The 144,179-nt window shown below is 36.4% G+C and overlaps 5 protein-coding genes and 1 long non-coding RNA gene across 6 annotated transcripts; 1 reads left to right on the top strand and 5 right to left on the bottom strand.

Annotated features, from left to right (window-relative positions):
• Positions 1-18,301: 18,301 nt before the first annotated feature.
• Positions 18,302-23,868, bottom strand: LOC142637343 (boron transporter 4). Its single transcript, XM_075811615.1, has 14 exons — positions 23,756-23,868; positions 22,728-22,835; positions 22,430-22,512; positions 22,020-22,212; positions 21,795-21,933; positions 21,531-21,696; positions 21,287-21,453; positions 20,962-21,135; positions 20,774-20,869; positions 20,554-20,682; positions 20,020-20,330; positions 19,207-19,486; positions 18,992-19,129; positions 18,302-18,718 (listed from the first exon to the last, which is right to left on the bottom strand). The coding sequence occupies exons 2-14, from the start codon at positions 22,829-22,831 to the stop codon at positions 18,689-18,691; spliced, it is 2,010 nt and encodes a 669-aa protein (XP_075667730.1). The 5' UTR covers positions 22,832-22,835; positions 23,756-23,868; the 3' UTR covers positions 18,302-18,688.
• Positions 23,869-79,025: 55,157 nt separating this feature from the next.
• On the top strand, positions 79,026-83,947 carry LOC142637426 (uncharacterized). The gene is made up of 7 exons (XM_075811702.1): positions 79,026-79,599; positions 80,082-80,217; positions 80,935-81,016; positions 81,290-81,465; positions 82,359-82,496; positions 82,585-82,724; positions 83,388-83,947. Exons 1-7 carry the CDS (start codon positions 79,482-79,484, stop codon positions 83,645-83,647), a joined length of 1,050 nt encoding a protein of 349 aa, XP_075667817.1. The 5' UTR covers positions 79,026-79,481; the 3' UTR covers positions 83,648-83,947.
• A 2,548-nt stretch (positions 83,948-86,495) lies between these two features.
• On the bottom strand, positions 86,496-96,850 carry LOC142634968 (protein ANTI-SILENCING 1-like). The gene is made up of 11 exons (XM_075809194.1): positions 96,494-96,850; positions 94,288-94,456; positions 93,342-93,521; positions 92,678-93,042; positions 92,327-92,353; positions 90,840-90,932; positions 89,748-89,802; positions 89,487-89,577; positions 88,546-88,654; positions 88,290-88,406; positions 86,496-86,644 (listed from the first exon to the last, which is right to left on the bottom strand). Exons 1-11 carry the CDS (start codon positions 96,848-96,850, stop codon positions 86,576-86,578), a joined length of 1,632 nt encoding a protein of 543 aa, XP_075665309.1. The 3' UTR covers positions 86,496-86,575.
• Positions 96,851-108,152: 11,302 nt separating this feature from the next.
• Positions 108,153-111,385, bottom strand: LOC142634967 (protein PIR-like). Its single transcript, XM_075809193.1, has 6 exons — positions 111,305-111,385; positions 111,018-111,095; positions 110,292-110,411; positions 110,134-110,204; positions 109,910-110,002; positions 108,153-108,210 (listed from the first exon to the last, which is right to left on the bottom strand). The coding sequence occupies exons 1-6, from the start codon at positions 111,383-111,385 to the stop codon at positions 108,153-108,155; spliced, it is 501 nt and encodes a 166-aa protein (XP_075665308.1).
• A 1,049-nt stretch (positions 111,386-112,434) lies between these two features.
• Positions 112,435-113,019, bottom strand: LOC142633765 (uncharacterized). The gene is made up of 3 exons (XR_012843961.1): positions 112,957-113,019; positions 112,729-112,815; positions 112,435-112,632 (listed from the first exon to the last, which is right to left on the bottom strand). It is a non-coding gene; the product is annotated as an uncharacterized LOC142633765 (long non-coding RNA).
• A 12,627-nt stretch (positions 113,020-125,646) lies between these two features.
• LOC142636434 (uncharacterized) lies at positions 125,647-132,867 on the bottom strand. The gene is made up of 7 exons (XM_075810671.1): positions 132,244-132,867; positions 130,309-130,616; positions 129,266-130,000; positions 128,426-128,554; positions 126,916-127,119; positions 126,624-126,824; positions 125,647-126,185 (listed from the first exon to the last, which is right to left on the bottom strand). Exons 1-7 carry the CDS (start codon positions 132,506-132,508, stop codon positions 126,063-126,065), a joined length of 1,965 nt encoding a protein of 654 aa, XP_075666786.1. The 5' UTR covers positions 132,509-132,867; the 3' UTR covers positions 125,647-126,062.
• Positions 132,868-144,179: the final 11,312 nt, after the last annotated feature.

The raw sequence follows: 144,179 nt of genomic DNA, 5'->3' as shown, positions 1-144,179 counted from the left end.
GTGCATTCATTTTGATATTTCACCACAGGCCATCCAGGAAGTCTTTGTCGCCAAGAAGTGGGTGAAGGATTCTCGGAAGAAGGCTGCACTTGAAGAAGGAGCTTGCTAGGATGAAGGACGAGGCTCGTACCTTCAAGGAGTCCATGGAGGCCGCAAAGAAGGCCGCTTACAAGGAAGGGGTAGTGGCGACAGAAAACCAGCTAACTAAGGAGTTCGCCGGGCTGTGCGGAGAGTATTGCCAGCAAGTTTGGGAGGAAGCCTTAAATGTGGCAGGGATTCCCTCAACTTCCAAGCTGAGGAAGCCCGAAAACATTTGGATTCCCCTAGACATCCAGGAGATAGACAAACTTCCTCCTGTCGCCCCTGCCCCTGAGACAGCACCTTCCATGCTCCCTCCTATGATCCCAGAGCCCATTCCTACTCCTACAGAACCTACAAGTTCCAATAAAGAGAAGGAACAGGTTGAAGGTGCCGAGAAGGCTATGAGCCAAAGCGCCGAGCCTAATGTCCCTCCACTTGTGGTGATAGACAAGGGAAAACAAGCATAGTCCTCATTTGAAGTAGAGCTGAAACACACAAAGGCTGCCAGCACTTCGGAGCAAAACCCCCCTTCAAAAGCTTAGGGTCTAGGCTAGTTAGGACTTCTCTTTTTTTTTTTTTCTTTTTTTTTCTTTTTTTGCTATGTAACAAATTTTTAAATTTTTTGCTTGGAATGTACATTAACAGTAATTAATGAGAAACTGCCCGATTTAATTTTCATTTAACTTGCAGTTTTTAGTATAAGAATACCCATCAGCACAAAAATGAATGATTGGAACAACTAATCACGCCTTGGCCTATACTTTGCTAATCACACCTCAAAAGCATAATATATGTGACACAGCAATATACAATAAAAAACTTAACCTAGAATTTCATTTGGGGCATAAAACAATCTAAGTGTTTCATCAACACCTCAATATTAATGTGATATGGTTCTTGCCAATATTCTACAGCGAGTAGGATGTCAATTTTTAAAAGGCATGTGGTCCGAGGACCATACACGTCAAAGTTTTTATCTCATACTTAGAAAGTATAACTTAAAATGTTAATTTTCCCAAATTAGGAGGTCTGTGGACCCGACATAACTAAGGTTCTGTTTAACACATAATAAAATATCAATTTCCACAAGGCATGTGGTCCGAGGACCATACATGTCCAAGTTTCTGTTTGATACTTAATAAGATATCAATTTTCACAAGGTGTGTGGTCCGAGGACAATGCATGACCAAGTTTCTGTTTGATACTTAGAAATTGTAACTTGAAATGTTAATGTCCCCAGAGTAGAAGGTCTGTGGACCCGACATAACTAAGGTTCTATTTAACAAATGATAAAATATTAATTTCCACAAGGCATATGGTCCGAGGACCATGCATGTCCAAGTTTCTGTTTGATACTTAATAAGATATCAATTTCCACAAGATATGTGGTCTGAGGACCATGCATGACTAAGTTTCTATTTGATACTTAGAAATTGTAACTTGAAATGTTAATGTCCCCAAAGTAGAAGGTCTGTGGACCCAACATAACTAAGGTTTTGTTTAACAAATGATAAAATATCAATTTTCACAAGGCATGTGGTCCGAGGACTATGCATGTCCAAGTTTCTGTTTGATACTTAATAAAATATCAATTTTCACAAGGTATGTGGTCCGAGGACCATGCATGACCAAGTTTCTGTTTGATACTTAGAAATTGTAATTTGAAATGTTAATGTCCCCAAAGTAGAAGGTCTGTGGACCCGACATAACAAAGGTTCTGTTTAACAAATGTTAAAATATCAATTTCCATAAGGCATGTGGTCCGAGGACCATGCATGTCCAAGTTTTTGTTTGATAAGTAATAAGATATCAATTTCCACAAGGTATATGGTCCGAGAACCATGCATGACCAAGTTTCTGTTTGATACTTAGAAATCGTGAGAGATAAATCCAAGTACATATTGATAATTTGAACAACGAACGATAAAAGTGCTTTTTATTAATAATAATACCTTCGTAAGTTGTTTACATTCCAGGGGCGCTGTACAATTTTTTCATCTAAATCAGCTAATCGGTATGATCCTATACCTGCTACAGAAATGATTCGATAGGGTCCTTCCCAATTTGGTCCTAGCTTTCCCTATGCTGGATTTTTGGCAGTACCCACAACTCTTTTCAACACTAGATCTCCAGGCACTAGTGGCCTTAGCTTCACATGGGCATCATACCATCGTTTAAGCTTCTACTGATAATAAGCCATTTGGACCATAGCGGCCTCTCGCCGCTCCTCAACTAGATCCAGGCTTTTTTCCAGGAGACCATCGTTACTTTCTGGGCGAAAAGAACTCGTCCTTAACATGGGGAAACCAGATTCCAAAGGTATCACCGCCCCGGCCCCATAGGTCATAGAGAATGGTGTTTCTCCAGTGGATCTGCGCGGCGTAGTCTGATACATCCATAAAACATGTGGTAGCTCCTCTACCCATCTACCTTTCACGTCATCCAGCCTCTTCTTGAGTCCACTGACTATGACTTTGTTAACGGCCTCAGCCTGCCCATTTCCCTGAGGATAAGCTGGGGTGGAGTACGTATTTGTGATGCCTATGTCACTACAATACTTCCTGAAAGCTCTACTATCAAATTGAACACCATTGTCTGAAATAAGTGTGCGAGGTACCCCAAATCTAGTGATAATATTCTTCCATATAAACTTCTTAGAGTCGATATCCTTAATATTTGCTAAGGGCTCAGCTTCGATCCATTTAGTGAAGTAATTGGTTCCCATGAGTAGCCATCTTTTGTTTCCTACAGCCCTCAAAAAAGGCCCAACTATATCTAGTCCCCATTGAGCGAATGGCCACGAACTGGACAAAGGATTAAGGACACCTCCAGGCCGATGAATGTTGGGAGCAAACCTTTGGCGTTGGTCACACTTTCTCGCATAGTCCTGAGCTTCCCTCTGCATATTGGGCCACCAATATCCCTGAGTTAGAGCCCTATGGGCTAAGGATCTTGCCCTAGTATGGCTTCCGCAAATTCCCTCATGCAATTCTTCTAAAAGTGTCTCTGTTGCCTCAGGATGTACACACAGCAAGTATGGTCCGGAGAAGGAGCGTTTATACAATTTCTGATCCTCGGACAGCAAGGAATGAGGCTCCTTTCAACGAATCTTATCTGCTTAGACTTGTCCTCGGGAAGAATATCGCTTTTTAGAAAAGATACCACAGGGTCGATCCAACTAGGTCCGGGCCTTATCAGATGGATACGGACGGCACTTATAGTGGTCAGGGTTGGTTCTAGCAAGTCTTCAACGAGGATAATCCTAGGCAAACACTGAGCCGAGGATGTCGCCAAGGTGGCCAACGAGTTTGCATGTGTGTTTCCACTTCTAGAAACGTGAGAAAGGATAATTGAATCGAACTCGGATTTGTAAACACTTGACCTGGGTTAGGTACTCTTGCATTCTTGAATCCCTGGCCTCCATGGTCCCTACCACTTGGCCCACAACTAACTAAAAGTCTGAGAACATATGAACCTGATTTCCCCTATTTTTCGTACCATATTCATACCAATCAAGACCGCTTCGTACTCGGCCTCGTTATTAGTGGCCAAGAACGCCAATCTCAATGATTTTTCAAAGACGATTCCTTCAGGGGACACCAAAACAAGTCCAACCCCAGACCCCCTTTGGTTGGCTGCCCCATCAACATACACATTCCAAACCGGTGGTCCTTTACTTGTGATCATGCCAACTGATTTTTCCATCCATATGTGATTCCTTCACAGTTTCTTCTAATGATGGTTCGACGAACTCTGCCACCAGATCCGCAAGAACTTGGCCCTTCATCGAGGTGCGTGCCATGTATTTGATATTAAAAGCTCCCAGAATAGTTCCCCACTTGGCTACCCTCCCCGAATAGTCAACACTCCGCAATACTGACTTGAGAGGCAGTTAGGTCAAAACCACTACGGTGAGACTGAAAATAGTGAGGAAGCTTCCGCGTGGCATAGACTACAGCCTGAATTGCCTTCTCTAAAGGTAAATAACGCACCTTAGCTTCATTCAAGGATTTGCTGACATAATAGACCGGTCTCTATACCCCGCCGTCGTCGCTTATAAGGACCAGGCTAACTGCATGGACGGCCACAGCTAGGTATACAAATAGGATTTCATCAACCTCCGGCTGAGACATAATGGGTGGCTGGGAAAGATATTCCTTGAGTTGCTCAAAAGTTAAAGCACACTCCTCGGTCCACTGGAATCCTTTCTATTTATTCAACAGTTGGAAAAAAGGTATACAGTTGGAAAAAAGGTATGCACCTGTAAGCTGAGCGAGAGATAAACCTGCTGAGAGCAGCGGTCATCCCAGTCAACTTCTGCACTTCCTTTGGATTCCGAGGTGGTTGTAAGCCTTGGATGGCTCTAACTTGCGCCAGATCCACCTCTATCCCTCTATGAGTCACCATGTAGCCCAAGAACTTTCCAGAACCCACCCCAAAAGAACACTTTGAGGCGTTAAGGCGCAGCTTGTACTTCCTAAGTATTTGAAAGGTGTCATCGAGATCTTTTACATGCATAGGCACTGCCTTACTCTTTACTACCATATCATCCACATATACCTCAATAGTCTTCCCAAGTTGTGATTCAAACATTCTGGTCATCATCCTTTGGTAAGTAGCCCCGACATTTTTCAACCCGAACGGCATCACTTTATAGTGATAGTTCCCTGTTGGAGTAATGAAAGCAGTCTTCTCCTGATCACCCGCCGCCAATGGTATTTAGTGATAACCCTAGAAGGCATCTAAAAAGCTCATTAGAGGATGCCCGACCGTAGCATCCACAAGCTGATCGATGCGTGGCGTCGAGAACGAGTCATTTAGGCAGGCTTTGTTTAGGTCTGTAAAGTCCACGCATACTCTCCACTTCCCATTCTTCTTTTTCACCACGACTGTATGCACCAACCACTCTAGGTAGAAAATTTCTTTAATAGCACTAGCCCTTTTGAGCTTAAGCACCTCTTCTTTGACAGCCTTGGAATGCTCTTTAGAGGATCACCGAGGTGGTTGCCTCCTAGGAACAACGACAGGGTTGACGTTCAAATGATGACAAATGAAGCTTGGGTCAACCCCCGGGGCCTCATAAGGATCCTAGGCGAAGACATCTATATTGTCTTTCAAAAACTTAACTAATTCCATTTTCTCCAAGTGTGGTAACCGTATCCCCACTTGAAAGAACCTCTCGGGATCATCGACTATTAGAAACCTTTCCAAATCTTCACACATGGCTTCCTCTGTTGTCACCGCCTCGGACGCATCTAGAGTTGTTAATTGCTATAAGTCCTTCACAACCGAGGCCGAAACTCTGATTTGGCTTGATGCAATACTGCAGCCGATATGCATTGTCTTGCCACTGATTGGCTGCCAAGAATTTCTTCGATGAGTCCTCCCGAAGGGAATTTTACTTTAACATGCAAAGTAGAGGAGACAGCACCCAAAGCGTGCAACCAAGGCCTGGCAAGGATGGCCGTGTATGGTAAATATGCGTCAACCACAATAAAATCCACCTTGACCATTTTCGAGCCAGATTGTACAGGCAATCGAATCTGTCCCTTTGGTATGACAGTCTTCCCTTCAAAACTTATCAGTGGGGAATCATAAGAAGTGAAATCCTCCAGTTTAACCTTAGCCCCTTGAATAAGTCAGGGTACATAATATTCGCGTCATTGCCTTGATCGATCATCACCCTTTTGACGTCGTAATTCCCTATCCTCAAAGTGACCACCAGGGCGTCATCATGGGGTTGGATGGTCCCAACCTTATCCTCCTTCGAGAATCCCAAGATAGGCACATTGCCTCTAATTCTCTTCGGCTTTGAGCTCGACTCCTCGACCTAGGAGTGTGATACTGCCATCACCCTGGTAGGATAGAAACCAGTCCTGCTAGGTGCAGTGAAGATGACACTAATCGTTCCCAAAGGCGGCCGAGATGAGTTGTTCTTTTGATTATTTGAACCCGACTGATTGCCCTGCCCGTTAGGTTGGTACAGGTGTTGCTTTAATTTTCCCTCACTAACAAGCTGCTCTAGATGGTTCTAAAGGGTCCTACAATTCTCGGTAGTATGACCCACATCTTGATAGTACTGGTAGAAAAGATTCTGATTCCGTTTCATAAGGTCCCCTGCCATCTTACTGGGCCATTTGAAGTAGGGTTCCTTACAGACTTTCTCTAGTAGTTGGTGCACTGGTTCTCGGAATACAGTATTAACTGCTTGAGGAGTGGCTGAGTCAGACTGCTCAGAGTAATCTCTCCTCGGCTTATTGTTATAGTACCGGTCCAACCTGAAATCCCTTCTCTTCTGTGGGATAACTTTCGCCTTACCCTTACCCTGCTGTTGATCTTCCTCAACCCTTTTGTACTCATCAATGCGGTCCATGAGGCGACGTACACTCCGTACGGGCTTTTTGGTCAGGGACTTCCTTAAATCATGATCAGTGGGGAGGCCCACTTTAAAAGTGTTAATCGCCACCTCGTCAAAATCTCCATCTATCTCCTTGAACATCTCCTAATACTTGTTAGAGTATGCTTTCAATGTCTCACCCTCCCTCATGGCCATAGATAATAGTGAGTCCAACGATCGAGGAACTTTGCTGCAAGTAATGAACCGAGACGCGAATGCCCTAGTAAGTTCCCTGAACGAACTGATAGACCTCGACTTTAGTCCATTGAACCACCTTATAGCAACAGGTCCCAGGTTAGAAGGAAAGACTTTGCACATCAAGGTTTCGTTATGAGAATGCACCGCCATCCTCTGGTTAAAGTGGCTCACATGTTCCACCGGGTCTGTCCGGCCATTATAAATGGTGAAGGTGGGCTGGGCGAACCGTCTAGGGAGCCTTCTATTCTCAATCCTGTGTGAGAAGGGCGATTTGGAGAGTTGATGTAACGCTCGGCTTATAGCATCGTTTCCCAAGCCCCTGGAGGGAAGCTTCCTATGCTTACGACCCGATAGGTCATCCCCTTCGCAAGAGAAGATTTCGCTAAGGGGAGTCCTAGACCTTGAGCTGTAACTGCTTCCCCGGGATTCCCCTGAAGAAGGACTAGATAGGGGTGAAGCCCGCCTTCGTCTGACATGGCATAGCTTTTTCTTGAGGTGGTCAATCTCCCTCTGCATGGCTCTGGCATCATCCTTATGGGTGGCACTGCCTTCACCACGCGTATGACTCGCATCAGGATATACAGTATGAACATTTCCCTCTCGATCCTTCTGACACTCAAGACGCTCAAAAAGATCTTCGGGCTGTGATCCTTGAGATTCTACATGATACGAACCCACGCCGGCCATGATGTTCCAATTCCTTCAACACTAGACTCCCCACAGACGGCGCCAATTGTAAGCGCACAATTGTACCCGGACCCAAAAATAAGTGTTGGGCTCAGGCTTAATGAGCCTTATACAATAAAATTTGTAGAGAATAAGTTTGAAATCTAGGTTCGGGATGTTGGAAGTTAGTTAACAAGTTAGAATGCCACAAACTATGCAAATGATAAACTAATATGACAAAGAGACCTCTTCGGACGTAAACCGAGGACGAGTTGTATAGATACTCTCTTTCTATACCAAAGTTTACAATTCTTAGTTCCTGTTTTCCTCAGTAGAAAGTGTCGATGCCCTTCTTTTTCCTCTCTCGTTTCCTTATATACTTCTTCTTTACTAGTTCATCCACGTGTCATACAAATCTTCCCCTTAGATACTTGTCCCATCCGCCACCTTCTTGAAGTCTTCAAACAATAGCCAAAAGGCTGAATTATACTGTTCAGAGGTCATTTCACCATTAATGCAGCCAAGGAGGTAGATGCAGGGTCTTTAATGTGGTGGTAGCAGCTTTTTTCTCAGATATTTCTCACACATCCTTGCTTCTAAAGGGTGCTTGGATCACCCTCTTACCCATCAATTTTTCCAGAATCTTGCCTCTAACCCCTTTAGCAAGTCCCAGGATCATTGCCGAGCCTGTTCGAGGAGACATTCCTCCTCGGACAACTCTTCGGACCTTTACAGTGCAGACTGACTTGTAGGCCTAGAGGCCCTGATTAAAACAAACTGACACCAGCCAACCAGGCCCAAAGCCCAAATGTTTATTCAAGAGCTTTTACCCCCCATAGGAACAATATTGTATATAAGTTTTGCCCTTGTCAATATGGTCTATATAATCAAGCAACTCTCAATGAGTATTTTATTGTACAAAACATGATATAGAATGGCTTAAATTTTAAAAAGCTAATCGCAAATCAATGTGATAAGTAGAAAAAATAAGATCATATTTTATAAGAATATAATGTAAATTTTATAGGTTAAATAGTGTATGTATTATAATTCAAAAGTATTTTCTATCTCTCTAAGTTTAATTTATGTATTGGAACATATAATGTATTTTGTATTTTAATAACAACAATATATACATGTGTGTGTGTGAAATGCGTAATTTAATGAAAAGATTTAAATTACATAATTAGAATATTGTTTAATACAAATGAAGAAGATATTACAAAAATGACATTTTTTAAATATATAATAATTGGTTGAGAGAGAGAGAGAGAGAGAGAGAGAGAGAGAGAGGAAAGAGAAAAAAAAAACATTTTTTTTTAATGAGAGAGAGAAAAAAATAAACAATGAATTTTTTTATGCCTTCTTGCTACTGTAAACAACTACTCTTGGTAGTATACTATAGCAAGAAGGGGAAAAAAAATTACCTTTGGTTCCACCAATGTTGGGTGGGCACTAATTGGAGTTTGTGGTGCTAAAAATAGCAATTTAGCCTTTTAGCACCACCAATATTAAGAGCATTAGTATTGGTGGTGCTAAAAAGCCATATTGATATTTTTAGCACCTTAAATACTAAAAATCATGCGGTAATGTTAGTGCTATAGGTAAAATTTTTACCTCTTCAGCTACCGTGCATAGCCTATTATGCATTGTAGCTCCAAAGCTAGAAAAAATAATATATTTTATTTGACTTCTCTCTCTTCTTCTCATTAAAATATTCTCTCTCTCTCTTCTTTCTCTAACTTTTATCTTTTCTTCTCCTTTGACTCAAAGTCTCAGCACTCTCTCTTCTTCTCCTCTAACTGGCGTGGTGGGTTGAGATCGATGAGCGCAATGAGATTGACAAGCGTGGTGAGATCAGCATGATGGATCAATGGGTTAAGATCAGTGATGGCGTGGTCAGTTTTGTGGGTGTAGTCCAATTGGGTTATGGCCTATGGGTCAGTGGTTTTCGTGGGTGTGGTCTGATTGCGTTGTGGCTTGTGGGGTCAGTGGGTTTCGTGGATGTGGGTTGTGTGCCCTGTGGATTGGTGGATTATGGGTTGTGGCCGGTGGGTTCTGATTGGATTGTGGTGGGTTATTGCGGTGGTAGTGGGTTGTTAATTCATGGGTTGTTGATTCGTGGGTTACTGTGATGTGTCGTGGGTTTGGTTGGTGGGTTTTATTTTAGTTTGGGTAAAGTACATATTTGGTCCCTATCCTTATTGTGTCAAGTTGGTCCCTAACTTTTCAATGCCGTGTCAACTTAGTCCTACCATTATCTTTTAGATGGAAAAATCTAACGTGTTAAACGGTTTTTTTTTTATATTAAAATTGCCACATCATCTACCTCTGAACTAACATGTCAGCATTTTAAATTAGGAAAAAAAATAACAGATAATTGAATCCTAGCTCACATCTATAGACAACAAAAAAATCCCTTTCCTAAAAAAAAAACAACAAAAATCCCTTAAGTCACAGTCACAATTTCACGTATGTGATCAAGTACTGTTTTTTCAGTGATGATTTTGCAATCATCTTCTTTATCTTCAACATCAGGCTCACCTGCATTGATTTAGGGGTAGAAGTAGTAAGTGAAAGGGACTAAAACTACTAAACTTTAAAAAATGTCTTGGATTATTTTTTGAAGTTAGACATATAATGGCTAAGGCCGTACTGTATTCTTCAAAAATAAGATCAGCCTTAACAGTCAATTTTCCTTGATAAGGATTTGACAGAATAGAAATTTTATACCGCGAAAGAAAATTTTGTGATGAAATGATGGAGCAGAGAAATGGGTATAGGGAACTGTGGAGGAAGAGTCGTGGGTTTGGGAATATTTCTATTGTCGTTTGGTTTACTCAGAGAGAGAGAGAGATAAAGAGAAAGGGGTGAACCTGATGCCGCTTGAAGAGAGAGGCACCGCCGAAAGGAAGGAGATGGGATTTTGGATTTTAGGGAGATTGTGTTTTACATGGGTCTGTCCCTGTTTAAGCAAAATTCTGAAGTTTTTTTTTTTTTTTTAGAATAAAATTTTGAAGATTTGATTTGGGTTTTCTTAAAAAAAAAAAACTGACGTGTTCTCTTTTAAACCAACCGGACGTTCTGAACCATCCTGAGGTAGGTCTTGCGTGCCTTCCTCGTTGAACCAGTGGTTGTGGTGCCTCCTACAATCATCCTTATATCTCCTAGGGGTGGTTTGGGACACTCGTTTTCCTTCCTAGTGGCTTGCTCTTATGGTTGGTCCGTCCTCTCCATACTGACAAACCTCTGTAACTTTCCTTATCTGATTAGGGCTTCTATTTGCTACTTTAAATCATAACAGTCGAATGTATTGTGACTGTGACCACGGTGGAAGCGGCAGTACTTGTCTCAGGACCTCTTTCTAGGGTCTCCCTTTAGTTTGCCAAGAAATGTCAAGGGTCCTTCGTCCTTGATCAAGTGGAGCATTCAACAGGGTGAAACTCGCGAACCTTCTAGTGAAGGGAGCACCTACCCTCCCATCTATCTCCTGTTCTTGTTGTCATTCACCCTTTTCTGCATTCGTGTATTTAGCAGTCTTGTAAAGCACATCTGACATGGTTTTTGGATCGTTTTTGTATAGGGAAAACAAGAACTTCCCCTTCCACAATCCATGGGTGAACGAAGCCACAAGTATCTTGTCATCAACTTCATCAATCGAGAAGGCCTCCTTGTTGAAGTGGGTGATGTAAGACCTCAGTGTCTCATCCTCCCGTTGCTTGATGTTCATCAGGCATACAGTGGACTTCCTGTACATGTGCCCCCCGATAAAGTGCAAGGCAAACGGGGCGCTCAACTCCTTAAAGGTACTAATGGGGTTTGGCGTCAACTTGCTAAACTATACCCTTTCGGGGCCTTTCAACGTGGTAGGAAAGGCCCGGCACATGATCTCATCTGCCATACCTTGCAGGTGCATGAGGGTTTTAAACAATTCCAAATGGTCCAAAGGATCTCTTGACCCATCGTAGGTCTCTACTTGTGAGGGGAATGTAGTGACGGATGCGATGAAGGGTGAGTCCGTCCGATGGACCAACTCGTTAAGGTTGTTTAATACCCATCCCCTCAAGGCGTTCATCATGAAATCCATTCGTTCTTTCATCATCTGCATCTCTGTGACCAAGCATGGCGGACTGACGGCTCGTGTCCTGTCGCTCTGGTCTACTTGGGGCTTTACTACCTTCCGGCCCTTCTTGATCCCTTCGCTCAATACTGGTACCTACTTGGTCTTCCTGTTAAGTATTAAGCCTTACGTTCTTTTGGCGTAGCTGCTCCTCTAGGTCGTGGTTTTGCTTGGTGAGGCATTCGACAGGCACGGCAAGAGTCTGAAATTGTCTTTCGAGGGAGGTGGTACATGGTTCGTCTCCTTGGTTATTATTGGTGGTTGCCATCGAGCATGTAAGTACAATGCAACTTTTTGTCTAGGAACTGGTAGTATGGCTTACAAGTTTCTTCCCACAGACGACGCAAACTAATGATGCTGAGAATCAATAGTAAGCTACACGATCCTTGCACACTCTAAGCAAGACTTGCACAACAAAGAAGAAGAAGAAAAACTTACAGAGAGTATTGGTGTGGTATCGGCCAAATACCCTCCAAAAGTTAAATTAAAAAACTTTCACAACTCTAGAGTGCCAAAGCTGGGGTAAATTATCTGTACCTTGATTTCTGAGGGTTTTTGGTTTTTATAGTAGTCTACAACCAACTTTGGTTTTTTGGCGAGAAAGATGTTTCCTTGTAGGGAAGATCCTCATTAATACACGTATTTTATGGGATCTTTCCATATAGAGATTTAGTTGACTATGGTTAATCGTGAAACACAAGACGTTTCCATTTGGAGTTTCTCGGGGACCAATTAAACCATGTGGATACCATGTGGCTTTGCCACCGTCCACTTTGTATCCGGCTGCTTTCCTGTCCGTCTATCATAGAGAGTCTGTCCACTATGGACATGTTTCGTCGTGTTTCTTCCTTCCCTTTGATCATCCACTACCCAGTACTATCACTCATGGCAGGTTCTGTAAAACAAGACTGTTTACTTTAATTTCATCCTCTTCAGTCTTTATTCAAGATAGGGAAGGCTACAACGATTGAATGTAACCCATTACAATCTTTTAATAATAATAAAAAATATTGTAATATGGAGTTCATCTTCTTATTTGGTAAAACATAAAGGCACTTGTGTTAATATAGACAAGATATGACAAATAATGGCAAAACTAGAGAAGCATGATTGGCATCATGTATGAAAAGAATATTATGTACGCTCTGTTTGTTTCAGCCACATATTTTTTAAAGATAATTTTTCGAGTGTTTCAGAGTTTGGTAATTGTCATAGCTCTTTGACTTTTTTGTGTTTGTGTGTGTGAGGAGGGGGGGGGGGAGATTAAATGACTTTTTTGACTAGTCATTTGTGATTAATCAGACCAAATCCTCAAAGTAACCTTCTTCCATGAATGCATATAGAGTAGATACTGATGGGACTAACGAACTCACATTCTATAAACGACATTACACTCGTCCACCTCAACGTAGCATGGACGAACATAAGCAAACCAGTAATAAAAAGCACTTAATACCCCAGATGGTTACTGATCAGATGACTGACCGTTGAACCTCATCAAATTCTACAATCATGAGCCCCGAGGCATTACAAACAAAGCAATAAAGCTACAGTTAAGTCCCCCAACGGCTAGAAACCATGAAGATATACATACATACATATATATATATATATATATATATATATATATATATATATATATATATATATAGCCTGCACAACGAGAGAGAGGTACGAGATCTCTTGTTTTAGAATACTCTTATATTGTCATTTTCAGCAATTATCATTATTGTCATTTTTAGCTTTTCTAATTTTCATGACAATGCAACTCACATTTCACTCTAATTGCTTTGTCCTCTAAATAAACCTGCAAAAGCAAATGGAAAAATTACACTTTATCATCCTAAACTATACACTAAGTTACATTTTGCACCTTAAACTATTCGAACGCACGCTTTGCATCCTAAACTATCACATTTTATACCCCAGTGTTACTTTTGCTATTATGTTTAATAGTATGCTACTGCTTATGCCAAGCACATGCATCTTGCTTAGGTGGCACAAACTTAAAAGACCGAAACATCCTTCTTCAAAAAACAAAACTCAATTTTTTTCACATCTCTCATCCTTTCTCTCATGCATGTAGCCTCTTCCCCAAATTCTGATTTTTTTAGGTTCTTCAATGGATGAATTCCATTGTCACTGGTCCTTGAATATTAATAATCACGCAATTTTGCACTTTGGTTTCTCAATTGATGTTATAAATGCAAGAGGCATATTTGTGAACTTCAATTGGCAAAGAGTCTTTAATTCTTTACCCAGTGGGAACTTCCAAACTCCAGCATTTCTGAACCTCAAACTCCACAAGCCTTGGCATTGCTTGCTCCTTTATATTCCACTCTTGCAATTCTAACTCCTCAAATTTCAAATAAAGAAGTTGAGGAAAGCCTCCTTTGGAGCAAACCATGCTCCTCCCTATATAAGAACCAGAGCTGAGAAAGATCCATCTAAGGTTGTGAAGCTTCTCTAACACTAGCATTGGATCATTAGAAGGTCTGGATTTTGTCAACTTAAGGTGAGTCAAGTTTTTTGGGAGCCATTTGTATTTAAGATGACCCTTGAATTAGATATTACTCCATGAAAGTGTAGGAGGGAGAGATTTTCAAGGCCTGGCAAAGGCTCCAACCACAGATGCTCGTGATGCATTGCATTTACATCACCTGATGTCAACTTCAAAGAATGAAGGTGCTTAAGTTTCACAACATGATCTTTCACTTTCTTTAGTAGGATTTGGGGTTTATAAAAATCTGAATTTGGGGAAGAGGCTGCATGCATGAGAGATAGGGAAAGAGATGCGAAAAAAATTGGGTTTTGTTTTTTGAAAGAAGAGTGTTTCAGGCTTTTTAAGTTTGTTCCACCTAAAGCAAGATGTGTCATGTGCAGTAGCATTCTGTTAAACATAACAATAAAAATAACATTGAGATGCAAAGTATGATAAATGTAATAATTTAGGGTGCAAAATGTGTGTTCAAATAGTTTAGGGTGCAAAGTATATCTTGGTGCATAGTTTAAGGCAATAAAGTATAATTTCCCCAATATACAAACAGTGATCAGTATCTAGTGTCCAATTAACACGGTTCCATACACAATTAAGTACTTAAAATATGCTTTATAAACGATGTGTTGAATGTTTTCAGACTCGGACCGTTCATTGAACCATAAAAGGAAGAAATTCAAAGTTTTTGAGGTCGAACCGAAATTGAATCGGGGTCGAACCAAAATAACGTCATAATTAATTTAATAATTAATTAAAGCCTAAATATAAATATTAAATTTATATAATTAGCCAAATTGACTAAAATAATCTAAATAAATAGTTTTTTAAATGCATTTTTATACCACTACTTTTATTATAATGTTTCAAAATCTAACTTAATAATAATAATAATAATAATGATAAATAAAAACCAAAAATCTCAAAACTTAAATAACAATTGTATATCATGTCAGAAACTTTCACACTTACTTTTGTCATTTTCAAGGCCTTGTCATGTCACACGTGCTAGGCTCACCAAACTAAAAAGCAAAGATAAAATTTGAAACAGGTCTTTGACTGAAGGCAGCAAAGATAAAGTTTGAAACAAGTCATTTAATTAAACTGAAGGCAGGGCCGCAGGAGACCATGAAGAACGAAAGAAGGAGCAGGTAAGAAACAAAGAAGAAGAAGGAGCAGAGTAACCTTGCGTCTTCTGCGATGGGTTAGGTGTTTTTTTTTTTTTTTAAAGCTTGGCCTGAGCAGCAAGACACGCTATCTGTCTTCTTGGCTCTCTGTTTTCTTTTTCTCGCTTGCCATTTGTTTTTGTATTTTTAATATTCAAATTCTTTGTGGAGTGAGATCTATTTTCCGGCCAAATATAGTAAAAAAATAGAACTGTGTGAACTTCTAAAACTGGTCACGGTTCTCAGAATCGTACGATTTGACTGTAGTTTGGGCGGTTTCATGCATTTTTGAGGATCTTAGTGCTAAAAGAACCGGAACCGGAATGACGAGAGGTTCACTGTTAACCGGGTCGGACCGTACGGTCCGGATCTGAGAACATATTTCCCCGGTTTTGTTATTTATTGTACCTTCTCCTTCTTGTTAATTATAATAATAGAGATATTAGGAAACATATCAAATCGGTCTTGTTCAGTCAAATTCGGTCAATTAGATCTACTTCGATTGGTTCACTGCGGTCCAATTCAGACCACTTCGAACTATTCGGTTGATTTGGTCCACATTTGTCCAATTCGGTCTATTGGTAGAGATAAAAAGATGAAGAAAAAAAAAAATTAAAGTTTTAGAAAGAACAAATTATCTTTAACAAATTTTAAGTACAAATTATACATTATATTACAATTATAAAATGATTATCTATTTTCATACATCGATCAAGTATGCAATTAGTTTATATAATTCTCTATGTCAACTTGTAAACATACCAACTCTCTTCTTGGTGAGTTGTAAGCTCTACATGATCGTTATTTAAAATTTAAAATTAAAAAAAAAGAAAGAAGAAAAAATGGTCTACGTATGTTCATATATTGCACCTACCCTCCACTCTTTTTCTCATCTCATCTTTTCTTTTTCTTTTTTTTCTTTTTTTTTTTTAGCTTCAAACTTTGTGTTTTTCAATGATCCAGGTTTTAACATCTTAAAAGAATATAGAGAAAATGTTAAATTCAACACAATTTTTTAAGAGCATTCAAGATGGGGAGAATACAATCTTGTAAATACATTTTTTATATTCTTAACACTTTTACAATAATTTATTTTAAGAAATCAAATTATTTGTTTAAACTCTATTTATTTAGATTAATCTCTTAATTACATTTGTATATAGTTTATTTAGTTTGTTATTAATATCAATTAATTTTTATTAGATTAGTTTTGCTTTTAATATTGCCTTCGGAACTAAAATTATGGCTCTACCACTGCTGCATCACCCCGCATGGTAGGGTAAACTTCCTTGCCCCCTTTTTGCAAAACTTTATTTCATATTAATATGTCTTACCCTATTGCATATCTATTACAATATATATATATATATATATCATTAGTATAAATATACTTTAAACTACAATTAAATTTATTACATCATATCAAACTAAGGACTGAATTATATTATCTAAAGTGTTTAATAAGGTAATATCACAATAAAACAAAACGTATTAATATTCATGCACTTAAATACTTAGTAATACAAACTAAATTTTTAATACTAATAGAGCGGGGTGGGTGGGTCTAGCAAAGTAATGACAAAACTTAGTTTTTTACTAATTTCATTCTATATTTTTATTGTTACACATCAACATTTTATTGACCCAATATGCTTCCCTAGGATGTGACCATGAAACACAACCGCGGATAAGGAAAAATCCATAAATAAACGTGATGAACTTTGTTGAACGTATCTCAAAATAGGTTCATGCATGTCAAATACAGAACTCAGGATTATTAAAAAAAGGTTTTAAATGATTGTTTAATTGTGTACATGGAAATAGAGGTTATTAGAAAAGTTTGCAATCAATTATAAGTAATTTTATTACAATAAATAAATAAAATAGTTGTTTTGGGTCATGATTAATTTTTTTATAATTTAAAATTTTTGTTATATTACTCATACCTAGCTCGAACATGTACTTTGATGTTCTACGGCCCCAGACCAACTAAATCTGTCCAAAACCATGAGCCATTCATCAATATCTGGGGTTTATGACTGGTCTTTATCGCTTCATTTCAGCTAGGAGAAAAGCTTGGTTTTGAACCGTGTGTAACCTTTTTATTGTCCTTCAACAAAAAAGAATATAACATGTTTTTCTTTACTTATTTCATCTTCCTATTTGGTACAGCATGGAAGAAAATGTCTTACGTATAATAACCAAGATGTGACAATCAATGGCAAAACTAGAGCAGCATAAGATGCATTGATTCACGGTGTAATTTGAACCGTACGTGATGGGTATGTATGAAGAGAAATTTATGAACGTATTCGATACTTCTTTGACTATGTTTTTTTTTTCTAAATGACTCTTTGACTAGTCATATGTAGTACATTAAACCAAATTCTCCACGTAACCATCTTCCACGAATGCATTTGAATTAGACACTATTTTCTTCAAAAATGAAATGAATCTTATCTTTATAAGTTCCTTTTCTTCGCCTTTTCTCCTTCCAATTTATTTCCCGTTTCTTAGCTGTCTTTTACTATATCCCAAGTCAAAAAGAATAGTCCTTCTTTCTATTGGGATGAACAAGTTCTCTTGTACTTCCTAATTACAATACAATGTACAATAGTGATTCAACATTGACTTCTGTGCATACTTTGTATGGTTCAGAAGTTATAAAACAAAAAGATGGACCATAACATGTATTGTGGACTAAAAAGGAGAGCAGTAGAACATGGAAAACAACATAACTAAACATAAATACATGTTGGATTTTACTAACGTGTGCCCTAAGGGCACACAATAGTATACTATTTTTGGAAAAATTTTTATCAGGAATTGAAAAACTTTTGACGGCGTTTTTAATTCCTGATAAAATTTTTCCAAAAACAGATTTGTTAATGTAGCTCTAAGGGCATACATTAACCGGACCCATACATGTTTATTAGATATCACAATATTCTAAGAACCCCAAACTGCTATATTATCATATACGGTTATAAAGAGGTCAATGATATCTGCATACGAGGGGGCCATGATTTGCCCTTTCTAAATGTTGCCAAGGATCATACATTTGCAGTCCATGTTCACATTTTTATTGTAAGTGCTGGAATAATACTAGTATCTTGGCTGCATTCTTCAAAAGACAAACATTGCCAAGAATATTTAGAGTATGCCAAAATCAAGAAAAATAAACGAATATATATATATTAGAGCATCAAATTTGAAAATTTTAGAGCTTCACATTTGAAATTTACTGTACGTGTTTTTATGTCCTGGAATTTTTCTATACTCCGTAAAAAAGTTGAACAGAAAATCTTTGCTTTGTGGTTGCTGATAATCTGCTTGGGCCACTTGGTCATTTTCCTACTAATTTTTCATTGTACAAATGGAAAGACTGCCTCATTGAATCCCAACAATGTAATTTCAACATAATGCTTCACTCAGCAGCATCTCTCTCTCTCTCTCATCTATGGAATTAATAATGACATTCTACAACTGTGTAATCTGTGATGAAAGTAATCAACATTATCGTCATTGTCAGCTTTTCTAATTTCCATGGAAATCTAACCAACATTTCACTCTAATTGCTTATCCTCCGGATAAACCTGAAAAAACACAATATAAAGCAGTGATCAGTATCTAGTGTTCATGCACAAGGTTGCATACACAATTAAGTACTTAAAACATGATTTACAATAAATTCTTATTAGCCAGTTTGGATGGAGGGAGTGGGAGGGGGAGTAGGGTAAAGTTGTCCGGAAATTCAGCCTAAGTGAAAGTGCATCAATGTGTATGACCCAATATTTGCACTGTTTTGCTGTATTGGACCTTGTTGTTAATTATAATAATAGAGAGGAAGCAAAACAATTCATATTTACCTGGCCGTGTTTCTCCTCATTGAAGCTAACGGTTCTAACCTTCAACTCCCCTCTTCTTGTTGTCAGTTCATCTAATATCTCAGCATCACACATTTCCACTCCCCTATCCCCATTTCCAATATGTGGTGCATCCCTTTCCTGGTATAATATGTTATGAGTTTTGCAGGTTAATGAAAAATAATATTGTCAACAATGAGACATTGGATGAAACCTACATTGAAAGATAGGCTGATAGAAACTCTTGGGGCACCAGTGACTTCCTCATACTCAGCTGCATCCAGTTCCTGCAAATGATGCTTCGCAAAAAGCTTGGGGAGAATATGCTGCCTTATACTGATGAGAAGGAAGAATGGCAATGGGAACAAGATTCCAGCTATAGGAATCCATGTTATACCGAAACAGACCAGGAAGTATACAAATTGGAAGATTGTAAACGTGGCTATGTATTTAAATGGTACTGACTCCACAAAGGAAGCATGAACTCCTTCCAAGACCCTGCAATGATCAGCAAGATAGGTATTAGAAAAATTGATGGCAGACAATAGTTAAAATTACAAAATAATGTGAAATCTCCAGCAAGGGGATGTAGGAATTCAATGTTTCTTTTTTTAACATTAGAAATTCAATACTTCACAGCCATACAAGAATCAGTAAAATCATTGGCAGCTATGTTTCATACATATATGCCAATAGGATGAAGAAATAATTTCTACTAAGGTTCTTTTGAAAACACTTTACTACCAGCATGTTCATTTCATCCAATCAGGGGGTAGCAGGGAATTAATAATCATCAATAAGTCTCTTCCCTTTTTTAGACCCAATAATTTCTACATGTCATTCAACAACTTCATACACTTCTTGAGAAATGAATCCACTATCATTTGTGTGTATGCATATGTGTACATTCTCAAATGATTATAAAAAAATATTACATTAGTTTGAATTTCACTTTGTTAAGGGACGTAGATAAAGCAAATTTGGCTAAAATGTGTGCAGAAATGTAATGGATAAAAAGAACTACAACATACTTGTACCGCCGGCCAGGTGATATGAAAAGAAGGAGCATCCTTTCCCAAAACTGGTTCCCAGGAAGACTGTCTATGGCCATGTAAGCAAAGTATCCCCAAAGTACCGATGTAGGTATCTTCTTTATTGCAGGCATAGCAAAAACTGATGCTGCCACCATGAGTGACTGTAAGAGATTACTCACTCTCTGCTCATTAACTCGGACAGGCAGGTGAGCATCAATGTGCTTCTCAGGATCAAATGTATCCTTTGCATTTTCACCTTTCATTACCGCTTCCTTCAAGTCTTCCAGCTCTTTAACCACTGAAGTAATCTGAAAAACAAGCATTTTAGGGTGCAGGAACCACTTGCATATAGAATTTTGTATGTGGATGAAGTTATTTGGGGGTGGGGGTATTGAGCCTATACAATCATCATAAACTCGAGAGTGTAAACAACTTTCTTGATAATTTAGTAATGACCATCTCATAGAGGAAAAAATGCTGTTGAAGGAGGGATTCAAAGAAAACATGTTTCTTTCACAAGTTAGTACTAACCGGAGGAAGTATAACTTGACTGTTATCCATTTCTATGAACACAGCTTGCATCTTGCCATAGACTTCAGAGTTGCTAGCATTCTGCCTTATGCTTTCCTTGGCGCTCTCCACCATCTTCCTTCGCATCAACTGCAACTCATGCATTAGTTAAATTACTTGTCTAATCCAGCTCAATTACCAACTATCCCAAGTAAATTCCTACCACTTTCTATAAACCCACCTGCCTTTTGAGAACAGCAAGGCTTTTAGTGTGCATGGGCGACTGTGGAAGGACACCATTCGAAGGAGGTAACCCAAGCAATCCACAAAGCAAAGTCTGCAACCATGTTTTACAAATATAGAGCATTAAGTCTTCATAAATTGTACAAATAAAAATAAATGCCAACACAAATTACTAGTGATACATACCATGAAAGCTAGCAATAAGATATCGTAATGATATGCAGAAGGGTTCTTAAGATTGAACTCCTTTTGTTGTGCCAACTGTGAAGCAACACTGTGGTCGAAAAAGTAAAGCCCCGCAATCATCACAGCAGGAATTAAGGCTGCAAAGATGTATGCTGGAGAAACCTTGCCCATGTCCTATAGCAGATATGAGTCAATATATTTTGGTGCATACACAGAAAAACACACTCCTATCTTATACTTTCATGGAGGTTATGAGACACACTACAAGAAGAGAGCCTCTTAGCAAACGCAAATGGGGGGGGGGGGATTACAGGACACAGTTTACCTTTACTACAGTCCAATGTTGTAAAGATGTGGATTCCCAAGCAAGAGGGCTGTAGAGCCTTCTGGGAACACCAGATGGAACTTTTCCGGGTACACCGAATGACAGAGCTGTCCACACAAGAACCATCAAAGGAACCCCATAGTCTGCAATGAAGCTTCTAAACCACCCTGCATAACATAGTAATAACTTTCAGATTCAACAGGTAACCTATTTAATGACTAGGCATAACTTTTGCTTGACAAACCTGTGCCATACCACCATGACCTTGCTTTTCTGCTCTTTAAAGCAGTGTAGAGAAGGCCAAAAGTAAATATGATTCCTAGTAATCCATTTGTGTAAAGCCACTGAAATTGATACTTCTCTGACTTTGGGTCCTCAGCTTTGGGAACTTCAAACTCACTTGCCATTCCCTGTGATTCAGAATTTGTCAAGTCAAGTGTTAAGCATCTTGCTTCTCAAGTAGATGTTGTATACTCCCTAAGTTGATTAATTTCTAGACTGGAGTTACCTTGATAGCCTCTTGTATAAAGAGAACAGCAATCAGCATGCCAAACAGTTCGCCTGCAATCCTCGTAAATTTATTGATGACTGTGCAAGCATTGAAAATTGCAAGAAGAAACAGCAAGAGAGCTGTCCAAACACAAACCCTGCATAATTTGTATCAATAATATCAAATTACATGAAATTCATTAAGATCACATACCTAAAACAAATGATGGTTTATTCCTATTACCATCCAGCCCAAGCCAAGAAGAGTCCGCGTCCCAAATCTTCCCTTCCTTTAGCAAAGTTGTACAAATATGTGTACATAATAACAGTTGGTTCTGCAACTCCCAATATTAAAAGAGGCTGTCCTCCAAGAATCGCATGTATGATACCACAAATAGCAGTAGAAGCTAAAGTTTCAACGGTGCTCAAGCTACCATCTGAACAGAACAAAATTTCCATTGCTTTCAAACTTATCAAAGAAAATAGGATAGAAAAAGATTTTTCATTTAGTCCCCATTTGGTGACCAAGAAAGTGAGGCATAAGAAACAAAAATCAAAATAGCAAAAAGCCTTAACATCTCAGTTCATCTTTGCCTGTCTACTAATTTATCAGCAATTGAACAAATCACTGAAGAAAAAGCCTAGATGACTAACCTGTATCTCTGCTTAGTTGCTCACCAAAGGAAATGACAGGAAGAGCAGAAGCAAAGAAGATGTAGGTGGTTGGGGCCAATATCCTAAAATGAGAAATTGATGGAATTAAAAATACAAATCCATGTGACAAATTATAAAGTAGGTGTATGAAACACAATAAAAATTACTCTATTCCAGCCATAAACCTTGTAACTCAAGTATCACTTCCTAGTGTTTCCAATGGAGACATCCCAGGTTTAAACCCACCCTCCCCTCACCTCCCAATTGTAACTAATAAATTATCAAAAAAATAAAATACCCAATTCCAGAACGAAGACCACATGTCCAATCTTGTTTGTAACACTGTAACCTTCCTCTGACGTCATTTCCAATACCCCTGAAGGGAGCTCTCAAGTTCTCCATTTTTCTGATTTAGAAAAAAAAAAATCCCACAATTTAGTATAAGAAAGTCAGAACGCAGAAGTTCAAAAGATTATAATTTTAATGAGAAAATCCTGTTTTTTTTTTTTTTGGACTCAAAATAAACAAAAACATATATGCATTAAAAAAACTTTTCAAAAAAATTCAAAACAAAAGCAAACATCAAATGGCAAATAAATAAAAACCAGAAAACCAAAACAGAACAGAGTAAGAAGCTAAAAAATCATGTAGAATAACTTCCATCAAAAAGAAAATAATTCCATGCAAAGATTATATCAATTATCAAGCAACAAAATGTTTCTTTGTTGTGAATGAAAAAATCACTCTTGTACTCCTCCAAGTCATTTGACTGTACAATGCATACAAGATTACTGAATATTCTGTTTGGTAGAAGAGAGAACAGGAAATATGGTAAGACAAAAACAAAGGCCTCCTTCTTTTCCATCTTTCTGCTTTCCAAAACAATCAAAAACTCAACAAAACAGAGAAAGATAACTACTTGTATTAGTCTCGGTTGGGTCAATTTCTTTTCTTTACTTGCTTGCCTTTGTCATCACAATCAACAAATTCAAAGAAGAAGAAGAAAAAGTAAGAAAAAAGAACTCAAATTTTTATTTCCTGTATTTCCCAGCATTTTCCTTGGAAACCAAACATGTAAATCGTTAAACAAAATCTTTTGCATTTATTTTGACATTCAAAAGTTAAGGGAAATTTTAAAAAAAAAAACCAGATACCATATAAAACCACCATGCACAAAGCATAGTTTATACCAAAAAAAAAAAAAGAAAAAAGGTAGAGAGATATTACATAAGGAAAAAAAAAGCATTAAATGAAACAAAATAAATAAGCAGCAACATTCATTCTCAGAAGAGTCAAGAGTGATATTTGCATTGCTGTAGAACTCACCAGAAAACTTGTCAAAGATGAAGAAAGTATATCCTTGTGTTCTTGACTTCCTTCCCTTTCCCTTGAGTCGACACTCGGGGGCTGCTGCTTTGTTGTTTATAAGGAAGGGATGTAGAAAGGAGGCAAAGTCCAATGCCTTTTAAATGTACCCCAAGAGTCCTATGTCTATCTAGGGTCCCACTTACTTCCTCTACGGGAATGAATGACTGTAACTTTTGCAATTCTCCAAGTGTCACCATGATTTTTTTTTTTTTTTTTTTTTTAATGGATGAAGTTTTTGTTTTGTTCATTCCTAATAACGAGTCTAATGGGACCGAATTAGTGGAGACCTACTTAGACTTGTTGATGTTAATACATAGGATCAAATGATAAAGACTCCATCTTGTTAATGAGTATCTTAGTGCCGACTAATTACATGGGGAAAGTTCAAAAACAACCCCCATAGTTTAACCATTGGGAGATAATAAATTCCAAACTTTTAAAGACTTTTACAGATGTACATTATGTGTGTAATGGGTGGGATTAGCTTGGATAAATTTATGATGTGTCCCAATAATAAAATTATGGTTTTTTTTTTTTGGTACTTTCCCCTTAATTATTTACAACTCCATTAGGATAATAACAGAATTAACATTCATTTTTCTTGCATAATTGTAGATTTTATTAATTAAATTCATGATAGTACAAGTTAAAGAATAATTAATATTCAATTATGAGCTATAATATACTTGCCAATAAGTTATCGATTTGCACCATAAGTCTTTGGAATGTATTTAATAAGTAATGGGAAGGTAATGATAAAGAAAAGAATGGATGATATTAAGTAATCTTATTTGAATGTTTTAAAATAAAAGAATTGGAAAGAATGAAATGTAATAAATTAACAGCATTGTTATTATACTTTTATTTTAAAATAAAATGATGAACGTATAGTGGTATTTTGAGAGTTTTAGTGAAAATTTATTAAATCTAATTTCATTTCTTCTTATTCTTCCCGATTTTGGGAATAAAAATTTGAGGGTTTGAGAGAAAATGGAAAAATAGGGTGTTCCCTTCTTTCCTTTCAAATCCATTCCCTCCTACTTATATTCCTAAATATGAGAATGGTTTTTCTTCATTAGAACTCCCAAACAAGGGAATTAATTGAAGAAATATTTCCAAATGATTTTTTTCATTCCATTTCTTTCTCTCTTCCCAAAATGAGTGTTAGAAAATGTATGAAAATATCATTTATTGGAATTTTTTAATAATTTGATAGTTAAAAGTGGGAGAATTTAAAGCTTAAAAACATTAAAATGAGTCAATCAATCTACATTGGCATTTTTTTACTCATTTGTTGGAATATTATATGCACCTTAACCAATACTCTTAATGCATTCAATAACAAAAACAAAAACAAAAAAGTACCCTCTTTTTGTAATATCCTACAGCCCCTAAAGAAATATCAATACAAGTGAGGAGTGGGTGTAGGTTGCATACAACTATTCCTTTTAGGGATGGCAAATATAACCCAACCCGCTAATTAAACAATAAGGTCGGGTTTAGGTTTTTAAAATCAAACCCAAAGCAAGTTCGAGTCGGGTTCAAGTTTTATGCATACCCAGCCTAAACTCGACCCGTATACATATATATTATTAAAAAAAAAATTAAAAACCCTGGTATAAATACTCCTCTTTCATTTCAGATTTCATTTTTCTAAACCTAACCCTCAATCCCTAATCTCTCAACCGCCCTCTTTCTCTCTCAAGCTCACATTGCCAGCCACCCTCTCTCGACCTCACTTAAATGCTCCCCTTACAGCCTCACGACCCCATGGCCTCGTTCAACCTCACACTCCCCTTACGGCCTCGTTTAGCCCCACGGCCTCACTTAGCCTCGTTGCCCTTACCTCTCTCACTCTCACTCTCATTTTCTCTCAGCCGCCCCTCACCTATTCACCCTCACTCTTATTCACTCACTGACCCACCCTTACCCTCACTCTCATCACATGGTGGTTGTTGTTTGTCACAAAGGAGCACGGGATTGTTAGTTTGGAGCACGAAATTGTTAGATTGGAGAGAGATGTGGTTGTGTTGTTAGATCAGAGAACAGGATTGTTAGATCGGAGAGAGATGTGATGATCAGAGGACAGGATTGTGTTTATGTTTGTGATTTGTGTTTCTTGATTTTTTTTTTTTTTTTTATGAGTGAAAAAACTATATTAACAAAGAAGAGCCAAAAAAACAAGTTGATTTGTGTTTCTGTTTATGTTTGTGTTTGTGTTTGTGATTTGTATTTTCGTGGTTGTAAAATCGATTTTTTTTTAAGATTGGGCCACGGCTTTAGATTAGGCCCAAAAATGGTTGGAGGCCTGACGAGGTGGGTTTGAGGTTAAAAAAAAAAACCTATTTATTAGACGGGTTGGGTTCGAGTAACAGGGAGGGCCCACGGGTCAGGTTCGGGCATCAAAAAACCCGCATTGAACCCGACCCGCTGCCATTCCTAATTCCTTTAAGCTAGCTAAACTACTAATTAATATCAAATCACAAAATTAGATGAAGAATAGGGTTTTTCTTTTTAATAGAAAACATTAAAATAATTAAAATAATTATAAAAAAAAAACAAACCAAACCGAAAACCAGCGATATATTAGCAATACTGAAGAAAGTAAATGTGGTAATTTGGGTCGGTAAACCCAAAGGAGAACTGTATTCTTTGGCAATTTGGCTAGTCTTTCATTTAAAAGAAGCCAATTAATTATTTGATGACAATCAAATATTGATGTACAACACGTAAGGTATTACTCTCTTGAATTGAAATAGATAGAAAATCTTCTCATTTTCTTTATAGTCACAACAATTTTTCGATATTGTCAATATGATAAGTAGTTTAATAACAAATAATAAGTCAAGAACTTTGTAACTCAATTAATTGTCCTAACCGAAATATTTATTCGGAAATTCCACTTACCCCTAATTATCAAATAATAATAATAATAATAAAAGTGGTGTCAATTTGTAGTTAGTATCATGTGAAAATCAATAATAGCATGTCAATTCAAACAATTGTAAAATTTATTATGAAAATTAAAAAAAAAATTGTGTCTATACATTACTCTTCCTAATATATATATATAATTTTTTTGAAAACACTCTTCCTAATAAACTGGTGTAAGTATAAAGTGACTAAGTGACTGTGGTACTGGTAATGTTGGTAGAAAATTTGTAGTATGCTATGCTCTGAAATTTCAATGGAAGTGATTTTTTTCCCCATAATTTGATAATTGAAGTGATGTTTGATTTTTTTTTTTTTTAATTTTATGGGAAGTGATGTTTGATAATTGATTTGTGAATGGATCGGACTTATTATTCTAGCTGGATTTTGGCTTTTCTTAACTTGATTCAACGTATATATGCATATAGACAGAAGTCGTATAGATTGGATCAACCTTTGGCAATTAAGTTCATCCTTAATTAAGTTAGACTAGCTCTTAATCTTAGGTTTCTTTTCCCCCTACCAAATTAGTATTTTTTATATAAAATAAATAAATTATATATTTGAAGAGATTTTCCACAAAAAAAAAAAATATATATATATATATATATATATTTTCCAATGTCAATATTTCGTATACTTCCATAGTTATGTTTAAACTGATATATATCACATTCTCAAAAAAAACAAAAAAACAAAAACAAAATTGATATATATCCGTTCTTTTTTTTTACTGTATTATTTATCTTGTTTTGTTATTCTTTACTTTATCTATATTTATTAAAAATAATTAATGATTAATTCGATGGAGTCAGTGTTTGAATAAGTGAACTACGATGTTAGTATATCACTCCTTTAGGGTACGTTTATCAAGAGGATTTTTGTTTTTGTTTTTAAAACAGTATGAAAATAATTTTCAAAAAATTGTATGTGAAACTAATTTTCAAAAAATAATTTTTACATTATGGTTCCGTTTGGATAGAACTTATTGCTGAAAACTGAAAACTGAAAACACTGTAACAAAATAATTTTTAAATATGTGAATAGTATTGTGAGACCCATTTTTAATAAAAAAATAGTTGAAAATAAAATTTGTGGGTCCGTAAACAGTACACGAATGTACTGTTCACGGCAGAAAATGGTTGAGAAGTCAAAAATATACGGTTACTGTTCATAAACAGTAGCTGTTTGTCCCTGAAAAGCGTGCTGCAAAAAAAAAAAAAAAAGTGAAACAAAGGGAAGTCAACAAGTGCGGCTGGGAAAAAAAAAAAAAAAAAAGAGCAAAACACTGGAGGATAAACGCAAACGCCAAAACGCTGAATCCAAACGCATTCTATATGTGTTTGGCTCACACTTTTAAGAAAAATTTTCAAAATATTGAAAAAAAAAATTTGTTTGAATGATAAGTTTCAAATTTGAAATATGAAATTTTTTTTTTATCACTACATGTTTGTTTTTGATATCTACTATCAAAGATACCTCTCTCTCTCTCTCTCTCTCTCTCTCTCATGATAAAAATAAGTTTCTTAATTTAAGCGATAAACAAGTTTGGACAAATCTATGGGCTCTACTATTTTCAATTTATTTATAATTATGCCATTAAAAATATTTTATGTATTTTGAAAATATCCTCTCAACTATTTTCAAAAATCTGTTTTTTTTTTTTTTTTTGAAACTAAAGAAAGAAAATTTTATTGGTGTACTTCAAAAAAAAAAAATTTTAAAAAAACACGACTTAAAAGTTCTCTTGAGCAGCTGAAACCCGCTGGTATGTCTCCAGAACTGCCAAGGCCCCCTCCAGAATCACCTTTGGCTGTGTTTGAGTTTTCTCAAAATAGAACTTGTTTCTCGCGTTTCAAATTGTCCAATACAGAGCAGCCGATAGGAAATAATTTTCTGAAAGTTGTATTTTGAAAGCATCAACCAAACAGTAGATTCAAGTGTTTGACTCACATTCTATGGTTTCCAAAACAAAAAAATTTATTTAAATCTTCTTACCAAATAGACCCTTAACAATTGGATACTCAACACAATTTTGATGTCTATCAATCTATAGGAAGAATATACACTTCTTAAAGAAAACAGAAGCTTACATGCAGATATATATCTGAATATTTGAGATCCAAACATGATGCAGTTTAATTACGAAAATGTTATTGACATTATCTAAGACATTAATTATTATTATCTAAGTAATTATTAATTTCTTGACCATTTTTTCAAACTTCATGCCCCCACCGTACGTCCACTATCATTTTTATAAGTTGACAACAATTCCTAATGGTTGTTGTCCTCCTACTGATATTCGACCAATTTGTCCTCTATATCATGGGGTTTTTTTTATGTCAATTCTTGCATGTCGGTGAATAGTTTATAAGGTGACGTTTACATAACTACTTTCCATGATGACAGTCTTATATGATGCATGATTAATTTGTATCATGACTCATGAAAGCAAATTACTTTTAAGCATGGCAGTTAAAAGTTATTACACTGATAATCAATAATTTGTAATAAATTGCAGTCATGTTAGTTGTCAGAAGAAAACACAAAATATAATTATTTATTTCTCAAATGATTATTGGGTTGATTAATTTCACATGCTGATCACATTTCTTTAATTTTTTTTCTCCAAAAATAAGAAAATTTTGTTTTATGCTAATATGGGGATGTCTTTAAAATTTATCCTATCTTTTGTTGGTTTTGAGACTAATAGACTAAAATTAATTTTATTAATATGATAAGTAATAATGCTACAATTAATGATATCATATTATTGACAAAGTTGCTTACCTTTCACTCTCATCGCATTAATGGCTCAATTTTAAGAAATGAGTAATTTTTAGGTATTCTCAGAATATGGAGAATGGTGCTCATTCCTCTCACATTCATAGTAGGGTCCACTATGAATGTGAGAGGAGGGAGCACTATTTCACTATACTCCGAAATTACCTAAGAATTTTCCTTAAGAGATGACCTGCTTTCAACAAAAAAAGAAAAAAAAAAAAAGAAATGACCTAACTTGCGTACACATGAGAGGAAGAGTGAGGATCTAATATATAACAACACACCACAAACTTCAAAAAAAAACCATTGAAACTTTTTAAAAAGTGCAATTATACTACATGGTACATACAAATACTCTTTTAAACAAGATGAGATAATCACTTTGTTTTTTTTTTTAATACCCCATTGCTAGCTACTGTCAACAATATATAGTTGGTGCCACTATGATGGAGTCTATTTTAAATTTGTGATGGAAGCACTAGGTTGTCACGGAACTTATTTAGCCGTATCCAAACATAATTTTCCAAATCAGGCTATTAGGCTAATCACTAATGTATTTAGAACTTTAGATCCTAATGGAAAGATACACTGACCTTAAAAAACACATACCTAATATTCTGCTTAGTTCACCGCACACCACGTTCATGAAAGCTTTGCCACATTAATTAATAGGTTCACCTAACTAATAATGTACTTCAAAAGCATATGTTCAATTTTCTCTGAAAATGGAATCCACAAACTAACATTCAGGAACAGCCAATCTGTCAAGGTTTAGGTTTTCATATCCTTTTCATTTTCTCTAGTTGTAAATTACTAAATTTCACCAATATGATCCATTAAAATTAGCTTAGACCTAGCTAGCTAGTTAATTCAAAATTGAAATTTACCATAGGTAGAGTTTAAAAACTTTAAATGCAACATTGCAAAACTCTTTCGATAAACCTGTCTATCTTTTTCAAGGGGGAATACTAATTTTTTTTTTTTTTTTTTAAACTCTACACTTCCTAGTCTTGCCCAATGCAAAATCCATCTTTCTTTCTTCTTTGTATTTTTTTTATTTTTATAAACAACAAAACTAATACCATTAACTACTAGAGAATAAATCAGTTGCAGTACCAAAAAAAAAAGATATATATAGCGATACATTTTCCATCCAGACTAATAAATTAGAGGATAAAAGTACAAGTACTAGATGGTCTAGAATCTAAAAGAAATGAGTGTTTGAGATTATAAAAGGTTTTATATAAGCTTAAATAAAAAGACCCTATGACTATGGGTATTAATATATAGTAGAGTTTTGTACTCAAGTCGATGTCATATATGCATGCATCATGTGAAACTGAAAGTAGATGAAGATTGTTATCATCTCTTAGTCTTATAAGGAGTAGGAGAGTCAGACACTCCTCGACTGTATAATTTGAAGTATATTTCTTCGTATAACAGCATCCATTGAAGGAAAAAAAGTATTGAGATCGATCACGATATATAGATGACAGGACAGCCACAGGTAGCAGGTATTCTCAATCTCATGCATGCATGCAAAAAATGTGATAAAATTTCGTGTGCAAATTGGTTTCCTGTTTGTCCAATAAAGTAACGCGGCATGTCCAGTGTGAAAAAAAAGATCAATTTGGTCACTTCTTTTAGATTTCTCGACACTTTTTCCAACATCCATAATGCCCAGACCCAGAGACCAGGTAAAAAGAAAGATTTCTTTCCACATGTGATCTTAAAATATATATATAGTGCATCTATTATTTGAATTTTTAGTTGTCACTACCTTTTTTTTTTGCATGCATTAGCTACGAAATTAACTTAGCCCCTAACAAACCAAAACCTATAAGCATTCGAGAATGTGAGTTGGTTTTTTCGGTAAATGCGATTCTGAGTCATTCGACATTGAATTTAGCAAACTCCAATATATACTTATGCACGCTGATGTGCTTTACTGGGAAACAATTAATTTAATACTTCACACTTGACATAGTAGCCTCGTAGGTAATTATGCATCCATTTTTTAAAGAGCAAATTATATATATATATATATATATATATATATATAATTTAAAATTATTTTTCACTTGCTATGATAATTTATCTTTATCATCAAGTTACAACACCAATTTTTCTTATTAAAAACAAGTCAAGATAAAAATTTTTACTAGTTAAAGTAATTAGAACTCATATGTTTTAGAAATATTTAAATCATATCTTCATAAAAACATATAAGTATTAATGCTTGGTCCACTTCATACTATTAAAAAAGAGAAATTGTACTCACACTCAATTAATGTCTTTTTCTCTTCTCCAAAGAAAAAAAAAATAGTCTTTTTCTACTTCATACTATTAATGTCTTTTCCTTTTCCTTTTTTTAATTCTCTTCACTCTTGTTTTTGTCATGTACTCATGTATAAACACATTTATTTTAGGAGTAGTTAAACTTAGAGCATCTGTTCAAGAAAATATATAATTAGGTAAATTTTTTTAGTAAGAGTTCATTTTAGTATTTTTCAAAAATAATCTCTTTGTATTTTTTCCTTACATATCTTTTTCTTTTTACATTTAGAGTTAGGATATATGAATGCATATTCCCCCTCCTAAAAAGATAAATTTATTTTTGACTGTCACTGTCAGTACAAAAAGTATTATTCTTCACACTCCATGTGAATGTTGAATCCTCTCATTCGGTGTCATCTTGATCAGACTTGCATTTTATGTGAATACAAATAGTATTGCTCTCTTTAATCTCTACACTCATGAAAATGATGGATCCCATCATTGGGTATCAACCTAGGATTCGTTTTTTATTTTTAATAATTAGGAATCGGATTTATGTGAGTATAAAAAGTATTATTTTCTCTAAAATTAGGGATTCTAGGGATCATGCCAAAGTTAGGTAAAACGCCAAAAAAATTAGCTAAAATTTTTAGATGACAGCCTCTCTCTCTCTCTCTCTCTCTCTCTCTCTCTCTCTCTCTCTCTCTCTCTCTATATATATATATATATATATATATATATACACACACACACACACAATTACAAAGCTTTTTCTTTAGAAAATAATGTAAGCACCTTAACTTTTTCTACGCAATAACGTGGCTAGCTTCTTCCCTATGTGGTATGCAACTGCATGTGCATCACTTTAAAGAAAATTCAAAGAAAATGAAATGTAGAAGAGTTTCCAAAATGTTGGGCTTTGGAAATTGCAAGAGCTTTGAAGAATAACCGTTCACAAATAAGGTGAGGATCTAATGATAATTTCCATGTGGTAGAAATTTATTTTCTTTAGACAAACGCGCGTTCTCCTCAACCAAGAGACAATATGGGCAAGTTATTGAGACATTGAACTTTCAAATAAGCAGACAAAATAGTCAGTAACCATCACAATTACTGGCGGCTTCAAAGTGGCAATTTGGCAAAGGACAAATGAGAATATGTGGGGATGGTGTGGATTGTTGGAAATATTTTAGTGAATAAACAAGTTTTGATACATAAATTATATCCCAAATAATTAGTAAAAACATAAAATAAAAAAGAGTTTAGAACAATCTCACAATGCTATAAAATCACGCTGCGAAAGCGTTGTCCTTAAAGGTTGATTTGCTCCACCCGGATTAAAACTCGATGCGACTAGTTCTCTTGGCCAAACAACCCCCCAAGATTAGACTATAGCGTCAACCTTCGTGATGGACGCACTTCCACTCACGAAGGTTCAAGAACAACCCTCTATTGCCTTTCCTTAGAACAAATATAAATTGTAGAAAAATATGTGGTAGAGACATATAATACGATTGTGTATATCTATAATATCATTATCAATAAGCTACCCCAGACTCAATTGGATATGTCGACTTTTCCCATTTCACAAAGTCCAATGACATAACATCATTATCAATAAGCTGTCTCAGCCTCAATTGGATATGTAAACTTTTCTCATAATAAACTTTGCTCTTAACACGTGTTATGGTAGCCTGGCAATTACAAGGAAAGTAAATAGAGACAATAGAGTTAGTGAAAGGAGGAATATCAATTAATATACTCCTAAGCCATACAGCTTCGGACGCAGCCTTCTCTAAGGCCACTAACTCTGTTTTCATATTAGATCTCACTATGCAAGTCTTCTTGGATGACTTCCAAGAGATAGCCGTTCTAGCTAGTGTGAACACATATTCACTAGTGGGTTTTAGTTAGTCTGTATTAGAAATCTAATTAGCATCTCAATTTTCTTTTAAAAGAACAGGATAACCACAAAACAAAAATAAAAAGTCCCCTTTGAATCTATTAATAATATAGATATTGTATCTCAATGCTCAACACTAGGACTATGAGTATATCTACTCAATCTACTAACATCATATGCAATATCAGGACGACTACAGTTTGTCAAAAATATTAAATAACTAATAATTTGTGCTTATTTATCTTGTGAAACATTATCACTGCAATTTTTGACCAAGTGCACCTTTAAGTCATACATAATAGACATAAGTCACATATCAAAGTGTTTAAATTTTTTCCTCCACATAATGAGATTGTGATAGTACACTGCAATCATTATCCCTAAGGATCTTGATGCCTAAAATAACATTTGCCTCAACCAAAATTTTCATATCAAATTTAGAGGCAAGAAAACATTTAGTATCATGCACAACATTATGGCTAGTTCCAAATATAAGTAAGTCGTCAACATATAAACAAGGCGTAAATGCACTTTTAGTCCCTATATTTTGGCTTTTTTCCATTTTGGTCCCTACATTTTCATTTCATCACTTTTAGTCCCTAAACCAATTAACGCGTGTTATTTTAGTCATTTTCGTCAGTCAACAGATGGAAATAACTGAGGTGACTAACAGAGGAATTAAAATATTATTAAAAATTCACTGTAGCACTCATCAGATAAAATAATAATAAAAAAATCTAACCTTCTTAAGTTTTTAACAGATTTAAAATTGAAAACAACAAAATTAAAATCCAAAAATACAAAAGATCTATATTCATCTTCAACAAGAACACCAAAGAACACAAACCCAGATTTTAAACATAAGAACACATGCCTAGATTTTCTTGCATTTTCTTGCCCTTTCTTGTCAACCAAACACAAACATAAATCGATCTCCCGCAAGAACACAAACACAAACACAAACCTAGTAGCAAATCTTCTCAAATTTTCTCAAACCACAAAATCCAAATATACAAAATCACAACTCAAACCTAGATTATCTCATCTTTCAATCAACAATGAAACCTCCAGCAAATAAAATTCATAAACCCAGAGAAACCAAATTCATAAACCCAAAAAATTCAACATGAAAACACCATAAAAAAAAAATCATAAATTCCAAATACCCCATCCTCAAACCCAAGCAAAATCATTTCTCAGTTCTTTTTCAGTCTTTGTTTGGTTGCCAAGAAAATGAAAAAATAAAAATTTGGATAGCACCATCAAAGTCCATTCCATCTAAACCCAACTCCAATCAAATCCAAATCAAAAAATTTATCTAAACCCACTCAGTTACATACACATTTACATATACAAAACACTTACACGATTTACATATACAAAACACAATTTGCAACACAGATCTGCATTCCCAGAAATTCGAACCCAAGCCGATCCACTACCACACAAACAACCAAATCTAGGAGAGTTCGAAGTTAGAGAAGTCCTATTCAATCCTGACGGATGGGGCTCGCCCGATTCTTCCAATCTCAACCTAAATCTCCCTGTCAACGTCCCCTTCTCCCCTTTCTCTTGCTCCGATAAGCTTGGCCATATCACCGACTGGACCCGCACCAACTTCAACAACCAGAACCGCTTTAAGAACCCTTCCAATTCTATCTTCGACTTCTCCAACGACAACTCCTTCCCTTCCTCTGGTGCCACCAATGACGACTCCTCCGTCTGTCTAGTCGACAACAAGCCTCCACCTAAGCCCAAGTTCGACCCCAAGTAGGAATGGCAACGGGTCGAGTTCGGGTTGGGTTTTTGCATACCTAGACCCGGCCTGATTATTAATCGAATTTTTTTTCCGGGGCCCAGACCCACCCCGCCAAGCCCCATGGGCCCCGTTTATCTTCTTGGGCCCAAATCTGGCCCAACCAAAAAAAAAAAATTTTGAAGCCTTATAAGCATTATCTTCTAAAGTAGTTGTTGAATCTTTGAGAAACTCTAATGGAATCTTCTAATTCAAATATCTCTCTCTCATGCCAAAGAAATTAGAGAAGCAGGTAAGTATAAAAATCAGAAATCATCGAATATCCAGTACTTTTTCTTCAATTACTTTTTTTTTATATATAGGAATCTGTTTGGCAAATGAGAGTGGGAAGCCTGGAGATCCTTGATGATCTTAGAGTGAGAGTGTTCAATGTGGCGCTTGAGATGGTCGAGGCGCGAAGAGGCGAGGTCTTTGAGATCGGAGATGGTGCCTAGGGTTTTCACAGCGGCGATAGTAGGCTGCGACTTGTCGATATTCTTGTTCTTTGAGGTGGAGACCGTACTCTTCTTCTTCTTGTCGCTGATGATGGTGAATAATGGCGATTTCGGAGACTCGTTTGGAGAGGGACGATATTGAAGTTACTAAAGCCTGTCTTAAGGCTGAGGGCATGAGGGGCTGAGGACTGATGAGAGGCTGAGGCGGCTGGGTAGTGACTTAGGGTTAGAACATTACAATGATATATATATATATATATATATATATATATATATATATGGGGGGTTTTAGTAATTTCAAATAACCGGGTATTATCCAGGCCGGGTTTCGAGTCGGGTTTCGAATTTTTTTGATAAAATCCAGACCTGACCCGGACCTGCTTCAGGTTTTTTTTTTTAAAAAAACCCATACCCGACCCTATTCTTTATCGGGCCGGGTAAAATCCAGCCCATTAGAGTCGAGCTGGGTATCCACTAGTCGAATCTAAATTACCATCCCTAGCCCTAAGTGGAGGTTCCAGCAACAGCGCCAGCTCCTTCAACGCAGCAATGAGGAAGTCGAAGCCAAAAAGCGTGAGGCAGAGAAGGAACGCGCTCACCGTGATCGTCACTACAATAATAACTGCTCCAACGCCAACAACATGATGCATCGAGAGCCATTGAAATCCTCCGTCGACATCCAACCCGAATGGAACATGCTCGACCAGATCCCCTTCTCCACGTTTTGTTCTTATTCTTATGTTCTGGTGTGTTCTTTTTTTTTTTAATTTTTAACTCATATTTTTTCTTTTGTTAAAATTAAGAAATAAATATTTTAAATTATAATCTGATGTGGCATGAGTGGTGAGTGCTACAGTGGATTTTTAATAATATTTTAATCCCTCCATCAATCACCTCAGTTATTTCCATCTGTTGACTGACGGAAATGACTAAAATAACACGCGTTGATTGGTTTAGGAACTAAAAGTGATGAAATGAAAATGTAAGGACCAAAATGGAAAAAAGCCAAAATATAGAGACTAAAAGTGCATCTACGCCTATAAACAAATAATGACACCTTCATTATTATTTAACTTATTATATGACCATAAGTCACAAATCCATGTGTAAGTATCATATATCAAAATTTTCATGTCATTGTATAGGTGCTTGTTTTAATCCATACAAGGATTTAACCAATTTACAAACTTTATGTTATTGTCCAAGGACAACACAACCTTTGGGTTGCTTCATATAATTTTTTTTTCTTTCTAATTCACCTATTAGAAAAACAGTTTTAACATCCATATGATGTATAATAAGTTTGTAATACAATGACAAACAAAATTCTTATAGATGCAATTCTAATAATCGAAGAATAAGTATAAAATAATCAACATAATATTTTTGCTTATAGCCTTTAGCTACCGAGCATGCCTTATACTTATCTATGATCCCATTCAGTTATAAGTTTCTTTTAAAAACCTGCTTGCAACCATACAAATTTTGTTTTAAATACCCACTTGCAACCAATAGGCTTAACCTTAAGTGGAATCTCAACCCGTTCCAAGTGTGATTAGACATAATCTAATAATTTGTTAAAAGCTTCCAACAATAATGGTGCATCAATAAATTTAATTGCATCATAACAACTTACATGTTCATCTTTAACAATACAAGTAAGAAATTGTTACCATAATTCTTTTCTCCCTAGTTCGCTTACTTTTTCTCAATTCTCGCACATCACAACAAAATCATTAGAAGTATCAATAGGTTCATGAAATATATTTTCCATATTTTCCCAAGGAAGCGTGTACTTAAAGAAAGTATTTTTAAGATTTAAAAATAGTATTAAATTCTAAATACATCACTCTTGATGAAAATAATTCTATATCATGAACCATAGCAAATATAACCAATAAACACACAATCACATATATAAGAATCAAGTTTCCTCCTTTTAGGTTCATATAGCATGACCTTAGGCAAGTACCGCCACACTTTGAGGTATTCTCCTTTTGGATTTGAGTAACATCTTAGCCAACCACCCCCACAATTCGAGGTATACAAAGTTAGGCTTATGCCATTCTCAACTTCATTTTTTATATTTTATAAAAATTTCCAATACCTCATCTTCGGTTCCTAATACACAAAGTTAAATAAATATAGAATGGTCATCAACAAAGATTACATAAAATCTTTTACCATCTCTAGTCATTGTGTGTTTTAAATCATCCAAATTATTATGTACCAAACTAAGGAGTTTGGTTCCTCTTGTTATGGATTTGCAAGGTCTTATATTTTCAAATTCATAAAAACCTATTCACCATCTCAAAACAACACATATAGCCAATAAAAATATGTATATGTATATGTGTGCGTGTGTGTGTGTGTGTGTGTGTGTATTTTCAATATCACTCTTGCACTTGGTGGATGAAAGGAATATTTATTCCCACTAAATCTTATCCACTAGCCCAAAATAATAGTTGGGTCTTTTTTTTAATATATATAAAGATAATTTTAATTATTTTTCATAATTTCTCATTTCATATATTTGTGTCAAGAGATGTAAAAATAATAGCTTTTGTACATAGAGCCAATAGCCTAGCTATTAGAAACCACTCTTAGGAACGTCCAAAATTTTATAAGAATAAGACACTTAATATTTTGCAAAATTTGACATTATTATACCACAATTGATAATACAAACGTTTAATCATCCACAATTTCTTTTTCACATGACCATAAATGATTACTTGAATATTTTAGCAAGGAAAATTAAATTATAGGATCATTGTATCTTCATTATACAAAAGGAGTATGAAGTTGATACGACACTATTGATTTCACTTAACAATAGAAATACCTTCACCATAAGTCTATACCATTTTTTTTTCTCTTTTAGAATTCTACCAAAAAATAAAATTTTATCTCATTTCTCATCAAAATTATTGCTAACATTTTTTTTAATTCCAAAAAGCATTTCTCAAAACACATACATTTTTCTTCAATCTCATGTTCCTCAGATTTCAATAGACATAAAACAATTTCACAAAATACAATACAAATATAGTATCTCATAGTTGAAAATGCAATAAGTTGATATCCACATATCATGACAACGTTACATAATATTATTCACATATTGATTTAGATTAGAGAATCAAAATCACATTTGGATGGATGTCATTTATTTTTTCTTCTAAAATATTAGTCCACCAAATTGTTTGGATAAACCAGATAGCAAAATAAACTCCACAAAAGATATAAGTAATTATATCTAAAAATATAACTACTAGCATTTTTTCTTTATAAACATAATATCATATCACAATATAAAATTTCTTGATTAATAACTTGTTTATCCATTTTGAAGCATGAAATCAACCTTTAAGATTGTTGGAAATATTTTAGTGAATAAACAAGTTTTGATAAATAAATAATATCCCAAATAATTAGCAAAAACATAAAATAAAAAAGAGTTTAGAACAATCTCACAATGCTATAGAATTACGCTATGAAAGCATTGTCCATAAAGATTGATTCGTGCCACCCAAAGTAAAACTTGGTGCGACTGATTCTCTTGGCCAAACAACCCCCCGGGATTAGACTATAGCTTCAACTTTCTTGATGGACGCACCTCCACTCACGAAGGTTCAAGAACAACCCTATATTGTCTTTCCTTAGAACAAATATAAATTGTAGAAAAATATGTGGAAGAAACATATAATAGGAATATGTATATCTAAATATAGAGTAGTAAAAAAACTTATGGGGAAGGGTGTGATGATAGGTATTATATGGGCTATACATGACAATAATAACCTATAGTTATTGGTAACTAATAACCCATAAAAGCCCAACGGCTATTGTAAGTGCACAATTGTACTCGGACCCAAAAACAAGTGATGGGCTCAGGCCCAATGAGCCTTATACAATGAAATTTGTAGAGTATGGGTTTGAAATCTAGGTTTGGGATGTTGGAAGTTGATTAACAAGCTAGAGTGCCACAATCTATGCAAGTGATAAACAAATATGACAAAGAGACCTCCTCGGACACAAACCGAGGACGATTTGTATTGTACTTCTCTTTCTACGCCAAAATTTACAATTCTTAGTTCTTTTTTAGCTAAGAAGCCGGTCCCCCTTTCTTTCCTCTCTCGTCTTCTTATATACTTCTTCTTCTTTCCTGTTTTGTCCACGTGTCACACAAATCTTCCTTTTAGATACTTGTCCCGGCTACCACCTTCTCGAAGTCTTCAAATAGTGGCAGGAAGGCTGAATTCTACTGTTCAGAGGTCATTTCTCCATTAATGCGGCCAGGGAGGTAGATGCAGGGCCTTTAATGTGGTGGTAGCAGCTTTTTCCTCAGATATTTCTCACATGCTCCTGCTTCTAAAGGGTGCACCGATCACACTTTTACCCACCAGTCCTTCCGAAATTCTACCTTTAACCCGTTTAGCAAGTCCCAAGGCCATTGCTGGGCCTGTCCGAGGAGATACTCTTCCTCAAACAACTCCTCGAACCTCTATAGTGCGGACTGACTCGTGGGCCTAGAGACCCTGATCAAAACAGACTGGTACCAACCACTCAGGCCCAAAGCCCAAACATTTATTCAAACGCTTTTACCTCCCACAATAGGCCCTCAAAACTTTATTTTTCCCTCCCATCCGAGGAGAGAAATAGAGTTTTGAATCAAACAGCATACCCCCCACACACTTTGCAATTCGCCACACGTGTAGGGGTCCTTTCGTTCCCTGAAAACGTCTCTGATGCTTCAAAATCCGGAATGCGCGCATTTATGACCGCAAGTTACATCCTGTTCCTCACGTTCAACGGTGGGATACGCATCCAACAGCCCAGGTTTGTTCTAAAAATTTGAGCGGGAAAGTTTTAATTTCGAGGCCGCCTCCCGCACGTCAAAACTCCTGGGAACCCGTATCTTCATCCATTCTTTCAGAAATCAATCAAATCTAAGTACCAGTTAATATCTTTCTCTCAAGAAGCTCGTGAAGACTCGCTTAATCAACTCCTGTAAGTTCTCACTTTTCCTTACTCATTCCTTCTCGACTTCTATCCTCGGCCACCATCTAGATCCCTTTCCTCACTTCAAATTTCGTTTCATCCCCACCAAATGGGTAGATTTAAGTGTCTAGTTGATACCGATGCCGGTATGGAGGGTTTTAGGGCCAAATATCATATTCCTCACGACGTAGGCTTGAAATACTACCCAGTAGAAGCCATAGGTGACGCTAGGAAAGAGGGAGAGGTTATCATTCCCATGATTTCCTTCATAGAAGGTGGGATGACCCTCCCCATGAAAAATGTAACCAGCGAATACCTAAGTAACCATAGGTTATGCCCAGATCAGTGCATACCCAACGTATTTAGGGTCTTAGGCTATGTCGATGCTCTAAATGAGCAAATGGGGTTGAACCTCACATGGCACGATGTTGCCTATATGTACGAGTGCCATAAACTCAAAAGTGTAAGATACTACATTAAATCCAGGTCTAGCGTCGTTAGGCTGATATCCTGTCTTTCCAAGTCCAACAAAGGCATAAAAGACGACTATCTCATCGCCTCGGGAAATTGGTTTGACGGTCCTCACTGCCCAGTCGAATGGGGAGAGCCAGGTGTGACTCTATAGTGGTTAGATTTCCTAACCCATGACTCAATCCCGTTATTTTTACTATTTTTGAATTATATTGCGCATTATTATTTTTTCCTTGATATTTATTACTAATCCGACCATGTTTGTCTTCTCGGACGTTTCTTTTCACAAATAAACAGCACGTACATCCGCGTCTAAGCTTTTGTAACGTTGCAGACTTAAATCGCGTCCTTCACTCCGAAGTCTTTGTCAGTGAAGACCTGCAAGTGAGAGCTGCCCACCTGATATTAGGATACGATCCTATATCAGTGGACTTCCAAGAAATCGACAACGCGATCACTATTGGAGACAAACGACACAGAAGAATAGATGTGGCACGACCCAGCTTCCTTTCTAACCGTGAACTCCCAGACGATCCTTCCATCATCCTATACTCTCGCCTGATTGCAGCGATTCCTCTTTCGGCACATTCCCAAACAACTGCCGTCCGAGAAGAGCCAGGGTCCTCACAACAATCGTTAGATGAGGAGATTGACCAGTTTCAACTCGAGGAAGTTGAGAGACCTCGAGAAGATCCACTTGTCATCCTCTCGGACGAAGAACACGCGCCTGCCAAAACTTCAGGCATACAAGGCCTAGTGATTGCACAGCCTGATTCCAGCTCCGAAGAAGAAGAAGATATGGACGCTCTACGGAAGCTGATGAATAAGAGGGGCGCGAGAGTCTCTCAAAAGGGAACGGGTGGGTCGCAGGTCCCTCCGTCCTTGCCACCACCTCCTCCTCCCTCCGATCCTAAGCCTCCCGTTCCGGAGCCTAAGAAGAAGAGGAAGAGTGAGGCTGAGGAGGCAGATGCGGAGAGGCAAAAGAAGCTAAAACAACAACAACAACAACAACAAAAACCTAGCAAAGGCAAGGGACGTGCCTCTTCAGTGGAAAGCGGGGAGAACAGGGACCTTGCCGATGTACGTCGTGCACCGGCTAACTGGTCTCCCGAGCTAAAACTGGACGGGGCACCGATCTCCTGTCAGTCTAGTATTAGGGCGTTCCAACAAGGTCACGCTCACCATCTGTCCGATGCCTTGGAACGTCCCCTTCTTCTGCCTATGGACATGGATGCCCTGGAAAAGATGAGCCAGCCGCATCTGTTCCTTTCGCTAAAAAGGGACTTGGCCTTGGTGAGTATCTAAGTCTTATCCTCACTTTATTACTTTCATTACATCTTAACGAAAGAAACATTCTTATGTACTTTAGACTCGTACTACTAATAATACATTTATTTTGATACTTCTCCACAGGCCATTCAAGAAGTCTTCACTGTCGAGAAGTGGGTGGAAGATTCTCGGAAGAAAGCAGCACTTGAACTAGAGCTTAGGCAGGAGACCGAGAAGTCCCTAGGCCAAGCTCTTGCGCAAAACGAGAAGCTAACCACACAGTTGGTAGACCTAAAAAGGGAAAAGGACGGTGCCGAAGCCAACCTAAAGACAATGAGGACCCAGGTGGAAGGGCAACGCAAGCTTCTTCGTCAGAAGGACAAAGAACTATCCAAATCTCAACAAGAAAACTCCGACCTGAAGAAGGAGCTTGCTAAGATAAGAGATGAGGCTCGTACCTTCAAGGACTCCATGAAGGCCACGAAGAAGGTCACTTACAAGGAAGGGGTAGAGGCGATAGAGAACCAACTAACCGAGGAGTTCGCCGAGCTATGTCGGGAATACTGTCAACAAGTATGGGAGGAAGCCTTGAATTTGGCAGGGATTCCCTCGACCTCTGAGTTGAGGAAGCCCGAAAACATCTGGCTCCCCCAAGACATCCAGGTGATAGAAGAACTTCCACCTATCACACCTGGCCCTGAGACAGCATCTTCCTCACTCCCTCCCATGATTCCGGAGCCCATTCCAACTCCTACAGAACCTAAGGGTTCCAACAAAGAGAAGGAACAGGGTGATGGCGCTGAGAAGGCTACGAGCCAAAGTGCCGAGCCCAATGTCCCTCCACCGGTGGCAACAGATAAGGGAAAACAAGCCCAGACCTCATTTGAGATAGAGCTGAAACGAGCAGAGGCTGCTAGCATTTCCGAGCAGGACCCCCCTTCTAAGGCTTAGGGCTTAGGCTATTTAGGACTTCTCTTTTTGTTATGTAACAAATTTTTAAAGTTTTTTTTTTTTTTTTTTTGCTTTGAATGTACATTAACAGAAATTAATGAGAAACTGTCTGGTTTGATTTTCATTGGATTTCCAATCTTTAGTATAAAAATACTCATCAGCACAAGAATGAATGAATGAAACAACTAACTCTACTTCCAATATTTCAATTTGCCATAACTTTAAATAAAAGAACACATACTTAGCCTATACTTTGTAAATCATGCCTTAAGAACATAACATATGTGACACAAAAATACACAATCAAAAACTTAACTTAGAATTCAATTTGGGGCATGAAGCTATTCAAGTAAAGGGTCCAAGGACCCGATATAACTAAACTTTCTTTTAACAAAAAGTAGGATATCAATTTCCACAAGGCATGTGGTCCGAGGACCATGCATGATCAAGTTTCTGTTTGATACTTAGAAATAGTAACTTGAAATGTTAATTTCCCCAAAGTAGAAGGTTTGAGGACCCGACATAACTAAGGTTCTGTTTAACAAACAATAGGATATCAATTTCCACAAGGCATGTGGTCCGAGGACCATGCATGACCAAGTTTCTTTTTGATACTTAGAAATAGTAAATTGAAATGTTAATTTCCCAAAGTAGAAGGTCTGAGGACCCGACATAACTAAGATTATGTTTAATAAACAATAGAATATCAATTTCCACAAGGCATGTGGTCCGAGGACCATGCATGACCAAGTTTCTGTTTGATACTTAGAAATAGTAACTTGAAATGTTAATTTCCCCAAAGTAGAAGGTCTGAGGACCCAACATAACTAAGGTTCTGTTTAACAAATAATAGGTTATCAATTTCCACAAGGCATATGGTCCGAGGACCATGCATGACCAAGTTTCTGTTTGATACTTAGAAATAGTAACTTGAAATGTTAATTTCCCCAAAGTAGAAGGTCTGAGAACCTGACATAACTAAGATTCTGTTTAACAAACAATAGGATATCAATTTCCACAAGGCATGTGGTCCGAGGACCATGCATGACCAAGTTTCTGTTTGATACTTAGAAATAGTGACCTGAAATGTTAATTTCCCCAAAGTAGAAGGTCTGAGGACTCGACATAACTAAGGTTCTGTTTAACAAACAATAGGATATCAATTTCCACAAGGCATGTGGTTCGAGGACCATGCATGACCAAGTTTCTGTTTGATACTTAGAAACAGTGAGAGATAAACCCAAGTACATACTGATAATTTGAACAACGAACGATAAAAATACTTTTTATTAATAATAATACATTCGTAGGTTGTTTACATTCTAAGGGCATTGTACAATTTTTTCATCTAGATCAACTAATCGATATGACCCTATGCCTACTACAGAGATGATCCGATATGGTCCTTCCCAGTTTGGTGCTAGCTTTCCCCATGCTAGGTTTTTGATAGTACCCACGACTTTCCTTAACACCAAATCCCTAGGCGCTAGTGGCCTTAGCTTCACCTAAGTATCATATCCTCGTTTAAGTTTCTGTTGATGATAAGCCATTTGGACTATGACGGCCTCTCGCCGCTCCTCAACCAAATCCAGACTTTTTCAAGGTGGCCATCATTATTTCCCGGGCTAAAAGAACTCGTCCTTAACGTGGAGAAACTAGATTCTAAAGGTATCACCGCCTCGGCCCCATAAGTCATGGAGAAGGGTGTTTCTCCAGTGGACCTCCGTGGTGTAGTTCGGTATGTCCACAAAACGTGTGGCAATGGCTCTACCCATCTACCCTTCGCATCATCCAGCCTCTTCTTAAGTCCACTGACTATGACTTTGTTAACGGCCTCGGCCTGCCCATTTCCCTAAGGATAAGTTAGGGTGGAGTATCTATTTGTGATGCCCATGTCACTGCAATATTTCCTGAAAACTTTACTATCAAATTAGATGCCATTATCTGAAATACGTGTGTGAGGTACCCCAAATCTAGTGATAATATTCTTCCAAATAAACTTCTTGGAGTCGATATCCCTAATATTTGATAACGGCTCAACTTCGACCCACTTGGTGAAGTAATCAATTCCCACGAGTAGCCACCTTTTGTTTCCTACAGCCTTCGGAAAGGGCCTAACTATATCCAATCCCCATTGAGCGAATGGCCAAGGACTGTACAAAGGATTAAGAACTCCCCCAAGCTGATGAATAATGGGAGCAAACCTTTGGCATTGGTCACACTTTCTTGCGTAGTCTTGAGCTTCCCTTTGCATATTGGGCTACCAATATTCCTGAGTCAGAGCCCTATGGGCTAAGGATCTTCCCCCAGTATGGCTTCCACAAATTCCCTCATGCAATTCTTCCAAAAGTGCCTCCGTTGCTTCAGGATGTACACATAGCAGGTATGGTCCGGAAAATGAGCGTTTATACAATTTCTGATCCTCGGATAACCAAAAACGAGGCGCCTTTCGACGAATCTTATCTGCCTCAGACTTGTCCTCGGGAAGAATATCGCTTTTTAGAAAAGAGACCACAGGGTCAATCCAACTAGGTCCAGGCCTTATCAGATGGATACGGACGGCACTTTCAGTAGTTAGAGCTGGTTCTAGCAAGTCTTCGACGAGGATAATCATGGGCAAACATTGAGCCGAGGATGTCGCCAAAGTAGCCAACGAGTTCGCATGTGTGTTTCCACTTCTAAAAACATGCGAAAGGATGAAAGAATTGAACTCGAATTGTAAACACTTGACCTGGGTCAGGCACTCTTGCATTCTTAGATCCCTAGCCTCCATGGTCCCCGTCACTTGGCCCACGACTAATTAAGAATCCAAGGACATATGAATTGCATTTCCCCCAATTCTACATACCATATTCATACCAACCAAGACTGCTTCGTACTCGGCCTCGTTATTAATAGCCGAGAACGCTAATCTCAATGATTTCTCAAAGACAATTCCCTCAGGGGATACCAAAACAAGTCCAATACCAGACCCCCTCTAGTTGGCTACCCCATCAACATACAGTCCCCAAATCGGAGGTCCTGTGCCCGTGATCATGCCAACTGATTTTTCATCCATGTGTGATTCCTTCGCAATTTTTTCTAACGATGGTGCGTGGCATGTATTTGATATCAAAAGCTCCCAAAATAGTTCCCCACTTAGCTACCCTTCTCGAGTAGTCAGCACTCCGTAACACTGACTTGAGAGGCAGTTGGATCAAAACCACAACGGTGTGGGACTGAAAATAGTGAGGAAGCTTCCGCGTGTCATGGACTACAGCCAGAATTGCCTTCTCTAAAGGCAAATAACGCACCTCAGCTTCATTCAAGGATTTGCTGATATAATAAACCGGTCTTTGTACCCCGCCGTCGTCCCTTATAAGAACCAGGCTGACTGCATGGATGGCTACAGCTAGGTATGCAAACAAGATTTCATCGACCTTCGGCCAAGACATAATAGGCGGCCGGGAAAAATATTCCTTAAGTTGCTGGAAAGCTAAAACACACTCCTTAGACCATTGGAATCCTTTCCATTTATTTAACAGTTGGAAAAAAGGTCTACACCTGTCAACTGACCGAGAGATAAATCTGCTGAGAGCAGCAGTCATCCCGGTCAATTTCTGAACTTCTTTTAGATTCCGAGGTGGTTACAAGCCCTGAATGGCCCTAACTTGTGCCGGATTCACCTCTATTCCTCTATGAGTCACCATGTAGCTCAGGAACTTTTCGGAACCCACCCCAAAAGAACACTTTGAGGCATTAAGGCGCAACTTGTACTTCCTAAGTATTTGAAAAGTATCGTCCAGGTCTTTCACATGCATAGGTACTGCCTTACTCTTCACTACCATATCATCCACATATACCTCAATGGTCTTTCCAAGTTGTGGTTCAAACATTCTGGTCATAATCCTTTGGTAAGTAGCCCCGGCATTTTTCAACCCGAACGACATTACTTTATAATGATAGTTCCCTGTTGGAGTAATGAAAACAGTCTTCTCCTGATCACCCAACGCCAATGGTATTTGATGATAGCCTTGGAAAGTATCTAAAAAACTCATCCGAGGATGCCCGACCGTAGCATCCACAAGCTGATCGATGCGTGGCATCGGGAATGAGTCCTTTAGGCAAGCTTTGTTTAGGCCTGTGAAGTCCACACATACTCTCTATTTTCCGTTCTTCTTTTTCACTACAACTGTGTGCACCAACTATTCCGGGTAGAAAACCTCTTTAATAGCCCCAACCCTTTTGAGCTTGAGCACCTCCTCCTTGACAACCTCGGAATGCTCTTTCAAAAAGCGCTGAGGTGGTTGCCTTTTGGGAACAATGGCGGGGTTGACATTCAAATGATGGCAAATGAAGCTTGGGTCAACCCCCAGAGCCTCATAGGGATCCCAGGCAAAGATATCGATGTTGTCTTTCAAAAACTTCATCAATTCCATCTTCTCTAGGTGTGGTAACCGTGTCCCAACTTGGAAGAACCTTTCGGGATCATCAGTTATAAGGAATCTCTCCATACCTTCACACATGGCATCCTCTGCTGTCACCGCACTAGGCGCATCCAGAGTCGTTAATTGCTATAAGTCTTCCGCAGCTGAGGCCAAGGACTCCGATTTGGCTTGATGCAGTACTGCAGCCGATATGCATTGCCTTGCCACTGATTGGCTACCCAGAATTTCTTCGATGAATCCCCCCGAAGGTAATTTTACTTTAACATGCAAAGTTGAGGAGACGGCACCTAAAGCATGCAGCCAAGGCCTAGCAAGGATGGCCGTGTATGGAGAATATGCGTCAACCACAATGAAATCCACATCGACCGTTTTCGAGCCAGACTGTACGGGCAATCGAATCTGCCTCTTTGGTATAACAGTCTTCCCTTCAAAACTTATTAATGGCGAGTCATAGGGAGTGAGATCCTCCAGTTTTAACTAAAGCCCCTTGAATAAATCAGGGTACATAATATCCACACCACTGCCTTGATCGATCATCACCCTTTTGACGTCGTAATTCCCTATCCTCAATGTGACCACCAGGGCGTCATCATGGGGTTGAATAGTTCCAACCTTATCCTCATCAGAGAATCCTAAGATAGGCACACTCCCTCTGATCCTCTTCGGCTTCGAGCTAGACTCCTCGGCCTGGGAGTGTGACACTGCCATCACCCTGGTAGGACAGGAACCGATCCTACCAGGTGCAGCGAAGATGACGTTAATCGCTCCCAAGGGCGGCCGAGATAAGTTGTTCTTCTGATTATTTGAACCTGACTGACTGCCTTGCCCGTTTGGTTGATACAGGTGCTGCTTCAATTTTCCCTCGCTAACAAGCTGCTCCAAATGGTTCTAGAGGGTTCGACAATTCTCGGTGGTATAACCCACATCCTGATGATATTGTCAAAAGAGGTTCTGATTCCACTTCGTGGGGTCCCCGGCCATCTTACTGAGCCACTTGAAGTAGGACTCCTTACGGACTTTCTCCAGCAGTTGGTGCACTAGTTCGCGGAATACAGTGTTAACTGCTTGAGGAGTGGATGAGCCAGATTGCCCAGAGTAATCTTTTCTCGATTTATTGTTATGGTACCTGTCCGACCTGAAATCCCTTCTCTCCTGCGGGATAACCTTCGCCTTACCTTTACCTTGTTGTTGATCTTCCTCAACCCTTTTGTACTCATCGATGCGGTCCATGAGGCGACGTACACTCCGTATGAGCTTTTTGGTCAGGGATTTCCTTAAATCATGATCAGTGGGAAGGCCCACTTTAAAAGTATTAATCGTCACCTCGTCAAAATCTTCATCGATCTCATTGAACATTTCTCAATACCTGTCGGAGGTTGCTTTCAATGTCTCACCCTCCCTCATGACCATAGATAATAGCGAGTCCAATGGTCGAGGAGCTCTGCTGCATGTAATGAATCGAGACGCGAATACCCTAGTAAGTTCGATGAACGAATCGACAGACCCCAACTTTAGTCCATTAAACCATCTCATAGCAACAGGTCCCAGGCTAGAAGGAAAGACTTTGCACATCAAGGTTTCGTTTTGAGAATGCACCGCCATCCTTTGATTAAAGCGGCTCACATGTTCCACCAGGTCCGTCCTGCCATTATAAATGGTGAAGGTGGGCTGGGTGAACCGTCTAGGGAGTCTTCCCTTCTCAATCCTACGTGAGAAGGGCGATTTAGAGAGTTGGTGTAGTGCTCAGCTCATAACATCGTTCCCCAAGCCCCTATAGGGAAGCTTCTTATGCTTACGACCTGGTAGGTCGTCCCCTTCGTAAGAGAAGGTTTCGCTAGGGGGAGTCCTGGACCTTGAACTGTAACTGCTTCCCTGAGACCCCTTTGAGGAAGGATTGGATGGGGGTGAAGCCCGCCTTCGTCTGACACAGCGCAGCTTTTTCTTGAGGTGGTCAATCTCCCTCTGCATGGCCTTGGCATCATCCTCATGGGTGGCACTGCTTCCACCACGCGTATGACTCGCGCCAGGATATACGGTATGCACACTTCCCTCTCGATCCCTCTGACGCCCAAGGCGCTCAAAAGATCTTCGGACTGGGATCCCTGAGATTCTGCATAATGCGAACCTAAGCCTGCCATAATGTTCCAATTTCTTCAACGCTAGATTCCCACAGACGGCGCCAATTGTAAGTGTACAATTGTACTCGGACCCAAAAACAAGTGATGGGCTCAGGCCCAATGAGCCTTATACAATGAAATTTGTAGAGTATAGGTTTGAAACCTAGGTTTGGAATGTTGGAAGTTGATTAACAAGCTAGAGTGCCACAATCTATGCAAGTGATAAACAAATATGACAAAGAGACCTCCTCGGACACAAGCCGAGGACGATTTGTATTGTACTTCTCTTTCTACGCCAAAATTTACAATTCTTAGTTCTTTTTTAGCTAAGAAGTCGGTCCCCCTTTCTTTCCTCTCTCGTCTTCTTATATACTTCTTCTTCTTTCCTATTTCATCCACGTGCCACACAAATCTTCCTTTTAGATACTTGTCCCGTCTACCACCTTCTTAAAGTCTTCAAATAGTGGCAGGAAGGCTGAATTCTACTGTTCAGAGGTCATTTCTCCATTAATGCGGCCAGGGAGGTAGATGCAGGGCCTTTAATGTGGTGGTAGCAGCTTTTTTCTCAGATATTTCTCACATGCTCCTGCTTCTAAAGGGTGCACCGATCACACTTTTACCCACCAGTCCTTCCGAAATTCTACCTTTAACTCTTTTAGCAAGTCTCAGGGCCATTGTTGGGCCTGTCTAAGATACTCCTCCTCGGACAACTCCTCGGACCTCTATAGTGCGGACTGACTCGTGGGCCTAGAGACCTTGATCAAAACAGACTGGTACCAACCACTCAGGCCCAAAGCCCAAACGTTTATTCAAGTGCTTTTACCCCCCACAGCTATATTATCCATTATTGCCCAACAACTATTTTACTCATAATTGCCAACGACTATTTTACTCATAAATTTCCAACGGTTAGAAAATAAATAATAATAAAAGTATTTAAAACACACACTCACACCAACATGGATTACACTCGGTAAAGTCTCTGAATTATCATCTAAATTCTAAATTATTTATACCAAAAACTAGTTAATGTCTTGGACCGATAATAAAGAATGATAATTTTGGAACAAACCGTAAATGTTGGAAATATTATTGTATTTATAATGAAAAAAAATAAAGATAATGGAAAGGGTAGTGGGAAATTTTTTTTAGAAGATTTTTATTTTTAATTTTATTGGTCAGCATGATTGGAATTTTAACATTATTTTCTTTTGGGTAAAATGGAAATTTAACATTGAGGAATGGGGATTGTCCATAGAGACAAAAGAAGACGTACGAGATTGAAGCTCACGTGAGTCTTCGGTTGGGTGAAAATGACTGACGTTTTGTTTTCTTTGGTCAATGGTTGGTCTGATTTGGGCAAAAAATTCATTTGGCAAGTCGACATTGGATTTGGACCTTTGCAATATCGTCCTCTTAAAACTATTGGCAAATTATATATGTTTTAAAGAGCAAATTATATATATATATATATATATAATTTAAAATTATTTTTCAACCGTAAAAATTTTACTATATATCTGTGTGAAGCTCCCTCCTAAAAATTTGAACTCTGACTCTTATCCTCCACACCCTACAAGCATCTAATACTTATAGAATGACCATTGCGCCAAGGGTGCGTGGTGGTAAAACTCATTATTTTTAGAAATATTTAAATCATATCTTCATAAGAACATATAAGTATTAATGTCTGGCTCACTTCATACTATTTTTTTTTATATATACAAGATAGAATTTCTACTCTAGCCTAATCTAAGTATATATGTGTGTGAAACTCCCTTCCGGAGACTTGAACCTCGGCCCTTTGCCCCCACACTCCATAAACATTTATACTTGTGGAGTGACCACCACACCAAGGGTACACGATAGTCACTTCATACTATTTAAAAAAAAAGTTGTACTCACACTCAATTAATGTCTTTTTCTCTTCTCTTAAAAAAAAAAAAAGTGTCTTTTTCTACTTCATATTATTAATGTCTTTTCCTTTTCCTTTTTTTATTCTAATATTCTTCACTCTTGTTTTGTCATGTACTCATGTATAACACATTTATTCTAGGAGTAGTTCTACTTAGAGCATCTGTTCAAGAAAATATATAATTAAGGCTACGTTTGTTTTTGGCTGAAAAGCATTTCAGGAAATTATTTTACACCAGGCACCGTGTTTGGTACGCACAGAAAATTCAATCAACGGAAATTATTGTACGCGTTGGCCATAAAATAAGCCTCCTCACCTGGAAAACCATTTCAGTTTTTATTTTACCTTCAAATCTCATTTTTCGGACTAAAAACAGAGAAAGAGAGAGAGAGAGCAGCGGTAAGGTCGATCCACACAAACCCATCGCCGGTCAGATCGCGCCGTTCATTCCCCTCCACACGCCGGTCAATACTATTTCCTTGTCTTCCTTGGCTTTTCTTCTCCTATTTGCGCTGCCTCAGCTCCTCCATCGTGCTCAAACCCATCTTCAAGCACTGCATTTTCCCGATGAACCCAGCCGCCGATCTGTCCCCAATGAACCCAATTAAACCCACCCCGATTTGACCATCTTGTTCTCGTCGTCGCTGCCCTGTAGCTTGTCTCCTCCAACTCTCTCAATCTCATCGCCACCGCCCTCTAGATCGACCCACCCATGACCGATCTCATCGTCACCTCCAAAGATGGTTGTCACTGACTCTAGATCAACCCCCCTTGACCCGATTTCAACCAAGTTTCTCTATCTACCTCCCTCTTTCCCTCAATCTCTCCCTCTTTCTTCCTCCCTCTCTCTTGTTTGACCGACTCAATCTCTTCCTCTTTCTTCTTTCCTCTCTTTGGTTTGACCAAGTTTGAGAGGATTGATGGTTTTAATCTGATTTTTGTTTCTTTTAAAAGTTTATATATTGCAATTTTTTATTATAAAATTTGTTTGGAAGATGAGAAAATGGCTGAAAAAATATGAGAAACTATCAGAAAATTTACATTTTCAAAATGTTACCAAACACTTAAAATTATTTTCTAATATATTTTTAAAATGCAATCAAACACTAGAAAATATTTTCCTTTCCCGAAAATATTTTCACCTGAAATTATTTTACACTAAAACAAACGTAGCCTAAGTAAATTATTTTAGTAAGAGTCTCTTTTTCTTTTTTGCTTACATATCTTTTTCATTTTACATTTAGAGTTATTTTTAGAGAATTTTAACCTATGACGTCCACTCCTGATGATAGTTTTATATTATCAGACCAAGACACCAATTGGTTTTTGGTGTAAGCTGGGATTAAACCCCAAATCTCTTATTTAATTATCAGAGATTATACCAGTTGAGCTAATTGGAACCCACATTTTAGGGATATATGAATGCATACTCCCCCCCCCCCCCCTCCTAAGAAGAAAACATATGATTTTTATGGTTGAAAATTCGGGACATTTTCTACTCTTGTACTTTATAAAAATAAATAAATCACATAGTTTTGTTAATAATATTTTATATATAACATTCTATATGTTAAGGTATATTAAAGTGACGTAGATGGGCCTCCCATAAATTTATTTTTGGCTCTGTCACTGTCAATACAAAAAGCATTACTCTTTACACTCATGTGAATATTGAATCCTCCCGTTCAGTGTCATCTTGGGACTTGCATTTTATACATGGTTTTTAAAACCGGACCTTAATCCGGTCCAATTATTATTAAAAACCGGAAATTAAGAAGAAAAAAAACGGAAAAACCGCTGGTTTAACCGGAAAACCGAAAACTGGTTTTAAGCTGTTTTGTTCATTACCACATCAACCACTGTGTTTTTAACAAAAAATAAAAAAAGATAAGAGATCTTGTTTCGAATTTAAGAAGAGGAGAGATTTTGACCTTGAAGATGTTGTTAAGTCTAAAGTTGTGAAGCCTAAGACACCCACATTGACACCAAAAATATCAGATTTACTATTTATGAGTTGACACAGTTGAGGAAGCCCAAACCAAAGAGATGCAGGTACGATCTGTCTGCTTCAGTTTAAGAGCTTTTCTTGCTGCTCTTGTAGGCCTGCACATGCACTGATGCACATACATTGACATGAGAGAGAGAGAGAGAGAGAGAGAGAGAGAGAGTATTGAAGGCAAAGAGATGAAAAATTAGATAAAAGTAAAAGAAGAAACTAGTACAGAGCTTTTAATTAACCAAGGTGTGGATGTAGCTGAGTTATTGGGAGTGGAAGAATGGCCATTGAAGCAAGCGAAGCTCCCTCTCCTCCTTCTCACCCCACAACCCATTTCACTCAACAACGCCATTTCTATGTAGCCGTGGAGGCTCCAATTCAAGATGGAGACGTTAGTGGATTTGTTGGGTGTGGCGGGACAGCGTTTGTGCCTCCCAATGGTGGTGTGCAGCTCAAGGGACGAGCTTGACGCCATTTGCTTCGCCGTTTCTAACCTCCCTTACATTTTTTTACCTCTCTGTACAGTGACCTTGTGAAGGCAGAACGTGCTCTAGTTTTGGAAAAATTTCGACAAGCCACAATGAACTAGAACCAGAATATCAGTGCCCAACTAGGAGAGGACAATGAAGTTGTAAAAGATGAACAAAAAAAAACCAAGGTGTGGATGTAAGATATCAAAATATGTTGTAGTGGGGGCCATCTAATATATAAATTATGAAAATATTATGTCCACAACATTTTTACAATATTTTCACAACAAATCATAGGTGGTTAGTTGTTATTAGTTCAAATTTGAACTTTACACTAAGATTATTTTTTTGCCCTAACAATAACAACTAGTAACAATTTGTCACTTAGGATTTGTTTTAAAAATGTTGTGGACATATCATTTCTTATAAATTAAAGTTAAGGTTTAATGTTTTACTATTATTTAATTTAATTTTTTATTTAAAATATTAGTTATAAAATTATTTATTTATATTTTATAATTATTAATTATTTATTTATGACATCATCAGTTCAACCATCGGTCCGACCATAAAACCGAGAACCACTCTCCCTTCCGGTTTTTAAAACCATAATTTTATTTGAATACAAATAGTATTGCTCTCTTTAGTCTCTACATTCATGTAAATGATGGATCCCATCATTGGGTATCAACCTAGCTAGGATTCGTTTTTTATTTTTAATAATTAGGAATCGGATTTATGTGAGTATAAAAAATATTATTTTCTTTAAAATTAGGGATATAGGAAGGTTCTAGGGATCATACCAAAGTTAGGTAAAACATCAAAAAAATTAGTTAAAATTTTTAGATGACAGCCTCTCTCTCTCTCTCTATATATATATATATCTCTCTCTCTCTCTCTCTCTCTCTCTTTATATATATATATACATATATATATATATATATATATATATATATATATATATATAAAGCTTTTTCTTTAGAAAAAGAATGTAAGGACCTTAACTTTTACGCAATAACGTGGCTAGCTCCCTCCCTATGTGGTACGCAACTGCATGTGCATCACTTGAAAGAAAATTCAGAGAAAATGAAATGTACAAGAGTTTCCAAAAAGTTGGGCTTTGGAAATTTCAAGAGCTTTGAAGAATAACCGTTCACATATAAGGTGAGGATCCAATGATAATTTCCATGTGGTGGAAATTTATTTTCTTTAGATAAACGCGTGTTCTCCTCAACCAAGAGAAAATATGGGCAAGTTATTGAGACATTGAATTTTCAAATAAGCAAACAAAATAGACAGTAACCATCACAATTATTACTGGCTGCTTCAAAGTGGCAACTTGGCAAATGAGAATATATGGGGATAGTGTGGACATATTTTGTGGGTTTCAATTAGTTCAACTGGTAAAGTTTTTTTATAGTTGAATAAGAGATAGAGAATATATTTTAGTTAGTACACTTGGTAAAGTCTCTTAATTATTATCTAAACTCTAAATTGTTTACACCAAAAATAAATTAATGTCTTAGACCGATGATAAAAAATAAACTCTAAATTGTCTTTACCAAAAATCAATTAATGTCTTGGACCAATCATAAAGAACAATTATTTTGGAACAAACCGTATAGGTTCCTTCTCAAAAAAAAACCGTATAGGTTGGAAATATTATCGTATTTATAATTAAAAAAAATTAAAGATAACGGAAAGGGTAGTGAACAATTTTTTTATTTTTAAATTTTATTTTGAGAAGATTTTTATTTTTAAATTTATTGGTCAGCATGATTGGAATTTTAACCCTTTTTTTTTTGTAAAAAGGAATTTTAACATTGAGGAATGGGGATTGGCCATAGAGACAAAAGAAGACGTACGAGATTGAAGCTTAAGTGAGTCTTGGGTTGGGTGAAAATGACTGAAGTTTTGGTTTCTTTGGTCAATGGTTGGTCTGATTTGGGCAAACAATTAATTTGGCAAAGTCGACATTGGATTTGGATCTTTGCGATATCGTTCTCTTGCAAAAGTATTGGCCCTTATTTCTTTATTTTATTTTATCGGCGTTCATTTAAATATCTGGCATATTAGTGGGTTTCAGTTAACTTAACTAGTAAAATCTCTGATGGTTGTATAAGAGATCCAGGGTTCAATCTCCGCCTACACCAAAAACTGATTGGTGACTTGATCTGATGATAAAAAACTATCATCAGGAGCGGACGCTGAAGAGGATAAAGTAGGAGACGGATCACTCTTTGTAAAGCACGACGGAATGATGTTGACATGAGGAGGGTCAACGGGTCAATGCTACAAGGACACATAGTGGACGGTTGCAACATTTGGTCTCCGTCGGTATTGATTAGGCTTCATAGATTCCTAATCAATATCAACTTGCATCTCGCGATAAGTTTGATATGGTTTTGCTTGATCTCCACACAAGCGTGAATAAAGGGAGTTCTTGCGTTACACGTTTGACCATAATCAAAAGACTCATATATGGAAAAGAACTCTATAAGGAATGCAGAATCGAAAGAAGTGTTATTCTAAAAGGAAAGGGTGTCCTGGCCAAGGCATGGATGATAACCCTACACCAATATAAATACCTCAAAACCCTCGTAAATCAAGGTACGCATAATTAACTCGACTCTGGCACTCTAGGGTTGTAAAAGAGTCTAACTACACCGGTGCTCTCTGTTAGGTCTTCTCTTTTCTTTTTGCAGGTGTTGTTTCGGTTTGGGAGTGCTTGCAGCTTACGATTTTTTCGGCATCATCAGTTGGCGCCGTCTGTGGGAAATTATTTAACCTTTGCTCTATCCCTAAGACAAAAAGTTGCATGGTACTCACTCAACCGATGGCAACAACCAACAATCAAGGCGATGAACCGCACGCCACAGCTCTAGAGAGGCAAGTCCAAACGCTTGCGGCGGCGGTTGAGCGCCTAACCAAGCAAAATCATGATTTAGAAGAGCAACTACGGCAAAGGAACGCACACCCAAGCGCACCAGAGGAAGACCAGGAAGGTGCTAGTGCGGAGGGGAGGAACGCGGAAGGGCCTGAGGGTAGCAACGCTCCGACTAGACCGGAGCGGCAGGAGACCAACCGACCATCCATCTCGGACACCATACCAACTCACATAGCAGCTGAGATGCAGGAGATGAGGGAACGTATGGATGTGATGATGAATGCCCTCAGAGGACGAATCTCTAGCGACCTGGACAACCTGGTCCATAGAACAGATTCGCCTTTCACAGCACTCATAAGTTCATGCCCCCTTCCTCCAAAGTTTCGCATGCCTCAGGTGGAGAATTACGACGGATCCAAGGACCCATTGGATCACTTGGAATCTTTCAAGACCCGAATGCATCTTCAGGGCGTACCGGATGAAATCATGTGTAGGGCTTTTCCCACCACGTTGAAAGGGCCTGCAAGGGACTGGTACAGTAAGCTGACGCCTAATTCCATCGGCACTTTTAAGGAATTAGGCGCACAGTTCGTATCACACTTTATCGAGAGTCACCGGCATAAGAAGTCTACTGCGTGTCTAATGAACATTAGGCAACGAGAAGACGAGACTTTAAGATCATACATAGCCCGCTTTAACAAGGAAGCCCTCTTGATAGACGAGGCAGATGATAAGATACTTGTAGCAGCGTTCACAAACGGGCTGCAAAAGGGCAAGTTCTTGTTTTCTCTGTACAAGAATGACCCAAAGACTATGTCCGAAGGGTTTTACAGGGCAACGAAGTACATGAACGCAAAGGATGCCTTGCTGGCTCGAGAGGAAAAACCTAGAAAAAGGGAAAGGCAGGAAGATATACGATCGAATAAGGGACAGAAGATGGCTAGAACCGGAGAACGACGAGAAGATCGACGACCCAAACCGCCCACTGGAAGATTCATGAACTTCACCCCTCTCACGGCCCCAATCGACCAAGTGTTAATGCAGATCAAAGATGAAGGAGCCCTAACGTTTCCCGGCAAGCTGAAGGGAGATCCGAACAAAAGGCCAAAAGACAGATATTGCTGTTTTCATGGCGATCATGGCCACGATACGACGGACTGTTATGACTTAAAACAAAAAATTGAAGCCCTCATTAGGCAAGGAAGGTTACAGAGATTTGTAAGGAAGGAGAGAACGGATCAACTCCAGGAACAAAATCAACGACGGGAGAACGAACGTCCCAGACCGCCCGTAGGAGACATACGGATGATTGTAGGGGGCACTACTTCAGCATGGTCGTCCAAAAAGGCCAGAAAGACGTATTTGCGAATGGTTCAAAGCGTCCAGTCGACAAGTTCCTCACTGAAAGTGACACGACGAGATAACCCCAGCATCGGGTTTTCGGAAGAAGATGCGCAACGCCTTCACCACCCACATGACGACGCGCTCGTCGTCAGCATACGGGCAGGGGACTACAACATGCATCGAGTTTTGGTGGACAACGGAAGCTCAGCGGATATCCTCTACTACCCCGCATTCTAGCAAATGAGGATTGGTAGAGAATGACTGGTCCCAACAAACGCACCCCTTGTTGGCTTCGGAGGGACAAGGGTCTACCCTTTGGGCGTCGTCACGTTGACTGTGACGATCGGGGATTACCCACAGCAAATAACCAAGGATGTAGCTTTTCTTGTGGTCGACTGCTCTTCTGCTTATAACACCATCCTCGGACGGCCTACTCTCAACGCATGGAAGGCTGTTACCTCTACCTACCATCTAATGGTCAAATTCCCCACTGAATACGGAGTTGGAGAGCTATGTGGAAATCAGGTGGCTGCACAGGAATGTTACATCGCCATGATGGAAATGGATGACCACCTACAAGTAATGAGCATCGAGGAACAGAGGACGGTGGCAGAACCGGTGGAAGAGTTAGAAGAAGTACAACTGGATGATTCTAGGCCCGACCGAACCACGAGAATCGGCACCTTGGCCAATCAAACAGTCCGACAAGCGCTCGCATTATTCCTCAAAGAAAACCAAGATGTTTTTGCATGGAGTCACGAGGATATGCTGGGAATAGACCCAACAGTCATAGTTCACAGGTTGAACGTGTCACCCTCTTTCTCTCCTGTCCAACAAAAGAAACGATTGTTCGCCACCGAACAAAACCGAGCCATAGCAGAAGAAGTACAGAAGCTACAAGAAACAGACTTCATACGCGAAGTGTACTACCCTGATTGGTTGGCAAATGTAGTAATGGTCAAGAAGGCCAACGAGAAGTGGAGAATGTGTGTTGACTTTACAGATCTGAATAGGGCCTGCCCTAAGGATAGTTACCCACTCCCGCGTATTGACACCTTGGTAGACTCCACCGCAAGGCATGAACTTTTGAGCTTCATGGATGCCTTCTCCGGCTACAACCAAATCAAATTGGATAAGGCTGATCAGGAGAAAAGCTCGTTTGTAACGAGTCAAGGGCTTTTTTGCTACAAGGTAATGCCTTTCGGACTTAAAAACGCAGGAGCCACATATCAGAGATTGATGAACAAGATGTTCGCGCACCAAATTGGTAGAAACGTGCAGGTTTACGTAGATGATATGTTGGTAAAAAGCGTGCGGGTGTCTGATCACCTGAGGGACCTCCAGGAGACTTTCATACTCTTCGGTCATACAAAATGATGCTAAATCCGAACAAATGCGCGTTCGGAATAATCGTAGGAAAATTCTTGGGATTTATGGTATCCTAGAGGGGTATTGAAGTCAACCCAGAGAAAGTAAAGGCAATCATGGAACTATCTCTTCCAAGGACGGTAAAGGAAGTACAAAGCTTGACCAGGAAGATAGCAGCCTTGAACAGGTTCGTATCAAGAGTGGCAGACAAATGCCTTCCATTCTTCCGCACACTGAAGAGATCATTCGAATGGACAGACGAGTGCCAAAAGGCATTTGAAGAGTTAAAGATGTATCTCTCCGCTCCGTCGTTGCTTAGCCCATCTATGACAGGGGAAGAATTGTTCCTGTATCTTGCCGTCTCCTCAGCCGCGGTCAGTATAGCTCTCATTAGAGAAGAAGGAAAGGCACAAAAGCCCGTGTACTTTATAAGCCGGGCACTGAGAGGAGCAGAAGAGAGGTACCATCAGATGGAAAAACTTGCGTTTGCTCTCGTAACCGCGGCTCGAAAGCTCAAACCATACTTTCAAGCGCATACCATAAATGTCTTGACAGATAAACCCTTACAGAGAGCAATGAGTAATCTCGAAGCTGCTGGACGGATGGCGCTATGGGCAATCGAGCTGAGTGAGTTCGATATACGATATCAACCACGGGAAATAGTGAAAGGACAGATATTGGCAGACTTCGTTGCTGAATTCACTACCGCAAAGGATTATAGGGCAGAAGAGACGCCCATATGGAGAATTCATACAGACGAATCTTCCAATAAGCATGCTGAAGGTGTTGGAGTTGTACTCCACGCCCGGAAGGAGACAAGATCGAATGCATGATCCGTCTGGACTTCGCTACTACTAATAACGAAGTAGAATACGAGGCCTTGGTAGCGGGACTGGACCTTGCGATAGCAGTAGGAGCTAAGAGTGCAGTCGTCTACTCCGATTCTCAAATCGTGGCTAGTCAGATTAATAGGAGCTATGATTGCAAGAATGAAAGGATGAAAAGGTATCTTGAGGAAGTGAAGGGTCGAACAAATAACCTCCAATTCAAGATGATTCAAATCCCAAGGGAAGAGAATTAAGAGGCCGATCGACTCGCAAAGACAGCTTCGGCCGAACCCATGATCATCCCTAAACAGGTATTGTCCTTCGTCCAACTCTCATCATTATTAGATGACATTAGCATGCAGGAGGTAAGCAATGAGCGTTGTTGGACAGCTCCAATAGTGGCGTATCTCAAGGAAGGCAAGCTACCCGACAATAAAGAGGACGCAAGGAAGTTGAAGGTTAAAACTGCCTGGTTCGTTTTGATTAAAAACGTCCTATACAAAAGAGGATTCTCCCGACCATATCTAAGATGCCTCGGCCGTGAAGAAGCGGACTATGTAATGAGAGAAATTCATGAAGGAGTTTGTGGAAACCATTCTGGATCAAGGTCCTTAATGCACAAGCTACTCCGAGTAGGATACCACTGGCCAACAATGCAGAAGGATGCCCACACATATGTTAGAGCTTGCGACAAGTGCCAACGATTTGGCAATTTCATAAGGCAGCCAACGGAAGAACTTACCCCTATGACGACCCCATGGCCATTTGCACAATGGGGGTTAGACATCATGGGTCCGTTCCCAACAGCGGTGAGGCAGCTGAAGTTCTTGGTGGTTGGTATTTACTACTTCACCAAATGGGTGGAAGCAGAGGCTCTGGCCACTATCACGGAGAAGAACATCCGTAGTTTTGTATGGAAAAGTATTATTTGCAGGTATGGAATTTCGAGGGTGCTCGTTTCGGAAAACGGGAAACAATTCAACAACGACGCATTCAGAGACTTTTGTTCCCAGCTCGGGATCAAGAATCACTACTCATCACTCGCCCACCCGCAGGCCAACGAACAGGTTGAAGTCACGAACCGGTCCTTGCTTAAAATTCTTAAGACCCGGCTCGAGGGGGCAAAGGGCATATAGCCGTACGAATTACCAAGTGTTTTATGGGCATACAGGACAACGGCAAGAACACCAACAGGGGAAACACCGTTTCAATTGGCTTATGGTAGTGAGGCCCTCATACCGGTAGAGGTAGGGTTAACAAGTTACCGCGTGGAGAACTATGATAAGAGCAAGAATGACGAAGCTTTGCGTTTACAGCTCGACCTTGTGGACGAAGTCAGGGCCGTAGCTGCACAGAGATTAGCGCAATACCAAAACCTGATGGCAAAGCATTACAACTCCAAGGTTAGGCACAGGGATTTCCAGGTGGGAGATCTAGTCCTAAGAAAAGTACTCAGCACAATAAAGGATGTCTCCCAAGGAAAACTAGGTCCTAACTGGGAAGGACCATACAGGATCACCTCATGGCATAGGAAGGGAACGTACTACTTAGAGAGACTAGACGGAAGAAAGCTTAGTCATCCATGGAACACGGAGCATCTGAAAAAATACTACCAGTAGACAAAGGGCAAAAGACAACAGCAGCATTTACCTCTTCATTTCCAGTTTATTTAGTCATGATTTTTACTTCTTAAAGATAAAGTTTTTTATTTTCTATGAACAATAGTCTACCAGTCCGTTATAATAAGAGGAGTTTTATTCAGAAATGCATGTTTTGCTCAAAATCTACCAAGTCCACACAATGGACGGATCATCCAAAAAGGAAAATAGTCCACATAGTGGACGGATCATCCTACAAGGATGAAAAATAATCCACATAGTGGACGGATAATCCGAAAGGATAAAATATGTAGTCCACATAGTGGACGGATCATCCTACCAGGATGGAAAATAGTCCACATGATGGACGGATAATCCAATAAGGATAAAAATAGTCCACATAGTGGACGGATCATCCCACAAGGATGAAAAATAATCCACATAGTGGACGGATAATCCAAAAGGATAAAAGTATGTAGTCTACATAGTGGACGGATCATCCTACCAGGATAAAAATATATAGAGTCCACATAGTGGATGGATCATCCCACAAGGATGAAAAATAATCCACATAGTGGACGGATAATCCAAAAGGATAAAAGTATGTAGTCCACATAGTGGACGGATCATCCTACCAGGATAAAAATATGTAGAGTCCACATAGTGGACGGATCATCCCACAAGGATGAAAAATAATCCACATAGTGGACGGATAATCCAAAGGGATAAAAATATGTAAAGTCCACATAGTGAACGGATCATCCTACTAGGATGGAAAATAGTCCAAATGATGGACGAATAATCCAATAAGGATAAAAATAGTCCACATAGTGGACGGATCATCCTACAAGGATGAAAAATTGTCCACATAGTGGACGGATAATCCAAAAGGACAAAAGTATGTAGTCCACATAGTGGACGGATCATCCTACCAGGATGAAAAATAGTCCATATAGTGGACGAATAATCCAAAAGAATATACAATGTCCACATAGTGGACGGATCAACCTAAAAGGATGACAGATAGTCAACATAGTGGACGGATGACCCAAGGCGGATAGAAATATACAGTCCACATAGTGGACGGATCCTTAAAAAGATAAAAATATACAAAGTCCAAAAAGTAAACGGATCATCCTCTTAAGGATAATGTATCTCAAATTGAGAGATGGACGGACCCCTGCGACATGATTAGATTATCTATTGTACGATCAATAAATTCAAAAATGCACGATGGATAAAAGCAAGCAAATAAGCTAGTTAAATCTTACAAGAGGAAATATGTCCACAAACAAATTGCGACGGTTCAACAAAACAAATTACGACAGTTAAAATTTTGTCCTTAACATTCAAAAAAAAAAAAAAAGACTACTGCTGATGATTGGGGGGAGTGCTTTCAAGTTTCTGGTTGTCGTCTGGTTGATCTTGAGGAAGAGTCTGGCTTTCGTCCACAAGAGGAGCAGTGACGGCAAACACATCTTCTGTACTCTCTGAATGGACGGAGTGAGCTAGTGTCTGCCCTTGGGCGTCTATGGAGACACGGGACACGTTCAGATCAGGATATGAGGCCTTGACCTGACGGAGGGCATCATCAAATCCGTTAGCTAAGGAGCTCCCAAGCTCTGTTAAAAGAAGGTCAGAGTCACGATACTCCCGGATCGCCTCTTATTTGGCATCACGAAGCTGAGACCTGGCGTCCGTCACCTCCTTTTCTTTATCCTTCAAAATTTGTGTCAGCTGCTCCGTCTACCTCTCTAGCTCTCCTCTAACTTGCTCCAAACAGGTGAGTTTTCTCTCCATATTGATCTTCCAGGCCTTTAGATCATGAAGCTCATCCTCCATCATCTTATTCTTTTTCCTAAGACGGTCCAAAGTTGTCTCATGATTCAGACAACGACCCATTAGCCCCTTCATCATCAATATGGCCTGAAAACAAAGTTAAAGTAAATATGATGTAAACGACGGATAAGGAAGGACAGTTTCAAGGTTGAGGACGGGTTTAAAATACCTGAGCAATAGTAAAAAGGCCCGTCTCTCTCATCGCCTCTGTAGCATGGTTGCCAAAGTCCTCATAATCGTCAATGGTAAGGATAGACGAGAGTTTTTCCAAGGCATATTCAGAATCTTCTTGTAGGAGGACGGGTGGTTTCTCACCTATAGGAGGTGGACCTTTCATCAGACCTTTACCCTTCCCATGACCCATGGGAGTGACCGTTCTTTTAGTCTCGGCCTCCAGCGCTACGACGGGCTCAGGGGTGGTCTTCTACTTCTTTTGTTGACGATCCATCTTCTCCGGTTGCTTCTGTTTGGACGGAACGGATGAACCCGTCCCCTTAACTTGTTGACCGGCCTCTTGTTTCTTCTTTGCTGCTTGCTGTTTGATGAAGGCTCTTCTTTTGGCAGCGTCCATTTCTGCAAAGAAAAGACGGATGTGCAGCATTAGAAAAGAATGAGTAAAAGAAACTGAAAGCATTTAACGACGAGCTTACGTTTGTGAACTCTATTATCGTAACTACGGGCGGCAGAAGTCGGTTCAAGGCCTTCACAATACCAGTGGAGTGTGTCGAGGGTGACCAATTGTGCCCACGTCCTCTCTTCGAGCTTCGTCTTATTAAAAATCCTCTCCAAGAAGCTCCACTGCTCCAAAGTAACTTGCGGACGGTCTTGAGCTACAAAAGAAGATATTTAGAGTAACTTACAAAAAATAAAAGGTTTGAACACACGGGAACTAAAAACAATTGCATACCCGACGGAGGCATTATGCCCCATGTTGTGTCGACGGGCATATATGTGTTATCCCCTGGACGACACATCCACTCGTCCCCTTCCATGAAAAAATACCTACTCTTCCAGTCCCTATTGGAGTCGGGTGTATCATGGACGAGCCTCAACAACGGGCTCCTAGCTATGAAACTATACATACCCTTTGACTTTATGATCTCAGTGGGACGGTAAAGTGAAAGAATTCTTCCACCGTCAGTCTTCGTGCACCGTCTGACATGGCCCCGTACAAGACCTCCACGCCTATGAAAACCCTCTAGGCGTTTGGGGAGATTTGTGTGACGGATAAACCAAGGTACTGAAGTAGTCGATGGTGGAGAGAGCTTAGAGGAAATCTGAGCCCTGCCTTTAGTGCTTGCTCATAAATCCCAACACCGTCAACACCCCTATAGTAACATTTCCCGGATTTGTGGGGGAGACGGAGATGGACGTTGTCAGGAATTTGGTACTTCGCCCTAATTGTTTTGAAATGGGATTCGGTGACCGTGGACCTAAAATCATTGACCGTCCATAGGGGTAGCATGACGAACTCCCTAAGGCCGTCAGGACCAATTACAGATTGAACAGGGGGATCGACGCTGTCTAAGCCATCACTTGAAGACTCCTCTGAACTATCCGACTCTAAATCTTCGTCATCTAAGGAAGGAGAAGTAGCGGACGGATTCCTTTCTTCACTTGAAGTGTCAGGGTCTCTTTGACCTGACGGGAATCCCTCATCGTAGCCCTCCCCGTCGCGGACAAACTATTGATTACTCGACGCACTAGACATTACCTACATATGACGATAAAACCTAAAACACTGACGGATCTACAGAAAGTGCATGAAAAAAGAGAAAGGGTTCAGAAAAGTACATACCGGATCGAGATCAAGCAATATAAGATGACGGAGATGTGATCAGGATGGTGCAAGTGCACAATGTAGACAATTATGGCGCTCCGGTTGCAAAATTTCTATAAGTAAGAGAGAATGAAGGAAGAGAAGGCAAGCTTTTATAGAGCGAAGGGCACAGAATACGAAGGGACACCTCGCTTAGGGTGAACAGCTAATCAATGATGGCCGCGTGTCCCTAGTCATAAATAAGCCTAGCTCGTTAGACTCAATAGGTTGCCATGAAAAAGGAAGACTACCACTCCATGAGTCCGTCTAGTTAGTAGCGACAGACTCAAGGAGTGAGGGGGAAACTAAAGAGGATAAAGTAGGAGATGGATCACTCTTTGTAAAGCATGACGGAACAGTGTTGACATGAGGAGGGTCGACGGGTCAATGCTACAAGGACACGTAGTGGACGGTTGCAACATTTGGTCTCCATCGGTATTGATTAGGCTTCATGGATTCCTAATCAATATCAACTTGCATCTCGCGATAAGTTTGATATGGCTTTGCTTGATCTCCACACAAGTGTGAATAAAGAGAGTTCTTGCGCTACACATTTGACCATAATCAAAAGACTCCTATATGGAAAAGAACTCTATAAGGAATGCAGAATCGAAAGAAGTGTTATTCTAAAAGGAAAGGGTTTCCTGGCCAAGGCATGGATGATAACCCTACACCAATATAAATACCCCAAAACCCTTGTAAATCAAGGTACGCATAATTAACTCGACTCTGGCACTCTAGGGTTGTAAAAGACTCTAACTTGACTTTCGGAGGGTTTTTGGCCGGCACCACACCGGTGCTTTCTGTTAGGTCTTCTCTTTTTTTTTTGCAGATGTTGTGTCAGTTTGGGAGTGCTTGCAGCTTACTGGTGATTTTTTCGGCATCATCAAACGCCATAATTTGAAATTCTATCTCAAAAAGAAAAAAAAAAAAAAAAAAAAATATATATATATATATATATATATATATATATATATATATATATATAAACACAACAACAAGGTTTCAAGGAATTAAACATAACACATGATGGACCAGACGAAAAATGGATACAGCTAGCAAGACGTTTTTTCTTTGGTGAAATACAGCTACGCAAACCTACAAATCCACACGCACACACGGAAAAAAAAATGTGGAAACAAAAAAACATAAAATCATACGCACAACTTCTCTTTTGACTTCATGAAATGTATCTCTGTTGGATAATCTTAAAATCACTTAGTAAAAAAGGGGAAAAAAAAATTACATAACTTGGGTCTGAACTCTGAACTACAATCTAAAAAGGGAAAAAATTTTGGCACTAGATGCAATCGATGAAAAGAAAGAATGCAATGCTTCGTTTACTAGTTACAATCTAGAAAGAAAGCAAACTTACATCAACATGGAATTGGTTTATAAACCCATGATTTAAGTTCAAAAACTAGGTTATAGAATGGAAAAATGTAGCATCTCGAGAGTATTTTGCTTGGGTATAGGCCTTCAAAATCAAACCATGTTAATTCTTTCTCTCTCTCTCTCTCTCTCTCTCTCTCTCTCTCTCTCTCTCTCTCTCTCTCTCTTCAGATCATTCATGTGGACAATTAGACCTCCTTTTGTTTCCAACGAAATCATTCAATGTTCAAATCTTCTCTCTCCCGTTTAAATTATTCTTGTGTGTGTGTGTGTGTGTGTGTGTGTGTATAATCTATTTTTATGTTTCTTTGCTTTAGGTTGGAAGCCCTATCAATTACATAATCTAGCTGATCGATATGTAACTTAGGGCCCATTTGAATTGAGGGGAAAGGGAAGGGAAATGGAGGAGAATAAAGTAGAGTTAACTAAAAATATGCTAATATTGGATCAATTCTACTCTACTCTAGGTACTCTACTCCTCCTCCCCCTCCCCTTCAATCCAAAGATTCCAAATGGACTATTAATGTTGCATATGCACTACGCAACAATGAACCTTGTGTATGTAACATTATAATATTTTTTATAAATATTTCAACATTTTTCTGCCTTTTTTGCTAATACTTGCTCTTTTTAAAGTACTCATTGACAACTAGAGGCTTAAATAGTTGGGGTACAAAATAAGGTGTTTATATATAGTTAGCCTTGTGGGCCAAACCACATTAAAACTTTGATTTATGTCTCTCTTTGTGTCTACTTTCTCACAAAATTGACCTCAAAATTTCATCCTAAATTTGAGGGGTATGTTATAAATATTTATATAGGTTTATTGTGCAAACCTAACTAGTGGTACACCTTAAGATTAGCATCTGAATATTTTTAGGGCCTAGCTAATTGGTGCATTGGATATTATAGACCTCAATCGTAAAGATGTAGCATTTTAAAGGTTTTCTATACTCTGATGTAGGCTTTCAAGGCCAAACCATCCTAATGACTTAACTCACTCTCTCTTTCTGTCTCTCTATGCGTGATAATGGGGCAAACAAATTGCACTGTGCAAGTGAGAATTGTTACTTTCGAAGTCCATATTACCGCATAACTGTAGCCTGTAAGTCATATGCCTTCAGCATCTCTTGAAAGCAAGGTTCATAAAAAATGACAGGTTTATAAGGAATCAGGCTTGAAAATTGTTGAACCCTATCAAGGAAAAAAATGTAATGACTAATAATGAGCACAATCACGTGCAACAAGGATATGGAAAATGTGGTGTGATGATTTCTAAGTGATAGAAAATAGCTTAGAATAACAATATTACGTGTGTTCTCCTCTTTCAAATACCAATAGAGCCAATGAGGGCACCAAGTGTGAGAGTTTCTAAGCCATACCAAATTTAAGAACAAACAAGAAAGCAAGATTTTAAACATCACACAGTACTATTGATGGCTTGGCGTTATCGCAACTTGGCAAGAAGAGGAACATATTCATGGAGCCATCAAAATTTATAATCGTGACTTGTGCAAGGCTCCAAACGAACACTAGCTAAAGAATGTTATATATACTATACCGTCAAGAAAACTGGCAAAAAAAGATTGACATGGGGCTTTCACTATCTTTTTCCTTGGACTCGGATTGCTTTGTGTGAAGTGATATTCGGATCACATTGCAGAAGTCTCCAAGTACACTCATGAATAGCCCTATTCTTATTGCCATATAATTGGATTTGGCCCCCCACATACCTTTTTATGGTGTGCGAGTGAACACATGTTGCAATTCAGGTGGCAAAGTGCTTGACTTGGTAACCAAATAGACAAGAGGAATAATGTTTTTTAAGGTATTGCAAATTGACATATCATTTTTTTAAAATTAATAAATATGATAGGATTTAAACCACAACTCACAATTAACTTGGTTGTTGAGTTGTCACTTGTCATTATGTTATCATATATACAAACCAATCCATGAATTGGAATGTATTGTGTGACCTTCTCGCACATTACACCCTGTATATAACTTTAATTTCCTAAAAATACAAATCATCTTGCTCACATTTTGTGCTCCACTAAGATTTGTATTATAATCTTTTTATCTGCACTCCTTCGTAATAGAAAATACTTATTGATAACAATTAAATTCAATAAGTAACATCATTTAAAGCAAACACATAAGCTACAATAAATAAATTACTGATTTTTATGTGGTTAACAATTGCCCTTTAAATTAATTGGGATCTTTAAAAAACTTAAAACTAAGAAACTATATATATATATATATATATATATATATGAGATAGGTTCAAGTTACACCTGGTATAATTTCATAAGAATCACACTTTTTATACACCATAGATTTATGAGAAATCTAATGGTTAGAAAGAGTCAACTACCATATCATTTAACTTAATTTAAGAGCATTTGTTTTCTCTCTCCTCAATTAATACTATATGTTAATTCAAACGTTTAATTAAGAGAGAGGTATTTAACATTTAAAAAACTTCTAGTGATACTATAGTTATACAGTAAGACTAAACATTAAGATAAGACTTGGTTATCATCTTCATCCATTTTTCTCTTCGGATGTTTCTTATTTATTCTTATTTCTGCATTTTCCTCAACCTCTATCCTATTCAATTCTAATCATCACTAATTAACTCCTACAGATAACTAAATAAGTATAACAAGTACAGATCTATTTGCAAGAAATTCAAATGGTCTAATCATGGGCATCCTTGAACTTTGAATTTTTTTTGTTTTGAAAAATTGTTTGGAATTTAGATACTATAGTACCTGTTCCTTTAAATTTTATTTCGTTCTTTTCATTAATTTGCTTTATCCAAACGAACATACATGTCCTTATTTTTTAGAAGCTCAGTTAACAACTAACCAGTACTCTATACAGATAATAAACAATCGTAATAGGCACACCACTATAAACAAGTAAATCCATAATAACTAAACCACTTCTGAAGTTAACTTGTTGGAGAAATTAATAAAATAATGGACATCAACGTGAAACTAACTTCTCCATAGCTGCACTAATTTCAAATTGAGTAGAAAACGTATGAGAAATTGCAAAGAAAAAGTTTCTCAAAAAAAAGAATTGCAGAGAAAGAGGAAAGAAAGAATTAATAAAGAGAAAGAGATAATGATATTAATGAGGAGAGAGATAATGTGGAAACTATTAATTAGGTAAATATTTAATGATATAATGAATAAATATGTTTTCTTTTTTAACCATTTGATATTTTGGAAACCTATAGCTTAAAAAATGTGTAACTTGAATTCCATGTGTGTGTGTGTGTATGGTTATTTATTTATTGAAGCACACCTATGACCTATTTGGATTGAGGGGGAGGAGAATCTAAAGTAGAGTAGAGTTGGCAAAAAATTAGACTAATTTTCAATCAACTGTACTCTACTCCTCTCTATTTTCCATCCCTCCCCTCAATCTAAACGGACCACTAATTTCCTATTGTTTCATTCATATAGTTTCTAAGACCTTTAAACATGTTCTCAAGGCTGATTTTTTACCAAGATCGTGTTGTTCTGTACAACTTTTTTAATAGAGGTAAAATGCAAAGATAAATGGCTCGTATCTTTTCCTCCTAATGGTGGATTCCATATTTCCAAGGATCAGCAAGCAAACATTGAAGATAAAATCAAGCACAAAGTCCAAAATTTAGGGGAAAAAAAAGTCTTAAGTAATGAAACACTTCGTGCATAAGAGGATTCATTGAAGAAAAAAATATAAATAAAATATTAAATAAAAGTGTGCAAAAGACCGGGGAACCTTGCCCATCTTCGCACTGGGCCTGATGCTTCTTACCTTCCCATACAAAAGGGCCCAGCGGGCCAAATAATGGGCTATTCCATGAGCCTCTCTGAAAACATGATTTACAAACAAAAGGGGAAGGAAACGACAATTTCTTTTAAAGAGTTAAATCTCTCCGATAATAATGCTCTTAATTGGATCAGTTAGAAATAAATTAGAGCGGAACACTTCAATTTTTAAACCAGTTGAACTGACCTATCTAGATGATAACACATGTCCAACAATGGACACATAACATCATCCGGATAGGTCTAATGGACTCTGAACCCAATCCTTACCATTAATAATATACTAAATTAAATAAAGATTAAGGTTTAAGCCTATAGTTAAATAAAAGCAAATTAACGAGTTTTGATTTAGTTTCATCAATAAAACTTTGAAATTACTAAAGAAGCAACCGCTTTACTTTGGTCACTAAAATCTCAAAATCTTCCTGCATTGCTTCTGTGCACATTGCCTCCAAAGCCCCTTACAACTTCAAGATACAGTTTTCTAATAACAAATTTCTTTTTTATTTTGTGTTTGGTCTCACACTTTGTATGCAAAATCAAATAAAGAACAAAAGCAGCATAACACCAAAGGAAGCATGTAAAGTTGTAAACAAGAAGTTCCTGCTAATTTAGATTAGAATCAAGAAAACTTAAAAATCTCAGATTTATTTAACATTTTAAAGTAAAGTAGCATTGAATTGACTCTTTACATTTGGGCAGTGATTTGAGTGAAATTGAAATGAACACAACAAGAAGAAGTGAATCTGTTATCTCCTCCCCAATATGGCTCTTGCTTACCAAGTTTTTACATTTTCATTGACACTCTTTTCACATTCTTTTTGAGAGATTTGTAAGTAACACAATACAATATTAGCTTTACTAAATTAATTCCCTAGTAGAGCCAAAGGGGCTTGATAGCTGATAAAAAGAGCCGGTATTTATTTATCTTTTCTTCAATCATATTCTTCAATATATGCCGCATTTCAGCTTACGTTCAATGTCAGATTAGATTTCTTCGAGTTCAACTTCCTTTTGTGTGACTTATGTGGTAGTATGGTACTGAAAATTTGATAAACTTTCTTGCAACGAAAAATTTATAATTTACTAAGATAATTATGTTATGTTTACATAATTGATATTTCACCCATCAATTCATTGATATTATTTTTAGGATAAAAGTTTGGAAATGTTTAGATTTTACACTCTGAAGTTTTAAAATTTGAAATGTAAAATCTAAACACCCCTAAATTTTAGAGAGTAAAATCTAAATTTTGAAACTTCAAGGGATAAAATCTAAACACCCAAAACTTCAAATGGTAAAATCTAAATTCAAAAATTTTAGAATGTGTTGATGCTCATTTTGGAAAAACCCAACAGCAGGAAGAAGCCCAACAATATGGGTAGGAAAAGAGTTAGTGGATTAAGAGAAAAAAAAAAACTCATCAAACCCGAATGGCAGGAATAATGGGTCTTAAGCCCATAAAGTAAACAAATGGACCTTGAGAAAAGCAAATGGGCCTACAGGAGCCCAAAGGAAGAAGCAGTAAACTCATGGGCATTATGTAATGTAGAAAAGTGAGAATGGGCCACAGCAGGCCCAAAGTAATGAAGAAAGAAAATAAGAGGTTGATGAAAAGCCCATGAACCCCAATGATGAAAGATATAGTAACTGGGTCAGGAAAACCCAAAAGAGTTCGTAAAAGATCATGGGAATGTAGAATTGGAAATGTGCCGAGAATGCCTAAGGAAAGAAAATGGGTCGAGGATGCCCAACAAGGAAGAAATGAGCCAAAGGAGTCCACAAGCAATGTTATGGGTCAAAAAAACCTAAAGTAACATAAGTATAAACCCAATGACAATATTGGGACATTGTAACTGTAGGGGCATTGGGCCCAGTAATTTATCAAGGATGGTCCAACGAAGTCTTTTGGGCTAGAAACCCAAATCCGAAGATATCAAAATGATCTTGGAGTATCTAAATGTCCAATTACGTCCGAGGACTAGATTTGTCCTCGGATTGTTAAGCCGAGGACATAGGAAGAGAAGTTTAGTGTCCCCGGGTTATGTTATAAAGAATCCTACGACTACGGGAATACACAGTACACGTGGAGGACAATAGAAAGAGCGATGTAATATCTAAAGTAAAGCTGCTACCACCGCCCATACATTAAAAGCTCTGTAATTGATACGCTGACTGCATAGATGGAAGGATGGGACCTGAGTGTGGAGCTTAGAACTTGGTCCCTAACCCCAGCGGGCTTTAGGGAAGAATAGATGGGACAAGTATCCAAAATCAGGATTGCAACCATGAAGTGGAAGATGATGAAGAGAAGAAGAGAAGTATAAATAGAAGGGAAGACATACGAAGAAAATGAGGCTTTTTCAGGAAGAAAAAGGGCCAATAGTATATGATTGTATCCAAACTTTAGAAAACCTTATTGTAAATTATCCTCGGATTGTGTCCGAAGATGAACTTTCAGTCTTACTCTTGTAAACAGTTCTTTATTTTGTGCCATTGGGCCCAAAGCCCGTTCTTTTCCTTGTCATCTAAATCATCCTTGAAATCTAGATTGTAAAGCCATCCTCTACAAATTTTATTGTAAAAAAGGCCTTTCAAGTCCATTTCCTTCCAGTCATAGTTTGAGAATTTGAATTGTATCCTTACAGTAACTAATTGAGGGAAGAGCATACAGTAGGCCCAAAAGAAGCCCAACAAGCATGGATCAAATAGCACCGCAGCAAGAATAACAAAATGGCATGGCAGGAATACTAGCAAGCCAACAGAAGGAACAAATAGTGGATTAAGGGTCCGTTTGGTTAGAGGAGTGGAAAAGTGGGAGAATGAAAAATTGTGGGAAGATAGAAAAGTGGGAAGATGGAAAATATTTAGTTTTCCCTTTTGTGTGTTCGGTTGAAGGGGTAGAAAAGTGGGAGAGTAGAAAACTCTTTTGTTTGGTTGGAGAGAAAAAAGGAAGGATGGAAAATGTAATTTATATCAATTGACTATTATACCCTTGTTACATAATATGTTAAAAATAGATTTATTTGTACTTATTACATAATATAAAATTTATCACATTATATATATAAATTTATATTATTATAATGTAAAAATTATAATAGTGTACATATAAATTTAATTAGGCAAAGGATTTTGTAACCAGTAAAAAGGTGGTTACAAAATCAGGTCATGTTGAAAAAAAAAAAAAATCGTTGAATAGATCAAGTCACGTTGAAAAAAAAAAAAAGAGAATATTGAAAAAAAATAAGTGGGAAGAGGGCATTTTTGTAAAAATGCTACTATAACACTTATCTCCCCAGATTTTCTTCCCGATTTGGGAGGAAAAAAAATGTGGCCCCGGAGAGAAAATTTTCTTCAAGATTTTCTCTCCTTCCCAGTTTCCTTCCCCAAACGAACAATGGAAAACAACATTTCCCACCCTATTTTCCTCTCTCTATTTTTTATCCTCTCTATTTTCACCCCAAACGGACGAACCCTAAAAGAGAGAAAAGCTCATAATCAAGCAAGGCCCAACCCTTGAAGGGGAAGCAAGCCATAAAGAATGGAGGATCAGAAAATAGTTCACGCCACAAGAGGTCAAGAATGAGCGGCAGAATGCACAGACGAGCCTCCAATCCATGGCAAACGCATGAGCAGCAGACAAGCTTTGGATATACACGAAAGTGGAGCACGCACAAAACCTAGGCACCACCAACCTATACCCAACAAATAGAGGAGTAGTGGGTCAAAGGTGAAAGTGGGTATGGTCTGGCGGTGAGGAGAAGGGAATGCCTATTTTAGAGTTCCCGCTCAAACTCTTTTGGGGGAAATGTCTTCCTGGGATGACATACTACCCAAAAGATGGAGGATGAGTTGGAACCACTAGGTGCATGCCATGAGGGATAATGAGAGAGAGAATGTCCACCTTGTTGTGGATAGCAACGCCACGGTGAACAAACAAACAAAGTAGAATTCTTTGTCTGGCAATGGGGTGTGGCATGGCCAACGCAGGGAAGTGATGGTGGTCGGGCAGTTGACAAACCAGTAAGTGGTGTAGAAGTACACCCACACCCAGGCAAAAGTAGTTAAATGGTAAAATAGTAAAGACCAGTCATGGCAAGCAGTATATAAATGGCCCTCGCCGTGCACAATAAAAACCACAACGATACCAACCACTATGAGAGAATCATAGCACCACCATCACCATAACACTACACGAGTAAGCACTAAGAAAGAAAGAAAAGAGTGGGAAAGAATCAAAGTAACAAAACGGAGAAAAAAGAGAAAAAGAAGCAGGAAGAGAAATAGAGACTGTAGAATGGCAGGCATGCACCAATAGGCTAATCCCTTCTCTCCCTCTAAAAGTCTACCCTCTACTGAGGATAAATGATTCGTTTGGGTATAAGTCATTTGTTGAGGGTTCTTTTTACGTTTCTTGTACCTTAGACACGCGTCTTGATGTTATTGGACAACACTTAGTCTAGGCTTTTTCTAAGAAGGAAGTTGGGTCTGGCGCTCCGCGGAATGGACCTTAAAATACCATTCTGACGCTGCCAGTTTATGCGCAAACGTTGAGTCCAAATCCAAGGGAAGATGCTGCAAAGTAAGCATATCCTATGTTTCATCCGCAAAAAAGAACTTTTCTCTAGTTTCTGCTATAGGTCTGACTTTTCTGCTGTGCAGTAAGACTGTCTGCTGTGTGGTAAAACTTTCTGCTGTGCAATAAAGCTTTTGGTTGTGTAGTAAAACTTTCTACCGTGCATTAAAGCCTTCCGCTGTGTAGTAAAGCCTCCTGCTGTGCAGTAAAATTGTCTGTTATGCATTAAAGTCTTCTGCTGTGCAATAAAGCCTTCCGCAATGTGAATGACTACTCTTTATTTTTTACTACGAAAATACTTTTTTACTTCTTGCACATAAACAAATCTAAAACCCAAAGAAAATACCAATCAAGCAAACGTTAGGTTACATAGGTTAGTATATTCTCAAATATATACATACATATATTCGTAAATATAATTATACGTATTCACATATACACTATAAAATATATTCTGCAGAACATGAGAAACAAGATATATGTATATATATACTTATGGCAGAATAATGATTAGTTTGTATCAAAAGTAAAACACGTAATAACAAATAAAGAAGAAAGCTTCGGCAGAAAAGATTTAGCTAGTATAATAGCTCACACGATAAATATAATAAAAATGTGCTACAGCAGAATTACTAGTATAACAAGTAGATACCACAGCAGGACAACTAATGTAGCAAACGTGATAAAAGACGTGCTACAGTAGAATAACAGCAGATATAGGTTCTAATGAGTGAAATCAAATATATTTACGATCAAAATCAAATATTGAATCTTCTCATAGAATAAGGAAACCAAGAAGGAACCCAAACCCCAACTTAAACAATCTTGTCATAGGTTTCTGCCATTAAAGCTGTGCATTTTGGAGAATAGGCCTAAATGGCTACTAGCTATTACTTTTGGAGACTTCAAAGAATGAGTTTGCTAAGAGGGAGGAAAAGATGGTCTATTGATGCATGCCCCTATTCCTGTCGTGTTTTCTCTCTTCTTTTTACCACTTTCTTTCTTTCTCTCCGTTCTTTTTTTTTTACTCTTAGTTTCTTACTACTCTCTTGCCGTAGGTTGTTCCCTTAGGTACTTCCCCCATTGAGTCTCCCCCCTTAGGTGCTTCCCCATTACGGTCCCCCTATTCATCTATGGCTACCTCTTCCTTTTATAATGAGTTAATTCAATGGGATTTCTCCCTTTTACCCGTAGGGCTTCACCAACTATTTTTGGTTTGTTGTGAGCATCCCTTTAGGACTACCCACCAACCCATTGGTTGCCTCGACCACTGTCATTACTCAGTACATGTTTGCTGCACCACTACTCCTTTCACGACAAAATTCTCTTTTGTTTGTTCTTACCGTATACCTCTACCTCTAGGTTCAAATGGATAATAATTGAGCTACCTTACTACTTAGTTCTATGGCATGCATTAGATGGTCCCAACCATCTATTACTTCTTTTGGGTAAGATATCATCCTAGCAAAGTATATTCCCAAAAGAAGTCATGGCAAGAAACCAAATATAGACCCCTTTTTCTCTTCACCACCAAACCACACCCTCTGAATCCCCTTGACTGTGGCCCACCTCCCTTGTATTGGTTGGGTATAGGTTGGTGATGCTCTAGCCCTCCTGTGCTTGCTCCACTGTCTTCTGTTTTTTTCTCCTTTCGTTCCCACGCTATTTCTATCGTAGCAGAATAGTTTTGTTTCGTTTCGTTCTATTACATGTTTTTGTCTTATTTCTTCATGCGTTTCCTGCTGTGTTTGTCATTTCCTTTGGTTTGGCTTTTCTTTCCTTCACGTGATTCCTGCTGCTGACACTTTTTGCTGTTTCTTATTTCTTTTCATCGTGCTTCTTCATATTAGTTTTCTCGCCTATCCTTATATACCAAAAGGATTTGGGCTTTTGTGGGCCAAATAATGTTAACTAGATCAAAAGGGTCTTAAGCCCAATTTGTCTTTATCTGTCGAAGTCATCCTGCCAGAGAACTGTATTCTGCTGCAGATCGTTTTCCCTTGCATTTCTTTCTTTGGACCTCTCTTGCTCTTTGGTCTTCTTGGTGGGCCTTTGGGCCTTGATTTTCATTGGGCTTTCCTCCGTATGGGCTTTTGGGTACAGGTTCAAAAAATGGGCATCAACACCATTCAGGCCCGTTCCTTCAAAAGTGGATAATTTCTAACAGTAGGATCCTTCTGCGAGGTTACCCACGTTGAGGAAGTGGTTCCCTCCTTGGACTTAGTCCTATAACACAACTAAACACAGCAAACTAACATTTTCCTTTTGCTTTTATCATTTATCATAATTATTTCATTTCTTGTCTTTGCAATTTCACTCATAACGTGTTTCTTATTGCTATATCGTTCTTTTTCTTAAGAATTTCTTATTTATTTCATCTAATGGGATTCATATTGCCTTTATTATTGTCATACCGTACTTGTCTGTCATAACTCTTCTGTAACAGTTTCGCCTACCATGAACATGTGACCCAAGTTTCAGCAAAAATTGGCATAGTTTGTGTCCATGCCGGCCTAAGGTGGGTTGTGATTGGACCAGTCTCAACTCTCTTATCTAAAACACTTAGGCCTCAGTACAGCAAGGGGCAGTCCAACTCAAAATCACAAAAGGCCCACCACAGAATGTAAAATCTAAACATTCCCAAATTTTAGAGTATAATTTACAATTTACCTTTATTTTTATTAATTGTTTAAAATTATGAGAAAAATTGTGAAATATTATCCGACAAACAAAGGATTGTTAATTTGTTATAAATTTATCTAGAAGTAAATGAATAAATAAAGAAGAGATGTTATTACAATGGAAATTTTTTTTTTTTTTTTTTTTTTTGGGAGCATTTTTGCACTGCTATCACTATGACAGAAAACTGAAATTATGTCGTGGTACAAACATTTTTACAAGAAGACCCCAAAAGAACCCAAACGTTTTCTTTCACGCTTATAAAAACCAGGTCTCTTCAGTCGTAGCCTCTCTGCTCTTCAGCCCAAACACTATAACAAACAGCAAAGCAATACATTGCTCTGACTCTCTCCTCCTATTTCCATTTTATTTTTGTTTTCCCAATTCCCATACACGATTTGATTAATAGGCTATAGGAACTAAAATTTCCTTTTTTTTTTTAAATCACATTTATCAAACCGTTTACTCATTATAATTCCTTACTATCACTCTCTGTAAAAATTAAAAATAAAAAAAACCCCCAAAAAATAAATAAAGAAAATAAAGAAAACCCGTTTCTTCAATACAGCTTTTGGCAAATTTTTGTGTAGCTAAGCTGTGAATTTGTGATTTTTTGTTTTCCTTTTTGAGGTCTTGAATTGGAACCCATTGTTTTTATTAGCAAGAAGATTGTGTTTTGTTCTATTTTGTTTTCTGAGTTGAAATATTTTTTGGGATTCTTTGAACTTTGTTTCTGAGAGACTAGACGGAATGGAGAAGAAGAAGGTGGCGGTACCGCTTGTGTGCCATGGCCATTCACGACCTGTCGTCGACTTGTTCTACAGTCCGATCACTCCGGATGGGTTCTTTCTCATCAGTGCCAGCAAAGGTTTTTAAGTCTCATTTTGCAATCTCTGGCTGTGTTTTATGGATTCAAACAATTTTTTCTCATCTGGGTTTTCTTTGACTTTCTGTTTTTCTGTGCGTAACTGCAAATTTGGATTGAAACCCATTGTTCTGAAATGGGTTTTCTTCAAAAAGGTTGTTCTTTTAGTATTCACTGGCTTTTTGATGGATTAGGACTGTTAACATTTTCTTAATTTGATTTGTGGTGAACTTGGTTTTGTTTTGTAGCACTTTTTTTAATTGGGTTGTCTTTTTTTGTGGTTTTGAATTGTGACTTTAAATTGTGACACATTGTTATGAAAATGGGTTTGCTTTATATTTATTTGTATTTGTATATTTAATTACTTCCTATTGTGTTGGTTTATGACTGTAAACTTTCATGACTGGCTAGTAGTGTACTTAATTTTGGTTAGTTATAGAGCTCATGATTTTTCAACTGAAATTGGTGCTGTTTTTGAAATTTAGATGGTAGTCCAATGTTGAGAAATGGGGAGACTGGGGATTGGATTGGGACTTTTGAAGGACATAAAGGTGCAGTGTGGAGCTGCTGTCTGGATACTAATGGTCTACGAGCTGCATCTGGCTCTGCAGATTTTACAGCGTATGTAATTGTGCTTATTCATATTGAAATATATATATATATATATATATATATATATATATATATATATATATAGCCAAAACTACATTAGCAATAGATTCTATTTGAAAAGTTTGTGTAAATTTAGGTTGCGCAGAATAGTTATTGATGTTATGTGGTACTTGATATAGAGCTTAAGTGTTACTCAATATCATTCCAAATGATAGTGCTACATATCAGTATACAATATTCATTGTACTGAATGACACATCGCAATATGTACATGAAAATATGTATTTTTTGTATCAACTTTTTTCCCTAGATGATGTAATTCTTTTATTTAAATTAAAGTATATGACTTGTCATGCATGGTACAGTATAATAAACAATATAGAAAGTACATATAGATAAATGGTATAACAATTGTGACATACAATCTGGCAACAACATACCTCCGAATTATATATGTTTTCAGAAATCTCATTTTTGAAGTCTGTTGTTCGCCTATGAACATGTTGTTCCACAAGTGTGTTTATATAAATGGCATCACTAGGTAGATTTAATTTCTGTATTAGTAGACAACAAGATGCTTTTACAATTAAGATCATTATCATACCCCTTCAACCACCTTTCTTCTTTGTCTCTCGCTTTTTATCTTGCATCCTTGCAGCAGCAATTGTTAATATGATAGCATTTGTAGCAATATGGAGATTCCTTATGCGTATATTATACATGCAGGAAATTATGGGATGCATTGACTGGGGATGTATTGCATTCTTTTGAACACAAGCACATTGTTCGGGCATGTGCATTTTCAGAGGTAGACTTAAATTTTGCTTTATTCCCTGTATAGAGTATCTCTATTTGTATTTGATCTCTGGAGAGTATTCCTTTTTGCTTCTTTATGATTTTCAGAAGTGGACATTTTGCACAACTTCTTAAATGACTATAAAGATGGATTTTGAAAGGTCAATTCAATATAAGGCAGGCTATGAGAATTGATAAGGATATTTATACAACTAATAGGAGCAACTGTGCCTTCTCCCTCAATGTTTAGTCTGAACTAGAATTCAACCGAGTTGCTTTTGTACAGGATACACACCTTCTACTCACTGGTGGATTTGAGAAGACACTGCGTATTTTTGATTTGAATCGTCCGGATGCACCACCAAGAGAAGTTGATGATTCTCCTGGCTCAGTTAGAACCGTTGCTTGGCTTCATAGTGACCAGACCATATTAAGTTCTTGTACCGATAGTGGTGGTGTCCGGTATGCCTAGTTGTTAATAATTGATCAATGTTAACACATTTCAATTTGTGTCTGTTATTTATTTCCTAGATTGCTTAATGTGATGTTAAGAGTTGCTTATATGTAAAGAAATGGATCTAATACATGTCACATATCAGAAAATTTTTAAGTTCTGAAATTGGTGCTTTGTAAATCGAGACTAATAAGTGAGATGACATATGATGTTTAAAATGTAAGCCAGTTATTGATTAATTATTGGAATTCTTTAGATTATATACTCCTTTTGATGTAAAGCTTGAAAAAGTGAAGAGTGTATGTCGAATAGACTTAGTTTGAAAGTGTTCATAAAATTCACTAACCTCCTTGGCACATATTTGACTGTGTATCTATGATACAAAGGAAGCCACCAATGTATGTGTGCATCATAGAGAAGGCCATCAAACAATGTTTAACTGAAACATAAGGGAGGAGAAGTTTATGCAATTTTCTCCTTGAATTTGTGTTGGCTGTGGAACTCCAGCAATGCTCCCAACCATGGTTCTTTCAGTTGGGTGTGGAAACCACAGCTAGACTTTTGTCAATAATTCTTTTTGCAGGCACAATGAGACCTTTAGTTCTAAATCACAGAACCTCTATGTTGTCATGCTTGATTTCTAGCTAATGGAATTTATCCTTGTCTGCTGCCTTGATCTTTATTTGTCTTGAATCCTTTCCCATATAATAATGGTAGAAGACAACCACCACATGCTCTTTCAATTTTAGACTTTTATTTGATTGCAATTGCAGTTCATTTGCAACATCTAATCTTGCAGAGATAACATTAATTTGAGATTATACTCTCTTCTTCTGTTTGAATTGGATCTGTGTTTTAATTTTTGTATCACTGACATTATCATCTTTATCTGGCTCTGCAGGTTATGGGATGTAAGAAGTGACAAAATAGTTCAATTACTTGAGACCAAGTCACCCGTAACTAGCGTTGAAGTGAGTCGGGATGGCCGCTATATAACTACCGCTGATGGGTCAACTGTTAGGTTTTGGGATGCAAATCAGTAAGTTTTATATTGGGTATTTGAATTTTTGTAACGCTTGTGATTCTGCATGCTTGCCTGATAACTTATTTGCTTGTTAATCCGTCAGTTTTGGATTAGTTAAGAGCTACAACATGCCATTCAATGTGGAATCAGCTTCATTGGAACCAAAGCTTAGCAACAAATTCATTGCTGGAGGAGAAGACATGTGGATTCATATGTTTGATTTTCATACAGGAGAGGAGATTGGTAGGTTATAAATACCTTTATTCAAGTTCTATGGTCGATCGTCTTTTTGTTATTACTAAGAGGGCTATACATCATGCCTTGTCCAAACCTTTTCAACTTGTCAATTTCATTTTGCTTCTGATGTATGCTTTCTATTCCTAATTTCTGCTGCATCCATCTGGGAACATGCATATCTAATTGTTGTGGGTGTTTGGATACTATGTGAAAATGCCTAATATGCTTTTCTTTTTCTTTTTCTTTTTTCTTTTTTCATTTGAAAGAAAGTATCATGCTCTTGCAGAACAAATTTTCATAAACCACACATATTTTGTTGGCTGTGAAAAACATATTATTCAGATGGGTCTGGTTAATGTGTGCCCTAGGGGAACACAATAAGCCATCCCATCTTTGGAAACATTTTATGAGGAATTGAAAAAGCTGTAAAACTTTTTCAATTCCCGATAAAACTTTTTCCAAAAATGGTATACTATTGTGTAGTATAAGGGCACACGTTAGTAAAATCCAATTCAGATTTGTAAGTAATAAATTTTTTTTTTCACTAAATAGCTGGGGCTATTGTCAATTTAAGGGTAGTGATATTTGTTTATTTTCATGTGTTCAAAGTTATGGTCTCCATTTATAATGAGCCTTTCCACTAATTTAGGATTTGCATTGTGGTTGTAGGATGCAACAAGGGTCATCATGGTCCTGTCCATTGTGTTCGCTTCTCACCTGGAGGGGAATCTTATGCTTCTGGATCTGAAGATGGAACCATTAGAATATGGCAAACAGGCCCTGCAAATCATGATGAGAATGATGCACTTCCTGGGAATGGCCCAGCTGGGAAAGTGAAGGTTGGGGATGATGAGGTTACTAGTAAAATTGAAGGCTTTCATATTAATGACGAAGGGAAGAATGAAGAGGAGAAGGCGATTGATATCTGACTTAGCCTCAAGACTGTCTGGAGCATTTACCATGTGTTACAGCATTTTGCCATGATTCCATATGCATTTCAGTTTTTGGTTCTTGATCAATCTACACTGCATGTCATTTCCATTGTAAGCTACATGTGGTTTCCATGTAAAGTATATGTTGTTTTCCTGTTTGGTCAGTTCCATTTCAGTTTTGGTCATTGTGAACCTTATATCAATTTTTGTGTAAAACATGCATGTTTGAATACGTGATACATGCAGGTCCTTATTTTTGAACTGCTTGTTAATCTTATCTGGTTGGTGATTATAAACCGCCTATTGGAAGAAGTGTGGCTTATAAAGGAGAGGGGTGTACTGATTGCTATATATACCAAAATTCAAATTAGCAATTAACAACTGATGTTAAGTTAGTGACTAGTCTTTCAGGCAATTGAGGGTGGACTTCCATGTGTTACCAGTATCTGTCTAGTCCTAAAGCAAAAAGATACGTATCATAGACTGATTCTTCTTTGTTTTGTCGCTTGTAATTCACTAGTTTTGGGTTTTGTATTTTGTGTTAATGGAAAGATGTTGATTTCTAGCTGTAGTTTTCTTAATTAGATCTTTAGTTGTTATATTTACTTCTAGGGGAAAAAGCATATTTCCCCCTCTATGTTTGGGGTAGTTTACAACTTCCCTCCTTATCTTTGAAACCAATCAATTTCCTTCTCCATGTTTGGAAAATGAGCGAATACTTCCAATCTGTTGCTTTTTTTAGTTAAATCCAATGAAATTACAAATGCAATCTAAGAAAACAATAGTTCAGTCTTCAACTTTTTTCTCTTATGGTGTATAATTAATAATTTCTTTAAAAAAAATTCGTTCGATTTAATTGAGGAAATACTAAATTGGAGGTATTTGCTTATTTCTCAAACATAGAGAAGGAAATTAGTTAGTTTAAAAAATAAATGAGGGAAATGTGAACTACCCAAACATAAAGGGGGTAAAATGCTTTTTCCCCTTACTTTTTTGCTAGAAATGGTATTGATAGTTTTGAATTTTAGCATTCCATAAATTAGATGACTATTTCATTACTTTTATCCTAGCACAGTTTGAGTTTTCTCTCCAATTTGGTTATTACATGGTGCTCATCTTCGTAATTGACATAGAGTACTTAACGTAATTACCATCAATAAAAGTCCTATCTGTTGAGGCAAAACAAACTCGTATACTTTTAGAGATGAAGTGAATCATGAATTCGAAGGCTTAACAACTAGGAGAATGGAAACATAGAAAGCATGAGCAATGAAGCTCAAAATGGAAGGCTTAACAACTCGTATGCTATTCCAAGCTAATGCCACCTCATAGCGTTGGCAAATAAGTTGGAGCGAGGAGGATTCCAAGTAATGGTAAGTTTGGTTCAGTTTTTTAAAACTGGGTTTTTTGAAAAAGTAGAGTTACCATAGACGGAGAGCGTAGAGCAGAGAGAAGAGAGGCTGGCGTGATGAGTCTTGAGAGAGGGCAGAGCAGAAAGATGAGAGATGAGAGGCTCTGTGAAGAATGCGTGAGAAAAAGAGAGAAAGACGAGTAAAGTAAGAAAGGATAAAGTAAGGGCAATTTCATAACATCATATGTGGTCCAACAGATACATTGATAACGCGCAGTCCACTTTTCCAAATTAGTTTAAAGACACCCATAATATTTATGCACGTTATGTGAAGAGCAGAGAAACGCAGCTTTTCATTAAAGTCAACTTTTTCAACTCACCAAACACATAAACAGTGTTTGCTTTTTACAAAAGCGCATTTTGGGGCTTAAAAAGTTGAAACAAACACACACTAATGCGATGATCACATGAATGAAGTTTTGAATTCATATTTTTCATGTTTTTTTATGATGTGACATAAAAAAATGAATATTAATTTCTAGAAGATGAACTTAAGTGGGGGCAAAAGAAGTGTCTAATTCTTTCCCATTTTGTAATCTAGTCTCTAAGCTTAGATCAATAATAATAAACTAGTAAATTATTCGATTTAATTTTACACTAGTTTAGAATGTTATTCGAAACCAAGACGTTGTACTTTTTCTTTGATTATACTAGAAATGCCACTTTGTAATTTCTATTTCTCACTCTAAAATCTGTAATTTTTTTTTTCTGGTTTTCTTGTTATTTTTTTAGTTATTTTTTTTAATTTCTTAATAAAAAAATAACAGCTCCAATAATGTAAAAATCTCAATTTAGTGGGTAAAATATATATTGCTAGCAACTTACAAGGTTACAATTCTTGTATATTTAGGGAGAGTTGCTATTGAATTTCAAAATGGCACGAGTACTAGTTAATTTTGTCGAATGCCACCTAAAAAATTGAATGTAAAATTACCTACCAATCACCCCTTTTGAGATAAAAGTTTTGTACATTGGGTAGAATCTACTAAGGTTTTAAGTTATCATTACATATTCCAGCCTACTTATAATCACACAATAGAAAGACTTTCATCAAAAAAATTCAAGGATGAGAACAAAATAAGAAAATGCAAACGGGGTATCATTCTATAATTCAATACTTTCATTTCTTTATAACCAATGATTCAATACTTTCATTTCTTTATAACCAATGATTTACCTGATGATGGAAATTATTTAATACTTCAGAAGTACCATAAATGCGTACTCCCACTCTCACATAAACTGTGAGTCTCACAATAAATTTAATTAGTAAGACCCACAATTATGTGAGAAGAAATACACATTTATAGTACTCCAGGAGTACCTAATAATTACCCCCTAATAATATGAAAGAATAAATTTATACCAAAAATTGAAGCTCCAATTCATTTTATCCTATGCATGTGTGAGGCGCTCCTGTATCTGTATGCAGTCCAAAATATATTAGAGCATTATCCTTTTGTGGCTCTCACAATTTACAAAATACATAAATTTCCTCAAAAAGATGATTCTGTTCATGTAAGTTCATTGATTTCAGTTGGTTTCAGCTGGCTCCTAAGCTCTTGCATCTCCTTCGCTTGACCCTGCATAAACAGAAGGGAAAATTTTAAAATCTGAAGACTACATACAGGGGGAAAGTAAAAAAGAAAAAGATATATTACATAAAAAATATGATAACTGCAAAATATTGTAAGACTTCTCAAATTGGGACTTGCATCCCCAAGGTTTGTTCCATTGCGTTTTACTGTAAAAATAGATTATAAATGTGCAATCTACTTTGCAATGCAACGGCATTTCTCATGCACATTTCTTCTAGATTATCAGAAATAATAAAGTTTGGCTGCAAACTTTGTTATAGCGGAAGGCTACAAGTCTCACTAAAAAAATTAACATGGCTATATATTTTGAAAATCAAACTATTTGTTTGCATATTCTTTATATTTTTAATACATGTGTCAAATTTCAAACCAATCCGATATTATTTACTATTTGATCCGTAGTAAACTTATTTTTTATGCATAATTCTAAACTATAAAAACTTGAAATTTAAAATTTTGATTAATGACAGTTATTGATTTTTAATCTTCTAAAAATTTTGTAAGCATGTAGGATATAAGATAAAATGTAATCCAATAATGAATTTGTCAAAATTCACACTCAATAAAAAGATATTAAGTAGAAATGTAATCTTAGGCTACAATCAAGTTGTAGCCAAATTTTGCCCTAACAGAAAAAACGTAATAGATTAAACTCAAGTAGGACAAGATGATGCTTCCCAAACCTCATACTGAAATTAAACTAATCGTACAATATGGCATGATAATATAGTTGAAAATTAGATTGAAATAGATTTTATACGTGCATGCACGCATGTATATTCTATATCTTCTCATATTTTAAAAGTAAAGACTTTAATAGTGTTAGACATGCATGAGAATGGATCTTTCAGTATAAAGGCATGGGCTATAAAATTCCTTAACTTTCTTAATTAGTAAAAAAGTGTGTGAACTGAAGAAGGTATCCTTTTCTTCCTTGACACAAGCAGTGAATCCTCAATGCCTTAAAAAGAGTAAAACTTCTAGATTAGAATATTCTTGTTATTTAAAAAGAAGGAAAAGAATCATCATAGTAACTTATCGTATCAAATGAAAAACAGTTTAATATTAATTACCCATTAAAATAATTTTATTTTATTTTTTCCTAAATAAAAATTTGTAAATAGTCAAGGAGCAACAAGCCCTTGTTTGAATAAAAAATTAACTTTATTGGGAGTATTATGGGTAAAATGCAAAACACCCCTTAACTTTGGGTCAAAATCAAATTGACCCCTAAGCTTCTAATTTGAGAAATACTTAAATTGATCATTCTGTCTAAATTTATGTCTTTCTATGTTTCCCTTTTTTTTTAAAAAAAAAATTCATACTAGAATTTATTTTAATAAAAAAAATCTGCTTAAATTATAATTTAATTAACCTGTGTTTTTTCTCAATGAAGAGATATTAAATCAAACCAAATAATCAATTTGGATATTTATCAAAGTTCAGGCACTTCTAATTCAAATTTAGAAGTTCAGGATTTTTTTTTTCTTTTTCATTTTACCCTTATATTCTATATATAAATTACCACTATGAAACATAAATTATCAACACACAATGATCCACCAGTGACACATGCTCTAAAACATAAAGTAGCAAAGCACAATAAAAAGAGTTTATGACAATAAAGCACCTCAAATAATAACCTCCAGCAAATATCTGTCCATTCCTGTAGGTGACGCCACTCCATGGCAAAATCATACTCAATTGTATTTGGCTGCGCAGAGTGTGATGTTGATACTGCATTTCTCTTTGGAAAAGAAAAAAAAAATCCACACATAAAAATCATGTACCTAGTGCACTAAACTCCCACACACACATATAATATTTGAATCAAAGAGAAAATGAAATGCAAAATCAAATGAAATTAGTCAGCAGGATTAAATCACCTTCACATCACGTTGCCTTTGACGCTTGTTCACATCAAGAACCAGATGGCCAAAAAATTTGGCTGGTTCTCCCTGCTGTGTTAGAGTTCCTTTGCAACCAACAACAGGCCTGGGGTCAAACAAAGCAACAAGAATATCAGATACATGTAAAATTGATCTTGCATAAAGTTTCATAATATTTTCATCCATAGCATGTTATTCATGTTCCTTTGTATTGGTATAAGAATCCTTTTGAGTACCCCAAGAGATAAGTTTGAGTTTTAGTACTTTGAAATACTAGAACTTCCTAACTTTCTTGTCTGGGGAGAAGAGACTTCATGGTGATGGATCATAAATGGTATTTTGAGGACCATGGAAAGCATAGCAATCATTATATATTAAGTCATTAGTATTTTACGGTTATTTTTGTAATCCAATAATTAAGATTTTCTCAAGTCATTAGAATTAGGTTTCATAAGCCAATTGGAATTAGGGTTTACTATGTCAGTCGTAATTAGGATTTAGTAGTCTATATTAGCATAGTATTGTACTCCTATGGAGACATTATTTTTTATGATGAATAAAATCTAACTTAGAATACTCTCAATGGTATGGTGCTAACTCCAACCAACCTTAGGTCATCACTCCTAGATCATCTATCCTTTATTTTTCCATTCTTCAATTTTATTGTTCCATTGTTTTGGTCTGTCATGTGCCAAGTATATATTAAAATCTACAGAGATTTTGATTCCCTTGTGAATCTTCAATTTACAATATTCATGGTATAACTACTCTTATTAGTATACTAAATACCATCTTAAGTTTCAAAATGTAGTTGTACACTTCGCTATAAAGGACCGGAAACTCTGAAGTCTCCAAAAGAAAATTCTAAATGCATCAACACTAGAATAATTAGTACAATGCACAAACATAGAAAATAGAGATATTGATGGTACAAGTACCTTCCATCTTCTAGAATCAAACATTCACTCTGCAACTTAGATATTGCAGCCTCGGCTGCATCCTTTGATTTGAATATAACCAAAGCCTTACCTGTGAGCACATGAAAGTTTAAACAATAAGCATTGGAGCTTATGAGTTTGACTTTTCACTGCACCCCAATCAAAGATCCAATACTAAATAAAATCTGTGACTATTTGGTGAATGCAAAAGGATAATGCCAGAACAAGCTCCAATACCATAATGTGGGTGTGAAAAAGTACCCTGTTGTATCATCTTTGCCTCAACCCTCCTATTAAATGCATTCCAGACTAAATCCTAAGGAGGAAAGGTTAAAAATGATAAGGATCAAATAGGATGCTATAGACTAGGCTGCATAGATTCCATGAATGTAGCAAACATATCAAGATTAACTATCACTTTATTCAGGATTTATTCAAGAAGAAATAAATTGTCACCCTCTTTGTTGGATCAGATGATCAATTGGGTGATCTACTCACAAAGCCATTATCATGGTGATATTCTTACAAAGTTGTTATCTTGTGACTCATTTCAAATGGAATGTAGAGTGGAGATACAGTTCAAACTCAAGACCATCTGCTCTAGTATTAATGACAAATTACCAATTAGCCCAAAACCTTCAAGTACTAGGAAATAGTGAATTTAATCATTCAACCACTATTCTAACAAATTTAATTGGGGAACCTAAGGTATAATACTTAAAAGAACTATACCTGAGTTTTACCCTTTAATTATTTATATTAGGTAACAGTGCTAGAAATAATGTTCTATTAGTGAGGAATAGGTCAGTAAGCTTTTCTTTCCTATTAAAGTACATCCTGTAATGTAAAGGATGAGATGTACTAGATTACCACACGTGCATCTATCATTCAATTTTAAGGATTGGTTTAAAGTATCTTTGAAATACAGTTAGGTATGATATTTCTTCAAGGACATATTATAATGTTAGGTTTAAATTTGAATAGATTCCTCACATAGCTTGTCTGGTATTCTGTATAAACATGTCACAATTTGCATTTGAATGTAATAATAATAATAATAATAATAATAATATAAGGTTGGAGTTGGACAAGTTTGCTTCTTTGTAATCAAGTTCCATATCATTAACTCCTATAAAAATCCTAATTTTTTACATATTTGGGAATCTCTTTTCCAAGCATGGGCCAATTCTTCTCTAAGATCAAGGAAAACATATGAAATATGAGGGCAATATGCAGCTCATATGCAGGGAATTAATTTTGCAAAATCATACAGCAAGGTTTTGTCTTTTTCCCCCTTTTTGAGGAGGGGAGAAGAAAACAAGAGTTATGAACCTGGAGAACCATTAGATGTACCTCTACTTCTAGTGATGTATATGATGGATCTAGATTATTTAGTAGGACCAAGGTGCCCATTTCTTCAGCTGTCTGCAGTCTTTGATCCCAAGGCTGAGAAAGTCAAAAAGAAAGAGAGATGGTTAAGATATGATAGTATCATTTTTGCATATCGTAAACTATATTTTCATTTTTTTTCAATTTGTAGATATTTCCTAAGGTATCTATGAATGAAATGATGATAAGCTCTTCTAATGAACTAATAACTAGTTTATGTACTCCCCCTAGCTAGATGGGGAGTACAGGAAATATATTAGAGATCCTGTTACAGCACATGGAGGACATAGATCTATAGACACCAAGAATGGAGCAAGGTCCTCTATGTATGTACACAGGATATCATGTTGGACCCAGCACCCAGGTCCCACCCACAAGAAGTTTAGCTCATTTAATAAGCTTGTCCATCAATCAGGTTTCTTGTTTTAGTTAAAACAGGAAAATTTATTTCCAAAGAAGGAAAAGTGAGGCAGTATATTACTAACTTGGAGAAGAAAATACATTACTGATGTGGAGAAGAAACTGTAGGCAGCATGGGTTTTCTATATAAACTAGTGCATATGTGGGAATTTAGCAGACGGTTTAGGTTCAAGAATTGATCAGCCGATCAGTGAAAAGAAATAAGTGACAGTCACTGCATGAGAGTTATCAAAGAGAAAAGAAAAAAAATCCTGCATGTGAAAGCAACAAAAGTAAAAGTTTTTTCTATCCAGTTTGAAAGGTTTTTACACAAAATTTAGTGTTCTTGTGTGTGGTTGATTTATTTTCTTATTGGTTTGTGATATTTGCTTGGTAGTTTATTGTCCCAACATCTCACAACATTCCAACAGCAAACTCTGTTAAGCATTTTCTTGGGTTAAAAGTTGTCTAAATGAATTACCTAAAAGCAAGGGTAAATTTAAAAGGTGCAATGTAGGGAAGAGGGAACCAAGTAATATATTGGAATAGGTATGTGATTGTCACTCTTTGCAATATTGATAGAAGGTGGTCTACTAAGACCAATGACAGAAGGCTGATTGAGAAACCATCTTTGCAACATTCTCATGCTACAAAAACAAGGAAATATTAAGGATGTTTCACGCATTATTGAGATGGATGGCTACCAGAAAAAATAAAACCATTTAAACCAAAGAAGGAAGCTGCAAAAAAAGAAAAGTCTCATTTCAAAGTTCAGGAGAATTATTCTATTCCTATGGAATATCAGGATTCCCCTGACTGACAACTTATTGTGAAAGTTGAATATAGGTTGAAATCTTTCATGTATTATCAAATAGAACATTTGATCTTAAATCAAGTACCAGAAACTTCATTCTTTTATCCGCATTAGAAGTTTAAAGCAGCTTCCCAGAAGAAACAAAAATAAAAAATAAAATCAATGCAATATTGATTCATGTAAGCATAAACACTGTAAACTAGCAATTCCATGGTAAAATAGAAATATGGAAACTCACTGGTTTCTTGAACCAAGTGCTTCTATCCTGCAAGCAAGAAAAGAATAGAAATTAGAATAGTCCTTAAACTCAAAAAACAAAACTCAATTGAATGTGTTCTTGTTTGCAAACAACTTCCATATTGTGGATTTGGAGACCATCCAACATCAAGACATAAGATTCCAAGTCCCACTGTTATATACATCAGACAGTTATCAAATTTCTCTAGATGTTTTATACTCAATGTTAATGAGTCGCATATGGCCCTTCATGTTCTTATGAAAAAAATCTGAAATTATGAAAAGTATATATCTTTATCAACCTTTGTCTATTTAAGAAATACGACATTAACATAAACCACTCAAGACTTACAGCATCTGGCCTTCTAGTAACCTCCAAGAATTGGGCATGAGTTTTGGCACCCCTATTCCCAGCAAGTTCAGGAACCATTTTATCAGAAGCATTGCCTGCCTTCCCATCAATATCCTCCCCCTTTTTGGGTACCTCTTTCTGGCTATCCAGAAGAAGCTTCCTCTTTTTATTAGGCCTGGTATCTGATTCATTCGTAGGTAATAAACTATCAGAATATCTCACTTTAGCTTCATCCTGATCTTGTCTGAATGATATTTGACCAGGTTCAGTCCCATCTTTGTTGATAGTAGCCTTCAGCCTTAATGTGGAATTCTCATTTGACATACACTTATTCTCACCCATACTAGTCATGGCCCTTTTGGATTCTGCACATACCATAAACAAGTTTATTTCATCCAATAAGTTAAATTCAGATGTAACACGTACAAAGTAGGCATAAAATAAGGATTAAGTGATCAAATTCACCATGTTCTATTAGGTTAAGCATTTGGGACAACTGTTAATTTATCATGTGATCAAAGTGATCCTAAGTTCGAAACATGTCTCCCCACCCAACCTTCCATTTAAAAGTTAAAACTTTCACATGTTGGGCCCCACTTATTGAGGTTAGAGTTTGGGTCTACACATGAGAGGGAGTGTCAGAATAATTGCAGTGAGGAATCACCTAGCAGCACTGGGCTTACTCCATTGCCAGACTTGTCAGCGTTTACAGCACTGCCCCCCTTCTCAACCAAACCAATCTTTGATGACAAAACTGATCTCCCAGCTTCCGTTTTTATATTCCTTTTAAGATTGGAAGGACCAGTGAGCTTTGGATCTTTCCTCTTGTTAAAAAAGTACTCCACTGCAATGCATACAAATATTTGAAGAGAATGAATGAAAATTAATGTCAATTCAAAATTAAAGAGATAAGAAAAACAAGGGGTTGTTTGGTAACGTTGTTCTAGTAACGTTGTTTGTATTTTTTGGAAATACTTGTGGGTAAAAAAGTGTGTGGAAATACATGTAATGCTGTTTAAAAACTGAAAAATGCTGCTTAAACTACCCTACCAAATGGCCCCTTAGTTATCAGAACACATGAAATTCTAGTATATTAGGGATTTGGATCTTATTGCCTTCCAGTTTTGAAATCATAGGAAAATCATTATTAGTGCACATTTTAGAAGAAATGAAATTGAGTCACTCCTAATTATTAATGAATGTGGAAACAAGACATATATTTTAGAAGAAATGAAATTCTAGGGGATTTTTTTTTTTACCGGATAGTAGATTGGGGATTTGGATCATATTGCCTTCCATAGGAAAATTATTATTAGTGCACATTTTAGAAGAAATGAAATTGAGCCACTCCTAATTATTAATGAATATGTAGGACCAAGATATATATTTAGATGAACATATACAGAAGCATTCTACAGCAAGACTCATTGTGCAACTCAAGACTGTTGTCCATTTAAATTCCATAAGAATTGGTCAAAATTTCAAGGGATCAACAGGAAAAATAACTCACAAGAAAGATGAAACATTTCTTAGTCTCAAACGACAAGGTCAAGATATTTACCTGATATAATCCTATTTCTTATAAAAAGCATCATTATCAATATTTGTACCTTTAATTCCAGCTATTTGATCATTAAACTTCTCTGAAATTACACACTTTTCAACATCAACAGTACGGTAAAAGAAGTAGTCGGCCCTTTTCAACTCTGTTTTAGATGCATGAGGATTTCTCTCATCCTTCGATGTACAAACAACACTGCACTTTCCCACAATAACTTCCTGAAAATAAGGGAGAGAGAAAATGGACAGACAGCTCTGTTCAGTGAATTTTGAGATAAGAGATGCAGTGATTAAATAAGGACAAAAGATGCCAACAGTTGATCAAAATGATACAAATTCATTTCTATTATTTAAAATCAGGAAAAGGAGAGAGTTTATGTAATAACATTAGAAGTCACACCTTCACCAAAAGCATGGAACATAATCTATAAGGTTAGTAACTCTATTTATGCCTATACCTAGCCAAACCGTCCCACCTAAAATCCATATAAACAAAGAAGCCTTAATTCTACATGGCAAGACCCCTTCAACTAACCTTATTTCACCACCTATTAGGCACTAATCCAAGCAACTCTTTTCTGAAATACTGAAAATCTCACCTTTTCCGAGTTACAAGATTTTGGCCCCAAAAATAAAGTTAGACTCTCTTTGAACAATGTATGGTCCACCAACACTAAACTTCAAAATTTTCTATATTGTACCTTTTTACTAATTCGATAGTGACAACCAGTTGAGCTACAAGGCTCTTGGCAACTTCTATCTTATACTAGAGCTAACTTTGATATGACAATACATATGGTTGTCAGGTAAAGAGTTGGTCAAATTCCCCTAACTAGAATAACAAAGTCAAGAAGATATTGTGAATACTACATCTACATACAAGAGAGTTCTCTAACCTGAATCATGAAGTCAATATGACGTTATATAGTGTAAATGTAATGGGTATTATGTATAACAATAAAATACTAAGAATGAAACCTTGACTGAAAAATTTTTGGATGCTTGATTAAGATGAATTCTTAAATATTTAATAGATGAATAGAAAACTTACTAAACGGTACAAATTCAATGCTAGATGTATATCTGTTGAAGAACACTTCAACTTATCTTTCCACTTTTTCTCATGCTAATAATATTTAGGGCCCGGTTGGTAGAGGAGTTTGAGTTGAGTTGTTTGTAGTTTTTTGAAATAAGTGTGGGTGAAAAAGTGTGCGGAAATGTGTGTAATGTTTGTTTAAAATGTGTATTAGAACTAAGCTACCAAACAGGACCTTAAATTTGGTTCTCTGATTTGACTGGCTGTTGATGTTACTTGCAAAATTATATCTGTAATCGAGAGTGTTAATACCTGTTTACAGATTTTTTTTACCTAATGATATAGCTCTTTTTTGTTCATTATTTAATAAAGTCCTAAATACTTACGAGTATTGGTAGCTCCTACCCAGATTTCACCATCAATCACTTCAACTAGCTTCCAAGACTGTTTCTTCTAATCTTTCACGGAACTTGTCCAAGTCTAAAAGAAAGATTTGCTGCAATATGCAGAATGATAGCATAGAACATCTATACAAACCTCAGTGGTAAAAGAAAAACAAAAATATAAAATTAATTAAATAGTAGTGAGTAGTTAACTATGCCCATGGTACTTTATTGCCAAATCCTTTTACATTGGGTTGACTGCCAATGTAAAACTTTTCTCACATCTCATGAACATTGATTTGATTACATTCCTAAAAGGATATACCATGTAGCCTAGTTTTAATTCTTAGTTGAAAATGTGATACAATAACAGTGAGTGACCAGGTCAGTGAGGTCACCAACTTCAATTTCTTTTAACTTCTCAGGAGTATTATCACCAACTTCAATTGGTTGATTTTAACAGTATGACTCATAATCTAAGTTGGAAAATGGCATATAAGGTGAAACTTGTATCGAACTGCTCTAGATAAGTCTTAACCTATCCTATTAATCTTGAGCACATTTCTTTAGTAAAATAAAATCAGAAAAACATCATACTACTACAGTATATGAATAATAATACCCATAGTTGCAATGCACAATTGCCAACTTGGCCTGTGTGTGCAATAAAATTGACAGGATGCAGTATTAGAGATATATAACTTTACTCACAATAACTTAGCTCTCTTAAGATATATTTTAACCATAAGAGCCCTTCTTTTTGTATAAAGCCCAACCAAATGCATCACTAAAGTTCCAAAGCAAGGAAAAATTAGACATGAAAGAAGTATGACTTACCAGAGGATTGATGTAATCCCGACAACCTACACCCTGACCAGATGCTAAAAATAGCTCATTCCATTGTGGATTATGATTCCCCAAAATATCACCTATATCAATAGGACGACGAAACCGCACAACCCTCACTCTCTTTACATGAGTTGGAGTCTCAAACATTTTGACAAGCTTACAAATAGAGGTCTCAGTGTCACCTTTGCAGTAAATGTAAGCACAGTCATAAACGTTGTATTCCACATCCTCGTAAGTAAATGACTCATAGAATTGAATGCGCTCATCTGTCCGGCTAACTCCCTTCTTCCTACCCCATTTAAATTTCATGTTATCTTCAACCTTTTTCACTCGAAGATGTGACATACCGTATTTTCTCCAAATATTAATGATGCTCAGCACAATCCATCTTTAAAAACCTTGAAACCAAAAGAAAGTAATTATATTGATATAATTAAGATAAAACCAAAACAAACAACCTCAAAGAAATAATCCACTATAAACCATATTTAGACACCAAAAATTCCATTACAGCTTTGGTAGGGAACGACTAAAAAAGTATTTTTGAAGGATTAACGTAAGATAATATGAAAGGAAACAATGACATGGGACTTCCAGCTGAAATTTACACATCAATAGTAACAAAAAGTGTGATGAATAAAAAACTGCTTGGTTGAATCCAGGAAAAACCAGTATCATTATCAAAACAACAGCTAAATTACACACCATTTTTAAGTGTACATATTGATATAAAACTAAATGTTAAACTCGTTATGTTTTATTCTTATAACTTATAGTCTTATACCATCTTGGACCACATAGCTTCCAAAAGGTTACATTTCAACATAACCCAAAATCTAAAGAGAGAGAGAAATCTAAGATCAAACTCGTAGTAGCTATATAATTTCAGAAATTATCCACGAATAAATAAAACATACAAAAATAAATAAAAATCTCATTTTTTACCAAACATCAAACATAATATACCAACCTTATACAGAGGATTAGTTTAAAACCTTTAACCAGACCCAAAATAGTGCGGTGGCGGTGGCAAAAGCCAAAAGGGGACTATCATGGAGGAGGGCTCAAAAACCATATTGGCCAAACCAAAACAAAAACCAAAACCTTAGTTCCAAAATTTTGGGATCAGCTATGGAACTAGTCAGGCACCACGCACTAAGTACTAACCCACCAAAACTTAGAGTTAAACAGAAGTCCCATGAACCGCATTTGTAAATGGGAACTCAAGAGTCAAGACATAAATGCTACAGTATAAGCAATCATAAATCAATGCATTTGGACTCAAATACATACAACATATCCATATTTATGTTCCTATTCAAACCCATTTTTTTCCTTTTTCGAATACATAAACAAAGTTGGTAATTTTTTTGATACAATAAACAAAGTTGGTATTACTACTAACTATGATTGTAATTTAAGGGTACCATTTTTAATACATAATCGACCATAGCAGAGAGAGAGAGAGAGAGAGAGAGAGAGGCTGATGAACTCGCCATTTGTTCTGGGCCGTTGGATTCGCCGAGACAGTGAGGTGCAGAGGTAGAGGTAGAAGAAAGAAGAAGAGCAAAAACAGAGCAGAGTATGTTGTGTGTGTCTATGTGTGTATTTCGTTTATATAAAAATTAAAGAGGAGGAAAAGGAAAAGAAGGGTCAATGTAAACTGTGGTAGTAGTAGTAAACAGAAGAACTTCGTGGGAGAGAAGCAGAGAAATGAATGGAAACAGAGTTTTGTAGCACAAAAATGGAAAAATGCCTAGTGAGTCAGTATTGTTATATGTGGAGAGAGAGAGAGAGAGAGAGGTGAGGTGAGGTGAGGTGAGACAGGTTTGATTTGGCGGGGATGGGAAGACGTGCAGTAGTGTAGCAGAGGTGAAGTGCTAAAAGGAAGGAAGCTGGTAGGTCTGGCAGTGGCAGTGTAGAGGAGAGATGTGACAGACTATATGAGGTAGCGCGTGTGGTTTTCTTTTTAAATTTTGGCCACCCTTTTGCTTTTCTTTTTTTTCTTTTCTTTTATTTTAGTAAGGGTTTTACTAAATATACCATTTTTAAAAAAAAAATTATATTGAAAAAGTTTTACTACTTTTTTAGTTTTTCATAAAAAAATTTTAAAAATAAATAACGTTAACCTTTTTAGTAATGATACACATATAATCATTTTTATAATATTTAATTAAGAAAAATACTAATGCTTTTATCAATTTTATTATATAAAATTTATAAGATTACGTGTCAATAAATATTATTAATGAGTTTTAACTATTTAATAAATATTTTCTAAAAATATCACTTAGTAAATAAAAAAAAAGAATTTATTTTTGCATTTGGTGATAGATTAGTTTTTAAACTTATGTAATAAAATTTGTAATATTTTTAATATAACTCTTTTACTTGTACTTATTATATCACATTTTTCCTTAACATTAACGATTAGTCACCTCAAAAAATTTAAAAAAAAAATTGTGAAATTTTTTTACTCTATGTTGTTCTTTTGTTTTAGTAAAATAACATCATGGTTTGAAAAAGGAAAAAGAAAAAAATTAGAAAAAAATTATGTCTCTTACAATGATTATAGTGAATAATAACAGGGAAAAATCAAATTATTGTTGAGATTGTGTGTTTTGGTTGATTTCTTTTTTTCTTTTTTTAATAAAGTTGTTTAGAATTCTTTAAACTAAAGGTTAAGAGTTTTGGACTTATGGAGACCTTAAAATGACTTGGCCTAGGGTTTAATTGAACTTATTGTATTTTTCAAGTATATAAACAAGTCAATATATACCTAATTATTTCTTATTAAAACTGGCAAAAAATTATGAATAAAAATTATTTTCATACTCTAGTAAAGAAATTTCCTTAAAATATTAAAGTTCTTTTAATAATTGGCCAAAATAAAAAATGAACATTCACGCTTTTAAACATAGATACAAACTATATATACCTTCTAATTATTATTTTTTTATTCTTTAAGTACACCTTAGGGTAAGTAGGATGGTTATATAAATAAATAAGATAGAGTTAATGAGTGTCTTTAAAGCATTTGTTAATAGAATATTTTAAAAAAAAATTGATGCTATTTTTAAGAGAAATAAAAAAAATTATAAATAAATAAAAAATTAGTTACTTTTTTTTTCTTTTCCCATACAAGGTTTTTAAAAATATTTTTTAAATCAATATCTTTAAGACATTAGTTAACTTTTCCCAAATAAATATAGCAAATAAAGTGTTAAATACTTATCTAATAGTTTTCTATATATTCAATATCATTTAATCACATGATCATCAAATTATTTTAATACTTTAAATAATCCATTCCCATTTGACAAGAAGTTGTAGGGGCCTTTTTTGCAAATGTTGGGCTAGGCCGCCTCCTGCTGCACTAGACTCAAAGCTTTCTGTATTAGGAAGTTGGGACCGGTCCAATAGCAACCCTTCTAAGTCCGGCTTGTGCGCAAACAAATGCCGTTGTCTGCTCGGTCTTTATCACATGCCCATGACAGGCAAAGCTTTTACAATAGCTACGGCAAGCAAATACAATAAAGACAATAATAGAAATTCTTTTACGATATAGACAAAAGTGAATAATGGGCTTGAATAATGAATGTTTGTTTTATTAAACAGCAACAAATGATAAGTATTAAATGAATAGCAAATAGCTTATTAAAAATAGAAAGTGTCAGTCTGCCATATCAAGTTATGTTGCTGGGTTTAAGTCAAGATGGGGGGGGGGGGGGGAAGTTGCAGATTAGCGGTGTGGATGGCATGAATATAGTAAGTTAGGCATGGTTTGAAACTATATAGGAAAATAGCAACTCGAGTTTTTGAAACTCGAGATTTAATAATAAATCGAGTCTCAAAAACTCGCTTTCGGCTCGCTTTGGGCTTGCTGACATGGAGAACATGCCACCTGGATCTCGAGTTTCTAAAACTCGTTTTAAGTAACTCGAGTTTTATAAACTCGAGTTTTACTATATCTTATTTTAAATAATGTATTTTATACGCATGGAACTCGAGTCTCAGAGACTCGAGTTTTATGCTAGTAACTCGAGTCTTATAGACTCGATTTCCTCTGGGCATGTTTATTTAAAACTCAGCCCGTGGCATTTAACTCTCTCACAGAAACTCACCCTCAGTCTCACAGAAAACCTAAAAACAGAGCTTTCAGCCTCACTAACTCTCACTCACTCACCCTCACTAACTCTCACTCACCCATAACTCTCTCACACCACTCACTCTCACAAAACCACATTCTCCACTCTCACTGCTCTTCCCTCTCAGCAAATTCATATCTAAGGTAAGGGTTTGCATAATTTGATTGTCATTGTAGTTGGGTATGTTGTCTATGGGTGTGGGTTAAAGAGTTTTACCATTTATTTTGTAAATAGTTAACATAACTTAGTTAATTTATCAATATTGTGAATTATAGAACTTTGTTTTGTTAGTGTTAATTTTTTGAGTATTTATTTGTATAGTTTTTGTTATCAAAATTTTATTCATCATTTTATTTTTATCATGATCTTACAAATTTCTTTGACTTTATTTATCATTGGTTTGGGTATGAAATGGGTAGTGAATGAATGTAATGAATGGAAATGGGTATGTAATTATCAAAATTTTATTCATCATTTCTAGGCTTTTATTTTTATCATGATCTTTCAAGTTTTTTTGACTTTATTTATCATTGGTTTGGGTATGAAATGGGTAGTGAATGAATGTAGTGAATGGGTATGTAATCATGCTCCTCTACCCACCTAGTTCTTTCAGAACCCTTTTAGGCATTATAGGTCACCACACAATGGAGTAATAGATAATTCCGTCTCTCCATCCACTAGGATTAGAAGGTTTACGTCTTGGCCTTTAGATATTAATGGGCACTCTATAACCTGGCTTGAATATGTTCATTGGTAAGATTGCATTACTTTTTTCCCTCACTTTACGACTATGTGATTTAACTAACATAGGACTTGACTTGAACAGGTTCACAATGCCTGATATTGTTATAATCATATACCATGGTGGTCCGCTTAAGAATCCCAATGCGAACAAGGGATTGCCATTTGAGGGGCCGGGTATGAAAACCTATTATGCCGAAGTTGATCGTAGGTTGAAAACCCTTGATGAATTGAAGATATTTGTCATGGAAGAGTTGGGTAAGAATCCTGATGCGTACAACATGCAAATTACTTATCGTATGCCAAATGAAATCATGAAGCACCGGATTAATTACAAGTATATGCTGATAGAAAAAGACAAACATGTGAAGATCATGTTTGACAAGTTGGAGAGTATAGCTGAAGTAAGTAACATTGAGTTGTACATACAGTTGGAGCCGCGTGCAGGATGGCAAGAGGATATCCAACAAACAACCACAAGCTTATAAGTTGCGCTTCCGGATGCTCAATATGAGTATTCTACACATGTAGAGGATGATGATGTTCATGCGATGGAGATGATGATGATGATGACGACGACGACTATGTTGATGAGACTACTGCCGTTAACAATGATGATGACGATGATGATGACGATGACGACTATGTTGATGAGACTACTGTCGTTAACAATGATGATGACGATGATGATGACGACTATGTTGATGAGAATCTTGCCATTAACGGTGAAGATTTTGCCGATAAAGATGACTATGAAGACATGATTGAGAGAAGGGACTTTCGGGACTTTGGGGACTTTGAGAGGGACATTGATGACGATGAGACATTGGACGGTGGTGAACCTGATGCAGACAATGTTATTAGTGTCCAAAACATTACAAACACAATCCCTGTCTACGCACCTCCTGCGTTGTCATTCTCTGCAAATACTTGGGAAAATATGGTTGATCCTTCGCATATTGAGATGCCATTTGTGTCTACTTGGAGAGAGGGGATGAATTTGTGCAAAGGGTTGACTTTTGCCAGTAAAGTGGAGGTGAAGCGCGTATTAACAATTTGTGCCCTCAAGGAAAACAAACACTTTAAGATCACTAGGTCGACAAGGAAAAATTTTTGTGCGAAATGCGTGCATGAGTCATGCAAGTGGTATGTCTACGCAGTTATGAAGCCCGAGCTCCAAAATCTATGGATGGTCACCGTGTATGTGGGTCCTCACACGTGTATACCGACTGGGGTGCGAAATGATGGTAGAATGATGAGTTGTAATTTTATTGCAGCAGAAATCCATAACAAGTTACTTGAGGATCACACCACTCAAATTAAGCATCTCGGATCTACGATAGAGGCGAAATATAATGGCCATAAGCCTTCTTACTACAAGGTATGGGATGCGAAACAAAAGGCGATTGCGCTTATGTTTGGAGATTGGGAAGAATCTTACCAAAGGCTGCAAAAGTTGCTAATGGCGTATATTGATCAGGACCCGACTACCCAGTTTTGCTATCGTGTCACACCCACCGATGAAGATCACACCATATTGTTGCATTATGTGTTTTGGTCTTTCGGTCCATGCATATTAGGATTCAAATACTGCAAGCCGGTTATCAGTATTGATGGGACCCATCTGTATGGTAAATATCAGGGAAAGTTGTTGGTCGCAATGGCAACCGATGCTAACAACAAGGTATTCCCTCTCGCCTTTGCTGTTGTGGATTGTGAGTCAGGGTCTGGTTGGAGGTGGTTTTTACGATGCCTCGAGAAACGATTGGCCACTGATACCTGACGACGGCATTTGCATAATTTCTGACCGACATCTCGGTATCAAAAACGCCATTGCAAACTGGCCTAGAAGGGATGATGGAAAAGCAGGGGTATTTCATAGATATTGTCTTCGACATGTTGCTAGCAACTTCAACACCCATTTTCAGAACTCGACTCTAAAGTCAGCGGCGTTGAAAGCGGGATATGCTAGTCAGGTAGTTAAATTTGCTACCATAATGGACTCCATTAAGCAGGTGGAAATTGAGGCCATTAGGAAGAAGAAGAAGGTGACGGGGAGGGATGGTAAGGAAAAGAATCAAGATTATCTTCCATACACATACCTAATGAGCGAGGATGTGGACATGTGGACCCAGTCATACGATGGTGGGAGACGTTTTGGAGCAATGACAACCAATATATCAGAGTGTTTCAATGGTGTGCTGAAAGGTGCACGGGGCCTTCCTATTGCCGCGTTGGTTGAGTTCACTTGGAGCAAACTTGTTCAATATTTCCACGACCGGCACAAAAAATACCATTATGAGTTGTCAGAGGGTAAGAAATGGAGTGAATATGCCTTATCCACGTGGGATGGAAATAAACGTAAATCTGAGAAACACTATCTCAAGCCATTTAGCAATGAAGAGCTGATATTTCAAGTAGTTACCCAACTCAACGTGTGTAGCGCAGGAGGGGGAAACCACAGTTACGAAGTTCGGTTACGGGAAAAAACATGCAGTTGTGGGAAATGGCAAAATATAAGGATCCCGTGTTCACATGCAATTAGAGTATGTGACTATTTACATATTGATTCGACCACGTATATTCACCCATGTTATGGTTTGAACCATGCCCTTAACACTTATGAGCATGCATTTGTGGTTCCTAAGTCACAGTCATTATGGAGGGATCCCATGGGGCCAAAGTGGTTGCCTAATCCGGCATTGTTGCGGGCCAAAGGTCGACCGGTGAACTCACGAATAAGGAATGAGATGGATGGAGTGAGGAATAAGGATCAAGAACCGGGATGGCGGAGGGAGGACGCAGATTTGATAGAGAGTCAACCGAAGCAGACATGTGGACTGTGTCATGCTTCCGGGCATAACCGCAGAAAATGTCCGCAGTCCCACGGTGCTTCCACAAGCGACCATGTTCCACACTAGGTAGGTTGGCAAAAATTTATGCATCGGTTAAATAATTGTTGTTCATTCGATGTTTACCTAATGTTTACTATCTTGTCTCCTAACGTAAATACTCTACGTTTTTCAGGCATCCTTCCATGGACGATGTTGTATTGGCTCTATGTGAACTTTTTGATTGTTGTTGAATGTACTTGTAATTCTCTATCCAATGTACCTCTATGAAGATTGTGATTTGAGTAGTATGGTTAGAATTGCAAATTAAGCGTGGTTGGACATGTTTAGAATGGTGATATATTGAGAATGACTTTTGTTGTGATTTGAGTGCGTTTACATTGTAAAACAATGCCTGAAACAGAGCATTTTCTGCTGGGAAAAAAAAAATTTGCCCAGTGAAAATCGAGTTTTAAAGACTCGAGTTCTACTGGGCAAATTTTTTTGAAACAGGGCATGCCTCTCTACCTCTCTGCCTGAAACAGAGCATGTTGTTGGGGAAAAAAATTTGCCTAGTGAAAATCGAGTTTTAGAAACTCGAGTTCCACTGGGCAAATTTTTTTGAAACAGGGCATGCCTCTCTGCCTCTCTGCCTGAAACAGAGCAATTGGGAAAAAAAATTTGCACAGTGGAACTCGAGTCTCTAAAACTCGAGTTCCTTTGGTATCTCGATTCTTTAATACTTGAGTTATAGTGGAAAATAAAATCGGTCCATTTGGTCTAATTTGGTCTGATTTGGTCTGATTTGGTCTATTTTGGTCTATTTTGGTCTTATTTGGTCTTACTTGGTCTGATTTGGTCTTATTTGGTCTTATTTGGTCTGATTTGGATATTTTGGTCTAATTATTTGGTCTGATTTGGATAATTTGGTCTAATGATTTGGTCTGATTCGGTCTGATTTGGTCCAATTCAGTCCACTTTGTTCCATTTTGGTCAGGAAGATCCATCTTTGTGTACTTACATATATAATTGGAGACAACAAGTTTAGGTTGAGAGCCCTTATTCAAAATCTAAATTTATTAAAACAAATTCTCGAGTTTGGGGGTCAGCTGTCCACCATTGCTACACTGATATTCATAGTGCTACATGTGCTGCTCAATAGCTCGTCACTGTTGAACCCTATCTAGTCATATCATTCACACTCACGTCAATACACAGATCTGCATCATTTTGCAATGCACTGTTTTCAAGGATGCAGAAGACCCCTGAAAAGTTTATGATGCATTTAACACAACTCGGTATTGTCTTGTCAAGTTCATGTCAGATGAAACACAAGCATGCTAAATACTCTTCACATGAATACTGTTCAGCTGAATAGTCATGGCAATACACTGCAACTACTGCCCTTAATAAGATAATCTCACTGTGACATTGGGAACATTTGAACAAAAAATTCGTGTAGTGGTTTTCCAGCCTGTATTGACATGACAAGCCTGAATATATTAAATTTTATTATTGAATACACAGTGGAATGAGGTTATAAATGTACCACAATTCTTTTCTTATTCCTACACCACTAACTTTGTAGGTTGAGTAAGCTATGAGTCGCAACGCCTCAACATCATCTCGTACACGTAGAAACAAGTTTCAATCTACTTCAACAAATGAATTATCACAAGTTCCAGCAGATCAACAACTACAAACATACACAGACCACTATGGAGGGAAATGGGTTGGAAAGAAGAGAGATTTCGTAAATATGCCAATATACACGTACGAGAGTCTTGGAAGCGTTGGCCACATCATGGTCGGCAAACCTACAAAACTAAGTACAGATACCACCGCAATGGAGTTCACCGTAGCAGAACCACCATGGTCAACCCTATACGAGAAGAGGTGTGAGTTGGAGGTGTATTGTCGATGGCACGGGTTACGAGTTCCTAAGGCACGCTCAGCCGAGTTACCTAGAGATGAGCCTGCCAACATACTTGCTCGCCTTGAACAAGAGAACAATCAAATGCAAAGGCGATTAGACCGTTTTCATGCAGTCCAAAAAGCTAGGAAGCATCTAAAGGGGAAGGCGCAAGAGCGAGCCATGAAGTCTATTAATGAAATTACTGCGTTAGATGATGAAAGTGACATTTCAGACTTCTCAGATTCAAGCAATGATGACTTCCAAAAATTTCTACCTACGAACATTCAACGTTGTTGTTGATGTCTACACGTTTTGTGCAATACAAAATGTTGTTGATCGTGAGGGCAAATGATCCTATTGTACGTGCACCTTTTGCAAATCTAAAGATGAATTGTTCATTACTTTTGGCTAAGTTTATAGGAAATCACTTGCTCATTTTTTCCCTGTTGTTCGTTGTTGGTATGTTATGAAAAGATGTACTTGTATTAGTGTTTGCAAGAATTATAAGTGCTTGGTGAAAATTATGGTCTAAACTCAATATTCCGTGAGTAAAACTCGCTTTTCTAACGTAATACTGAATGTCATTATTTAAATTCTTTGGCAAATTCTTTGAAATCAATTCGTCCATCTCCATTGTCATCAAAGACTCTGATCATCCTTTGGCATTCCACTTCCAAAGGTTCCACCGAAATTATTGATTAATTATCAATTTATCTCAATTTTATCTTCCGCAAGATTGTGATTATTAACCACAAATTGGCAATGCACCAAATGATAAAGTGGAAAAAACATCTCCAAAAGAAAAACCATTGCAGGCCAGTTAAGGCAATTTATACTATATAAGGAGTTTACAAATTATAAAAGTAAAAAATAAAATCTTTGTAACTAGTCTCTATAACCCAAACACCCCGCAGATAACTCATTGATGTCATCATGGAAATTTAACCAAATGTGAGATTATCAACCAAGAGCTTTGTGGCTCAAACTAAAAAAAAAGTGAGATCAGCAATTGAACAAAATTTCAAACCACAAACCATATAAAATCTAGAAGGGCAAGCACCTGCTTCTCCCTTCTTGTTGAAGTTATGTGATGAGAGGAAACACTAGTTGGAAAATTATTTTGTGATGTCAAGTATTCTAAAATCTGACTCAGGACACTTTTTGAGACATTAGCTCTTTCACATGCAACATAACATGCTATAAACTCAAACATATGGCCTATGTCTTTCTTAGAAGGCCATTCTGTGAGCTTAGGCTGCTCCATCTACTTGGATGTCTGTTGCAACTTCTCCACTGGTAGGCCTGTAATATTTCAATGCAAAACCATTCCATCAAACAGCATAAAGCGAGAAGATTTTGTTAAAAAAATGAAATCCATGTTCTCTTAATGTTTATTTCAAACCCTATGACACAATGAATTAAATGGAAAAAGGATTCATATGTTTCAACAACTAGACCCTTAGGGCTCCTATTCAACCCTGGGTTGCACTTGCACCAAGCCAGAACTACATTGAAGTCATGAACTTGCAGCTGAACTTATGCCAAGCAATAATAGTCCCATGATAATTGAAGAATATTGTGGCCAGTGTTTTGAGACAAATTTGTCGTTATTATCCTTGTTGTAAAACATGTATCAATTTAACTATCAAACAAGGAAAATGTAATCACTCCAGGTATCATATAGATTTTTCCACAGTAGTCAATATATCAAAAATAATAGTAACATAGACAGGATACTTGTTCACACGGAACATCTCAACATGCAAATTCAATAAGATAGCCCACCTTGTGCTTAAGAAAATCTGCACAAATAGTGAGAAGATAATTGCAATCAATCCACTAGCAGAATGGCACAATATCAATTGTGAATGTAAAACCAACCACCCCCCCCCCCCACCCCCCCCGGGTTAAAAAAAAAAAAGTTCCCAAACAAAAACAGCCATACATTAAATTCATCTTGTATCTACATGTAAAGAAACAAAGGGAACCACACTCGCACACCTGTAAATCATCTAACTCCTCCTCATTGAATCAGTGTCTTGCCACTGAATGCTGACTTGTGTGAATGTCCTGAATATTCAGAGATAAATTGAATGCTGACTTGTGTGAATATTCAATTAAAAAAATTTAAGACATAAACTGCTAATAATTGTGGAGAAATTTTATCAAAAGGGTTAATAAATCAATAGCAAATCTTGTTTTCTTTCTGATAAGTAACATAATTTTATTCAAAAGATGAACTACTTCAAATACACAAATGTGCCCTAAGTGATTACAATCTAAGATTCTAAAGATCTAAAAATTCTAGAAAGGAGGATGCAAGGATACTACACAAAATAGTCATTCAGTCATACCTTCCTTCAACTAAATTACTTTAGAACGTGATTTGGGGGTCCAATCCCATCAAAAGTTCAATTCCTCCTCTCATTCTCCAAAATACACATAATGGTAGCGCTTTCCATATCTTGGAACTCGTGTTCCAGCAACCATTGTAGTCTTCGGCATAAACAAAGCTACCTAGAATGAAGCAAACACAACTAACCAAATATTCGGCCACTTAACAGTGAAGTAAAAGGTGTTTCATTGACTCAATCTTGTCATTTTATGAATTTTTATTTTTCAGTTTTGTTTTATTTTCTTGTTAACCCCACAGGCTTGTAAAGAAGTAGCATAATGGCCTTTTTGAGTGCTTGCCAAAAATCCAAACTTTGAAATTTGGGGAGAATTTCTTGTAAGTATATTTAGAAATTTTGAACTGAATAATTGGGGCATCAAATTCTATTACAAGGACTAAGCCTGGACTACAATAATGTTTCATTGACACTAAGGCCGATCTTACTTAAGCTATATCTTGTATTCCTAAGCACAAAAAAATTCAAATTCAGTATTATCCTAAGCATAAATTTATTAAAATAAATAAATAAATAAATAATAATAATAATATTATTATTATTATTATAAGGAATACGTTAGGTGTTCCAAATATTTTCTAAAAATTCAGCTGGAGGTTAACAGAATGTCTATGCAAAAATGCTAAAAGGAACAAGAATGAGAATAATGTCTACAGTTGGTCTTTAATAGCTTTAAGTTCAGTTTCATTCTTCAAAGTACAATTGCAAGATCCTGTTGGCTTTTCTATATATATGTGTGTGTGTGCTGCTTGGCATTCCTAATCCTATATTACTGGGAGTCCACAACTTTCAACCAGCAAAGTCAACTATGAAGTGCTAGCCAGAGTGTGGAATCTTTCTTTAGTTTTATGCTAAGGAAACTCTAGGTGTGACTACTTTAGGCTTCCTCTTGTTCTTCTTTTCTTTCTTTTCTTTTGATTGGTACATCACATGCACAGACACCCAATGAGTCTTGAAACCAGGATAGACTTTCTCTTGCTATCCTAATTCATTTTTTATTTTTTAGATACAAAAGCACACCCAGACCATGAAAGGAAAGGGAGTTTCAGCACCCGTCAACCAGCATGCATCCCCAATCAAGGAAGAAAGAAATCCCATCATTTCTTCAGCACTGTTGTTTTACTAAATAGAAACCTACTTCCTTGTATCTGAAAATGAAAATTCCAGTGCGTTTTCTCATTGTCTATCCTGCCTAAGATTTCTGCTTTGAACATCTTCTGACCCAATGAAAAGAGCATTCCCAATTAATATGATCAAAAGAACAAACAGAAGAAATAGTATGTAAACCCATTTCAAGGAGCCTAGGAGATATAACCAAGATATAGCAAAATAATACAGACCAAAGATGATTTCCATACCTCTTATACCAAGAGAAATCATTAGGTATGCTTGCTTTGGCGTTTTTGAGATGATCAAGTTGCACCAAGACATCAAGTAACTTCAACATGGACCTAAAATAGAGAAAGATGTCTTAAGGGGATAGCTACTAGCCATCATCACTTGAAATGAGGTAGTATCAAAAACAGAAAAACGAGGAATCAGTTCCAAACCAAAAATAAATATATAAATAAATAAAACAGACCAGAGATGAGTGATTGTCGGGCCATTTATGCGGCGCTCAGGCCTAGAAAAGCGTTGCATATCAGCAGCTAACTGCATCACAAAACACCTATAATCAGAACTGGAAGTTTGAATCAAGCTTAAAAACAGAAAACAAAAGAGTAAACAAATAGCTCATACTTTTGATGCAGCCGATGCTTGCCATCGTTGAATTTCACGCAAACGACTCATCTCCAAGTCCAAAACTTGATACGTTTCCAGATACAAGTCAGCTTGACTTTGCTTCATAGAATCAGGAAGCTGCCAATATAGATTTTTATTTATAAATTATCATAATCCCACAAGCCAATGCTGATGGAAGAGGATAAATTTAATTTTTATTCTATATTAATGAGTGGGATCCAACACACAGATTTATTAACTTAAATAGAAGGTATAGAGTAAAGACAGATACAAAATCAATACCACCCGCAATGCAAATATGATAAATTACTAACAATCCTAAAAGCCTAAGCTGATAGTTATCATTCAATGCATATTCCAACCATACAGCAGTCCTCGGGCCATTATAAAGTATATAAGTGACTGAAAATATACAAACTAGGAACTTCATTCATTTTGAAATACCAGATTTTTGTGAAAATGTAAAAGAACTTCAAGTTCAAACAGACGGGAAGGTTCTTTCAGGTTAAGCCGCACGCACATTTATATATATATATATATATATATATATATATATATATATATATATATATATATATATAAGCATAAAGGAGTAGTTTTAGATAAATGATTGCAGGCACAGTTCTCCATATAATGCTAATTAGCAACAATGACCATGCATACACTTGATGTCCAGAAAAGAAAAGGAAAAAAAAAGCATTACAAACTAAACCCAAAACTGACCTGAGGAAGCGCTTTGACACAACTGTGATATGTATAAAGCACAGATGCCATATCCTTCCCCTCTTGGATAAGGACATTCTGCACGTCTTACAGAGTCACTATCCCATAAAATGACAATAGTAGAAAAATTCTAAAGAAGAATGAATCAAATTGTAATTATAGACTTCAACTTGCATTTACATCTGACATTTAAACATCCCAATTTTCTGAAAAGAAGGTAAATTCTTGGACAATAACTTCTATGCTTTCAAAAGACAAAGCAAATTGAGAAAACAAGAAGTGCATACCAGCTGATTGAGAGCTTTTGTGTCCTCTGATAAAGATAGGCGGTATGCAGAAACGTCACTGTACTCTACAAAAGGAAGCATTTTTTAATTACAGTTCAAACCATACTATGCCCCCAGAAACACACAAGCACATGTTTGTGCGGGAACCTGCCTGTGTGTGTGTGTGTGTGTTCTAACCATGCTATGTCCCTAGACACATACATTGCTCAAAGAAGAACAATAAGCTGTGAAAGAGGATCTTACAAAATCAAAAATAAAATAAAAATAGAATAAATTCCTGGAGAAAACCCATTTTGAGCTCTCCGAACAATTATCCTTGCATTCAAACATGCACTTATTCCTTTCCAACCAAATGCTCCTCATCACAAACAGGAACACTGCCCTCCAAGCAATAGTATTCTGTCCCTACCACAACTCCTCACTGAGAACTCTAAAAGCCTCACAGACATGCCCTTCAGAACTGCTTCCCAAGTCCAAAAAATATTCTCCAATCCTCTGCTTCCAAAATCATAAAAGGCATAGCACTGCTCATATGTTCCACATAGAAAACAAGAACCTCTACTCAAAATCCTATCTTAAGCAGAAAGCATTTTTGCACTGAATAAAATCTTGTTTTGGCCCTGGGGAACCAAAAAAGTTCCTGCCAGGAGGGCCCTTTTTGTACTGTTAGACGTCAAAGAAAACCCACCCCCAAACAGCAACTCAAAAAGAATAATATAGCAGAAGAGCCTCCTTTATATAATCAAATAATGTCCAAAAGTATTTTATATAAACAATTCAAAGGAATTTTTTACAAAACCTTTTGAGCAAGAACTACGCTTCTTAAGAATAACATAGCATGCACATCAACTATAAGAATGTGATAAAGGGTGAGGTCATGGGTTCAAATAACTTATTAGGTGCATGTATAATTTACAAATAAATAGTGCACATTCCTAATAAACCGATTTGCCTAACTTTATAGAACAAAGAAGGCAACAGGAAAATCAATAGTCTCGTGGAGGCAATGAGAAAGGCATATTGCAGGAGGTACGTGAGTTGCTTATCAAAAAATAGTAAGCACTGAATTTAAATGTACAAAATTTAGCATGTCGTCTTCCATTAATCCTAATTCCAGATGCAACAAAGAAAGAACATAATTCAATGGAAACAGTGTCAACACTCTAGAATACAGCACTTCAAACAGGAAAAGAATGGTTACAGATGCAGCCATACAAAGATATATAACCAAGATAGCAAAGACAACAGCAAAGCCTTACCAAGAAGAAAGATATAAAAATGAGGGTGAATAAAGTCTCACTGATATAAGCTTTGTCTTTCCCAAGTTCCTATTTTCACATAAAGATTAAATATAAGAAAAGAATTCTACAATAAGAAGTACATTACACAAACCGGGAGAAAAAAGAGAACAAATTGATACAGACCGGAAGAAGAAGAAACCCAATATCCTGAAGTAATGGCCCTGGCCGATGTAGATAATGAACTCCTCGAGCAGCCAGACCATGTATGTACTGTAAAAAGAAGTATACGTCACTTGTTAGGCATATATAAAAGAACAAAACAGCATAACAATTCAAACAAGAAGAACCACACAAAAACAAAGCTTTGAGGAAGGGTGGAGAAATCAAGGACTTGGGTTTTCTCGTACATACATTCAACTTAGTTGCTATAAAGAAGTTTATTAAAAAAAAAATAGTTGCTATAAAGAGTACCATATTCAAACACACTAACAAATAACCAATGCCATACTTCTAGTAAAAATTGTAAACTTAAAGCTGTAAAAATATGAAGCATCAAACACACACACACAACAAATAAGAGGCCCAACAGGAAAAAAGATCACATTAGACATTACCTCTGTAACAAACCTCTTTTTCAAGGTTCACCAATTTTGCGTTTTTTAACTCTCGTGTAATGTTTGGGTAGGGGAGGAGGCTGCGGGGCATCATCCTTAGGCTTATCATCGTGCTGCAAAGACATTAGATGCATACAGTCAATATTTGGTGTAATGATAAGATAAAATGAACTGCAAAATAGGCCTATACATCGTAATTAATGGTATCGTACCATAGAGCTGCCTTTGTGTCCTATTTTGTGTCCACCTGTCCCACAAGTGGGAGCTCTTCTAGCACGTTGCGGTCGACCTCGTGCGGGTGAGGGCTGATAAAGGGGATGCTCGTCCAGTACATCAGTATCTGGCTGAAGAGTGTCAATCCCAACTGCAGGTCCTAGAGGGTCAGATGAGGATGAGGTAGGTGGGTAATGATGCTCTGTGTACAGGCTAGGAGTGGGGATCATTGTCATGGGTTCAGTACGGGGTGGGTCTATGGGCAAAGTGGGTGCAGTAGAGCTAGTGGATGGGTTTGAGGGTGTCTCGGGGTGCATAGGAGGGGTCAACTGAGAATGAATACCGAGATCGAAACTGGGCTGTGAAGGTGGGGTGGGTGAAGGGACCTCGGGCTGAGGAGATGCATCTACCATGGGTGGAGGGACCTCAGGCTGGAGAGATGCGTGCGGGATGGGTGCAGGTATCTCAGGACTACTTACAACCCGAGCGGTTGTTGCACACCGACCACGGCCCCTAGCTGCACTTGTCCTTCGGCTTGCTGTAGCAGGCCGACCATGGCCCCTAGTTGCGCTTGTGCTTGGGCTTGTAGGCAGGAGCCCACCACGGCCCCTAGGCTGCGGTAGCACGGGTCGGTGTACGTACGGGTGCTTTGCGCTTGTGCTTGGGATTGCAATATCTGCCGATTCGATCTCATGCCCATTGTTTGCCTCTCCATTTGGTGCGGGACCACCACCAAGCCCGGCCGGATCATTTAGGACGCGTCGGACATGGTTGTGGGCTCGGCGCCTACGGGAAGCATCTCCAACGGCGCTAAATGGCTTTCAATCTGAAACCGAGAAAGAACCAGTACAATTAAATTTGAGACATTTACGTATCAATTGTAGAATGGATAATATAGTATAGTACTTATTAATCTACCCAAATACTCAACTAAGATATATCTAATTAGAACACATTACCGCTATATCTAATTTTGCGCTGTTGCGGTCGACATACTTTCGAGTATTTGGACGGTACCAGCGGTAATAGTCATGATCGCGAGGCATCTCACCAGTCTGAGGAGGTGCATGGCAAAGTCGTTGTTGTCTCGCATCCCATGTAAGGATATACGGTCCATGCTCCTCCCTCCAATTCTTCTCCACCTTCCCACGCAAGTCTATTCTATGCAGTCTTTCATCGTACACAACATGGTCGGGCCGCTCTTGCGCCAACCCAAACTGACGAAGGACACGATCTGGGTGGTGTATCTCTACTATGCAAAAACACACAAGTGGCACCCTTGCCGTCCACGTATCCCTCCCTGCAACGCAAAAGTCAGGAAGGTGGCCGAAGTCTGCCTCGTATGGCTGCCACACAATCTACAATAGAAACAAAAAACAATTATCATAACATCAAGTTTATTAAAACAAAAATTAACATAACCAAACATAATTTTTGTTTGCCATACTTGGTCCAGCTAAATTCTAACTAATTGCTCGCGATAGTGGATCAAGGCCATGCCGGATGGCCTACTCTTCGAGCTTGGCACCCGCACCCACCTACAGTTAGAAGCGAATAACATAAGATAAGATAATACCCATGTTATAGTTACTAAGAAGAGTACATTGCACACACAATATTAGAAAAATACTTACTTAAATGCAAGTGGAGCATATGGCCATGGGCCATAATCACATCCAGGTGGGGGCTCTATCCTCGGGCACAAGAATGGCAACCTTGCCCATGCCCAATACTGGACCAATGTGCACGCCCCACCAATCTGCGATGCCCCTTTCTCGCTTGCCCGACACAACTCTCTGTACAACCAGGCCAAGCAACCACTACCCCAACTATATTGTGGCAGATCACGAAGGTCACGCAGGAACGCCAAGAACATCAAATGCACCCTATCTCCCGACTTGTCCATGAAAAGCTTATCCCCTAGCAGCGCTAAAATATAGCACCGAGCATGCGGGTGTATCTCGCATCTCCGTTGCGTCATGAGGCAGTGGCACTGCAATGGCGTGAACAAGGCAGCTGATGAGAATTCTTTGCCCCACTAAAGTTTTGTTGTCATTCGCCGGAGTAAAACCAAGCAACTCCATGCACAGATCTCGCCAATCCCCATCCACCACAGCAGTCGGCCCAACCAAGACCTCACCGTCTATAGGAAGTTCGAAAATGACCTCCACATCTTGTAGGGTGATTGACATCTCACCATGTGGAAGATGGAACGTATGCGTCTCCGGCCGCCATCGCTCAACTAGGGCCGAAATTAGGCAATGATCTATCTCTCTGGAAGGGGCCCTAAACAATCCTTCCAGCCTTAGCAACTTGATAATGTCAATCACCCGATTATCTTCCATCTGAATGCTTGCCATCTCCTTAGTGCGACCACGGCATGTAAGTGGGCCCGGGTCCTGCAAAATCCATAAAAATTATAGCGGTTATTACAACTACAAATTGTGTTTTGAAAGAACTTGCTAACTAAAAGTCAAAGACAACGTAAAAATTAAAGCGATTGTTAGAACTAGATATTTCACCTCACCATTCCAAATGTCCTCTGATCGATGATATCGTTGTCGCATCAACAATGACTCGTCAAGTGGACCAAGGTGCAAGATCTGTGGCTCGTCATCAATCCGAGGCTCCATACTGCAAACATTCAGATACTCAACTGTGAGATCATTAATAGTGTGGGGGCAAAGGAATGTTATTCTACATGCAAGGAAATGTGACTAAACATGAGATAGATCCCCATTCAAAATAAGACTATATATTGCAACATCTCAAAATGGAATACGGAAAAAACTAGTTGGGACAAAGGGAGGAATGATTTAAATGGGAATGCTAAAACAAGAGTTTTTGGATACTTATAATTGAAATGTGTTTTGATGTTATGATACCCTTGAAACTCAAACTCTGTTTTATGACACCAATGCACCCATCTATATATCGGAAAACCAAGCTCAACATGATGAACTGAATAGATTAAGGTGATTGTCAAATTGTTAAGGTAAAGTTTAAATCCAAAGAGATTTGTTTAATTTTCGAAGACAAGCAGTGTGTGATCTAACAGATGTTGTCTGTTAAACTTAAAGAGTAGTTAGAATTATCTTGCCTAGTATACTAAGAAATTTTCATAATATGGGAGACTCAAAAATACCAAAGATTCACCACTATAGTTTCCATTTCAGTTTGAAAATTCTAATTTGAATAGGATTTTTGCTGATATAATTAAAGCCTTTGTAGTTGATTTTGACATGATGGGTTGCAAAAAAGAATGGAAAATCAGTTAAATTTTTTTGGGTAACAGAAATTTTATTAATTAAAAATTTACTAAGAATTCATGGTGAAAAAAATTATGTACCTTATTCATAGTATAGAAAAGAAGTTTTCAAATATGAAAGTGAAGTGTAAGTATGTAGTCCAAATTTTGTAGGGGGGAAAAAAAAAACTTACGGACATGTTATTTTATTAGGCTAAATTAAGTAACCTAATAATTTAGTGATAAAAACAAGTGTAACAACTTGTTAGATTCAAATAAAAGTATAAAAAAATTCAAAAAATAACATTTTAAAGCATATGTTTTTTACAATACAATAAGCACACTATATTTTATGATTCATAAACTCTTCCTATATGAAAATATTTACATACAATACATTACGGCCACTGATGTCTTGTATAACCATTGTTGATTCCATCTATTAGTGTACTTGGGAGTTTGATTTTTTGCATTCAAATGGGAATAGAGTAGCCAAGCTGATGGCTTTACATGGTAGGTCTTGTTGTAATGTTATTGGTTAGAAGACATACCTCTTGGTTTCTGTTGTTTTAGCATGATGTCCATTCCTTTTAAGTTAATGAATAAATTTTTCTAACATTTTTTCAAAAGAAAAGAAAAAAGGGGAAATAATGAAAGCTCTTCTGCTTTCTCTCTTTTCTCATTTTCTAGTTTAGAATGAACTCTATCAGCCTTCTCTCTCTCTTTCTGCCCATGTCTCGATCTGCTCTAATGGTTATTGTCTCACTTGATCAAACTCCTCTAATGCTTGTTCTCTCACCTGATTGACCACCGGTGACATAAATTGGTGGTCATCAATGCTGCTGGAATTATAATTTCTTTGCTCTTTCTCTCTTGGTCAAGTATGGCAGCCTTTGACCCTTTCTCTTATCCATGAAGGCTTTTTTATTTTTATTTTTATTTTTTAAATTGCTACGTCTTACTAAGCGAACTGCGGGAACGACGGTGTGTTGGGGCTTTGGCCCCTTTCTCTAAGCAGTGCTTTCATTTGTTAAACATCATTGTTAAAAGTTAAAACTTCAAACATAGTTACATTTATTTTATCATTATAACTATGTTGTTGTTAATGTTATGTTATTAAATAATGTAGAAGAAGAGTTAGTTGCTTGTTTTCAATTATTGTTTTTAGTAGAGCACTTAATTGCATATTTTTAACTGTTACTTTTAGTTGAATTTTTTTGGATATGTTTTCAAACACCTTTGTGGTTACTCAGTTAGAATACGTAAAATAAACATAAATATGCCTAAAAATATGTAAAATATACCTACACATGCGCTCGCGCACACACACACACACTTATTAATCAATTTTGTGTCCCCACCATGTTGTGTCCTATTTTTTCAAGAATTGCTATGTCATCATGCCTCATGTTGCATCCGTGTTCATGTTTCTTAGGTTATGACTTATGAGTTCCAAGATTATCCATATTATATGCTTGCCAAAAAAATTTGAAGGATTTGAAGAAGGATGATGATTATATTGAATAAGCTGGCTTTTGGCGAGTAAGTGTTAAAAGAGTAGCGTGTTGGTTGAGATTCACGATCTAGATGCGAAGGAAGAGGGAGTGTGTTATTTCTTGAAAAGTGGTCAACTATAGAGGGCCTTAAAGCTAAGTTAGATATACTTGTTAACTTTGAGTTAATTTCATGGTTGTAGAAATCTAGTTAGTATGGATTAATGAGGGGAATAATAACACAATTTTTTGAGTCCAAATTCTCTCAAAAGAGCTAATTTTGTTATGGAATTTAGGGTTAAAGTTGTAATTTCTATGAGAAGACAGAAGTGAAGGATGAGATTTTTTTGTTTCTATTATAACCTTTACAAATGTATATGTTGATTGGAGATTGAGGATGGATGGTTTGCATTTTTTTATCTATTGATGAGGAGGATAAGGGAAGGTTAGAGAGAGCATTTGATATGGAAGAGTTGTTAGGGGCTCTAAGGTGTATGTGGTGATAGAACTCTAAGACCCTAAGGTTTCACTATGCAATAATGTTAAAGTAGATATTATAATGTTCTTGGAAAAAATTATGACATATATATATATATGAGAAGCACTTAATTGCTCCTTTACTCAATGATGTCTAGAGCTCAAAACATTAGTGATTTTGGTCAGTTAGTTTTGTTGGAAGTGTGTGAAAAGTGCTGGCCGAAGTATTAGACAATGGACTTAAAAGGCTGTTTCACAAAATGCATCTGTTGAGGGTACACAGATTTTAGATTCCATCTTTGTGGCTGACAAATATCTGGATGGTAAATCATAAGTCATACCCCATAAGTTATTCATCAGTTGGATATTAAAAAAGCTTTCGATCATGTTTATTGGGATTGTTTAACTTATTTGCTATGAAGGTTTGGTTTTGATGGAAAATGGAAGAAATGGTTTCTCTCTTGCATTTTTATGTGAGGTTTTCAATGTTAATTAATGGCTGCCTCTGGTTTCTTTAGTAGTTAGAGTCTTGAGGTCAGGTGATCCGCTTTCACTTTTATTATGGTGGGGGCCTTGTTATCTGGTTTTAGGATATGAGGAGTATGGTAGATTTGGAGAATTTTTTTTTTTAATTTGTTTATTTTTTATAGTAAATAATTCATTAATAAAGCAGAGTGGTGCTACCAAAGTACACTGATGTATACAGGCAGCAAAGCAAACTAATAAACAAATGAAAGCTCAAGGTATCTGGGAACTCTAGAAAGTCTGCTATAGAAGACAAGAAGACATGTCGAAGTCCATTTGTATAAGGTCTTCAAAAATAGGTATTTCAATTTCAACATGTGTAACTCTTGCCCCTCAAAGCAACGTGCATTCCTTTCTCTCCAAAGACACCACATTAGATATAAAAGGAACAACTTCACAGATCCCCCCGTTACTCCCCTTGCCAAAATGCCCTGTCCAACATGATGACTTCTCCATCACAGAATAAGGCATTACCCAAGAGACACCAAACAAGAAGAAGACCATAGATCACAACTCCCAAGCTACCATACAATGTAAGAAGAGATTATTCACATTCTCTCCACGGCTTTTACACATAAAACACTAAACAACAATAACTACCCCTTGCTTCCTTAAATTATCTATTGTCAATGTTCTTCCTTAATGCTGCACACTACGAGAAGAAAGCCACCCCTCACGGTACTCAAGCTTTCAACTTCTCTGCAAAGGCAAAGCTATACCTCTTCCTCCAATATTTTATAGTAGCTCATCACTTGGAAGCCTTGTTTTCAATGAGATCCACTTTAATTTATCTACCTTCCCCATGTTGAAACTTTATTTCATATATATCTTCCAATAATTGTGCCATAGATTCTACTTCCCAATCATGCAACACTATGAATAGAAGATTCCAATAAAATTGATCATTTCTGAACTTTATATAGTCTGCCACTCTGGGCTTTGTATCTCTAGTGATTAGAAAAAGATTGGGATAGCTCTCCTTTAAAGTAGTCTGACCATTCCACAAATCATGCCAAAGATGAATTTTAGATCCATCACTAACATCATATATGATAAAACGTTCAAAATTGTCCCATTCTCTATAATATGCTATCACAAACCCACTCAACAGGATTGCCTAACCTTGCCCGAACGCCAGTTCCCCAAGTGGTGCTATACTTTAAAATCCATTGCCCTCTTCCATATACATTTACTTTTAACACATACTGCCACAACCACTTTACCAACAATATACCCCAAAACTAACACCAAGTTGATCGAAAATACAATGCATGTAGTAACAAACCAACAAGAAAACAGAATATGCCAGCAACCCAAATCATACAACAAGTAACAAACCAAATTCGTCTAACTTAAATCTTACACTAACAAGAAAAACTAAAGCACTAACAACAGACATTATCAAACACAAACACTTGGCAAAACCCAGATGGAATAATTATTTAAAAAGCTCAAAAACATACCTGCAAACTTCCGTTGAAGGATCGCCTGAAGCCGGTTGTGAGGAAAGAGGAGACCGTTTGAGGGTGAGGGTGATTTCCGTTGAACGCCGAGGGGTTGAGGGTGATTTCCGTTGAACGCCGAGGGGTTGAGGGTGACTGCTTTGGGTGTTTGAGGGAGAGTGTTTGAATTTTTAGTGAGAGTGTTTCAGAGAGAGCGTTTGAGAGATTGAGAGAGTGTGAGTGTTTGAGTGAGGTTGAGAGAGTGTGATTGTTTCAGCGAGGGGTTTGAAAATGGGCGTGTAGATTTCGAGTCTTATAAACTCGATTTCTACGTGGCTACACGTGGACAATTTGTCCACGTAATGGTATTGCCGACCACTGCAAATCGAGTTTTAAAAGCTCGATTTTTTCTTGGATCTCGAGTTTATAAAACTCGAGATGCTAGTTTCCTACATTCTTTTAAACAGTGACAACTAACGAAAATGTTAGATATCTAATGGTAAATGGCAACAAAAATCCAAGATGAGGAATCATCTCTTCAACGCGACTAATCTCTCTATGGGAGAAATTAACTGCTTTGAAGAAGCAGGCCTAAATGACTTGTAGTTAAAGAGGCCCCTTGCTGTTAGCAGAGAACATGGGTCAGAGAGGGAAAGGGAAATCAACCTATTCGGTGCATGCCTGTGACTTTGCTCTCTCCATTTTTACTCTTCTTTCTATTCTCTCCAATTCTTTCATTTTCTTTTTTTTTCCTCGTTTTTATCTTTCAATGTTTTTTCCTAGTTATCGTGATTCTCTCCCCAGAGGTTACTCTGCCCCCGTCGTGCATAGCAAGAGCTTCTTATATAATGCCAGCCGTGGCTGGCTTTTACCATTTTAGCCCTTACCCGTTTTTGTCTGGTGCTGGCGTCCTTGCCGACTATTATTGACTGGTCAGTCACCCAACCAGCGCCACTTACCTACGCTGGCCGCGCCACTCCACCTCACTAGACAAAGAAGACTCTTTTGTTTGTTTGCTTGTCGTGGCATCCTTACCTGCCACGGTGTAAGTACTCTCTTTCTCTTCCCTCATGGCATGCACCTAGTGGTTCCAACTTAATTTTGCCTCTTTGGGAGGTATGTCATCCCAGGGCCTGAGTAGGAAACATGAAAATAGGTTTCCCCCCCCCCCACCGCCAGACCATGCCCTCTTACCTCTGACTCATGACTCACCACTTCCTGTATTGGCTAGGTACAGGCTGGTGGTGTCTGGGCCTTGCGCGTGCCTTTCGTCCATGTTCATCCAAAATTTGCATGCTGCTCACGGGTTTGTCGCGATCTGAAGGTCCGTCTACCCACTCTGCTGTTCGTCTTTGACCTCTTATGGCTTGGGCTGCTTTTCCTAACTTCTCATTTATGGCTTACTTCCTTAGGGGCTGGGCCTTGCCTGATCGTGGGCTTTTTCGTGCTTTATTCTCAGCCTTGCTATTCACTTCCTACCACATCATTTTGTTATGCCTGCCGCGAGGTTTGCTTGACCCAGGGCTGCTAGGCCTCTTCGGGCTTTACTGTTCATTCCTTCTCTAATGGCCCAATAAACTCATTGGGCATTTTACTACTTGTGGGCTTCCACGTCCCGCTAACTTCCCTTTAGGCATCCTTGGCCCGTTTACATTTTTGGGGCATTATTGGCCCTTTCCAATTCTATGCTTCCCATGGGCTTTTACTAATTCCTTGGGCTTCTTTGGCCCAAATACTTCATACTTCATCTTTGGGACTTATGGATCCTCCATTGCCCCTTACTCTCTTTACTTACACTGCTTTGGGCTTGCTGTGACAGCTGTGACCCATTCTCACTTTTCTACATCCATACTGTCCACTAGTTTGCTATTTCTTTATTTCCGGGCCTTCTTAGGCCCATTTACTTCTTTAAGGTCTATTTGTTTGCTTTATGGACCCGTGATCCATTATTCCTGCCACTTGGGCTCAATGGTATTTTCATCCCACTTTCTTTTGCCCACATTTTTGGGTTTTCTTCGCCTGCTGGACTTCTAAAAAAATGAGCATCTACAGAAGTCATATCCTCTCTAATGAGATATTGAAATCATCGAAACTTTCTTCCTCCGCATCATTTATGCATGTTAATTTTATAATTATAGAATTAACGAAAATTGGTTGTTCGTAATCACATCCTTTTGTTTATTATGTAACACCTCCTTTAGCTATTATGAAGGTCTTAAACTTTGATAAATATACTGCTTTTGTAACTCATTTTCATTGGAGAAGTTATATTAATGATAAATATGACCCATATTTAACCAAAAAAAAAATCATAATTATGATAAAATGATATTTACATGCAAATGTCGGTTGTTTTCAGTCAGAATGGGAGAGTGAGTGCACGTCCTTTTGGTGCGAATGGTGGAGGGTTTAGTCTGAGTTCGAATGTACGATAGAGAGATAGTATTAGGTGAGACAGGTTTATACGCCCCACGTCTCACTGACATGAGGTGAATAAGCCTATCGCACCCAAGAATTTTTCAATGAATAAAGGATGCACCGCCATTTGGTTTACTATTCAATAGAGCGTGGCTTCAAAATATTTCCATGTACTTTTTCTAGGAATGATGCTTGTGTCACATAACATAAAGTGACACACATTGTGTCACAACTCGCCTACGTTTATGGTTTATTAAATTTTTTTTTTAATCCTTTTTGTTATCTCACACCTAGAAAAGAAAAAAAGTGATTATTGATACCCTTAAGTCTATAGTCTAGGACCCCAATATTTTGTACAACCATCTTTGGTAATAGAGTTGAATTAATTAATGTATGCAGGGCACATATTAATTATTTATTTTTAAAATTACTTTGTAAAAAAATTGAAAGTTATCAAAAAGTTAATAGATTTTTTTTTTATAAAAAGTTGTCTAAAATTGTTTATTAATGCATGCTCGAAAGGCACACATAAGTAAAGCCTGTGACAAAAATATCATTTTGGCTCAAGAAATTGGGTTCACTTTATAATTTGTGATTTGAAGATCTGCAAGTGTCTTTTCCATCTGTTTCTTAAAAAAAAAAAAATTGTATTTTCCATTTATTGTGAACACTATGGTTCACTAAGATTTTCTTCTTCTTCTTTTTTTTTCAAAAAATCTTTTTTCTTATCCCACCCTAGAAAAGAAGAAAGTGATTATTAATACCCAAATGCTAAAAATATAAAGATAGGATTAGGATGCCATCTAGTTCAATGCATTTTCACATTTGGGTTAACTATGCTTTTTTTTTTGATAGGAGGGTTAACTATACTTTGTTTGGTTTGAAAGGAGGAAAAGGGAAAGGAAGAGAAATTAAATCTAAGTATGTTAAAGATTAAATTGTTTGTAAGACCAATATTCTAATGTCCTTCTGTTCAATGCTAACTGAATTATTAATGCACACATCACATTAAAGTGTAATTTGTTTCCCTTCTCTCTCTCTCAAGAAAGCTTTACGTAATTAAGGGTTTTGGAAAAAAAAATTTACCTCAAGTCTAATGCTCTAGTGTAATGAATTTGTCACGATAATGACATATGACTACTTTTGACCATTGGAACAAAGCACTGGATTTAAGTTTTTTCTTTCACTAATTTATATTTCAACTTTATTTATTTTATTGAATTTTTAGTGAAAATTCTTGAAATTTCAAACCTTCTTATATAATTTTTTAAATTACTCATCTTGAAATCTGTTTATATAGATCCAATTTCAAGTTTTCTCTCTTCTTTTTTAATTGTTATTTTCAAATTTTTTATTGTCTTATATATATTAATGAAAAGCTTGAAATTGGTGAGACCATTTCGCGATTTTTTTTCATTGTCTTTAATCTTCATTCAATTAAAAAAAAAAATCATATTGTATTTTTCAATAAATGAGCAATTATATTTCAAAAAAAAATGTTACAGCAAGTTATTACAGAAACCACTTCACAAATCTGGTTGGGATAACCAACACCAAAAAAACACATAAAAATAAAAAGCAACAACAACAAAGAATCACACAGAAGGATACAAAGAAAAAAAACTACGGCAAGTGCTAACAACAAGGAGAATTTCTAAGGCTTGCAAGAGAAATGCCCCAAGAGCAGCACAATGCTCCGTTCAAAACAGAATTGCAGAAATAGCCCCTGCTTTCCTCCCTATTTATAATTATAACTTCCCATTTGATAGTTCTAATAATAGCCTCTCCAGACTGTTTTTTTTTTCTTCTTAAAATAGTTACAATATATTATTAACTTTGCAGCTTGAACTATTTTCTCTTAGAGCCCCAAACACTTGTGCACGGAGAGGTGCCAATTAAGCTACAACCTACAAGGCTCTTAACAACCTCTCCAAGCTTGATTCTGCTTTAATGAGTTACACTATTTCCTTGGGTTGGAAAAAAACCTACAAAATTTTATCTAGTTTTGTTGATTCAATTACATAAGCGGTCTAATTAAACAATTAGACCAGCTTGGATACTTGTTCGCTAGGTTATTGATTCGATTGGCTGGGCTAAAATAGGTCAATTTAATCAGTAAACAAAACTTACACCAATTTGTTTTAAAGAGCCTAACTTTAATTTTCAGATTTGAACATGCGATTTGTTAGTTTATTCATTTCGTAATTGTACAAAATGTTAAAAGTAAGGAATAAATAATGAGTAAAGTTTTGGATTTAATCACCGATAGAAAAATGACATGTGTCCCATCATGTGCAATGCACATGACTCACTTGATTGGTTAGGTTAAAAGTGAGTCCTGCAATGACAACATCAAATGTCATCTTTTTATTGATAGTTAGAGCCAAACTTGGTCCCTACTAGGCCTGAACTGGCTCAGCCAACCTTGTGGAATCTAAGCCTATGGTTAAAACCACACTCCAATTTCAAGGTGACCAAACCAGCTTCAGCTCAATTTTCCACCATCTTCATTGCAATCCCAACGCCATATTTGCTCCTACACCATCTCTTTTATGGAAATATGCCACCTCTTCCTAGTTAGCCGATTCTGAATTCTAGTCCAATATATAACTAAAGCCAATTGTTGGGCTTCGAAGACAAAGGAATCCAACATGCATCGGAAAAACCAAAAATAATTAAAGAGCGATTTTTTTTTTTGGGACAAAAACCATGCCCAATTGCATGAGTTCCCAATTTGATAGTTGATACATGTACAAATATATGCTATTTTCAACTCCTTTAGTAGAAAATAACAATCTCTTTTAAAAAGTATTTTTGAAATGAAAACCTGGAAAAGAAAATAAAAAAGAAAACAAATGAAAAATACAAGTGAGAGAGCTTTACAACCCTGGAGAATAAGGATTAGCGTAAGGCTCCAAACTAGCAAATCAAAAATGCCCAAAAGAAAGAGATGGCATTTGCCTCTTTCTATTGAGTAAATTGATTGAAAGAAAAGAAAACGATTAGAGAGAGAGACACAAAAAAAAGGAGGTAAAGCAAAACAAAAGAAACTCCCCTACCCTATTTATAAGTTAAACAAATGAATCCCCTATTGGTTTTGCAACTCTGGATTAAATAAATGTCTGCTTATGAAGGGTAATATAGCTGCAAGTAATGCCTTGGGGCACTCCTCGTGTGGAAGATGACCGCATCCAGATATAGCAACTATTCTCTGCATTGCAAAATAAATCATGGTAAAGATTAGATCAATTAGAGTAGAGAGGAAATTACTTTTTCATATCCTATTCTTGTGAAATAATATTTATGATATTCAAGTATTTTCTAAGAAGGAAGGACTCTATTTCAATGCAACCGGCTGGTCCAAGAGAACCAGAAAAGAGGTCTTTTGCTTAGGAATTTTTGGGATGGAACCAATGTTTTTTCTCCATGTGTAACAACATTGAGAGACTAAAAGAGGCGGGGATGAATGTCTCTTAACTGCCTGGATTTTCCACACTATCATCGAGCATTTGCTACCACAATGGGAATTGATACAAGAAGATTTATCATCCCCACTCCCATATAACATTACCTCAATAAGTTTGGTTTAAGTCCCAAGACTTTACTATTAGCAAGTAATAGAAAAAGGAAATCATAGAGCAATACTTACAGCATTTACAAATTTTGAAGACATGGCTTGAGAAGAGTTAAGAGAAACAAGGGCATCTTCAGCTCCGGTTATAATCAACATCGGCATGTCTTCAACTGCTTTTACTAATGATTCTGCATTTTGTGGGGAAAGGACTGTCTCAGATGACAATCTACCTATCTCATGGAGTGCCTCATCCCAACCTTCTACACATAGGGGCGCCTGATTGCATTACACAACAGTGATCCAACTGACTGTTAACATACTGATATATTTATAAAACTGTCTATGATTTAAGGAGGGGCAGGTGTACCTTATAAAGCCTTAAAGTCTCTGCTGTTAGCTTGGAAGCATCATACCATGCACGCCGATTTATCACTTGCGTGATTTCTGTTCGCAGTAGAGGACGAACCAAGTGCTTCTTCCCAAGTGAAGTATGCAGAAGAATCCTAGCAAAGGCCGGAACCACTTCTCTTGACAAACTAACACTTAGCAATACTACTCCTTGAATTGCAAACTGAATGATGCGCATAAATAAATAAGGTGAAAATTTTGGAATTTGTTGGAAACATTTGCACAAAATGACTGAACAAAAAGTTATTTATACAACTTTTCTGACTCTTTAGACATTATGTTAGAATTAGTTTGAGTCTATAAATTGTTAATTAGCTTAAATATGAAATTCAAGAACCCAAAAGCTGGGTAGCACTCTCAACATAATAGTGCAAATAAAATTCATGGATAGGTAAGGGACAAGATAGCACTCTCAAAAGCTGAGTAGCACACTCTTATCCTTTGTTTGAGTGCAGGCTGAATTTTAGTGCATCAAAGAATTCCTTGTTTGGCTTGAGCAAGGGAAGAAATTTCAAATATCTATTGGAAAATTTTGGCAGGAATTCAAGAACTTCCATCTACTGATGCTTTATTTCCAAAATCCTCCCAATGAAATGCACACACTTTGTGCTAAACCTGCTCAAAAAATGCCATTTACATAGAACACCATCACCATTATCTACCGACCATCATATATCCAATAATATCAAACAGCACTAGCAAAGTGAACTTTGCCAACTAGAGCCATGCCTCCAGAAAAAATGCCCATTACAATGATTAAAAAGTCCTCTCTCCACTTTCATTCTGCTTAAGAGTAGTCGAAGAATGTGCTCAACAAAGGATGCAAATTTACAGTCCCAAAAGCCTAGATTATTGATCTAGTTTCCATCTTGATTTCTCAAATCTTACAATAGAATTTCCAGAAAATGGAATTTCAATGCTGAGAGATTGAGAAAAATGGAAATTTCCTTCAAATGGAGTTGCACCCAATTTAATTGGAAGAAGTCTTCAAAGAACTGGTATCGACCAAAAAACCCAGTTGCTTTGTTGATACCCAACAAGCAAATAATTATATTTTAATACCAATGCTAAAAGGAATGAAAGCCAGTACAGTGGTTTTCCATGGATCAGACTACCGAGAGAAAGATCGTGAAGCTCAAGATCATAACTGGCTATGGTCAAATCCAGTTAATCATTTACTTGTAAAGTCGGAAGGAATTTTTGGTGATTTAGATGAAGATTTCTTTATTTATGCCAAACAATAATTACTAGACAGGATTTACATTTTCAATTCTCCATGAAAATATTTATTACTTCATCCAAACTCAAACACAGTGTTAAGGCATTTGTATTTTGAAATTTTAGATCTTACACCAAATGATATGATCCATTTTCTGCCTGAAAGGTGAAATTAAAAATATTCGTTTTTTCCCCTTTTCCTTTGGTGTGTAAAGATTTAATTGGCATAGAAAAAGAAGATGGTTACTCACGTTGTAAGAATTCATTGATGTTCGAACCCTTTGTGCAGCCCTTAAAGCAAGTATGCCTCCATCATCATGACCAACAAGAATTACTGAAGAAAACCCCATCTCTGAGCAGAAAGAAAGAAGCAAGTCTACCTGAAACATCAGATAAAATATTCAGACCTAAATCTAAATTTGTTCCAGACAGAAAGGGTGAAGAGAATGAATACATAAAATGAGTGGGAGAAAGACCCAAAAAAAATAAAAAGAGCAACCACAACAGGATCATGAGATCAACAAATGTGGAAATGCCCCCAGTACATGTTAAATGTGCTTTGGAATTACAAATGAATCACTCAGTTTGTCACACTTGATGCTGCATTTAGCAGCAGAAAGTGCGCTTTGGATATGAAACTGGACTCCTATCTAAAACCATGAAGTGAGGACTCCAACTTCAAACTAATTCCAATTCCAAAACTCCAAATATGTTGACAAATCAAGTATTAGGGACATTTAATTTCACTTCCCATCCTTCCATACAACACTATTAATATCTCTTCACCTTCCCAACAAGAGAGACAGAAATTCAATTTTGTTGAGAATTAAAAGAGAGATATTCATGAGTGGGGGATCTTATCCATTTCCTTTGAAATGTAGATAGTCCATTTCACAATTAAGATTTTACCCTAGATCTAACAAAGTACAAAATGCCATATCATTTAAAATTGTAATTGATGTGGTATTGGATGCACCTTTAAATTATATATAATCTGAACCATAAGATAAATCCATTTCAAATGGAGAGGATCATTTTCCAGGTAATTTATAGTAATATGATTATAACAATCAAATTTTAGTCCCAATTACCTGAGTATCAAGTTTATAAGGATTAGGCAATTCTTTTTCCTCCCAATCTTCCCGACGCATTCTTGAAGTTAATCCCCAACCAGGACGATCAAAAGCAGCGACAGTACAACCCACTTGCCGAGCTAGTACCCCCATCACATGCCTCCATGAAAAGACTCCACCCCCAAATCCATGCACCAGAACAACACCAAACAGGCAATTTGCCTCCAAGTCCCTCTCTAAAGTCCCAGAGTTCAATTTACCAACTTCACCCTGCTCACCAGCATCATCTAAGCTCAAGGCAGGGATTTCTTCAGGAAGAACAGGAGGACTTGTGGAACCATCCAATAACGGAGCATATAGTGAAGAGCTGTGAAATTGATTGCTATAGCTCCTGTGCATTTGATATTGGCTTTTTGACAACACACTTAACGCATGCCTCTCAAATTTTGGCCTTCCCACAGCCTTTTTTGGGGAGCTGCAACTAGGACTGGGTTCAAGAAAGACAGTGGAGGACAGTGAACGAGGTGAAGAACCAGGAAAGCTGAGCTTGTAATGGAGAGTAAGCCCTCGACATGTTATGAATAAACTGTCAATGTCGGCAAGTAAACTGACGGGGAGTTCCCCTTCATCACGAGGTGACCCTAAAGGCTTTCGCCTCATTTCACTGTCACTTTTTGGGGTTTTTCCTCCACAGGGAGTGGGAGATCGTGGGACCTTCTGGAAGCCAGACAAAACACTTTTGCATGAAAGGACCTGTTAATTTGATTGAAAGAGTAGTCAGTAAAAACAGTAGACATTATGACCATATAAGTCCGTATAGTGCTACCAAAGAAACTGACAACAATTAAGTGAAATAGTTGCATAGCCAAGTTTTATAAGATCAAGAACATGCACCAACTTCAAGGTCTAATTGGAAGAAAAACACCCTCATGTAATTGAAAAGAGCACATTCAGTCTTAAACGAATAGGCATTAACAATATTTACAAGCATCTTACTTTTTGATAAGCAAACATGTATTTCGAAATTTGCAAAAGCACAAGACAAAAACTATGAAACTTACAGTATCTGCATCAACTCGGTGAAACAAGAGCTTTCTCCGTGCTCTGCAGCTCGTTCTATACGCAACAACAGTATGGCCTAGAGCAAAGACTACAGACGAGAGAAACAAGACAGGCATACCCCATGACTTCTTCAAATGGAGCTTTTGCCTTGAGAGGGAATATGAAGCTTCAGCCTCAATTTGAGAATTTACAGTGAAAACACAAGCCTTAACTGAAAGAAGAAGAATTGAGAGAAATGAACACAAGGTCACAGTTCCAAGGTATGGACCATGTGAGAGAGCAGGGGCATCACACATTGAATAAACACCTGCAGTCAAAAGACATTGGATCAGATTCAGCAAATATTTGAAATTGAATTTTAACCAAGCCCAGATGATAAAATTTTGAATATGGTATGAGGTCCATCAATTTCTGTAACATTCTGCCTACAAAATTCTAAAGAAAATTTTAATGGAACACCTTGGTAAAATTACATTGATAAAATTAAAGAGTAATGCTACACACACAAAATTTTACAATTTTTTTTACAAACCCAAAACAGAAAATCACTTTTTTACTTTTCCAATAATCTCTTACTATATCAGCAGTTTATAAAATAGTTTTGTAGTTTAAGCATTTTCCACAATTGAATAACGACAAGAGAAAAAATCTGGTTTCAGAAACATTAAATTCTTTCATAATGTGAATGGAATCATACACCATATTATTTTGAATTTAAAAGAATAACAAAAAGAAAAAAGAATACAAAAATTCAGCGCAACAAAGTGGGAGTTCGTGTTTCTTAGGTTCCACATGCTATTGAGAGAACTTGATTCCTATTTTTTCCCTAAAAACAGAGCATCCACACTTTCTAGATTTCAACGCATAAAAGCAGTTGCCCACCTTAAAAGAACGAAACTTGAGCTGTAAGCTACAAAAAATGGAATCTTATAATTTCAGATTTTACAAACTCAAAATTTTCATTGTTTAGGAACTATAATAAGAACAAAAAGCTCCAGCTAGCTGAGCCAAATACAGCAAAGTCTTAGATTCATAATGGACTTTACTTTTTAAGCTTCTTAATAATCAAAACAACGATGAAAACAAAATTTAAATTAAAAGAAAAAAACTTGTACAGACTGTAATCTCCTTTATCTAAACGTAAAATTCAAATATAGAAAATGAAGAAGATTAACAAAACTATTAAGTATTTTCCATAAAAGCATAGAAGTTATTAAGGGGAAAAAAAAAACAATGAACAGTAATAAAAGCAGTTTTATCTCACTGTAAATTAATTTTTGCCTTATTTTTGGATCAGGCACCAGTTAATAAAAAAAAGGTTGTTTATAAAAGATTTTTTTTCCTGTACTTTCTCAGCAACCAAACATAGGTTGCAATTCACCCAAAAACAAAAAAACAAAACAAAACAAAAATCTTTAAATACACATAATTTTACGAGGACAAAAACATATTCGTAAAATATAGTTTCGAATTTTGATTCCTAGAAGAATCGGCAAATAGAAGATCAAAATGTATTCAAAAGCAACAAAATTTTAAAATTTTAAATTACAAAAAAAAAAAATTTTAAGTCGCAGAAAAGATACAAGACAAAAAAATATCCATACAATTTTCCATTCGAAAGAAAAAATTCAATATATTTTAAATTTTGATTTCTCGAAGAATTAGCAATAAGAAGATGCCAATCCTTCAAAAAACAACTAAAAATAAACAAAAGCTTAAAGCCAAAAATAAATAAATAAAAATCAATACGATTCTGAATTTCGATTCGTTCAAGAACCAAAAACACGAAGATCACAATTCATTCAAAATCACCAAAATATAAAACTTAAACCAAAAAAATAGTAATAAAATCAATATTGCTTTGAATTTTGATTCCTTTAAGGAACCAGCGAAACGAAGATCACAATTCAAGAGCGAAAAATCAGAGAACGTACAGATAATGATGAGAGATCTAACAACGGAGACGAGAGGAATATCGGTCAAGGAGCTTTTGAAAGCGTATCGTCGCAAATGTTCTTTGAGGCCGTAGCATCCGATGCAGGTGAAGCTCGAGATGAGTACGAATGGCACGAGCACATCACCAATGGCGACGAGCAAAGGCAGCGACGACACAAGCAGCGACACCACCATCGCCACCATGAAAAACAACGTCCGCACGATCCTCCTCACTCTCTCTCCCACGGGACCTCCCTTCGCCATACTTTCTCAATCAATCAATCAATCAAAATCAAACCAATCAACCAACCGATCAATCAATGAAATGAATGCACGTTATTGGATTGAATTTTGTTAATTTTTCAAATTCAATGCACGAGCGTCTCGCTCTATCTCTCTCTCTCTCTCTGTGCCGCGTGAGGGTTTTATGTGGGACTTGATAAGGAAACCACCGGAGATGGTGGCGGAGGAGGCTCCTCGGGCATTTCCGTTATATTTCCGGCGGGGGTAAAATGGTAATCTCTCACTCAAAGCTTCATGGAGAGGCTAGGGTTTGAGAGAGAGAGAGAGAGAGGATAGGAGAGGAGAGAGGAGCTTTGAAATCAAAAAAATTTCAAAAGGCCATTTGGCTTTGTTGCTGTTGGGAAGATTTTTGAATTCGCTTCCTTTTTTCTCTCTCTCTCTCTCTGTTTTTTTTTTTTTTTTTTAATTTTATTTTTATATTTGCTTAGTTTTCATCGTGTAAACAAAAAAAAGGTGGAATTGGCAGAGGGGAAATCCATCGCTAAATCAGAATAATGTATCTGCCACCACTTGATTATTTTGTTGCAAACCTGTCCGCCTTTTTTTTCTTGACAGAACTACCCTTTTATTACGGGTTAACACTATTATTAATTATTTGTCTTCTCAATTCACCAAATTACCCTTCCTCCACACTCTCTCTCTCTCTCGCTTTTTTAGCTTTATGGGAAACAAACTTTTTCAGGTTACTGCTGCGTGATTAATATGATTACCAAATATAGAATTTGAAAAATTAATTAGCTAAATTTTAAATTACACCCTTAAAGTTTAGAAGTATTTAAAAGTTATATTCTATTTGTATAAGTATTATTCTATTCGTATTTTCTATTAAGTGCCATATAAACTGTGGGTTCCAGTTAACTTAACTAGTAAAATCTCTAATGGTTATATAAGAGATCTGAGATCCAATCCCCCACATATACCAAAAACTGATTGGTATCTTGGTCTAATAATAAAGAGCTATTATCAAGAGCAAACGTCATAGGTTGAAACTCTAAAAAAAATGTGTCACATAAACTTGTTATGTGTATTTAAGGCTACAAATATAATGTGTCGTCATTTTATTAGATGAATTAAATACGCATGACAAGTTTATGTGGTATGTAATAAAAAATATAGATGGAGATGCTACTAATGAAAATGAAATAGAACTTTAAATGATAAAATTTAAACTTTAGACTGTAAAATCTAAACACCCTCAAACTCTAGGTGTGTAATTTACAATTTAACCAAATTAATTTTACAACACACGTTTCACCCCTTTTTTTTTTTTTTGAGAAATAAAAAATAGGACTCGCGTGGAGCAGTCATTGTCCCACGCCCCATGGTACATTTGGGTAAGCCCATGGGTACCACCAGCTCGAACTGGAGTTCAGAGACCCCGAACTCACACACATCCCATGCTCTATTAGTTTATGGGACTTCCAAAAATTGCAATTACAGTCCTCGTGAGAACTCAAACCTGGGATGTGGTGAAGCCACAGCAATCACCTACCACTTGAACCACACCCACTGGTGGTCGTTTCACCCCTTTTAAGTACCCATGTGATACCTTTAATGGACAAAAAAAATTACATAATCATGATATGATTACATTAAGAAAACTCATCAATTATTTGTGTTATTGGTCACATGCGTAATGATCTCATAATTCTTTCGTCTACAAGAGCTAACGAAAGTTAATTTCAAGAGTCAATTTGATGGATATGAAAATCTCAATGAGTTATAAGAAAGAATAAAATCCTAATGGTTGTTTTTGCATACAAAATTAATAATAATTATAGTTGTACTTGAATTTTATCCTTGCGACAAAATTTGTAGTGATTTTCTCATTTTCCTTTCTTTCTTGAGATGGCTCGTGAGTAATGACCAAGAAAATTACTTTCTTTCCTTTTCTTTAATTTTTTTAATATTTTAATATAAGATATATTCTAAATTTGGAATCATAAGCTTGCAAAAGGTGACTAGTTCTTTCTACCACCATAATTCTAACTCATTTTCTACTACAAATTTAAAGTTTAAACCCTTGACCCAATTATTATAAATTTGAAAAGGTTGATAATAATCAAAAAGTGATCCAACTCTTTATTTATTTATTTATTTTTAGTATCTTTTTCTTGAAGTTAAAAATAAAAATAAAAATTAAAGAGAGAGAGAATTGAGTGATGTATGAAATAAACTTTACCAGCTTATTTATCATTTACAATACCTTTAAGCTATTCTTATTAGTTTTGTTTTTCCCTTTCAAGAGTAATTGATTTTAAATGCCAACTCAACTCTTTTTCTTTTTCTTTCTTTGTAGATTTCAGTTAGTTCAATTGATAAAGTCTCTGATGGTTAAATAAGAGATCCGATGTTCAATTCCTGCTTACACAAAAAACTGATTGACGTCTTAATCTAATTATAAAGAACTATCACAAAAAACTATAATAAAATCTAAGGTTCAATCCCTAATGATAATTTTTTATCATCAATAATGGGCGTCATAGGTTGAAACTCTCTAATTTTTTTTTTTTATAGAAGAAAGTGATATAATTAGTGCCCTTAAATCCTATTGTATGATGCTATGTATGACATTATGTATGACTTAATATTGTGATTAATAAAATTGTTTTATTATTATCAAAAATAATGGTAACATGAATATTTGGACATTATCATATAGTCCATGAGATGCATAGTATGCGATTTAGTCATAGAAGATATAAATCACAGGTTATTTGTAAACTTAAAATTTTAGTTTGTAGTCAGTGATGAAACTGGGTATTTCATCTGCGAAGATTATAACATATCAACTAAGATGATATATTTTGATCATGGAAGTGGAGACTTCTAATTGATATGTTTATATGTTTTAAAAGTTAAGACATATTGAACTGGACCGCTATGAAATTTATTATTTTCCTAACGACTATCAAATGAATAATAAATCCGATGACTACATTAACTCTTAATCCTGAGAGAATAATAAATTTGATCATGAAGTGTAGGTTGCTTTGATATATCAGGAGTGAAATCTAAAGTCACGATCAAAATCTCAGTATGTTGGACAGCTGCATTTAATGTTGATAGAAAATATATTCTCAAGATCGAATTCATAATCTCTTAACGGAGATATAAAATATTTATTTGATATAAGTTTAATGGATTTGGTTATTCAGAGTATTAGGCCTAACCTCTTTAGTCAAGAATTATTAAAGTATATATTTATGAAATTGGATTTCATAAATATATGATGAATAACTTAAAGGATTAAATCGGATACTTAAGGATTAAGATGTAGTAATTTTCAAAGTGGCAGTCAACATTCATGACTTTGTATTACTACGAATATTTTAATGAATGAGTTGCATGTATAATAAAGTCTTGGGATATAATTTATTAATAAGGCCTAGAGTGCAATTATATTTATATAGTGATATTAAATATAATTAATGGTAACTTTGGACTTGTCAAGAGTTGACAAAAAAACCCAAAGTCCATTGGAGCTCGAGTCTTATTTGTTCCATTTGGTCTCACTCCAAGCCACATACTAATGGCCCAAAAGGCTAGCCCAATTAGATAAGGAGAGAAACATACAGAATTTCATAAGGTTTTTTATGAGGAATGAAATGGTGTGTATATGAGTGTAAACCACTCTCTTATTCTTTCTTGAACACATTCGTGTAAATTGATTGAGAGATCGCACTTCTTGGGCTTAAGTGGAATTAGAGTGAAGATTAAAAATGTTCCCAAGTACTTCTAATCTTTGATTTTGAATTTCACCGCATCAAGGTACGCTCTCTTGTTCTTGAATTGTGAAATTTACATAGTACATGTTATCAATTGCAAATGAAGTAGATCCGTTAATTTTTCACTGAATATAATTTGTATGTGATACAAACTATGTTTTTCCAATAGATGGATGACAACAAAAATTTAATTGTTCATTTAACTAGCCTATTTGATTTTTTAAAATAACATGATTAGTGATTTATCTTAGAGTTATTTGTAAAGTTTGAAAATAGCAGTGGTTTAGTATCTATTACAAAATGCAATAAATTAGCTAGCAAACTTGAATAAAACTAGAACTTTTTTTTTTTAATATAGATATTGTGATAATCAGAGAATGAGAGATTTGAATTGTGAATGTATTAAGATAGTAAGAAGTGTCAACCAATTGTCTAATTAGGATACCCAAAAAGTAACGTTTTTGACACATTTTTAAGGGGGGGAAAAAAGTAATGTTTTTGACACTTAGTTATTGCTTTAGAGCAGCCCGAATTTTTCTGCAGAATTTCAAAGTTAGTCAGGTGCAGCCAAAGCCTATCTGAGGTGTTCAGTTAGGCAAAAGGAAGGTCTGGATTCTTCCCAAACCGGGTGAGTTCTAAACAAACTTAGATGGTGCTATGTTTAATGAAAGCGATGAGGCAAGGATTGGAGTTGTAATTTGAAATGCAATTGGGGAGATCATTGCTGCTATTTCGACAAAAAAAAATCCATAAACCTACTTCGGTGGCTATTCTCGAGTTGTTGGCAGCAAGAAGAGCAGCCAGATTTGTCCAAGAGATCATTTTGAAGGTTACTCGGAGGCAGGTGTTAAAGGCCTCTAGATAAGAGATTCTTCATTCTCTTCTTTTGGTCATCTTGTCAAGTACACTTAATTTTTTGTTAGCTCACTTGGAGTTTTTCTTTATCTCACACTATAAGGCAAGGGAATGTTGTTGCGCACTCCTTAGATCAAAGAGTGAAACTTTCTTTTCCATTGCTAGTTTGGATGAAGCATCACTTAGAAACTGTTGTTCTTGCTAATTTATCAGCTCTTTAAAAAAAAAAAAAAAAAAATTATTGCTTTAGAGCAGCTTAAAATGGCCGACAATTATGGTTGTGGGTCAAAACTCAAAATGCTACTCAATTATTTCGTGCTTATTGTGTGACTCATACAGAAGATGACATCTGATGCATTGCCTAACTTCCTTTTCTATTGGTCACAATTGTAGTTATAAATTAACCAACATTAATCTCGTATATTTCGTAATATTTAAGTATAAAGTACACAAATTTCTAACTTTTTATAATAAAAAAAGTGAAAGTACTCAATATTTAAATGGATGAGGTCAATAGGTTAATAAACATTCTCGGGGTTGTCTTTCTTGCATCTTGGGTACAAGTGCCATCGCCTAGGTTAATCAAATTGCGATTTGATTAGACAGAGATTCAAACTAATCTTTTGTTTATTCCGCAGATGTATGCAACTATAGGATAATTTCATGATTAGTTAAAAAAAATAAAGTAAGTTTGTATAAATTAACAAAATTGACTAAACAAAATATTTAAACACATTTACACAACTTTCAAGGTATTTTATAGATTTTATAAGACATAAAATAAATAAAAAAAGGGAAAAAAGTTAATAGATGCCCAAAAGCATTAGTTTAAGAAATAGTTTTAAAAACATTACCTCGCTTGAAGACTAAGATATGGCCATGTGGTTTGAGCTCTTGACAATGTGATTTGTGATCTCATGGCGACATTGCATGCAATTTTATGGTAGCGTGGTGGTCAAGGTGACAAATGACAACTTTGCAGCGGTTAGATCTAGCTAAGATTGGCCAAATTTGACACAATAAATTAGCCATTGATTCATTTGAATAGTAAAATTTTGTTGGACTAATAGATCTTACTGCAATTCAAATGACCCGTAAAAAATTTTGTAAAAATTGGACTGACAATCGATTCTCAGTTAACCCAATTCAATCAACTAATCTGGTATAATTCTCAAAACCATGGTCCTCACCCCATCATACTCTCTCTACTAAAATTAAAATATAACCACATCAGAATTAAAATAAAAGCATTGTGTGGTATTACTCTAACAAATGCACTATAATTTGTTAGACTTATTATTTGTTGCATTTCAAATTTGTTAGTTTGATTTCTTTATTTTTATACTTAGATCAAATTGAAATATTAAGCTAAATTATATAAACTGTAATTATTTATTGAGTTATGAGCTTAAATAGTTGAATACATATCTAACTTTTTTCATTAGAACTAAAAAAATGTCCCCAAATGATCCCAATAGTTAGGTTGGGGTGGAAAAAAAATACCTTAAGCCCAACCTTATCAAGACCATTGTCCCCCAATATAAAAATGAATTATTTTTTTGCCTAAATTGCAAATTGCTCTCTCTAACACAATTCTTAAAATTTAGACAACTAAGTGTCCGTTTGATATGATTAATTTTATCAACTTATTTTACTATTTAATTTATTTTTGCTGCTATTTATGGACTCTATTGCACTTTTTGATACAATTCATGGGTTTTACTATACTATTTCATTTAACTTTTACTTTTATTTACAGTAATTTGAGCAAAAAAATTTTAATTTCAGCAAAATAAGCAAATCTCAAACAAATCCTAAATTGAACTTACTTGATTGAATTGAATTTTAGAAAAAGTTAAAGATTATAATCTATAATTTAATATTAATTTTTTTTTACTTGATGTAAAAGAAAAAAAAAAATTCAAAGAATAGAAGGGTAATTTGGGGAAGAAAGAAAGGAAGCAATATTAGTTAATTGAATTGGTTAGATAGGGGCGGCCATGCCACCAACAAAGTACAACGAATTTAAAGGAAGCGAGATCCCCAAGAACGTGACCGTTAGACGGAGTAGAAGATCGTGGTCGGGACCAGAAATTAAAGTATTTTTTTAATATAATAAAAAAAATTGTAAAATTAAAAATACACCCCCCACCCAATCAGCGACCCCTACTCTGTCACCCGCAGGTCACGTCACCGTCACCACCACAATTTCTCCTCGCACAGCGAGCCAATGGGTCCTATTTTCTGTCCCTCCCCCTCTGTGTTATTTCATCCCTGAATGCCACGTGGAAAAACTGTACAGTCTGTGAAAAGTTATATACCTCGCAGTGTCATTTCGTGGGACCAATGAGAATGGAGTACGCAACGGTCAGATTGAAATTAAAATAAAAAAACAAAGACCAGCTTAGGAATTTTTTTTTTTGGCTGGATAAAGCTAGATTGAGTTTTGCCAAACATTATTAGCACTTAATGCACAAGTAACTTCGTTGTAAAGACTTGCAAAATACAAAAAGTAATTTAATATAAATATTTTCATAAAAAAATATCTATATTAATGGGTATAAAATTGTGCATAAATACACAAGTACTATTGTAATCGTGCATATATGCACGGTTACCATAACTCTTCTATACATTATTTTGGTATTAAAAAAAGATGGACTGATGTAGGTTTTTGTAGAAAAATAATATAAAAATATTATTTATATAAAATATAGTGTATAATAAATGGACTGATGTGAGTGTTTTGTAAAAGTAATAATGTTAAATAAAAAAAGTAGATTTTTGTGTAAAATAGACGAAATCTTTTGAAAGAGCTGATGCAGTTGCTTTTACACGTTTTAAAGAGTAATGCTAATACCACTTAAATTGACATAATTTTGTGCTATAATTCGCCATATGGTGAGTTGTGATTGGTGAAGGTATGGAGACACACCTTCACCAAGCATAACTCACCATATAGCAGGCAAATTGTGACACAAGGTTGTGCCGTTTTAAGAAGAAAAATGATTATTTTTTCCCCTTATAATAATATTTGTTGGGAAAATATTTTATGCATAATATTTCTCTTTTAAAATTTCTATTTTGCTTCCTAAAGAAGCGCATATGACTCATATAATTTTTGTTTTTTTTAAAAAAAAATTCTAAAAAACTAGTTTTTGATCGGTTTGTTAAGTAAACACAAATAAATCTTGATTAAAAGGTTTAAAATCACAAAAATATAGCATGAGGTATGGGCTGATGCCAAACATTGTCAACCCATTTTAAAAATGTTTAATTTGCTTCCTAAAGTGACCCTTAAATCTTCATACAAGTTAAAATTTGCTTCCTAAAGTGACTCTTAAACTAGTTTATTTTCAAAAAATTTAATTTTGTTTTTTTTTTTTGGTATAAAAAACAGTAGGTAAGAAAAAAAACTAAAATCTTTTAGAGCATTCATATCTATTCACGCAAAAATTCATGTCTATTTTAACATAAAAACATGTTTTTTCTATTTTATATACTCACTTTTTAAAACATCACACATCAAAATATCTATTTTTACACTACATTTTATTAATTTTTTTTAATTGTTTCTTTTTCTTTAAACACAATAACCATCATCCACTCTGTTCATTCATTTTAGAGATATGTAAAGAAATCATAAAAAAACTAAATGAAATTGAAAAATGCTAGTGTGTATTTACTTCGTTGCCAAATTAGCAACCATGTATTTTATACAACTTTGCATGATTTGATATAAGTGAATTTTGGGTAGCTAAAATGCGATACTTGCTCTGTTATGCAAGCAGTGATGTGACTGCTAGTATATCAACTTTGAATTTGATTGGCTAAAATGTAATATTTTTTCTATTATACAAGCACATATACGAGTGCTGTTAGCCAAATAGACTCTAATTGTACTACTCCTTGCATCATGACATCCTGTCTTTAAAGTTGATCTTAAAAGAGTTTGAATTGAATCTTATAAAAGAAATTTAAAAAAAAAAAAAAAAAAACTTAGACACATTTGGACATGCTCAATCTCAATTTTTTTTTCCTTTTCTTTTGGCTCTCACAACAAATTTATTGAAATTGTTAAAATATTCGAGGATTGAGGGTATAAATTAAGGACAAATTTATGAATGCCCTAAATTTAAAAGAGTTAAATGGTATTTTATGTTACAGGAAGCTTTAAAGTTAGGGCAACAACATTAAATCAAAAGAATTTCATGTACATTATAGATTTACAACTAGTATAAAAAAAAATTACAAGTTTGATTTCAAAAACTGTGCAATAGTTTAGCATTAGGTCTATATACTGACAATGATAACTTTAAAATTTGCACGTATTATGATAACTTGTAAGAAGAAAAATAAAAGAAAAAGAATAGATGACAAATTAAAAGGAAGAGTCAATATACCAACTGACCACAATCATATGAATATATATAAAATTTGACTTCTATTTTTTTTTTGGGTTTGGTGGGGAAAGTAACTTCTAAACATTGTAGACTTGATGCCAGTGAAGGCGCGATTATATATAAGTTGCATATTCGATTTCATAAACTAACAAAAATTGTTGTGTTCAATGTGTTTCCTAATTAAAGTAATTTTGTCATTAGTGATTCCCAACATGTAGTTTAATGTAAAAGAGATAAATATATTTTAGTTTCTCTCTCATACGCATAGTTGCACTCAGAGTCAGAAATTGACAAATAGAAGCATATAGAGACGGTTTGGCCATTTGGGTATTTACAAGTCCCAAATTCAATATGTCTGGTGCTATATTATATATAAACTATAGTATGAATTTGATAGTCAATTTTTTTTAAAATTATCATGACTTGTACTGAAGGTCATACAGGACAGTCACGTGCTTACTAATTAGTTGTTTATTAGTAAGTAAGAAAAATGAGGGTATAGTTTGAAGATTTGTCTTTCACATTACTAAAAGACTGAGAATCTGTCAATAGTTGTGAGTAACAATATTAGACCTCCTCGAGTATCTAATTATTCTCTTGAGTATGTATATAATTCTCTCGTCCCACACGTAACAAATTATTAGAGAGATGCATTCTTATAAAGTGGTTCCAAAATATTAATAAAAAGTTTCGAAACCAAAATCTCATAAATATCAAATAGAAAAATGAATACACCATTTTCAACTTCTACTAAAATGAAACAAATAACTTTTAACATACACATTAGAGGAGAGGGAAGAAAGTCAGAAAACTTGAAGAATAAAGAGAGCAGAGAACTTGAAGGAGAAGGAAAACATTCCAATAGTATTTGAGTATTCTGTGTCATTATTAGTAATAAATTTAATATTTTTGGAAAGTCTTCACATGAATTCAACACATTAATTGATTTTTTTTTTATCGAATTAAAAAAAAGTAATACTATAATTACAAATTATTTTACAATATTTTTATAAAATATTATGTGACCGACTTTTTATTAATTTTCATTTAGACTCATTATTAATATTATTATTTTTTTTTTATTAATAATCACCCGAGGTTGTAAAATTTTTTGTAAAAAATTTATATCTTTAGCACTATTCATTAAAAAAAATAGGAAACAACTTCATACCCTTTTGTATGCACTAGCTGACAATGGAGGTTTCGGTTCGGCCAAAAATATACCGGTATGACTATCGATGAAACAAGAAATTTCACGAGAGAAGAAAATGTCGTCATCGTAGGATAGAAAAGAAAAAAGAAAGATACCCGAAACGTTTTTCGAATGAAACAAAGTATAGTAACAGTAAAAAAAAAGTAAAAAAAAAAACAGAGGTGGTAACTAGTACTGTCAGTTTCTGTTACCTTGTCAGATTACAGGCACCACTTTTTCACTTTTGTCTTATAAGTTGGTCAGTTTCTGTTACCACAGCATGCGCAAAGTGAAAAAAATAAATAAATAAAAAGGTTTCTTTTAAAAAAAAAAATTTTATTTTGTCTTTTCCTTTATTCCTTTTTAAATTAGTACTTTTTTTTTTTTTTTTTGCTGAATCTTTTTAAATTAGTACTTTGGAACATACTGTGTATGTTTTTTACATTTTAAAATTTGGGTTTTTGATAGGATCGATAATAAAGGGTCTAAATTGAAAAAGTCAGTCAAGACTAAACAACATGCGAGTTTGATTGCATATGTGTTTTTTTTTTTCTTCCATGACCTAAGGGATTTTCACATGGACCTAGCTAGTACTCTTTTTTAGTTTGTCTTTTGTGTGATTTTTGAGAAGCTTCAACGTTATCTTGGAATTTGGAAAGCATGATTTCAAAGTGAAGAAAATAGAAACTTGGGAGGCTTCTATATATCTTTTATGTTCTTGAATTTTTTGAAATTTTCAATGCTATTTAAAAGGTATGTATAAATAAATGATACCTTATCACATTTTTTTTTAAAGGTGATACATTGTTAATGTCTAATAAACATATATGTATAAGTTTTCAAAGAAATTCATATTAATGTTTAATGATTTTATAAATTGGGGGAAGATATAATTTGCACCCTCTAAATTTGTGGTCACTTCTATAGTTCTAATTAAATTATTTATTCGACTTTCAAAACTTATAATTCCCATCATTGGTTATTATAAATGCTATTGTGTTATTTTCATTATAGTCTGATACATTTTTACAATTAATCCACCTAAAAAACTGATGTTTTTATTATTACATATATTTTTTTAAGTTCAAAACGATGTTGTATTTGGCTGAGTTGACGAAATGGACATATTGAAATTGTTAAAATATTCGAGGATTGAGGGTATAAATTAAGGACAAATTTATGAATGCCCTAAATTTAAAAGAGTTAAATGGTATTTTATGTTACAGGAAGCTTTAAGGTTAGGACAACAACATTAAATCAAAAGTATTTCATGTCCATTATAGATTTACAACTAGTATAAAAAAAAAAAAAAATTACAAGTTTGATTTCAAAAACTGTGCAATAGTTTAGCATTAGGTCTATATACTGACAATGATAACTTTGAAATTTGCACATATTATGATAACTTGTAGGAAGAAAAATAAAAGAAAAAGAATAGATGACAAATTCAAAGG

This window comes from Castanea sativa, chromosome 5 (genome assembly GCF_040712315.1).
Source record: "Castanea sativa cultivar Marrone di Chiusa Pesio chromosome 5, ASM4071231v1".
NCBI lineage: Eukaryota > Viridiplantae > Streptophyta > Magnoliopsida > Fagales > Fagaceae > Castanea > Castanea sativa.
The sequence above is the reverse complement of the archived record's forward strand: the minus strand, read 5'-3'. Positions and strand labels throughout refer to the sequence as shown.

Coding starts and splice junctions, on each gene's coding strand:
- LOC142636434 (XM_075810671.1), bottom strand. CDS start 132,508: ATGGCGAAGGGAGGTCCCGTGGGAGAGAGAGTGAGGAGGATCGTGCGG. Junction 130,001..130,308: donor ACCGAGTTGATGCAGATACT/GTAAGTTTCATA, acceptor TCAAATTAACAG/GTCCTTTCATGCAAAAGTGT. Junction 128,555..129,265: donor CTTATAAACTTGATACTCAG/GTAATTGGGACT, acceptor CTGATGTTTCAG/GTAGACTTGCTTCTTTCTTT.
- LOC142637426 (XM_075811702.1), top strand. CDS start 79,482: ATGGAGAAGAAGAAGGTGGCGGTACCGCTTGTGTGCCATGGCCATTCA. Junction 81,017..81,289: donor GGGCATGTGCATTTTCAGAG/GTAGACTTAAAT, acceptor GCTTTTGTACAG/GATACACACCTTCTACTCAC. Junction 82,497..82,584: donor AGGTTTTGGGATGCAAATCA/GTAAGTTTTATA, acceptor TTAATCCGTCAG/TTTTGGATTAGTTAAGAGCT.
- LOC142634967 (XM_075809193.1), bottom strand. CDS start 111,385: ATGCTTCCTTTTGTAGAGTACAGTGACGTTTCTGCATACCGCCTATCT. Junction 110,205..110,291: donor AAGCATCGGCTGCATCAAAA/GTATGAGCTATT, acceptor TTTGTGATGCAG/TTAGCTGCTGATATGCAACG. Junction 110,003..110,133: donor CCGACAATCACTCATCTCTG/GTCTGTTTTATT, acceptor TCTCTATTTTAG/GTCCATGTTGAAGTTACTTG.
- LOC142637343 (XM_075811615.1), bottom strand. CDS start 22,831: ATGGAGAACTTGAGAGCTCCCTTCAGGGGTATTGGAAATGACGTCAGA. Junction 22,213..22,429: donor GCAACTAAGCAGAGATACAG/GTTAGTCATCTA, acceptor TGTTCTGTTCAG/ATGGTAGCTTGAGCACCGTT. Junction 18,719..18,991: donor ATGAGGAGAAACACGGCCAG/GTAAATATGAAT, acceptor GTGTTTTTTCAG/GTTTATCCGGAGGATAAGCA.
- LOC142634968 (XM_075809194.1), bottom strand. CDS start 96,850: ATGTCACATCTTCGAGTGAAAAAGGTTGAAGATAACATGAAATTTAAA. Junction 89,578..89,747: donor GGCAAAGATGATACAACAGG/GTACTTTTTCAC, acceptor ATGTGCTCACAG/GTAAGGCTTTGGTTATATTC. Junction 88,407..88,545: donor AAAGGCAACGTGATGTGAAG/GTGATTTAATCC, acceptor TCTTTTCCAAAG/AGAAATGCAGTATCAACATC.